This window comes from Cuculus canorus, chromosome 1 (assembly GCF_017976375.1).
Source record: "Cuculus canorus isolate bCucCan1 chromosome 1, bCucCan1.pri, whole genome shotgun sequence".
In the NCBI taxonomy this organism is placed as follows: domain Eukaryota; kingdom Metazoa; phylum Chordata; class Aves; order Cuculiformes; family Cuculidae; genus Cuculus; species Cuculus canorus.
The window spans coordinates 93,871,346-93,989,995 of NC_071401.1; the positions used below are offsets into that span (position 1 = coordinate 93,871,346).

General features: G+C 41.6%; 3 protein-coding genes and 1 long non-coding RNA gene across 14 annotated transcripts; 1 reads left to right on the forward strand and 3 right to left on the reverse strand.

Moving 5' to 3' along the window:
• Nucleotides 1–3,592: 3,592 nt before the first annotated feature.
• IGSF5 (immunoglobulin superfamily member 5) lies at nt 3,593–38,894 on the reverse strand. Of its 3 annotated transcripts, XM_054056172.1 has the most exons (9): nt 38,599–38,894; nt 35,229–35,352; nt 26,777–27,097; nt 25,441–25,749; nt 20,351–20,482; nt 19,810–19,834; nt 15,521–15,633; nt 13,533–13,609; nt 3,598–5,566 (listed from the first exon to the last, which is right to left on the reverse strand). In XM_054056172.1, exons 2-9 carry the CDS (start codon nt 35,284–35,286, stop codon nt 5,498–5,500), a joined length of 1,104 nt encoding a protein of 367 aa, XP_053912147.1. In that variant the 5' UTR covers nt 35,287–35,352; nt 38,599–38,894; the 3' UTR covers nt 3,598–5,497. The 3 variants fall into 3 exon arrangements, with proteins under 3 accessions (XP_053912148.1, XP_053912149.1, XP_053912147.1); XM_054056173.1 differs by lacking the exon at nt 13,533–13,609 and having other exon boundaries at nt 3,593–5,566; XM_054056174.1 differs by lacking the exon at nt 20,351–20,482 and having other exon boundaries at nt 3,594–5,566.
• Nucleotides 38,895–38,986: 92 nt separating this feature from the next.
• On the forward strand, nt 38,987–46,600 carry LOC128853773 (uncharacterized). Of its 2 annotated transcripts, none has more exons than XR_008452527.1 (3): nt 38,987–39,121; nt 39,894–40,068; nt 44,188–46,600. It is a non-coding gene; the product is annotated as an uncharacterized LOC128853773 (long non-coding RNA). The 2 variants fall into 2 exon arrangements; XR_008452526.1 differs by lacking the exon at nt 44,188–46,600 and adding an exon at nt 43,132–44,142.
• A 1,498-nt stretch (nt 46,601–48,098) lies between these two features.
• B3GALT5 (beta-1,3-galactosyltransferase 5) lies at nt 48,099–68,414 on the reverse strand. 6 transcript variants are annotated; one of them, XM_054086069.1, is made up of 4 exons: nt 62,225–62,426; nt 56,986–57,137; nt 53,572–53,764; nt 48,099–53,185 (listed from the first exon to the last, which is right to left on the reverse strand). In XM_054086069.1, the coding sequence occupies exons 3-4, from the start codon at nt 53,662–53,664 to the stop codon at nt 52,229–52,231; spliced, it is 1,050 nt and encodes a 349-aa protein (XP_053942044.1). In that variant the 5' UTR covers nt 53,665–53,764; nt 56,986–57,137; nt 62,225–62,426; the 3' UTR covers nt 48,099–52,228. The 6 variants fall into 6 exon arrangements, with proteins under 6 accessions (XP_053942044.1, XP_053942034.1, XP_053942012.1 ...); XM_054086059.1 differs by lacking the exon at nt 62,225–62,426 and adding an exon at nt 68,395–68,414 and having other exon boundaries at nt 48,100–53,185; nt 53,572–53,761; XM_054086037.1 differs by lacking the exon at nt 62,225–62,426 and adding an exon at nt 62,758–64,813 and having other exon boundaries at nt 48,100–53,185; nt 53,572–53,761.
• A 15,380-nt stretch (nt 68,415–83,794) lies between these two features.
• On the reverse strand, nt 83,795–114,284 carry SH3BGR (SH3 domain binding glutamate rich protein). Of its 3 annotated transcripts, XM_054086080.1 has the most exons (7): nt 114,032–114,278; nt 107,686–107,871; nt 99,533–99,613; nt 92,117–92,230; nt 87,639–87,668; nt 85,558–85,670; nt 83,795–84,300 (listed from the first exon to the last, which is right to left on the reverse strand). In XM_054086080.1, the coding sequence occupies exons 1-6, from the start codon at nt 114,074–114,076 to the stop codon at nt 85,596–85,598; spliced, it is 531 nt and encodes a 176-aa protein (XP_053942055.1). In that variant the 5' UTR covers nt 114,077–114,278; the 3' UTR covers nt 83,795–84,300; nt 85,558–85,595. The 3 variants fall into 3 exon arrangements, with proteins under 3 accessions (XP_053942055.1, XP_053942073.1, XP_053942063.1); XM_054086098.1 differs by lacking the exon at nt 99,533–99,613 and having other exon boundaries at nt 114,032–114,284; XM_054086088.1 differs by lacking the exon at nt 83,795–84,300 and having other exon boundaries at nt 85,623–85,932; nt 114,032–114,283.
• Between the last annotated feature and the right edge of the window lie 4,366 nt (nt 114,285–118,650).

Sequence of the window (118,650 nt, forward strand, 5' to 3'; positions counted from 1 at the left end):
ATTTTGGCATTCTTTCCATAAAACAAAACCAAACAGAATGTTTTGCTGGAACACGATTTTTTAAAAAAAGCACTTAGTGTAAGCCTCATTTGAGGGAGTGATCATACCACAGCAGAAAATAAACAATATAAATATTATCTGTGTGACGTTAGCTCTGCTGTGAGAGCTCGTGCCGAATGACACTGGAAGGCCCCAGACATTTAATCTCTGAGCTGAAAAGGAATAGCCTATTGCAATATTCCTCTGAGAGAGCAAATATCCATATTTATTTAAATAACTATCTGTACTAATCTTGCATAAATAAGCTGTGATTTCTAGGATAATGTAAAGGAGTTGTTATGTTACCAGCCTGCGTGTCCCAAAGAAGAGAGAGCAGGGAGGGGAATGGGTATGAGAAAAATGAATTGTCTAGGGCAGAAGGGCAGGAACTTTTTTCAGACCTACATATTGTGGCAATGAAGAGTGCTCCTATCAGATCCCATCTTCACAACAACACGGCTAACTTTCCCACTGCCTGAGGAGGTTTGGTGCAGATGCGTTAGTGTGGACCTGACTTGGCTTCTCTTTCTGTTATGGCTTTACCCCAGTCAGCAACTAAGCACCACGCTGCTGCTCGCTCACTGCCCCCTGCTCCCAGTGGTATGGAGAGGACAATCAAAAAAATGGAAAACTCCTGACTTGAGATAAAGACAGTTTAATAGGACAGCAAAGGAAGAGAATAAATAATCATAATAATCAAATGCACAAGAGTGATGCATTGTGCAATCGCTCACCACCTGCTGGCCAATGCCCAGCTTGTCACTGAGCAGTGATTGCCCCTTGATCGACTCCCCCCAGTTTATATACTGAGCATGACATCATATTGTATGGAACATCCCCTTTGGTCACTTTGGATTAGCTGCCGTGGCTATGCTCCCTCCCAGCTTTTTGTGCATCTCCATACTGGCAGAGCATGAGAAATCGAAAGTGCTTGGCTTAATATAAGCACTATTTAGCAACAACTAAAGCATAAGCGTGTAATCAGCATTATTCTCATATTAAATCCTAACACAGTACTATGCCACCTACTAGGAGGAAAATTTACATTAGCCCAGATGAAGCCAGGACACTTCCATTCTCCAGTTTCTCCCTTCATCAGTTCAGGATGGTTAGTTGAGGTTTGCATAGTGTCCTCCTGAATTTCAGTAGGTGGGATGATGGAAATACACAGCCATCAACGCGTGTGTATAGGCTGGAGAAAGTTTGCAGGTAGAGGTAGTATGTTTTATTGGATAAGCTGCTCTTGCTGGAAATATAAGACAAACTTTCAAAGTATGCAAGCCCTTATTCAGGTCTGAAATAGAAGCAGCAATTCGCAGAGCTAAATGCAAGCTGAGAACAAACGCACAGATGTTAATTAGGAATGTATCAATAAGGCCTTTGTTTAAAGAAAAGCTATTTGGTAGCTGTGGGGAAGAAAGCTGCTTGTCACCCAGGGTGAAGAAGAGACAGGTAGTTTATAGGCTGGGAAACAGGAGTGGATCGTGGTGAGTAGGAGGAGAGTGTAATCATAAAAGTCACATCTACTGAGAGCGTGCTCTTCCATATCAAGTGCCTTTATGAACTTCAGTTCTCAACTTCATCTTTAGAAGGGGTTTTTGGAGGCTGTTCTGAAAAAGAGTATTAAGATGCCAAAGGTGTTTTGGGAGAAATGCTCCCCTATTGGCCACTACAGTTTTTTATTACAGCTTGACTGTATGAGACCATTTCGGTGCACACTTATTGCTTTATTTTAATTACAGTTACCATGAGGCCACTGGAGTAATTTTATTAATCTCTGGGAATATGATATTCAGGGGAGATATTCATGATATTCAGGGAGGCAGAGTTGGGAGTGGGCCCCATTTTAGATGGGTAAGGTCTAAAAGTATTTAGGTGAAGAGGAAAAGGTAATGAGTTATCTCCAACACTTCGAGGGGACCATTCTCTGCTTTTACAGGAGCTTCTGCTGGGGAAGCTTGTAGGAAGCTGTGCCATTCCTGCCCCTTGCAGGATCCTTTTGAGGAAAGAGACAGTGAGGCCAGTAACCAAAGTGTTCCCATCTCTGTCGCTGGGAGGCCCAGATACTCGAGAATAGTATATTTTAGGTTAGCAGCACCACTTATTATATATTGTACCAAATAAATATTGAAAATGGAGATTCTATTCCATCAAATCTGTAAGAAATCAAATGTTTAGTCAATATTGTGAGTACCCTTCACTAAAAGTTCATCTGTTGATTCTGCTCAGCCCACACAAACCTGAGGTGCTCTTTCATTGTGAAAAGAAACCTCCATGTGAAACCAGTGCTATTTTTAAGTGGCTTTGTATCAAAGCCTGACTTCTTCTGTGAAATTTAAAATTGATGAGACAACTTTAGGAAACCTTACTGTAGGATGAAATACTTTTTATCTCCAATGCATTTTTTTTCTAGCATATACGTGTATGGAATTCAAATCAGAACATTTTGTAAGGCAACGTGGAAGTTTTATACTATCAAGCTGTGCACAGTCTGTGACTAGTAATAAACTAGATACTTCTAGATTACTAAAATGTCCCTCAAGTTATAATTATAAATCAATAGGCATGTGTACAAAAGATTGGTGTCTCCATAAAGCGCCTGAAATTCAATATTTTTAGTCTACCGTGTCTTCTGAAAGTGCCTGCATATTTTATAATATATTCCCTGTGTGCTAAAAATTGTCTCTGTATTTTATGTATTGTTGTTTGTGGAGCTCTATTTGCAAACATAAGTAGCAGCTAGTACTGGAGATGATATACAGGCTGTACAACACGCCTGAAGAAAACAAATCTGAAAGCATACAAAGGCCTCCAACTATAAATTTCAGGGACACTGTAAGAATTTTTAACCTCGTGCTAATTCTGTTAAAAGAGTATACCATAGCTGTGTGGGATGCATTTTTATAGCTGTCAGGAAAGAAAGTAGCTCCAGACTTTGGCTAATATGCACGTTTTCTTGGTTGTGGTACCTATTTGTGTGAAAAACCTTTGTTTGTTTGAGTCAGTGGGATGTGCAGTCAGTGGGGTGTAATTCCTATTGCTGCTGTGTGTTGTCAATGGCAATCATCTTCCAGCAAGTGGTCCCTGAGGTAGCAAATATGGCTTGCTGGAGCACTTTCCAGCTCCCAGGTAAGACGCACAGCTGGAAGGTGACCTGGCTGCAGGGCCCTGACGTTTGACTGCTACAGCTTGGAGCTATCAGCAGAAAAGAAGGCTCCCACAAGTTTCCCAGATTTGGGGTCTCACTTCAGTTTATTCATTCAACAGCAGTGTCAGGAGATGCTCTTGCCCAACCACAGCCTGAAAAACAATTTCAGAAGCACAGCTGGTGCCCTCTGAAGAGCCTCAAGAACCAGCTAGCACGGCATGTAAATCTCAATGGGGACTCCCCAGCAGGGAACGCACCCTGTGGCTGACACAGGAGTCAGTCTTTTGGCTCATGGAATGTGTTGTCTTGCCCGTGGCCTCAACACAACAACATTTTTAATTAATGTGGAAGGATATAGATTAATTGAAGAAAAGCTTTTCTTCAGTTCTAAGTTGGCTGCTTCAGTATGATACCAAATAATATTGAACCTAAACTTAAGATAAAGGGCTTTGAGATAAACCACACTATAGTTCGATTCCTTTTCAAAACACACTCTAATGAAACAACATTTCCTGCTGGGAAACTACTGCCTCCATGTAGTTTTCAGTTTTGTACTGAGGAGTTAATTTTCTGGCAACCAGAAGGCTTGATAACCATGCAAGTGTACAGAAAGCCAAAGGTCCATGATTTTTCTCCCCAAATCACAGGCCGGTGTTACACTGGGCCTATCTGTCTCGTGCAATGAATAAGTGGATATTTGTTTGTGTTTAGGTTGCATTAAGCTACAGTAGTAATTAGGAGATGCCAGCGATACCAATATTGGTATCACGATCAGGTAGAGGTTTCTCTCAATCCATGGTTATTTCAAGGAAAAAAACAGAGATTCCACAATGTAAATTGCTTATATTTTCTCTGTATAACACTGTAGCTGTTTACATACCATGCTGTTGGTACAATTGCATTCAGTAAGAATGCATTTCAAAGCTCCTCCTCAACCAAACAAGACAGAAAGCATGTAGATGGCCAGAATTCGAAACAGTTTTGTATACAATTGCACCTGGCAGACTGTGAATTGATCTCAGGATTTGTTCTGACAGACTGACTGAAAATGCAACTAGCAGTTCAAAATCTGTCACATTTAATGGGATACGAAATGCTAAACATGCAAACCAACTTCTTTTTCCTGATACCAGGTTTCAAATTTCTTACTTTTGTTGCACAGATTACCACTGAAAGTAATTCTATATAGCAGCTTCTTTCAGCACTCAAAGAGCACCTGCATTGGTTCATACAAAAGATTAACATGCAAAACACTGAATAATTCAGAATGCTTTAAGTGGATAGAAAGATGAGCACAGTGAAAATACCTTGTTTTTCTGAAGAAGTTTGCCTTTTTGCAAAAAAAAAAATGTTATAAGCCTGAACTTTTTGTTATGAAATAATACAAAATTTCAGACAAGACATTTCAGCTAGAAATCATAATTAGTAGGTGGGGAAGGCATATATGGGATCCATGTGCCAGATCCGCTCTACTGACACGTTTCCCTAGCTAAGGCGTATTTCCCATGGTTGTTATCAACCCTATGCCAACAGCCACCATTTGCTCTGACCCAAGACGTTTGGATGCCAAACTCGACAGAGTAGAACAGAGACACTAAGCACTCAAGCAACACCTCTTAGAAGTCAGGAGTCTTAAATCTGTATTTTTCAGCTTAAGATTTTTGCATTTCAAACGAAACAGGAATTTTTTGGCACATAGGTGATTGTTTTTTATTAACACTCGATTATCAGATTTAAGACAAGCACCTTTAACAAAAGAATGTATTGAAATGAAACAAATTCATTTTTGATCCAAAGATAGTTTTCTTAGCCCTCATGAAAACTTCCCTTGATTTTATTACAGAACAGAAATTGAAAAAAATATTGTTGAACTTGGCTTGAGATGATCAGATCTACATAAAGTACATAAAAAAGGCAACAGATATTGGATTAACCAGTATTATTATTAACCAATTATTCTGAGCTCTCTTGCAGTTCCAGTCCTTGATTTTGCTGTGCATAATGCAATGTTTCTGTCTGATAGGAGTTTTGCTGATTTCCTTGGGACCCACAGCATGGATTCTTTTTCTTGCGGAGTCCCATCAAATTCATTGTTGCTGAAGTTAAGGCTGTCATTTATGTCCATTATTTTGCTAAGGTATCATATGCTACATTATAAAGGTTGTGATTTTATTTCATGACATGAGGAAAAAGACGAAAAATAACTTATAGCTTAAACTGACAGAACCGGTGTTAACCTTTCTGTGTTGCAGGAAGCCATCCAAACACATAAAGCATGACTGATAGAGAAATTTCCTGGAGAAGTACATCTTAAACAAGTGTCACATTCCTAATTTTCTTTGGGTTGATTGGATAATCAGTAGGTCTTTGATGCTGCACCTATGGGAAAGTAAAAGCAGTCACAGAACTAAAAGAAACTCTAGTAAAGCAGTCCTTCAAGGGTCTTCAGGAGGTTACTGTCAAAGCCTCAACCCAAAGCATTTATCTTATACAAAAATGAAATCTATAATCGACAACCCACTGAAAATCCAAATACAAAGGAAAGGATGAACAACAGAACAAAATAAAAGTTTCACATGCAACACACTGAGGTCAGTTCTGGAAATTTGTTAATTGGTCTTATGCTACCTGAGAAATTCTTGTAGATTCTGCAGTGTTTAGTCTTAAGCAAAACATGGTGTTGGGCCTTTCTCCTCTGGTTTTCTTAAAGAAACTGCCTGTTAAACCATAAGAAAAACTTACCATTCAACATTGCTTTCCAAGTACATTAGAAATTGCAACAATAAACATGCCAGTATTTAACGTATCTGAAAGATCGCTCTCAGCCTCTCGGTGTTTATCCAAGGCAGGCTTTTTTTTAAAGTTCCTATGACTAGTGTGATTCCACTTCCATCAACAGCAGCCTGTTTTCAAACCAGCCTCAGTGGAATCAGTGCAAGGCAAATGCTCAGCAGTTTTGAATACCCTAATCTCATTTGAAATCAGTGCCATGGATTTCCAGCCCTAATTACTTATGCACTTTTACAAAATATTGTTGCAGAGGAAAAGACAAAGAAAAATTCATTCTCAAATCCATTAAAGAAACACACGCTTTGCATATTCAAATGTGATCTCGCATAGATAATTTAAGAGTAGCGCTAAGGAATGAAAACTTTTTCCCAAGTCATGTATCTCCACATAGCTTCCTAAACGAAACACTACAGCTGAATGGTTTGCTCAAGCCAGCCCCAGTGCTGGTTTTATCTTCCTCCAAGTAAATGCTGTCTGCTGGCCACTGTTCCTTGCAACTTCCCCAGCTAGTCTCAAGCCCTCAGAAATTAATGTAAATTTTGCTGTTCTTCCCAGTGGAAATTTTATCAAGTCCAAGCTGGTTCCTAACTATTGACAGTCTTCCTGTGTTTTGTTTCTGGAACATTAATCATGTACAGTCTGTATTGCCTTGGTATTCTTCCAGCATTAACCATCTTAAATAATGCTTTTGGTACATATATTATTGAATAAGCCACAGAGGAAACTGTTAGATAACAAATGTGGACAGCATGTTTCCGGTATTTAATGAGTCTCAGCACCTCAAGACAAACCATGGGATAAATATAACTACCCTAGAAACATTTCATAAGACAGCTGCCTTCTGTTTTAAACACAACTCTCCTTCTTCCCCCTCTTCACCCCGTTATGTTGCTAGAACATACTGCTGTTTTCTAAATTTACCCTTCTTTACTGTTTATTTCTGCAGAGAGGAGAGGTGCTCTGGGAAGTAACAGGATTGACTGTCACTTCCGAAGAGACCAAGATCTCCCTGCTGCACTTCATTTCTTGCAGTCCAGCAAAAAGACCTTACCGGTACTCAACAGAGATATCAGTCGTTCATTTCCAGAGCACATCAGAAGTTTCTTCTGGTCTCTGTTGCCGTGGAGATTAATACACGATGAGATTTGCTCCATTTATGGCAGAACAGTTATTTGGCATTTCCCGATTGTTCAATTACAGTTCTGTTGTGGCAGGCTTTCTCACTAGGACAAAGCTTTTCAGAAGCTCTCTGCTACTGCTCCCACCGTAAATAACAAATGTATAAGGAGAGTGAAAAAAAAAATCTGAAAAAAAAAGCTGAAAGGCAAGCGCTATATTTGTGGAAAGCACTCATTCCCAGATACTGTGGACTGTCCTTTAAGTATAAAGTATACTGAACTAGCTGGCATACTGAGTAACTAGAAAGTTTCAGAGGGTATCTAAGAGCACCTCATTGAACATTGTCTCTGAAACTTCCTGAAACAGGTCACTGTTGGAATGTCATGTTTAGCAGAATACTGGTGTGAGCGTATTTCCCAGAACTTCTTACATAAGAATGCTGTACTGCACACAGATTTACTAAGGGAAAAAAGACACGTCCTCTGCTTGGTCTGGGTTTCAAAGCTGTTTCTTCCTCAGATTAATTCAGTGTTCTACTAGTCCTGTCAGTCCTAGTCTGAGGAAAAAAAATGGTTTCATTATTCATTACATCTTACACATTGAAGGGGAAAAACGCAGCTCTAGTGGTTCACTGCACAGTCCAGCATCACTCTAGCAAGTTTCTAAGGTGGTTCACTCTATCAGTAAGGTTGCAATATTGTCCGCATTTCTTTTACATAGTTTTAAATCTCTTTGTACTGTCAGCTTGCCATCTGCTTAACCGTGTATATTTGATAGTCACATGTTTCAAAGCCTGTCTGTTGACTTATCATCTGCCCGGGATGCCTTTTTATGGGGATTACAGTAAAGGGACTGTTATACTGGGAAAAGCTTTGCATAGTTTATTGTTTTGGTTGGGAAACAGATGTCCAAATCTTTCCAGCTCTTCTGTCAGACAAAATGAGAGCTAGCAATAGATGGATGAATCAGAAGATTAAATGAGTGTGTGTATCAGTTGATTTCAGAGTTGAATCCTTCAGTGATGTTTTGGATACAGATTTTCAGTCAATGAAAGAAGGACTTCTGCTATTACAAGCATGTTATAGTTATTTCTGCAACCCATATGACATCAGTCATATGAATGATGAACACACATCTGGCATTATGAAACAGGGCTCTGATCTTTAAATGGGTTTGACAGATGGCAGCTCCTCAGACACTGACGCTGTGGAAATGTGTGATAAACTGAAGGCTTTGCCTGCTATTAGCCAGCCAAAAAAAACTAAGTCTAACTGTGTCAGGACAAGTTGCTGAAATTAATGTGGTAGGAGTCCTTCCAAATGTGTCTGCATGCATCACACATTTGGCTGCTAGAACAAAAAATCAGGGAGGCATAGCTTTCTGCTTCTGAAGGTTATTTTCCCCCCTGCCCTCAGTTTTTAATTCTCATTCCAAATTCCCTTCATTTACAGTAAAACACCCACCCAAAAGTTCTGGATATCCTCAAACTAATTTGGATACACCATCGCTTCAAATAGCAAATTGATTCTATCCTGTCAACTATTTGTACACTCAGCACATTTCCCTGTCCATCAATAGACTCACAGCCTGGAAATTTCTTCTCATTTCTTTGAGAAGTAACTTCACTCTTCCCCTTCTTCCACACATAATTCAAAAAATACTGTAAATTGCACCTGCCTTTTCTATATCTGTGTCATCAGCATTTATTGTTCTCTTAATCAAGATAGGCTGACCAATGAAAATCATAACACGACATACTCTACAGCACATTTTATCAGTAAGGGTAAAATTATTTGCTGTCATTGGTTTATATTTCTATTTTATCAGCCTTTTAATTTGATGTTGATAACTTAATTTTTCTTCTCAAATAATCATCAGCATCAGAGCAGTTATATACAGTGCAATAAATGGATCTACAATTCATCATCCATTTCCTTCCCAGTATAAAACCACAACCACAACTAAATAATATTTCCAGTTAATAGAGTGTCATTTGAAGTAGTTAGGAAGCAAAAATAGAAACTTCCCCATTAATGGATCTATGACTCACTCCGTATTGGAGAGTGTGGCTGTGGTGGCAAGGGCAAGCCTCATGTCGCAGTGCTGAAGTCAGCTGAATTACACCAGGGATTAATCTGGCCCACTATAAATGAGTGCTCACTCTCTCTTATGAAATGGTCTTCTGATTTACCATTAAGACATTTATGGCATATTAAATGGGTTCATTATGAAGCTTGTGTAGGACACTGTCCAGTCCTGCAACATGCTGAGTCCCCAGAGCTCTTATTGTACCAATGGGACTTGAAAAAATGCAGTTCCTTGGAGGTGGCAGTCAGGACCTGATAGAACTGGCTGTCTGACCCTTGTTCAGTCTGTGGACTTGTTGTCTGTGGACTGCCCCAAGATCTGCTAGTGCCAGGGTAATGGTTCATCCCCTTCAGTTTTGGAAGGAGCTCTGCACAATGGTTTAGGGAATGAGAAACGATCCCCTGGATGGGCCTTGGTCCCTAAAACCCTTTTGGCCTGCAGCTCAGCCCTGGGACTAGGAGCAAACACCATTCTCCTCCTATTGCTGACAGTTACAAAAGATGCAATTAAACAGAAACCTTTAACTACTCTCCATTTGACTTTTTCTTGGCTAATGTAATCAGAATGAAGACCTTCCAGCACCCCTGACTGATGCTTCTGTCCTCCTCTTCCAGTGGCTGGTAATTTTTTCCTCAGCTCAATAATTTTGTTCAATATTCATCATTTTTTAAGAGTCTCATACAGCATTTCCCCCCTTCTTCTTCAATGAGGTATTAGTTTTTCCTAAGACGATTTGCCAGATCTTTTCTTCATGTTGTGAATTGATTAGTGCAATTACTAGTCAACATTTATCTTCTGTGAACATTTTGCAGTAGTTTCTGATCCAACGAATTTGAATGGCAAATAGCTGATCTAAGTGATTTTCTGTTTTTACCTTTTACAATAAGCACCAGCAGGTATTTTAAACTTTGCACCTGGTTGGGTCAATGAGCAAGGATATCTGAGGAAACAGCCTTTGATAAAAAGCCTCACTTAATCTCACAAATAATTTAAAATTGTGACTTTTACATAGGGAACAGGAGGGATCAAATTTAAAGCTGATACTCTCAGAGACCCAAGGATACTTCCTAATGCCTCTGGCCTCTGTTGAAACTTTCCACCTAGTTTTCTCCTGGGAGTGGGGGGAATGGGCAATATAGCAGGTACAATCACCTCTGCCCAGGCAAAAAATTACCTACTGCTATTTCCCTGCTTTCCATCTTGTCCCACATCCACAAGCTCCTTCTAATTTTAAATCTTCCCATTCAAACTTTGCCCATTTGAAACTATTTTCTGGCCTTGTTGCTGTGGTTAATCCTGATCCCATAAAGTGCCGAGGAAGCCAAACAGAAAACTTCTCTCATCTAGCAGAGGTGGAGAGACAAAGCTTTAGGTCTCCAGTCTCTGTGATTCCATCATTATATGGGCAACTCATTCCGTCCTCACCCAGCACTTGTGGGAGAACCTGGATTCTTCAGTCCTTCTTCTTGACCTCCATAGGAGCACTGCAAGGACATTTGCTCATTTTTCCTGATTATCCAGACAGAGAGAGAGAGGCAATTTTCTGGAGTCCAGCCCTTTATGACCTCCTTCACTATGGAAAAAATTCTCTGTATAACTCCACTTACTCCTGGGGTTTCTTACCCCTATTTCTCACAAAAATGTCCAGAATAATAAAGATAAAAACCTTTGGGAATGTTTCAAGTATCCAGGCAGAGAAAGCTGAGACACACAACTTTCTGTGCTTAGTAAATGCAGTGGCAGGAAGGCAGGTGGTTTCTGAAAAAAAATCATTTGATTCAGCACTAATCAGTGAACAGTTAAATGGTTTGCCATCTGATTTACTTGATAAGAAATATGTTATGATGAAAGAGCACCACAGTGTTTATTATGCAATTCATTGTCAACAGTGGTGATTGAACTTCGTTAGAATGCATCTACACTACTCTCTGTCAGAAAACCTCTATTATGCAGTTAACAGGAAAGGTTACAAATGCAAAAGAAAGATACTTTTTGTGTCTGGGAAATGTTTTTGCTATGTTTGTATACCATCCCATAGATTTTCAGCTGCTGTGTATACAAGATAGAGGCATAACAGAACACTGTGAGGCCCTGTTCAAACTGAGAAATAGTTTCCCTTCACAAGCCAGGGACAACTGGTTTAACAGAAATTGTTCAAGTTTATGCTGTACGCCTCTGATGGGTTTTAATGTTTCCCTAGCCACTGTGTGTCAAGGGAACTCCTAGGTCATATAATCTAGCATTTGACATGGAGGGCTTACATTTGTCTTTCAGTTTGAAGTTGGAGCATGAACCCAATGCTTATGAATGCAGTCTACTCACGGTCCTCACTCACGGCAATGTTGTTCTCATTGTGGAGCTGTTTGAGAGCACCCAAAATGGATCCCTTTCTTATGACACCAAACAGCTTGATGCCCTCCCAGTGCACGACCAGTGCACATCAACCATCAAAGACCACCAACCACCGGGCAGTAGTTATGGATAACTGAAGTTATTGTCTCCACCTGAAATGTGTATAGAGTGGATATAGGGTCCTTCACACAGGCTGTTTCGCTTCTCAGAGCAGGCTTCAATGTGCCGCATGCCTTGTGGAACGTAGCCGGTGACTTATAATCCTGTTCATAAGCATATCAAGCGCTGTCTGAAACTGTTGCTCAGGGTTATAGATTCACACTGAGCCCTCAATTCTCTTGTACATGCTTTTCAGCTTTTGTTTTAGTAGTGTTTGACAAGAAATTAATGTCAAATACGATAACTACCAGACACAAATACATCAGTATTATTGCTATTTTTTACTGTTATTATTTTGATCATTGTTTTAATCATTGATTGAGTACTTCCTAAATTGCATAGCGTGCCAAAAGAACTAGACACACTCTGCTATAATTTATATGCAATGTCATCCCAAGACAGGTTTCTGTATTGTACATGTTGAAAAAGCTCTTCAAATATAAATGAGTTATCACTGTGTTGAGGAGTGAACTCAGTATCACATCACTGTCACTTTCCCAAGGGAATGTTGGCAAAAACCATCATGGAGGTGCTAACTGTATTTTACAAATATATGGCATAAATTAAGATCCACATTGCTGTTGTGCTAGCAGCTAAGAGAGCCTAGCACCACCCTTCAGAAAGGAGGTAGCTGAGAGCGGAACGAATAGAGGATAAATGCTGAGATCTGCTTCTTTACATGCTATCCATGTGGAAAGGGGAAAAGCTCTAGGGTGGATGGCATGTTTGCTCCATGCTTTCAGTTCCATCATTTGCTGCTGAGATACCAAAGGTGTTTAAGGTCAATGTAAAGTTCCTGACTGAAGCAACTTCTGCAATGCAGAAGTGTAATTGGAAAATACAATCAAGAAATGATCCAGAGAACATTTATATTTATTTACTGTATCTGTACTGGATTTTGTTTGCAAAGGAACTTCAAACCCCACCTCCTACAGTGCCTCCATCTTATATCCACATCTCCTCCAGTCTGGCAACTGGTGAGGACAAAAACATTGCAAACTACTACTTTGGCAAAGGCACTTATGTAACAGAATTACTACATGCCCAGGACAAAGCAAACCTCCACACTATAATGATTTAATGTATAATATAAGCAGAGGTGAACTCTCAAAAGCCCAGCCAGAGCTACTGGGCTGGCAAGCCTGAGAGAATTAATCAATGGTAGTAAGTGGGCTTTGGGAGAGAGAGGAGGAGACCACAGACAAGGAATCCACAGCAATGCTGAAATCCCAGGAATGCTGAAAAGACAATTGGCTTTACTTATGGGAAGTCTATCTCAGCAAGGGCTATCCACCATACTGGCCAGCAGAAAGACCTAACTGACATTTGGATAGGAAAGACATGAAAGGCAATAGAAAGAAAAGAGCTTAAGGAGCTCTTTGTCAGAGTTTAAGGAGCATTTGGAAGGTGGTCTTAGTCATATAGTTTATTTTTATGCCAACCTGCGAGAAGCAGGGAAGTGGACCTGATGGTCCTTATGGGTCCTTTACAACTTGAGATATTCTGTGATTCTTTGATTCTATGTGAGGAAGTCTGTGACCTCACAACTTTAGCCTAGGAGCTAGGGAAGAAGATCTATCAAGGTGCTGAGGGGAACAAATGTGTGACAAAAGCTTCATTAGGCATTTCTTCCAAATATGAGATGGTGGTGTTTCTCCCTCAGCTCCTAATCCCACAAAAACGCAAGACTAACACTCAGGGCACTTATCCTTATAAATCAAATGTTCAAGAATGCTGAAGGGATCATTCCAGCCACCTAATTACAGCTGTAATTGACATATAAATTTCTACCTCCACCCAAAAAAAAAAAAGTTCAAGATAACAGCATTACAATTACCTTTGGTGCAGAACTGGTATGTAAATCTGCAGCAGGGACAGTGAACTTTGAAGACATTGGGGGAAGAGAAGTAACTCCTATAACAAGAATATGCAATATTACTGTTATTTGGTGTCCATCATGGCATGAACGACAAGTCATTCAGGAATGCAGCTAAATATGATATAATTGTGAGAAGACATCAGGACCTGACCCCATGTCAGACAGAGCCAGTTCCAGTCAGCTCCAAGACGAACATGATGCTGGCCAAAGCTGAGGCCATCAGCGCTGCTGGTGGCACCTCTGTGATAATGTATTTAAGGAAGGGTAAAAAATGCTGCACAACAGGAGCTGGGGAAGACGTGTGAGAAAACATAAGCAAAACAACCCAGCATAAACTGAGGTCAATGAAGAACAGAGAGGAGGACGTGCTTCAGGTGCCAGAATGGAGATTGCCATGCAGCCTGTGAAGAAGACCATGGTGAAACAGGTTCACACCCTGCAGCCATGGAGGACCACATTTCAGTAGATACCCACACTGAAACCTGTGGAGGACACCACACCACAGCAGGTGGATGTGCCCTGAAGGAAGCTACAGCCTGTGGAGAACAGGCTTCTTGCAGAACCTGTGTTCCCATGGAGAGAAGACCATCCAGGAGCAAGTTTTCTGGCAGAAACTATGACTGCATGGGGGACTCGTGCCAGAGCACTCCATACCTGAAGGACTGTACCATGGAAAGGACCTATGCTGGAGCAGTACTTGAAGTATTGTAGCCTGCGGGAAGGACTCCCGTTGCAGAAGCTTGTGAAGAACTGTCTCCCATAGGAAGGACCCATGCTGGAGCAGGGGAAGAGTGTGAGGAAGAATGAGACACTATTCATTATAGACTAACTGCAGCCCCCATTCCCTGTTTCCTTTCAGTGCTTGTGGGGAAGAGGTAGAAGGATCAGGAGTGAAGTTGAACCTTAGAAGAAGCGGGGTGAGGCAGCTGGTTTCAGTTTGAGTTTTATTTTACAATATCCTACTGTGTTACTAATTGACAATAAATTAAGTTAATCTTCCCCAAGTGGAGTCTATTTTGCCCATGACAGTAACTGATAGGTGATCTCCCTTTCCTTATCTTTGCCCATGAGCTTTGTCATCTTTTCTCGCCTTGTTCGGTTGAGAAGGGGGAGTGATAGAGCAACTTGGTGAACACTTGTTGGCCAGTCGAGGTCAATGCAGCACACTAATGAATAGGAAAGGAGCCCATCTAAACCCAGTAGAATCAATTTGCCCAGGTTTACTTAGTTTTCCTTTTCTTTTTTATAACTATGTTTTACAACATCACATGCTCTTGAAATCTTTCCACTTATTTCTTCAAAATTTATTTGTTAGTGTGAAAAGGATGTATGCCTGGATTATAGACTGTGCACAATAATTTTATGTCATTAAGTGTTTGATCAAATACCTTCATAATAATGTGGTTTTAAGTGCAAGTGGTGGGTAACAATTTGGTGGAAATTTATATTAGTTTTTGAAGAGTCTTTGTGCTTGAGGAATAGAATTTATAATGCCTTTGTAATTTATCAATAAAAACATAGTTCATGACCTGCTTTTTATTTCTTTTCTTCCTTCTTTTTTTTTATCATTTTTTGTTGGTGGAGCTGGGGTTTTTTGTTTTTACAGATCAACTGCAAAAAATATTACTATCATATGCAAATCTGGTACTCCCACCTTTGGCCCTAGAAGGTATTTGAAAGAACAAAAGCATTTAAAAAAAAAAAAAAAAAAAACAAAAAAAAAAACAGGACTAAAATTAAATTCAATTGCAAAGAACTTTGATAGTTTCTCAATATCTTTCAAAGACCATACTCTAGAAAACTGAAAATATTCTGAAGAGGTTCAGGCCAAGCACAAGTCTTTCACAAAGTACTGTGAAATCCTTTAATTTAATTACTTGACATATTGTCTAAAATGCCTGTGTTGAGAAGCAGTTTGACAATATGATTCACCAGCTTAGACTCACTTGGGATTTGTGCAGTGTTCCAGCGTTCCTCTGGAAGGTATCCCTGGTTTTCGCTACCATGCCTTTGCCTGTTTTCCAAATCACCATCATTTTTCTTCTTAGCTGAAACTTTTCTAGAAACAAAAATGCCTGTCATTAGAACTTCATTATGATATGAGAACTCTTAGGCAGCAGACTACAGAGAAAAAAAATATATATCTTACTTCTGGGAAAAAATAGGTGAAAAATTTACCTGGGCCTTCCAAGTAATTATTTAGTGCAAATCTTGCCCCATATAACTATTACCTGTGAAATTCTGTTTAGAAAGTCTCCATCAATTGCATTATCAGAAAGCAAGAAAATCAAATAATCAGTTCTTCAAAGGGTGACGACTGTTACAGATCATAGGTTTTTAGGAAATGAATTTTCATCTCATCTTATCACAGTCCTCTCCAGAACAGTCCCAGGTCCATCCTTGCCTAGGTTTCTGGTGTGGCAAGCACAAATTAATGGCAGGACTACAACAACCCAGCGATTTGTAGGGGAAGGGGGAAATATTCTCAGTTAGCAATATTTGTGGAAACTACTGCATTTAATTTTTTTATTTTTAGCAGCAATTAGTTTGCAGGTCTACAGAACTTCAGATGAGCATTACTGATCCACACATAAATCTGACAAGCCAGCTATGACTATGTGGCTTTTTTAGAAGATAAAAATGTTAGATATCATTAAGAAACCTGTCATGTTGCTAGAAGACAAGAGCAATTCTTTAGGAATACCACCTCCACATGTTACATGATACTGTATTACCTGCTTTATCTGATCCATAGATTTCAACAAGCCAGTGCAGTAGCCAAATTGAAAGCAGCTACAAAAAAATTGTGGGAGGTACAGAAAGATAGCCAGCCAAGTTAAAAGTAAATGTGGGAAGTAAAAAAAATATATCTTCAATCTTACTACTCCTTTGCTACTACTACAAAGCAGCTTCCAAAATCTGGACAATCATCATTCTTTTTATTGCAGGTAGGTTTCTTCCAAGAAAAAAATACAAAGCATTGAATCTATAAAATCTGTAAGTGACTGTAAATATTTCCTGTGATTTCAGTGTCGTTGTTTATAGACACTAAAAACTTTGCAGAACTGTCAACACTGAGTTTTTAAGTCTGAGCTAAGCTCTAGAGCCTGGATTTATCCTAGTACTCAAGTATTTGCCTAAGCATTTGCTTAAGTTTCAGAGTGCAGGCAATGTTTATGAGATCAGCACAACAACTCATGTTTACAGCTAATGGGAAAATAGAAGCTTTACTGTACTGAGATCTAAAAATAGATGTTTTGTCATAACGATATAATTCCATTTGCATAGACCAAATTCAAAGAAATAGGGAGAAAGTAATGTTATGCCCTATTCTGGACCTGTTCACCTTATCTGAAAGAAAGCACTGTGCAAACCTTCATCAGCCAGGCAGGGTCGTGGGAAAGACAAGGATGTAGCCATACTGGTCCCCACTGCTGGGCAGATGCTTCCCTGTGTGTTCAATTGATTTTGCCTTAGGAGGGTTGAACTTTGCAGAAGGCTTTTGGCAGAATCAAGTCAGAACCCAAAAAAAAAAGGCTTTGTTGCACTACGTTCACAGCAAAACCAACATGCAGGTAGTACCTGCCAGTGGCCTCTCATTCCCTGCTGATTTAGTTCTGCTCTATTCATATAGCTGCACTTGGTGAAACGATCAATTTAGCATCACAAACTAAGAAATCTTGTGGAAGTTTATGGAAGTTTATGTAGCATCCTTTTCTCAGGAGAAAATATTTACCAAATTTTGTCATTTTGTTTCATATCAATAAAATGCTGTATAAGTGGAAATTAGTCAACAGGCCTTCAAAAAAATTCCCTACAAGAGGCCATTAATGAAGCCAGGCATTACTGAAGTGCTAGGCAAGGTGGTGGAATGTTTTGTAAATTCATTAAGAGATGGGCAGCTAAAAGCCCTCCAAGCTAGGCAGTGTATGAATTTACAGCGCTCCCTAGGACCTTAAAAAAAATAACTGCAAATAACCCCTCTGAAGTTTCTATTACAGCCACACTGGTGCCAATAAATAGGATCTTTAATGTTGATAACCATCAGATCATGATTCCTAACATTTTCCAACTCAATGCAATAATGTATCAACAGCTTTGTACTCAAGTGCATCTTTGTACTCAAGTCCAGCAGAGAAGAACCTGGGGGTATTGTTGACAACCAGCTGAATATGAGCCAGCAGTGGCCCAGGTAGCCAAGAAGGCCAATGACATCTTGGCCCATATCAGAAACAGCATGGTCAGCAAGACCAGGGAAGAGACTGCGCCCTGTACTCAGCACTGGTAAGGCTGCACCTTGAATACCATGTTCAGTTTTGGGCTCTGAAGTACAAGAACCTCATTGAGGTCCTGGAGCATGTCCAGAGAAGAGCAATGAAGCCAGTGAAGGGGCTGGAAAAGAAGTCTTATGAGGAATGGCATGGGAACTGGGGTTGTTTAGCCTGGACATAAGAAGGCTGAGGGGAGACCTTATCACTGCCTACAACTGCCTGAAAGGAGGGTATAGAGAAAACAGTGTTGGTCTCTTCTCCAAAGTGATGGGTGATAGGACGAGAGGGAACAGCCTCCATATGTGCCAGGGCAGGTTCAGAATGGACATCAGGAAAAATTTCTTCACGGAAAGGGTTTTTGGGCACTGGCAGAGGCTGCCCAGGGAGGTGGCTAGGTCTCCATCCCTGGAGGCAGTTAAAAGTCATGTAGACGAGGTGCTCGCGGACACGGTTTAGTAGCGAACAAGTATGGTTGGACTCAATGTTCTCGAAGGTTTTTTTCCAAACCGGAGATTCTACGATCATCACTTGATTAAATGTTGCCACTCATCACCCGGGCAGCTTTATTTCTGTTCTTCGTTTCGGTCAGTGTCGCGGGCCTCAGGAGAGCCGCGGACACTGTGCCCCGCCCGCCCATCGACATCCCCGCGCGCCAGGCCCGAGCGTGCCGGGCCGCTGCCCCGCCGAGCGCTGGGGGGCGGCGACCTCTAGCGGCGGCCGCGGGCAGAGCACAGCGCTGCCGGAGTGCCTCTCCCGGCTCTCAGTTCTGCATCGCGGGGTCAGCGCCTGTGGCATTTTGAGTCGTTTCACCCAGTTTATTGTGAGAATAAGAGTTCTGAACCTGCTACGAGCTGTGGCCCTCGCTTGTCACCCCAAAAGTCATAGAATCATGTCATGAAGAACTGCTAGGTTGGAAAAGACCTCTGAAATCATCGACTCCAGCCATACCTGTCCGCTACTAAATCATATCCCGAAGCACTTCATCTGCCCGCCTTTTAAACACCTCCAGGGATGGAGACTCAACCACTTCCCTGGGCAGCCTCTGACAGTGCCTGAGAATTTTTTCAGTGAAGAAATTTTTCCGAATCATAGAATCATAGAATAGTTTGGGCTGGAAGTGACCTTAGAGCCCATCCAGTTCCAACCCCCCCTGCCCCTCCCACCAGACCAGGCTGCCCAAGGCCACACCCAACCTGGCCTTGAACACCTCCAGGGATGGGGCAGCCACAGCTTCCCTGGGCAACCTGTGCCAGTGCCTCACCACTCGCATCGTGAAGAATTTCGACCTTATGTCTAGTCTAAATCTGCCCCTCTCCAGTTTATACCCATAAATGTCCAATCTGAACCTCCCCTGACACAACTCAAGGCCATTCCCTCTCATCCTATCACCTACCACTTGGGAGAAGAGACCAACATCCACTTCTGTACAACCTCCTTTCAGGCAGTTGTAGGCAGTGATAAGGTCTCCCGTCAGCCTCCTTTTCCCAAGGCTAAGCAACCCCAGTTCCCTCAGCTGCTCCTCATAAAACTTGTTCTCTAACCCCTTCACCAGCTTCGTTGCTCTTCTCTGGACACACTCCACAACCTCATTGTCTTTTTCGTAATGAGGGGCCCAAAACTGAACACAAGATTCGAAGTGCAATCTCACCAGTGCAGAGCACAGGGGGAAAATCACTCCCGGCCTTCTGCTGGCATCACTGTTTCTGATACAAGCCAAGATGCTATTGGCCGCCTTGGCCACCTGGGCACACTGCTGGCTCATATTTAGCCGCTTGTCAACAAGGTCACCCAGGTCCTTCCCCAAGAAGTCAATCTCCTTCTTCATTTATTGCCCTCCCTTCCCCTGCTGCGTATACAGACTTCCTGGGAGCAGTGGGGAACGGAAACTGGCACAGCTTGCTCTCCATCCTGTGACACCCTGAGAGAGTTCAGTTAAAAGGATTCTCCCACGTCATGAAGCTTACCTTACTTCAGTTTGATACGTAGCTCCTGGTGGAAAAAAAACAAAAGGGGGGAGGGGGGAAGAATGTGTTTAAAATGCAGGAAAATAAAATGTGACCTACTAAAGAGCTCCTCTTAGAGCATGCACTACCACAGGGGTATCTCTCCTCCCCATTTACAAAACTGTGCAACATCCCTGTAGAAAAGCTTACACAGAAATTGGAAATTAGGCACACAGCACCGAAGGTATGCTTCAACAAAGAACCTCAGCTAAAGAACTAAAGCTCATTGAAAGTTAATGTACTCCTGAAAAACACTGGCCCTTTGCGATTAATGTGAATGGTAAAACTACCGAGCTGCTGATTACTTTGGAACCAATTTAGAAGAAGAACAGCAAGGGAAAGTAAGGAGTATCTTAAGGATTTCATGGTCGAGAGCAGGATCTGTCTCCTTACACTTCTAGTTACAGGTCTTTGCACTATGCTAGAGATGACATAAGTAGTAGATTTATAACTAATTTAAGATACTTTTTAGTGTATAGACCAACTGTGAAGGTCCACTTACCTTTCTTCTTTAGGCAGCAGTAGCGTACAACAACCACAATAATAATGATCAGAAGAATAATACCAACAAGTGAAAGCACAACTGCAAGTACAATAACCCATGTGCTTCTGCTGTCTTCACTGTAATCATTTTCTGTTAATTTAAATGAAGAAATATTGTACTATCAGAGCCTCAAAAATGTCATTTTCAGAATAATTACCTTTCCTGTGAGAAGCTATTGACTGCTTGTCGATTACTTAACAAGGGGTCCATGTTTTCCAAATGAGGGACTGTATGGGTCCCTCTGTATGGGTGGTGGTCAAGAATTTAAAATGTTTCCAAATGTAAATTCTTTATTGCAATGTAAACTTTCTGACTGCTATTTCTGGTCTGAAAAACACATGATTGCAATCTTCCAACCTGAACTTTATTTTGCAGATACGCTGAGCCTCCCAGCATCCTTTGGAGACATTTGGGTTTGGAACAGGGGTTAAGATTCAATTTAGATGGCTATACTGCAGATATTAAGTGTCTTCCCTAGGTATTTGGGGTTACAATTCATTTGGCCAAATATGTATGTGTCCCTTTGGATAAGATGAACAGCTCTGAAGAAGTGTCCACTTCTCCCCAAAGATCACCGTGGTAGCCCTAGCTGACTAGTACAGTGGGAGATCTCTAGTCTGTAGATATGATTTTCTGATTAATCTCTTCTGGGGGGTTTCTCTCACTGATTACAGAAGGTGTTTGATTTTGGGACATATTTGGTAGGGCATCTGTTATCCACTTAAAGAGCAGCAGAGAGCACTGTTTGGGAGCACACAGCTACTAATCAACTTCCCTATCAGCATTCTCACACATTAAATTATTCTCTTTTCTTTGTGTAATCTACAGAGTTCATTTAGGTGATTTCAAGATCACCTCTGTCTTGCTGAAATCGGTTGTTATGGCCAAACAGTTTTCCTACAGAACTCTCACATGTACATAACTTTAAAAATATTTTGTATTTCTCACATAGGTGGATGCACAAGGAAGATGTTGGTTCTGATTTTCAGGTCATCCTTCCCTTTGATTTTGACTAAATATTTCAGAAGCGCCTCTAATTTACTACCCTTTGAAAAGCAGCCCCCAAATAATTTTGACAGTTGTTTAGAAGCAAGCTTCCAATCCAAATTACAGGTGTGCAAGACATCCAACCTTGACAAAACCAATTCTGTTGCACTAGGTTTATGATTGTCATTTCCTCATTAGAGGTCCCAATTAATGATTGCTTGGCCACTTTCAGCAGAAAACCTCTGGAAAAGGTACACAGCTGCACAGTGCCAGGACTTTTCCCATGATATGTGCACCAGAGTATCTGCTGGTGTACCTATGATGAGGGATTAAATAAATCCTTTCTATCCTCAAACTTCCTTGGGTGTATATTTGGGGTTTGGAGATTTTAGACTGCAAAGATATGAGACCAGAGCCTCCTGCAAAGCTTGAACCTCTGTTAGGAGCCTACACTTGCCAAAACTCAATTTATTATGATTAAGCAATTTGTTCCAGTCTTCTCTAATCCTGGTGCTCAATCAGCAAAATATAAATTTCTTCTATTAGAGAAAAAAACAGTCAGTAATCCGCAAACCAGTAGTTAATTCTGTAGGCTGCAGTCAGTTACAATTACAATTGCTGTTAACCTTGTTAATAATATTTTTATCTGGAGTATTGCAACAAATATCTTTATTTTATCATATTTTGTTCCACAAAGCATGCCACAGGGATTTCAAGATGCCTAAAATATGAAAGACAGCTATTTAGCTGTAGGGGGAAGCTTAATTTTAGTGTAAATGGAGTGGCTAAACACATCTGCACTGGCCTATACCTCTGGATTGGCTGCCACACCAAGGTATTTTGCTTTCTGTCCAGTTCAGATTACATGCTAAGAGATGATCTACAAAGCTGAACACAAGTCTTTCCAGCACTTCAGCATTTTCGTTTCCTCACAGTTTTGGAGGGTCCAGAAAGAAATAGAAGCTGGGGCTAGGAGGTATGAATGCAGGAGCTGCCAGCTCAACACGCAAGTAGGAGTGCGAGAGAGATGCGCTAAGGCATGAGAGCATTAATCCCTCTCTAGCCTCATACCATATAGTGCTTGACGTGGACAAAGCCACTTCTTCATTCTAGATGGCCCATCCTCTGTTGCTCTCCAGACCTCTGGCTCCTCCCAAAGCTGCCCAAAACTTTACATGGGTTAGAAAGTTGCAGAAAAGGGAATTTTCCCTGGCACATGTTGGTATCCCAGAATAAATATGGGACTAGGAAGAGCTGCATCTCACTTCTTGGACACTTTGGAGCTTTCTGGCTAATTTAAAAAGCTAAGGATGTTCAGGCTTATGATAGATTTCCTGTCTTCATCTTCCACAGGTCAAAGTCTACATGAAGTCAACACTGATACCAAGGGAGCTTAGGCCCAGCTAAAGTACTCTGCCATAGAACCCATTTCCCAACAATAACTCTGTGCATGCATCCACTGGGATAACTCCAGAGGAGTTTCCAAATCTGTGGCTCAGCCAAACACCACTGTGTGAGGTAGTTCTGGAGGAGGATTGGCTGACACAAAAATGCATCATGCTGTATGAAAAGGTCTGAGATGGAGACTGATCTAGAGGTGCAGGAAGGTAAGATATCTATTGCCAAGGAGATGGCTGGCTGAAGAAGGCTCAGATTTTTTGTTTGCAGTTGTTATGAATGTACAGGTACCAAGCTTTTAAGAGAAGGCTGAAATTGATATTGTGGTCACTTTGCGAAGGACTCCTTGAATGTCTGAAGCTAGTCATATTCTTTCCTGACAACGGCTAGCTACGGCTGAATCTGTATATGAAAAGTCAGAGAACCTCTGAGTTTTCAAGTGTAGTATATACGTAATAGATCTTCCTGTATCGTAAATGCCATGTCTTTATTTCATTCTATTAATTTAAAGACTTGATATTCTCATACCCTGCAAATTGTCAGTGTCTGCTGCTGCACAATGATTTTTCCAAAGGGAAATGAATGATGGTCCTACACAATCACTAATTGTACACCAATTGTGCTTCATGACATCTGTTTTTCTCCTTTTCTGATTTACAATGAGTAGCTATGGAAACTGAGAGTGGATCCCTCAGTACTTCGCAAATAAGTAGGCAGGGGAATTTGTTAATTTCCTCAGGATGGTTCTGTTTTGCTTAGTCAGTAATTACAAGCAATCTGACAACAAAGAGGTTGTATTAAGCATGGTGAAATGACCTTTTTCAACTGCATTGCTAAGCAAATACTTCCAGAAAAAGGCTTGCTAATAATGACTTGAGCTTAAAATGAAAGGCACAGTTACCCAACCTCCTCTGTTGTTTATAAGTTGAAACTTATGTATACTAAACACCTCATCAATACACTGTAAGAGTGTCTTTTTATGTGTCATATTCACCCATTACAGAAGAATTATTTCATTAAGAGAAGCTGTAAGCACGATTACGGAAGTTCCCAATGTTCACTACTTCATAAAAAGAGTTGTAGATTCGAGGCCCTATTCTGTATGGAAGACAGTTAAGGAGGCATAGACCCCTGCAAAAAATTCCATGTAATATGCACATTGCCCATACCACAGGATAAGATTAATAAAAGGAATGTCACTGCAGGGTGGACTATGTCAGTGTACCTACGCCTACTCCCTGCCATGCAGTTATCGCACCAAGTTTAGTTTGCCTTGAGACTCCTCTACATAGCTGCTGAGACACTTGGCTAGTTCCAGCAGAAAAATGCTCTTAAGGGCAGTACTGTCTCCCTTGGCTGCATTAAACACTGCTAACCCTCAGGAAGATAATTCCTCTTACTTGCTCGTACTGTGTTGTGATCTGGAAAGAAAAATATTTTTCATAGAATTCTGTTAGATTGTGAAACAGATCTGTAGTGATAGTTCCCCTTGCTTTGTTCCAAGCTGGCAGTGCAGATAAGATGAAATCACCCTTTTTCCTGATGAACTTCCAAGTACTGTGAATGTGTTAAATTATAGAATTTTATTTTCATAGGATGTCAGTTAGGCCAAAGATTAGCAGCATTACAAAACAAATGTTGACAACCTTAGCAAAAACACTTAGGGTTATCAAAGGTCTTGCTAATTGTTCTCAAGAGATTTGCCCAACATCCAGGCTTGTATTAAAGTGACCTTGAATTTCCTTAAATAAAAGGCAATAAAAAGCAAACAAATGCACCGTCCAAAGATTTCAACATATGTTGCTGCAGGACAATTTTTACCTTCCTCTAAGATATGAAAGAGGAATATGTTCATTCTAAGAAGAAGAACAAAGTAGACTTTGGGATAAGGCCCATGTGGCTTCTTCTTATGATTCTTGTTCTCTAATGGATGAATACACCAAGTACAAAGATTGTCTTATAGCAGATAAGTGATAGGTAAAAGTTAAAGAATTTCCTACCATAAATGTTACACTCTGCAAGTAGATGCCAGGCTCAGTGCAGCGCTGAGGATGTTAACACCATGTTACAACAGGTCCATCACTTCCAGACACTGTTCACACGGAAAACTTTCTGTTTGTGTCTGAAGTGTTAGAACAGAATGTATTCTGGGTTGTGTGCAGAAACTGGTAGTGTTATCTAAGGATTTTTTTTCCCCAGTCAGTGGTAAAACTGATATTGAATATTAAGGGGAACAATTTCACCTGAGAGTTTGGCTTCAAGTAAATGAGGTCTAACAAATAATGTTCATATGACGAGCATGGTCTAATCAAAGATACTTAAAATCTAAATTCATTGAATGTTTACTTGGTCAAAGAACAAAGGCCTGTTTTCTTAGCAGTGAATCCATAGTAGGAGTCAGTGGCAGATGTACTGCTACGTTTGCCTTGTTCAGTCCTAAGTTGGATTTTGCAGTTCACATTAGACTCATACCAGCTCTCTCTCAGATGTGAATGTAACCCTACATATTTATCAAGTTGTGACTACTGGATCTTAATTCTTTCCTAATTCTAACCTTTGCTTATCTCATAGTATTTTACATGCAAATAAAAGACTTTTCAAAATAAACAAACCAAAAAGCATTTAAAAAACAGTATTTGCAAATACAAAAAACATTCACTTACCTATTGAAGAATTGCCAAAAATAACAGTTACCGTTGCATTCTGAGGGTTAGGGAGTGCTTCTATGTCAGCTAAACAAGTCAAAACCTCAGTGTCCGTCGGAGTCAAAGTTAGGATGCTCAGGGCATTGTGGAGGCCATTAGATCCTTGACTTTGCTGGGTAACATACCTTGACTTATCAATGAAAGAGTCATTTGTCATCCAAGTAATGTCTGGAGCTGGAGCCCATCCTAAGGCTTCACAAACAATTTCAACTGTTTTGTTCTCTGTTACTGTTAGAGTGCTATTTTTGATGAATAAAGATCCATTAACTGTAGGAGGGAAAAGATGTTTTGTTCCTTCAGAATATTTGGCTGCATTGCTTTCCTGCTGAGAGTTTTAGATCTTATCTTGCTACCCAGAAATATCTATGCCTTGAGATATGAAGTAAAAAACATTCATTATTAACACAGATATACCATCTGCATGATATAAACATGCAAACATTGCAACTTCATGGGCATGTTGTCCAGTATGTTTAAAGCACAAGTCTCAGCTTTTAGTACTTTTCCAATAAAAAGCAGGAAATCACACTTTTTAGCCATCCTGACGTATCTCCAGTTGAAGGACAACATAATGAAATGAAAGTGTTTCTCTCTAAATTTTAAGTACACTCAGGCTTTATCGGGAAAATTTTACAGGTAGACAATGGGATGTTCTCACTGCATGAAGCATCTCCTTGACAAATGGATAGTGTCTGGTGATTAGATCTTGCTTTACTGGCTGAACTTTATCACTACTGATGCTTCAGGGAGGAGGAAGAAATCTCATACACGGGGGCTTGATACACAGGAACCTTTTGTTCCTTGGAAATGGTAATTTGCAGCAGCAATCATATGAAGAGCATTGCCTTGTGTCTCAAGGGCTTTAGTTCTACATGCCATTAAATCAAACTCGAACTGGATAGAGACTGATTATTGAGTCAGAAATCAGGAAGGAGATCTGCCCTAAAGATGGCAGAATGTTCATGTATAAAGATGTGCATACGGGGTAATCCATATTGTTTCTAGGCCAAAGATTGGTTTTGACTGACTACTGGTAGGCCTTTAATCCAATCCAACAAAGAATAAGAGACGCGACAGAAAAAAAACCACAAAGGAAGTTCAAACCTTTGTTAATGACACTCTGAATGTGACTCTGAAACCTGCTTTGAAAGCAAAATTAAGACAAGGAGGGCAGGAGGCAAAGTATGGTAAACGAGAACATGTACTCTTTTGCAGGGATAATTTGGGCGATCCATCAGAGAATTCCTTTAAGTGCAGTATAATAAAATAGCTTTCTATTGATGGCTATACGCACCTTGAACAGAAAGAAATGCAAAGCTGCTCTCATTAGGTTTCTGGGTGCTGCATTCAATTTTTCCAGAGTCACTCAGCTGTGTGTTGTGGATGATCAGCTCTGAGGTAAACGTATTGCTACTTGTGTAATTTTGAGAAGTGAAGCGGTCTGATGTTTCAACAGCCCCTTGAGAATTGATGACAGTGAGGACAGGATTTCCATTGGACAGCCAAATGAGAATTACCCATCCTGATGACAGAGTGCAATTAAAGCGGGCTTCTGAACCAGCAAGGACTGTTGCATTAGTAGGGCCACTTATAACAGAATAACAAAAGCCAAAGCCTGGAAGAAAGGAAAAATCACGCTCTGTAAATACATACACGACATCACCACCAAAGACCTTTGACTTAATTTTTACTGCCAGCAATTTAAGGCTAAAAAGCCAGGCACTCTGGCTCAAATAGTATTATTCATGGGGAGCACTGGGGTATTAAGCACTTAGTCATGTATCAGGAAAGGTTGTCGATTCAGCTACCCCATCTCTGACAGTCATCAGTACCTGGTACTTTCAGGAAAAAGTTACTTGTCTCATTTTCTACAATGCCTGTCAGTAAGTAGTGGAAATGTGTGTATGGTGAATTGACATTGCAACTGAATAATGTTAATCCCACAGTAGTAAACAGTGGTTAAAAATTACATTGTTGTAATGGCTCCTCAAGCCCATCATGACAAACCCAAGAAGTAGAGGTCTATATGATGTGTTATAGCTAACTTTATGTTAAAGATGTTAAAAGATCTTAACCAGGTCAGGGATGGAGATGTACAATCTAATCTTTCAGCTCCATCTTAGATTAAATGGTTTTCTTCAAAGATAAATTTGATTTTTGGCACCTCCCTCTCCCACTCCAAAACCACCTAAATGTCTCTCTTCAGTTTTATCATTTTGCTGAAAGAAAAGAGTTTGCTTTTAAATGGGAAAATACGTGAGTTTTCTAGACTTTAAATAAATAAAATTGTGTAAATGGTCCCCTTTCCATACTACAGACTGTGTTTGATTTTTTGCAGTCCCATCGTATATCCTTCCATGCTTTTTTAGCCAATTCAACTGCCTCTCCCCTTGTTTCTCATGCATGCATCACATACAACCTTCCCCAGCTTCTCAGGCTTTCTATTAGTCAGAGCTGCTGTAGTTCCTGAGTTTTTCTCCTTAAAAGGTAGTATGAATTTCAGCTACTATATTTCAGAACTGAAAATTGATTTCTAAGGAAGGCATTTTGTTTTCCTTTTCTATTGAACAGACCCAGGGCCTCCCATTGCCCACAGATGAATGAATGTGCAGCTGTTGCCCAGGCAGATGGTGGATCCTCTGTGTGTGGGAAGGCAGAAGCATTCACTTCTACCAAGCAGAAAGTGAAGAAAAGATGAAGGCAGAGACTTTTTTTCAAAGCAGCAGCTGTGACTTCAGTCCCTGAAATAGCTAGTGGAAATGGGTGCAGTTTTGAAGGTGGACAAATCTTAAAGGATTTCTCAGAGGCAGAACATCATATACTCTACTCTTCACAAGGGACAAAATTTCAAAGGGTAAAAACAACCCAGATTATTTGACATCTTAAGGAACAGGACCTGAGAGAGCAGTGTTGTGTGTAATTAGGAACTTGCTTTTTTTTTTGTCTTTGTTCTTAGTGATCCCTTTAGATTTTGGCTCAGTTCCCCAGAGCACGCTATGTCCATGCGCGGTATAGCAAAGACAGAGGTACAATTGATGCATTTCAAGGAGGAGTGGCTGACCATAGAGCAATTCAGGTTGGAAGTGACCTCTCCATTACAGCCCTCCTGATAAAGCAGGTTAAATTCTGAGATTGGACATGGTTGCTCATGGCGTTATCCAGTCAGTGACTGAAAATTTCCAAGGATGTGGACTGCACAGCTTCTCCAGGCAACCTGCTCCACTGCCTGACAGACCTCACTAGGAAAAAGCTTTTCCCTGTGCCCACTCTGATCCTCTTTTGCCTGTTGTCTCTTGTCCTCTTGCCACTCGCCACTGTGAAGAGCCTGGCTCTGTTTACCTGACAACCTTCTTGCAGGTGCTTCCAGGCTGCCATTAGAGACTTCGCTGCCACTGCTACAGGCTGAACAAGACCTGCTCCGTCAGCTGCTCCTCACAGTGCAAGTGCTCCAGCCTATTACCATCTTGATGGCCCTCTGCTGAACTCATTCTAGTTTATCAATGTCTTTCCTGTATTGGAGAGCCCTAAATGGTACGTTCCCATAAGCCAGTCACTTTGCTAAGTCACTGCCACCCACAGCCCTACTGATTGCAAGTGGAGTGGAGGTGGGGGGAAAGGACTGCCATTGCAGGTTCTGCTGTCAGCAAGGTTCACCTCAGGGTACTGCTCTGTCTCATCCCACACAAACTGCCATCATCTCTTCACCTGCCCCTAAATTTTAGAGTCTGCTCCCCTTTGGCCTGGTGCGTACCTGCACCTCACTGTGACAGAGTTGCTCTCTGATGGGGGCATTGAAAGGTTGTGGTGGGAAGGGACTTCAAGAAATCTCTAGTCCAACTATCTACTCCAAGCAGAAATAACTACACAGTTATCTCCAGGAATGGAGATTTCACAAGTTCTCTGCAGACCAAGCAGTCCTGCATGTGAGGTTACGCCACCACCGAATTTTTCATCGCTTATGGGAAACATTCATGCTGCAGAAGCACCAGGACTGCCAGTGCTACCCCTAAAAATTCAGGCTCTAGTCTGCATAATTACAGCAATTAGATACTATAGTCCATAGCAGTCTAATTAAAACTCTGTGTCTGCAAATTTGGCCTGAGCATAAGTGTTCAATTATTTTCCAGGAGAAAGAAAGTCTGAAAAAGCCATTACTTCCTTGCTAAGAGTATTCAGGACAATGAAGTGATTTTAAAAGGTTTCATTCAGTCCAGGGTTTGTATATTTTAGGTAGTTTGCTCATTAACAGATTAATTATAAATTATTGAAGAAATAATTTTTCATTTGGTCAATAGCTGACGTGAGTAGGGGAGAATACGCTGTATTGTTTCACAGAAGAAAGATGTTTGATGATTGTATAAATGGAACCAGAGCCAAATCTCCATTACAATGTTGCAACCAGAGCCTTGGTGAAGGCACCCATAGCATAAGGTCTGTAATCTCATTGCTCCAGTGTCAACATCATTTTCTGATTCCTAGCTCATATTTAACCCTAGGCAGCATATATGCAACCAGGTTTGTGCCAAGAATTGTTCTTTAATATAAATAGCTCCTAGCTCCTCTCCTTCCTCCCATCTGCTGCATGTATTTACAGACAAGAGCCTTTTCATTCTTTATTTTTCAGGATTGTACAAATCTAGCTCTACCTGGTTCTTTGTATGATTGACTCGGAGCTCTCTCATGTTTACAACCACCTTTACAAAGCTTTTCCACTTTCCCACTTTCCAGGGTTATGTTACCACCACCATGCACCTCATTCTCCAAAGTATATCTGTGTGTGAGCTATGAAACATTAAATGAAAGCAAACTTCACTTCCACTAATAGTTAATAAAGCCAGATAAGATACAATAAAGTATATCTCTGTTCAATTTGAATGGCTCATTTTTTCCAGTACACTTATTCAAAGCTCTCTTCAGATTTATAAAGGTGAATGGAAATGCTTCAAAACATGAAACATCTTGAAGACAAACTCAGCAATCAAATGATAAAATCTAGAATCATAGAAAGGTTGGGGCTGGAAGGGACCTTTAAAATTGTTCATTTCTATCCCGCTGCCATGGGCACGGACACCTTCCACTGGAGCAGGCTGCTCAAAGCCTCATTGAAACTGGCCTTGAACACCTCCAAGGATGGGGCATCCACAACTTCTCTTGGCACAACTTAATGTGTTGCTTTTTAAACAATTCATACAACAAATATGCCTTAAAGCCATTTCCCCTCTTTTCTATTTGTCACTTTAGGGATTGACCACATGTCTATGGATGGCATCTTTTGCAGAGCTATGGGTTTTCTAATGAATGCGCACTGATGAAGTGAGACCATTTGTCATGTCATATGGCCCTCTTCCTGGATATTCAACATCCGGTTGTCATGATTTCCATTCATAACTTAAATTACCAGAGTTGCAATACTGTCCTAAGCCCAAATGTGTCTTTGACTAATCTACTTTTTCTTGACTCTCATTGTAGCCAGCCTTTACAATACTACTCCCAGTACACCTTTGGTGTCTATAACATGTTCATATGCTGAGTTTTTTGTATTTTTAGGCTTTGTTTTAATTCTTCCCAAATGTCTGGAGTGGACTTAAACAGCTACCATAAGGACAGACACAGCCATGAAAAAAATTCCTTAGAGTTAACACCAAAACGCATGTAGTTGCTCATGAAACAGGAGATACAGTACTTATCCATACTACTCCCCTTAATGCAAACTGATCTCTTTGCAATTTATTTCTATGCCTGTGCAAACACGTTACTTTCTTAAGCTGCTGTGGTTCATTGTGGCTCTGAATAAATAATGCGACTTTTAGAACACTGCTAGTTGTTAATTAATCATTTACTATGAGGTCATGTCTGAGAGTTCCATTATAGTCTTGAAATCTACCCCTAAACATGAATAATGAGTGATCATCAGCTCTAAAAATATGTGGCTAGTATTACTTTTGTTTATCCGGACAGTCAAGACGGTGCAGGAGGGTAGATATAAGTTATTTCTTCATTTATCTAATACAATAATTTTTTATTAGTCCATAGGTACGGTAGGATCTACATCATCTTTCACCAACATCTGCTAGAGCAACAGATTGTGATTCATTAACATCTGTGACTAAGGAGCAAGTCCATAAGCCCTGGGGATCCTATGCGTTGCAGGAGGACTGAGGAGAGGGACATAGCTCAACTTTGCCTCCATTTAGATCTCAGTAAAGTCATGGCACAATCAAAAATGGAGCTTCATGAGTCTTTCCACCTGTTGCCACAGCATTTTTAGTGGTTTTAACTGTGCCTCTTTATCTGTATCTTTTTGTTTCTATTTCTTGCCCTGCAACAGCACGTGGAGTCCAAAACTAACAGCATGTTCCACTGTCCTACCCACATGCAAACTCTGATAAAGTAACTCCTTTAAGGTCAAAGAGGACATTCAAGACAGAAATGGGATCTAAACCCTGTTATCAGTGCTTTAAGCTGGTGCTATCAGTCCTTTTCCTTCTTGCACTAAGGAGAAAATTTTAGTGCTAGTTTCATTTACATACTGCTTGAAAAATACCTTGCAGATGGCTGCTTTTAGACAATTTAAGGCCTCAAGCTAGATTGTCATTGCACTTTACAGAAATTACATGTTCGGCTCTTAAAGCTGGTTTAACATCTGCTTCCCCACACACAACCGATAAATCCCACTCAGGAAAATATCATCTTTGCAATAGGGAAATGTTAGGCTGTCCACATCATATTGCACTACCTCTTGATTTTTGAAGAACAAGACTGAGTTAGGACATCTCTCTGAGGCACATCAATAAATGTTTATAAAGCAGTCACCAGTGATAAAAGTTTGCTGAAACTGATAAGCATTTATGGTATTTCAGTTGCTTAGTCCTTCTCAACGGCGAGCACAGTAACTACCAACTCCTTTAAAAGCTGCCACACAAATACACTGTCATATCACTGGGGGGTTTGAAAAAACAAAAATGTATCTAATTCCCTGGATGATGACTGCACCCAGGGAACCTCATTTGCCAAAGAACTGCCTTTGCCCTTCACAACCGATGTTTTTCTCTTCCCCGCTTGAACTAATGCTGTAAGATCACTTTTCACAATGAAGGTTCCAGTAACAAAGGCATTGAGACATGGTTACCTTCTTTTCCTTCTCTCCTCTTCTCTGCTGACTCTGTCTTTCCTCTTTTAAAAGTGACGTATTTGGATGTAGCACAGTGAAGGACAGGATGGACATTTTGCAATAATTACTCCTTTTTCTTCCAGCCTCATTATTGTATTTAAAAATAATCTCCCCCTCTATACCCATATCAATCTTCCACAAGCCCTGCCTTTTACCCTTCAGCCTCTGTCTTCCTCCTTTCCTCCCTTCCTTCTCTGTTGTTACTGTTGGGATTTCTATGTTTTTTTCTTCTAGTCTGTTTTAAATTACCTTTTTCTTTTCAGTGTATTTTCTTGTTCACTCCACCTTGTCTTCTGCCTTCCCTGCCTCATCGCTGGCCCACTGCTTCAGCAACTGCTTCGCAACAAATTGTGTGGGATTTGGCAAGATTTTTCTTCAGCACGTATCAAGTTTATTTCAAAAACCAACAACCCTGCAGCTGAGCTTTTTGAAAATGAAAGTAGGTTAGAGCTTGTCAAAGCCTGCAGAGAAGGACTAGCTTGTTTCCTTATGCTAACAAGACTTTTTAAATGTTTATAGGATGTTTCTGTCAAGTAATACCAGTTTACTGGTACTCAGCAACACATAGTTCCGTGCACCTCCACAGCCCCCAGGTGTGTCTTGCCATCTCTTCTCTTACTCACTGATTGATAGCTGTCCCTTGTAGCCTCTCCTGGCTCTGCTGCTGGACTGCACTGCCCCTCCTTCCTTCTCTGTCTCTTGTCTTGAGACAAGAGCGATGCTCAAACTGGCTGTGCCATGCAGCCGTCTCGGCAGCCTAGTCACACCACCCAGCCTTGCAAGTCACAGTATCCCAAGAGCAGCAATACTTCTTACAAGAGCAACATCTGGCCCTCCACAACACACTTCTGTCTGCTTTGGGGTATACTCCTGTAGCTGCGACACCGCGTGAGCAGTGCCTGTTACCCCAGTACAGCTTCCAGCTGGGGCAAGAAAACATCCATTGCAGGCATGTTTTCCTAAAAGCATTAGTGAAGGGTAATAGAAATCCTCTAAAACATGTACTGCTCTGCTCTGGATGCTTAGGAAGACAGTACAAGAAACAGAAGAATAAAAACTGAGGCTTCCTTGTTATAACTTCTCCATGTTCAAAAATAAGAGACCTAAGGGCTGACTGAGCCAAAGATTGCACCTGCATCTATGATTATGTTCCTTGATATTTGTTTGTTGCTTTTTGCAGCTTATTGATAATTTGATATCTCCCATATCCAGTGACCATGAGCTTTACTATTTAATTACATGCTGTGAGAAAAAATACATTCTCGATTTGTCTCAAACCTTCTTTCTGATAGTTCTACTGGTTGCCACTAGTTATGAGAAATTGTAATTAACCATCTCACCAACCACCTCCATATAAATAATTGTTTAAATAAATCTTTATTGTTCCTTCTTTTTTACCAGCAGAAAAATGTCCCAGGCTTATGAAGGCTCCCTCATACCTCTGATCACCTCTGTCACACTTTATACCTTTCTCAGACTTAGTGGGTCCTTTTCGAAATGGAAGAGCTAACAAAACATCCAGAATCCAAGATATAATCTTTCTGAAGATTTACAAAATGCGAGGCTTCGTGGTATTGCTCTTGCTGAAGAAACTAAGTGGTGAAATTTTCTCTTTTTCAGCAATCCACTCTTTCCAAATTATCTATTCCTTCAGTTAAGTGATGCTTTGCATTGAATGTTTTATGCTCCTTTCTTACTTGCTCACTTGGCATCGTGACATTTTCTGGCAAAACTTCCTAGTCTCTTTTTTGGATTTGGCTGCCCTAAGTAATTCTGCACCACCTGCAAAGTCTGCCACCTCACAATTCACTCCTCTTCACTTGGTTGTTTAAGAGCTTGTTGAATACCACACATCCCTGTGCAGCTCTACTGGGAACACCACTCTGCTCAGAAAACTCAACGTTTATTCCTGCATTGTGTTTCCTTTCACCAATTATTAAGCCATGACAATACTTTGCCTCTCATCCCACTGCAGCACCCTCCTTTCAGAGCCTGTTAAAACCCCAGGTAGATGATAATAATAATAAAAAAAAGCTTTGTCTCTGTTACCCAACTAGTCACTTTATATTCACATTTTCTTTAAAGCTCTGTCACCAAGATAGCTTTTATGTGAACTCACTTTGAAGCTCAAGCATTTGAAATGCAAATTGGAAGCAAATTAGCAAAATGATGATTTCCACATATTTCTGGAAGCAAAATCAGCTGCTAATATTGAGTTATCTACAGACACCCCCTTCAAAGCAGTCCCCAATGGACAGGAGGGATATGAAAGGAAGGAGAGGAAAAATAAGTGGGATATCCCTGGTCACTCACATCAGCAATGAGAGAGGGCAGTCTATCTGTCTCCTCCCCACCCCATTCACTGCTTACTGTTGTATACTGAAGCCCAGTCTGAGCCATTAGATCATTCAGACTTGAAATGCACACTTAACCATTTCAAACACTTTAAACAATCCCCCTCTGGGACTGACTGTTCAATCTGTTCTCACCGCTAACTGCCATTTACATGGTTTTAAAATTAGTTCATGCATTTTGCCCACGGTGGCTCATTTCACAGGTTATGAATGTGTCCTACCTGGTAGCAAGGCTGTTAAGATGAGAGTATGTAAAATGAATTTCTGGATCCTCTCCATTGGAGCATTCTCTCCTGGTCTCCAAGGCAGAAAGCCACCAGCGGTCACTGCATACTTGAGCCGAAGCTGAAGGACAGAACATATTGAGAAATGCAGTAATGAGCTGCTGCTTTGGGTCCTGTGATAAAATGTGACTTTAAGTGACCTGTATTACAAACAAGGGGAGAAGATTAAATGCTGGAGAGTTTGGAAGGTGAACAATAACCTTTCTCAGAACAACTGGTTCAAAAGAAGTAGAGGAGCCTTATTATTACAAGAGCAACGAAGTTGGTGAGGGGGCTGGAGAACAAGTCTTATGAGGAGCAGCTGGGAGAGCTGGGGTTGTTTAGCCAGGAGAAGAGGAGGCTGAGGGGAGACCTTATTGCTCTCTACAAGTACCTGAAAGGAGGTTGTGGAGAGGAGGGAGCTGGCCTTTTCTCCCAAGTGACAGGGGACAGGACAAGGGGGAATGGCCTCACACTCCACCAGGGGAGGTTCAGGCTTGACATCAGGAAAAAATTTTTCACAGAAAGGGTCATTGGGCACTGGAACAGGCTGCCCAGGGAGGTGGTGGAGTTACCTTCCCTGCAGGTGTGTAAGGGACGGGTGGACGAGGTTCTGAGGGGCATGGTTTAGGGAGTGTTAGGAATGGTTGGACTCGATGACCCAGTGGGTCCCTTCCAACTGAGTGATTCTATGATTCAGCAGAGAAGTCTCCTCCTACGGATCTTATATCTCATGCCTTTAGTCACTCCTGGCTATTGCAACACTGCTGCTTCGGGATTGACTGTGTCAGGGAAGCTCCATCTGCACCATTAAAGTTAATTACAAGCAACTGGAATAAGTAATACTTTAAGCTGCCTGCAAATGTGTGTGCATTGTGTGTGTGCTTTCTGTGCCACCACTGACGTCCTGGCAGTCTAATGAACCCTGTCCTCCATCACTTACTGTCATGCAGGGCAACTGTGCAAGGTGCCAGCCGCTCCCCTGGGATCAGACGGGAGCAGATCTCTGTATGGAGGAGGGGTTATTACACCCCCTTGAGAAGCTGGTGCCTCCTGCACCAGGCAGCCTTCAGGAGAAGAAGTGGGGATATGCACCGCGGCACCCAAAAAGTTTCGTTTGATGTTTTCCTGTGGGCTCTACTCCAAAACTAGGATTGTCATTCATACATTGCCAGGGAGATCCTGATATCGTCATTGCTGTGGCAGTTCCTTTAGGCCCTTACTGCACAGGGGCCACTCCAGCCAGAAGGAATGGCTCCTGCCCCTCTGGCCTCTTTGTCCCACCTGCCCTGTGGCAAGGATGAGAAACACCAAATCTCTTCCCAGTTTCCCAGACTGAGCCCTCATAAAGACTGTTAGTGCAAAGAGGGTGCCCAGAATTGTTTCTCTGATCCTCAAAGAGCCTCTTACACCCCAAAATAAAACACCACAAGCTCTCCATTCTGGTCAGAGATAAGATACAGAGCTTGGGTGGGAGCCATCACCTTACTTCTGCATTTTCTGCTTTTCCAGTATTTGTGATTCACTTGTGTGATATTATTCTCCTCCCCCTCAAAATATGTGGGAGAGAGTTTGATGGTGCTGCTTGGTTTACAAAGTTCTCAGCTGGGAAATTGAAACTTGCCTTTGTGAAAGGGATACGGACTGAAGGATGCGGTTTTGTGGCCAGCCCAAATTTCTGGACAGGAAAGTGGTTTTGATTTTAGCGTGTTCTTTGCAGCAGCTCTGTGCAATGCATACATATTAGTATCACCACGGAGAAACCCTGAGTGACTTTCCTTTAGCAAGCATACTTTTTCAACTGTCCTCTTGCTAAAACCAAAATCACACCAAGGCACAAAACACAAAAGCCCTGGCCTAGCTGCTTTGCTGCCCTTAAGCAAGCAATTTATTTGTCAGTTTGGTGCAAAGACCCTGCATTAACTCCCAGTAGGCCTTTTTTTGAAAGCAGTAGTGGTGGGATGGTGCAAGGGTGGGTGGCAGTGCCTCTCACGTGGTGCCTGTGTAGGAGGCACGACCCATGCACAGACCTGCCCTGTCCACTGCCCCACTGCAAGTAACAAAACTCAATTTTGCTGTCTTTCCAGACATGTTCCTCTGTAGCATCAAGGTATACTAGACCTCTGTTCACTCTTCAATGCTTTAAGCTGGGGATCTTGATGAGTTTAATACAGCATTTGCAAGCTGACCTGCTCAGCTGGCAAATTGCTCCGCACCTTCCCATCTTGCAAGCTTTCAGGTTACCTTGCCAACTTAAAGGACAGACCTGTTAGCTAACCAACATTTTAAGCTGAACCTGTGGGCTGATTTCCTCATCTGAGTGTTAGGATGGGAGTTAGTTTGTAGTCCGGTTTGGGTTTGCCCAGTGTATTTCGAAAAGTTTTGAACAGTCCCGAGGAGGCAGCGGGGATGGAGGGTGACCGTGCACTGCTTGGAGGGATTTCTCCTTGCTCTGTGATAATTCTCAACAGGTACACAAATCAGTCAGTAGTTTTTAAGGTTAGCATTATCTGTCGTATCAAGAAAAACAGCCCAAGTAAAGCAGCAGGAAACAAATCTAAAAGCTAGGGCCATATCCTCTTCCAGGAAGCTGTGATCCCAGGCAGGTTCTACAGGCCGGGAGAGGACCCTGCCAGGCAGGACAGTAGCTTTCATACTTCCACTTACAAATCAGTGCAAGATGAGCCAAGCAAAGTTTTGTGTAGAAGAATAAACTTTCTAGAGTCTTACACTCAAATTCAGGCCAAAATCAGTAAATAACTTGGGATGAAGCAAAGCCACAAAGAAAAGCAAGGGATCTATAACATTTTGTTTCACTTTGTTTCAAAATGGTCTTTCAAGGGCCTGGAAGTATTAACCCAATCCCCAGATGAAACAGGATATTTTTGCCGCTGATGAATTAAGTACTGGGGATTTGGCTTGAGCTGCTTTTCACCTTCTGTGCAGGTGCCTAGGCGGCTCGCATTGCCAGCGCTGCCCTGCGTGTGGGGGCACCTACTGCTTGCAAGCTTGCAGCCCCACTCTGAGCCCACTCCCTCCCACCCATGCACCGAAGAGCCGAGGATAATACCGATAATATTTCCTTAACAGAGTGGCAGCTGGATCCATCCTGGCACAGAGGAGGGCTCAGATGTTTTGGGCATGCCGCAGTGCTGGGGGCATCTGCCCTAAAAGTGAGGGTTGGGGAAATGGGGGTTGCAAAACACCCCAGTGCCACCAGCTAGGGGCTGGCTTCACCGCTGTGGCAGGAGCAAACGAGAGGGTTAAATTATCTTCCGGGTGCCAGCTCCTTCTGCTGGAAAGGGAGTAATGGTTCTGGAGGGGTTACCTGGATTGCTTCCCTGGGCGTAGAGAGGGCGTCTCCGAGACTGCTTTCCCTTTGACGACAAGCCCTGCTCACACCCTACGTACGCTCAAGGGACGCAGGAGAAGGCCAGCGGCATTCAATGGGGAGCTCTGGGCCAGCACTCGCCTCCTCACCCCAGGGAAACCTCCCTCAGGCAGACGGACAGCTTCCCAAGAAGCCGCAGGGAAGGAGCTGTGACCTCTGCCGCCTCTCAGCCGCTGAGCTGGGGACAGGCGCCTGCTCTGACATTGTCCCTGCGGTACGGTGAGGCAAGGATTGCCTCTCCCCTTCCCCCCGCCCAAACACGCCTGTCGCTGCGTTAATATTTAACTGGTCCCGCAGCAGGAAGTATGGCACAGCCGATGACACACACGGGAGCAAATTTCACTCTGCCCTGGCCCAAAAAGGCTGGGTGGACGCCATCACCCGACATTTCAGCCATGCCACTTTGCCATGACGCCATGGGAGGTGCGGGATTTGTTTTCCCCAGTGTATAACTGCGCAGGTGAGTGTGTCGGCACCCCATGCCAAGGCTGGAGCTCGTCCCGCTGTTACAGCACTGCAGGTAACATGGTAGAGAGCAGAAGAACCCACTGGCAGTTCCACACCAGCTGTGCCTTCACCAGCTGGCGATGTCACCCGGTGGCATCATCAGCCACCAGCAGTGCTCGATGGGGTGAGGGCATCAGCCAGGGTACATCCAGGGGGTCCAATCAGGAGCTAAAGGAGACATGGCCAGGTACAGAGCTGGAAACAAAGCCATGACACAGTGCCAAGGGGCCCATCCTGTGTGCAGGGCATGAAGCAGAGATGAAGCAGGCTGCAGCATCACTGGGGCAGGGGCAGGGGCTGACAACCCCAGGGAGGCTGACATGGGGCACGGGGCTGTGGGCAAGGTGCAGGAGCCCTGAGAGGCTGCCAAGGGAGGGTCAGGACTGCTGGTGCCCTCAGGACCATGTCAAAATAGGTCCTTACTGAGAGGTGCAACATCATAAGAAGTTGTTGAGTAAACTGAATTAGTTTTCCATCTTTTACTGAAAAGTACAGTCCTCAAGTTTTATGGGGTTTTGTTTTTTATTTTCATATTCTTTTCCTCCTTTCATCTTTTATTTTGGGGAATTCTTTACATTATGTCAGGAAAATGTGCACTAAAATATTTCATTTAATTCCAAATATTTTGTGGTTTGTTTGCTGAGTTAAATCACAACTTCTCCTATCACTTTGATCACCAAAGCTGAGACACTGCCTCATAAGAGATGCTCTTTCAATGGCTGCAGGCTTCATCTTCTGCTTAGAGCCAAACTGCATCCTTCACATTACACCATCACTGGTCACTGAGTTGAACTGACACGACACATCAAGAGACTTCTATGATGAGTCCATCTGCTGGGAAGCTTATGTCATAAAGAAGGAACATATGACATTCCTGAACTGTATTTACTGCTGAGCAAGGTAACAGTTAGAACAAGTAGATAATTTCTGATTCAATGATTCAAAATGAAAAATTTCTGTTCAGCAAAGGGAAAAGAAAGAGTTTGTTTGGGTAATTTTGATCAATTTCCAAAATTTGATTTAAAAACCTGTGCTTTATTAGAAAAGAATATCACCCAAACTTGCTAAAAAGAAAAGAAAAAAAAAAAAAAAAAGAAAAACTGTGAAATCTGCAGGAAGTTTTTTGCCCAGTTATAATTTATTCTTTTTACTTCCTTGCTTTCCCAAGCATCTCTTTTTTTTTTTAAGCCTAAAATCTCACACTCTTCTTCAACAAACAACCCAACTTTCACAACAGTATTCTTGAGATATCTTCTATATATTTTGATTTCCATCTAAGCAAAGCTAGAGGAAGAAAAAGGAAAACATCTAATAAGATTCCATCTCTCATTACCAGAGTAAGAAAAGAGCAGAAGGTTAAAATAGATTGACTGGATTTTCAGCCTGAATTAATGAAGATAACTCTTTGTATAAATGCTTTGGAAAGGATAATTGCTGCTTTTAAAACTCTTACAAAATTATCGTTTGGCGTTACCAAGAAGAGATTGGCTCTTTCATCTTTGTAATTACTCTTCAGGTAGATTTAAGCTGCTATTAGATCCCCCCTTAACCTCTTTTGTGCCTGACTATAGCCTTGCTCCCTCAGCATCTCCTCACCAGTGTTGTGCTCTAGACCTTTGCCTGCTTGATGTCCTACCACTGGACGCTCTCTAGCTTCTCTACATACTGCTTGAACTGAGGGGCACAAGACAGCACAGGGTTTCCAGATGTGTCTAGTAAAGGGGAATAGTAGTTTCCCTGAATTTTCTGGCAACACTTCTCTGAACATGACTTAGAACATCATTTTCCATATTTGTGTTGAGAGGGCATTGTTGGCTTGTATTTACCCTGGTGTTCATTTCACCCAGGTCTCTTCATCAAGATTTCTATCCACTGTCATTTAAGCAGCACTACTGCAGCCTGTACCTCAAGTTTGTTCCACCTGATGTGCAGAACTTTGTGCCTTTTCACTCTGTATTTATTGATGTTTCTATTGGCCCGGTCCTCAAGCTTATCGAGGTCCCTTTGGATGTCATGTTGCTGCACCTGTGCTGCAGCTGTCATTATAACATCAGCTAATCACAGGCTGATCAGCTATATCTTTACCACGCTGTGGTCTGTCATGGTCTGGAGATTAGCTGTGTCCTTAAATGTGTAAACACATAAAGATCCATTACACCACTGTGCAGGCCCTCATCACGGGCATTTCATTTCTATCCCCTCAATATAGAGAGGACTAGTTGAACCCCATAGTGGGAACTAGATGTGTTGCGGCATAGAGCACCCACCATATTTACCTCCTGCTCTGGATCTGATCGCGGTGGGAATCATCAGGAGGAAACCTGTCACCTCCACCCACACATATGCTGGCTTGGTTTTCATCAGCTGAAGTCCTCCTGGGTGAATCTGGTACACAGAGACTGGATTCAAATGTCCTTTGTTTTCCCTGGGGCTGCTTGGGCTACAAACACATGTATTTCTATTCAATCAGTTATTTCTCACTGCCCCTGTTAGTTCCTTCCAGACTTTGACTTTAGTAATGAAGTGTGATATCGTGATGAATAAAACTATTGGCACTGGTTAGGTTGTGCATGGGATAAGACATTACACAGCCCAGTAAAGTATACAGATTTCCAATCACTGAGAACATCATGCACATACAAGATTATCCATGCTGATAAGTATTTGAAAGATCACATCCTAAGTTTACCAGTCCAATGCAAATGGAAAATCATTTTGTGAATCATCAGCCTGCATACCAGGCAGATTTCTACCTCCCACTCCAGTTTCTCTAGACACTTCTTTCCGGTTCTTCCTTTTTCTTCTGCGTGTGAGTAGGAGGATTTCTGCCCATTTTTTTTTCTCCAACCCTTCCAAACTCTATTTTGCACACCATATAATTTCTTCTGTATGGCGTGTAGACTGTGTAAACTGCTGGAGCAACCCTCGATGTTTTTTGCTGTGGATTGTGTTAGTTTGAAACATATGTTTCTGCAACTTACTGTTCAAAACCATGTAAGAAGCCCCAAGCGAAATGGACTTTCCAAGAGCCACTTAGTGAAGCTTTCTGTCATCGTCATTGTAGCCATCAGTGTCTTTTTTATTTTTTTAATTTCCTCACAGGAGAATTAGACAAATTTTCATCATGGAAAATGAAGAGCATTTAGGCATCTTGATTTGTAAACTACTTCTAATGAGCAAGAGCACAGCAGGGGAAATCACCAATCCATACACTTCCATGTTGTACATCAGCTTATTTAGCTGAGTCAAAGAAAATATGATTAAAGGATGTGAGCATTAAAATAGCAGAGAAAAGGTACAAATATAAGCTGATTTGAGGTCAGTACTATAAACAGGAATAAAATTCTTCATTTCCCCATGGAAACTGGCTTGAAAAGGGTTTTAACATTACAAAGAGCTTGAGAAATGGCTCCCTATTAAAAAAATAAAAATGTTCTTTTCTCTAGTGAAGAACAGGAGAACTGAAACCTCTAGAAAAGACTAAGATAAGAGACAAGCCGGCCTAGTGACTGAATTAGCAGTGTCTATCTTGATGCCTATAGGACACTTCTCTCTAGTAGCCAATCAGGCCAAATAGATGTTAAGCCATAACTTTTCCAGATCTGCTACCTTTTTTCTCCTCTTCCTATGATCTTATGTCTTTCCTCTACTGTTTGCCAAAATACTTGGATCTCTGAAAGGCATAATTCTCATTCAAAACAGGTTTTATTACTGTTAGCTATTGAAGTCAAGTAAGATACACAGATCATTCTCTCACAAACTTTGGTTTTCAAAATCTTTTCATTGATCTGTTAATATATTGAAAATTCACATCAGTTTTAAGCTTTTATTCACTTTCTTCTTAGTCAGGACCCAAATGCACTAGAAGAAAAGCTCTAGCAATAACAGGGCTGTGCCATTTCCTCTTTCTATAACTTTTGTTATGTTGAGATGCATTTTCCCTGCTTTGTTTCCACTTTCTAGGGTCTAAGAACTCTGGAGACCCATATCTACTTTCAATATCAAGCACAGTGAAGCCTCAATGCCAGCTGGGGTCCTTGCTGCCTGCTACATACATATTTACGTGAAAAATTAGGATACCCCAAATTAGGATACCTGTGTTGCACAATCAATAGTGTAATGTTTTTCTCCATATTTTAAAAGAAGCTTCAGTTTGTAAAAAATTGTTTGCTGAGTGAACAAAAAAGAATTACTGGACATGTAGATTAATTATCTAAAAGATATAAAGTGGGGCTGTGGGGGCACATTCAGAAGAGCTGCAATCATTATGAATACCAGTCACTATCCGCAGCATGCAGAACCCCCTCATCAGCTACTGCTAGCCAGCTAAGACACTAGCATCTATCCTAAACTATTCATCAAGGATTTTTTCTGTAGTCGTTCAAATTATGAAAGCAGCATCAGATAACACTTCACCTTTCCTAGTACAAGGGTCTAAGGTAGGCAAGGTATTTTACCTTTTAGTGAAGTCTGCTTCATTATTTTGACTACAGATTAGTCTGAAAGACTGTGTTAGCTTCAATGTGCTGGTTTAGGCTGCAAAAGTTAGCTGAGAACAATCCCACCAACAAAAAAAATGTTTTATGTTGATCTGAGGTATCCTGTTCTATCTCCTTTCTAGGAAAACAGACTATCTTTGTCTTGACCTAAATATTCACTAAGTGATGCTACTGTAAATCAAGGCCTGGGAAAATCCTTAAAAAACTCATAACACCAGTATAGCTCATCTGATTTTTCCTTGTTGTTGCTGTCTTTTCATGAGCATTCTTTTGCTGGGTTTTATGTAGCCTGTGAATCCTCTGTGAAGAATTGCTGTGGATCCTTAATGAGGAGAGCTTTGGGCATAATCTTCTCCCAGACTTTCAGACACAAAAGGCCACAAGATTAAATGCTTTATTTGCATGAAGATCCTTGCAGTTTTTATTTGACATTAATAAATCTGTACAAATGGAATGTAGTTCTTCAGTACTTTCCTGACAGCACTCCTTCTGAACCACATTCCATGTTTCCCTTTCGTAGGTGCATTCTTCCTCTCCAGCACTGAAATCGATGCTGTAGCAGGTAAAACGAAAATGTCATAACTCAAGGAACATATATTAATGCATTCAACATAGAGTCTAAGTGACAATAAGTAAAAAATGAAGTGTATCACAGAATGAAAGAAGAAGCAGCTCTGGTCCTGTGAGGAGGAGTGCACATCTAAGAAGAAAATTTTTAGTGCTTTCTAAGACTTCAGTTTCCCTGGCAACATTTTCTTTAGCTTTAGAAATGTTTTGTCTCTGGTCCAAATAGTTAGCTTAATTGCTGTGGTTATCACTCAGTTTGTTCTAAGGAACCTTACAATTTATGATAGCATGCCAAGAAAATGTAAACACTATTCTGTACACTCATTATAACCACAATTACGTTTCTCATTATTGCTTAGGGTCACAATTTTAGACTCCCTCCAGAGCTTTACATGCACAGCTAAATTCTTCAAGGAGTTCAGGCAAAGTGCAAGTCTATCCAGACCTCCTTTAAAACTCCTGTGCTCAACACCTACCAACCAGTGCTCGGTAAGTCCAGCTCTGGACATGACAGAAGATCAGTGCACAATCATTGTTGGTGATATGCATACACAAGCACTATGCTCAAAACTCCAAACTCCACAGGACTTACCCAATAATGTCAGCAGAACTACCAAGGGAATATGATATTATACACCTTTTCTTTCTTTCCTGGTGATTTTGCAAGGTTACCAGTTATGAGAAACATTAATACTTACACCTCTGAAAACAGAATATTAACGAATATTCCCTAAGTGACCTGCAGGTGTGATCCAGGCTGACACTGCAATGATGAGAGAGCAGGTTACCAGCATAAAAGTAGGCTTTATCTTGGAAGAGCCGTGTCTCTTTTGCATTTTCATGAAATGCATCCTTATGACTGACATTTTACTGAATGCCCTTTGGGGATTCAGTTCAGACCACCAAGTAGAAATGGCAGTTTTTTTTTTCTTAGAAATAAATGTCTCCTGTGCACTGTATCTGTGATACTGAGTCTCTGACTGAAAGCTCCCTTTTTACAGTAAGAGAACTTAAGACCCTGGCAGAGATGGTTTCAGATATTCAATTTCTCTTTATGTGGCAGAGTAATGGAAGTGCTCATGATCACTGCAGTTTTTTGGCTTTCTCTTATAGAGGAGCAGTACATTTATTTTGATATTTAACTTTTTCCTTTTGCAACACTTGTATACAAAATCAGATTGTGTTCAAAATAAGCCTTGGGAACTGTTGAGTACTGAGATCTCAAGAACATAGTAATGACTGATATGTTTATAGAGTAGAGTTTCCAGTCCGCTCTTCTCCCCTGTCCCAAGCAGCACTTTCTTCAGAAAGTTGGAGAGGGCAGTACCACACAGTTAGAGTGGCCTCCGGCAGCAAACCCCGTGCCACCTGAATTACACTTGCAAGGCATGCAAAGTTTAGCCTCAGCATAAGGGGATGGGATCCCCAAAATGGGCTGAGGGGCCAGGTGAGCACAAAGGTGCATTGCACACCCTCGTCCACGCACCAAGCTCAACCTGTCAGCCACGAGTACAGATATTCTGCTGCCTTCTCATCCCCAGCAGGAGTAAACTGCATTGCTCACATGCACTATGGCTCACTCCCACTCTTGCCTCACGGCTCAGCTCACTTTTCTTTTTAATTCCCTCGTTGAACCTTTACTAGCAGAAGCACATGTAAAAGCTGCAGGTCCCTTTACGTATCAGAGTCAAACATTTACTTACAACTGCTGTTCCAGCAATAACAATTAAATTAAACATGAAGGGAACAGAGCTGCCTGGAAGATCTACAAGCTGGAGGTGTAAATCACACCACATAACTAATTTATGACATTCTGCGCCTACAGCTGTACGCTGACAGTTTGTAAGTGTAAGGGCGGCTGTGATTTCTAAGTGCTTTTGGTGACGAAAGAATAGGAAACTGGTTAGATGGGCCTCTCTCCCTACAACTAAAGTCATACATTAAATGAGGTCAGGTTAGGTCAGTAGCTGAACAAAAATGATGTTGCGTACATGGTTCAGCTGGAAACATTCCAAGAAGCATCTTGGATTTATTTTTTCCCCATAAAAATAATGCGGTTTTGAATTTGTGAAACATAAGGCGGCAACAAGGTTATTTCTCAACCACTGAAATTGCCCAATTACATTTTCCAGTGAAAATGTACTTGAGTGAACTTTTTAGAAGCCTTAAACCCACCATATTACTAGGCTTTGAAAATTCTCTATTTGCTCACCCAGAACATGTGCAAATTCAAGTTTGAAGTCCCTTTTTTTTCAGGCTGGATCTCCTTTGTATTTCATATATCTAAGTCCTAGGATTCAGATGCTTTCCTCTATCCAGTTTATGTTTGTAGATGCTTCTGAAAATACATTGGTGCAAGGAACATAAGTCCAGCTGCAAGCAAACAAGCAAAATACACTAGAAAGGTCAGCAAAGAAAAAAGATAAAATAAAAGAAAATGGTAGTAAAGGAGACCTTTTCTAGTTACAGTTTTCAGTTCATAACTGCTTGTGTTTGGCAAACAATCTGATGGCCTTCAGTTATTTGACATTTCCCTTTTAAGGAATTGGGGAATAGAACTGTGCATCCTGCTCCCATGGAGCATGGACGTCAGCCAGTCAGCCACAAACAGTACTGGCTATGGTGACACGGGCAAAATCATTTCAGGTTGGAGCTTAATCTTCAAAAAAGTATCAGCTGTGACTAAAATTGTCTTTTATCAATTCCCTTGCTTTTTTTTGAAACAATCTTGCACTTAACACCCTTGTTATTTGGGAAAAAACAAAAAGTTCTGAATTCAGGTCATGGCACGTTCCTAAGTTTTTGGTTTAAGGTGAGTTTGACTTTGTACCATGTGTAAACTGTGAATGGCAAAATGTGGCAGAACTGCATGCTTAATACTTGGGAACGCACTCTCATTCTTGATCACCTTCTTTTTTGGGGGAATTATGCATTTGCCTTAGGAAGAAGAACCAACCACTCATATTGGGATGTACATACTAAGGCATTTTAGAGAAGGGGAGAAAATTCAACAGATTCAGAGTCAACAATGCTAAGTGCTGGGTCCTGCACTGAGCACACAACAACCTCATGCAACACTTCAGGCTTAGAGAAACGTGGCTGAAAATCTCTCTGGTAGAAAAGGACCTGGGAGTGTTGGTCAACTGAATATGAGCCAGTGGTGTGCCCAGGTGGCCAAGAAGGCAAATAGCATCCTGACTTGTATCAGAAATGGTGTGGCCAGCAGAAGGACCAGGGAAGTGATCATCCCTTTGTACTCAGCCCTGGTGAATCTGCACCTCTGTGTCCAGTTTTGGGCCCCTCACTACAAGAAAGACATGGAGGTGCTGGAGCACATGCAAAGAAGTGCAATGAAGCTGGTGAAGGTTCTAGAGACCAAGTCTTATGAGGAGTGGCTGAGGGAACTGGATTTGTTTAGTTTGGAGAAAAGGAGCCTGAGGGAAGACCTTATTGCTCTTTATAACTACCTGAAAGGAAATTGTAGCAAGGTGCATGTTGATCCCTTTTCCCAAGTAATAGGTGATAGGATGAGAGGAAATGACCTCAAGTTGTGCCAGGGGAGGTTTAGACTGAATATTAGGAAATATTTCTTCACTGAAAGGGTTGTCAAGCCCAGGCTGCCCAGGAAAGTGGTGGAGTCACCATCCCTGGAGATGTTTAAAAGATGTGTAGCTGTAGCACTAAGGGACACAGTTTAGTGGTGTAGTGGTGAACTTGGCAGGGTTAGGTTTATGGTTGGACCTGATGATTTTCAAGGTCTTTTCCAACATAAGTGATTCTATAATTATTATTCTATTTATTTTAACTGGAAAAAGAGCAAGCCTCCTTACTTGACTACATCCCAAAATGTTAATACATTCAAAACTGAAAAGAGAAGTGAACACACAAAACTGAGATAACAAAATACTTTACTAAAATATCATACATTGAATAGTCAGCTTAACATTCTCATGTTCTATGCAAATAATGTGAACATTGTCACACATTTTATATTAACATTATATAGTAACCCGCACAAACCCAAGAAGAGCAGCATTCCTGTCAGATCCTTTACAGACAGTTAGCCCTTGTGTTCCATTCAGTTTTTATGTAAGGCAAACGTTTTATTACAAAAATCTACTTTGTATTCTCAAAAGTGACTAGAAGCCTTCTACCTCTTCAGTAATACTGAATCAGGTAAGATGTGTGGCAAACAATTTACAAACATTTTCAAAAATCCTAACCTAAATTAAGAATACATTGGTCGATGAGTTAGAGTTGTGAAAAATATATTCAGTTTTCTGTATACAAAACCTGATCCTGTGTTGGCAGAAACAGAGTATGCTGAAATGCACATCTCTAATCAGCTCTAAGACACTATGAGCTCTGTTGACTTTTTCACTCCTTCCTACTAAATGAGAAGTGATGGAGTAACTTTTCAGAGTAACTTTTCAGAGTTATTAAAAAACAAAAAATATTTAATGATCATGTGACACTGAAAGCATAAAAATGTTAGGTTAGTGCACTACTTTTACAGATAAAGTCCCCCGAAATTGCCTAAGCTATTTTATTAGCCTATACAAAACTTTATAAGTAAGTAATGTACACTGCAGTATTGTGGTTGCAGTTCTAGTTAGATTTCTGATCTTCTTTTGATGGCCTTTTATAGGAAAATGCACATAATTTGGCAAAAGGCCACTAAAACTGTTTTGATTGTTTTTAAAAATCGTGATCTGAGGCCCAAGCTGCAAAAGCTAATTTCATTTAGCTGATATGTATAAACAGACTAGGATGGTGGCTTGGTTTGAATAAATGAATTTGCCTTACCTGCAATCATCTACTTTTCTTAAATTACCTCTTGCAGCAGGATAACCTTATATTTTAAGTAATTAAATATTCATTTAGTATATTCTTATTCAAAGCAGCTTACTGAATGGACAGAATTATTAAATCAATTTCTAATTTATGGGAGCACAAAGAAAATGGTATGTTGAGGAAAATAATGTGCAACAACTGAAGGCGTTCAGTTGGGAAGGTAATTTGTGAAAAGGAGAAAAACAGGCTATCTGAATCTATAAGATTTCAACCTGTACTCATTTGCTCCTCATCAGAGATTTAGCAGTGACAAGCCAAATGCTTCAGATAGGCAGGCTGTTAGATGCTCAACAATATATATTCAGTGACGAGAAAATATTTCAAATGCAGTAACAAAAGAGAAGTATCTCGTACAGGTCACTTCAAATTACAGATAGACTCCTTGGAAACAGTATCCAGAATGGGATAGTTTCATGAAACATGCCTAAAGATCTTATTCCCAGTGGCATTGTAGCTATGAATTTAGCCCCAAAAATATAGTGGTAGCATCTGCAAATGTGATTAACAAACACAGGATAGCACAATCTTCCCAATTCTTAACTATATTCAAGTAATTAGGAACACTCCTGAACTAAAATGAAAAACACAGTCAAGAAGTCTAGCAGAAGTTGGCCCTCAAGGATAACTTTTTTGATGATGATACAAATCTGCTCAGGTAAGATATTTATTAATGCCACTCACAAGCAGTCATTGTTCAGGGAAGCAACCCAAAATACTGCCTCTAAATGGGAGACCTACAATTTGGCCACAAATTCAGCCGGTCAGAAGAACAGCAGCTGCACTATCCTAGGAGCCAGCTACCACCATAATTCTTGGAACTCATCACTTGGTGGAGGTGAACAAGTCGACATATCCGTATGTAAATGAATAGCTATTTTGCTGAGACACAGGCTCCATAGAACTGCATTGAACTGGTCCTGCCAGCTGGGATAACATCGGCACCAGGCACAGAGGTGGAAGTGAGACCCACGAGGGACTGCACGATTATTTTCTCTGAGAGCAAGAAGAGGTTAGGATGAACATTGGGCTGTATTATGCTGTCCCAGCAGACCCCACACCCACAAGAAAGGAAGCTAGGAGAGGCCAGGAAGCATTCCTTTATGCTCTACATTTTCCCCTAAATTAAAGCAATAGCCAGTTTGCACCTTGGGTGCAACAGCAATGAATACCAAAAAGACATTCCTACAGGTTACATGGAAAGAATAGTGATTAAAATGCTGTTGCTAGGCTTTATCTGTCTGACCCATCACACCTACTAAAGGCAAGAGCAAAACTAGATGTACTACAGCAAGGCTTTGAGTCCAAGGGCAGATAGACCTACAAAGTTGAGATGGGAGATGGTGATGTGCTGTTCAACCCAGAGCAGGGCTGTCCACCCCACAGAAAAGCAAACACCTCCTTGGTCATCCACCCTACCACCTGGTTAGCCATATCCCCGCAAACACCATATGCACAGCTATTTCCTGAATGGGAAACTTAAAATAAAGAAGATTATTCTTCTACCAATCAAATCAACATAATATCTTTCATCATCAGTTTTCAAAAATAAGCACATGAGCTCAAGTTACACTACATTAGAAGAAAACAAGTAATACATTATTACCACTGTTAAACAGGATAGGGTGTATTCCCTTTGAAAATAATCATCCTGCTCTTCAGACACAGGTAAAAGTAAAAAAGGTCACTTGGACAGTACTCACAAACTTCAGTAAAAAGAAAATAAACAATGAAAATTTAAAAAACCCTAAGTAATAAAGTCTCTTTCCCTGTCTTTCTTCCATGATTTTCACCATGTATACGTCCCCATCCCCAGGGCCATGTTCTGTCATCCTGGGACAGTGTCTGGACCTGGTTACCCTCACTGGGTCTGATTCTGACCCTCACTGGGTCTGATTCTGACCCTCACTTGTCATCACCAGGGCCCGTCCATTGCTGGCTTGACCTCAGACCTCATCACCTCATCACTCATACTGCCTTATGATCATGACTTTTGGTTGCACCTGACCATCATCTGCAGATTTGTCCTGCTCCCCCATGTGGGTGTGTGGGGTTGAGCCCTGCTGGGTGTTGGATCCCCTCAGGTCCCATCTCATCTTCCCCTAGGAGCAACCCCACTCTTCTCTGAAAGAAGTATTTCACATATAGTATAGGTTTTCAATACTTCTTGGCTGGTAAAACCAACCTTTTCTCTGCATGAAAGTAAATCAAATAGGAGTTTTACATAAGGCATGATTTTATGAACACATTTCTCCCTCCCCATAACTTAAATGCCTTTCTCATAGCATCTACTGTAAAAATTGAATTCCTTATCTCTGAAAACAACAAACGTCCTAGTGATTTCATGAGTCTTTTCTTGGTAATGAAATAAGAAATGAGGCTTCCAGTCTGAACGATTACTTGGGCACATTTTCCCACTTGTCTTGCTTATGCACTCAGTAAAGTCTTCCTTACACACTCAGTTCCTTGTAGGGAAAAAGCTCTAAATCAGAATTATTGTTTAGCTCACTGTAAGCGACTCTAGTTTAGCCTCAGCAAACACTTTACCATTACTGTAAAGAAACCAAAGTGAAACACAGATGTAAAAGATGTGTCTGGGGTCCATTTTAGTAGAAAGACTAGGACACTCCACTGAGAATGGATACAGCTCTATTGCATAACATTTTCAGTAGGAATCGTGTATAAGATAACAAATGCGGTAGTCTCACGCATCCACCAAGTGACCTGCAGTACCTAGGGTTATCCCAAGAGCAATGCATTGGCAAATTGTTCACTTTCTGCCAAAAATTTGTGTAGCCTGAAGGAGGGATCTGTGCTAGCATGCAGTTCTGCCCACACAGAGCTCTCTGCAAGGGCAGGGCTGCAGTTCCCTGTACTAGAAGGTGAATGTCCTGACAGCTACAAACACTTTTCCTTAAATGCCTGCACAGATGGGTGTAAATGAAGAAATCTGTCAAGAGGGACTAGGAAGACAGTGCAAATTTTCTCTGAATGAAAGTACTTTGAACTTTAGTTTGGCACTGCAAAAGTGCTCCAGTCCTGTTGCAGCAAGATTTGGAGGGCAGGTTTGCATGCCTTCATCTTCCAAAAAAAAAAAAATAATTCTGGAGCATTTCAGTTTGTTAATTCATGCAGGGAAGGTGCTAGAGCACTTCTCCATAATTATCTGTCACTAAATTGTTCCAGTAGCTCAGTTGCTGGGATGGTTCTACTTCATGGCACATCACGATTTTCTTAAAGCGAGAAACAGAGAAACTAATCTTTTCCGGAAAAAACGTCTGCTCCGAATGAAGCTCCTCCAGCTGAATTTTTAATTTGGCAAGGCACAATCCTATGAATACATCCTCCAGTTTAATGAATGAAATACTCTCTGAAACATTATAGATCTGACTAGCAACATCAGTGGATAAAACATAGCCAGTCCCAGAGCAAAACGGTGGGTAGGTCTTTCCAGGATACTCTTCTCTACTCACATACCACTTACTCTTCCTTATCCGTATAGGGTACTCATGCAGTTTTAAAAAGCCTGTGAAGAATCTAGTGGTCCTCTTTTTCCTTAGAAGAAGCTCAGTGAGGTAAAAAACATTGACAAACACATCTGTGTCAGTTTTCATCACAAAGCTGGACTGGTAACAAAATCTGTGAATCCATTCAATTCCCATCATGGTCTTCAGAGTTAAATTGTAGTATGTGTCTGTAAAATTCTTCTGAATAACGTCTTTATACTTTTGGCTTTCGGCAGCGATATCAGCCTGCTGACTGAGATTCACAGTGGTTCCCAGGAGGAAATATGTGACCAGGCGCTTGCCGGCAACTGTTCTCTCCTTCCCCCAGCTTTGCCGGATGGCCATCCTGGCATGGATGTCGTGGTACGATGATGCTACAAGCAGGACAAGGAAAGGTGGGTTCTCATGGCAGTCTATATCTGGGAGCTGTAAGAAATTTCCTTCAAATCTCCTAAAAGTCTCAGGGAGGGATATGTAATCTTGGCTGTTTTCACAGAATATACAGGATTTGGTCACATTGTTGTAAAAAACCCAGAAGCTAGCACAGCTGAGCCCTACAAGGCAAACAAACAGCCTGAATTTCCTGAAATCCACCTGAAAGAAACAAGAAGGAACAGCACATCAAGAAAAAATAATATCTCGTTCCTTTCAGTGCTGTATATCAAAATCCATTTCAGGGCACTCGTCTACAGACATTTCTCTCAATATAATTCCCACAAGATGTTCTGTTTGCAATAAAATCCACACTCGTGCTTACTGGAATATGCCCCCCAAGCCAGCATATCTCAGAAACCCATACAAGTGAGTCCACTGATATCAGGTTGCCCTGGCTGATGCTTCAGACCTTCTTCCCACTTCCAGTATTTTACAGACCATGACTTTGACCCATTGGGGCTCTCACAAGCCAGACAGTGGAGAAGCACCAGATACGTGCCCATGTCAGATGAGAGAGAATAATAGCAATAGGTTTTTGTAAATACCATGTTTCTCCATGTGTTTGAAAGGTGCCTGTGTCCCAGAGCCAGTAAGTGCTGGACAGCTGGCAGACCCTGACAGGTTCCTCCCGTCTTCATCTTCTTTGCGTCCTGTGGAGCTTTTGCATGGACCAAGAAAATGCTCCCGATCTTTTTGCTGGAGGGCCCATGAGTCACGCATTTGACGTTGGGTCAGCTGCTTGGAAAAATGACAGTGGATCAGATTATTTGGATGTTTTGACGTTTTCAGAGTTTAGGTGACTCACTGAGGAATGCTGAGGTAAGAAGGGGGTTGTCAGTACCACCTCTCTTTTCTAGGTGAAAGACATCCAAACAATAACAATGGTGGTCATTCAGTCATCCGTGTTACAAATTAATGTGCTGTGTATCTGGCTACAAATCTTGTATAAATTTTGAGAGAGAAAAATTATCAAAGCAAACCCAAAAATGTTACAGTGTCAACAAAATTACACATCTCCATAAATTAACCTCATGAGGAGAGTATAGTTAGTTACTCATTTCATTAACCCGTGGGTCCACTGACAACTATTTAGAGCACTAGGATGGGGAAATTTTTACTAGGGGGAAGGGCATTCCCATCTGCTTCCCTACTTCTTTACAAAGAATTGGATCTGTCTTCCTATCTAAAAGTACAGCAAGAAAAGTTTATGTGCTCCAGACCTGTAGATTTCATTGAAATTTGATTTCTACCTTCTGACCAGAAATGCTCTGCCTAGACTCCCCAAAACCATGTTAGTGCCCTCCTTTTTCTCCAATTCCCCTTTCCAAGCAATGAAAAGGTTTTGTGTTACAGGATTAAGTTCACTCTAAAGTCCAGCCAGGTGTTCCTGGGACAAAATTACCCATAAGAATAGTCCTATTAGCTTGAGTTGATATTCTCAAAAGCATGAAACAAGTAGAACTGGAATCCTGTTTTACTAAAATTCCTGCTACAGTGAAATGTATTTTTGAAGGATTCAATAAGGAATTTTGAAAATATTTTAAAGGTTCACATTTCTTCTGCCACTTATGCTTAAATTAGCTTTATCTTTAAATATGCTGTTCCTCAGGTGTGGGTTTTTTTCATATGCATAACTCACAGTAGTCTTGAGATTAGCTTAAAAACTGCTTTAATTAAATACGTATGTAAAGATGTGCACGAATATACATATGCATAAAGATATATATACACACAGACAAACATACACAAAAGAGTATGAAAAATCTACTCTGCATCTGTTCTCATGTTATTTAGTGGCTTGTAGGGAAGCACATGAATATCCTGAAAATAGTGTTTTCAGGAAAAGATGGAGTTCTGAGGTTGACAATATTGCTGCGGGAGAGATTCACTCCTGTTGCTGGCTCTCACAAGGCTGTTTGAGTGTCTGACATTTCTCCGTCACAGGAATTCCAGAAGATGTGCAAACAAAAGCCCTTCAAATAATGAACTAATAAAGCAATTGAGAGCAATTTTCTATGAAAATGCTTTTTCAGAGATACTCAAAAGCAAGAAGCCATACTCATTTTACCATATTTCAGGAGAATCAGACTAATGTGACTTGGCCATATTTACTTCTTACTTGTTTCTAGGTTCAGTCACAGGTAATAGATCTAAAAAAAATTAAAAGGGTCCTTATTCTGGACATCTGGGAGAGCAGGCTCCCAGTGTATGTTCTGTCATGTACTTAACATACTGCCTATCCTGATCCAGACTATTTTCCTTTTTCAGTTCATGTGTGAGGAAGCATACCTTACTCGGATATATGAATGCACACACATATTCACCCGGGCAAAATTGATGTAAACTCTAAAATAAATTTCAGAAAATGCGAAAATCACACGTACGTACATCTATTATATCACAGCAGGTGTCAGCCTACTGCCAACACATAGGTAGCAGCCTTGATAACACACACTTCCTGGAACAAAGTCTTATTTGGTTCTGTGTGAAAGTTGTAACGTACCATCTTTTTTCATCAGTTTAATCACCAAAAGTAAACCTGGGCTTATCTGGAACCAATAATATTTTTTTCTCTACTGAAATATTTGCTAACACCCACAGAGGTATTTGCAGAGTGCATTATGGAAGGCTGGCAACTACTCAGACTCCACCAGTAGCATCTTGAGTGTTCCAATTTGGAGTCTCAACTCTCTCCACGTCCCGAGCCATGTGTAGGAAGGATCCATCCAACTAACATGGTGCACCCCACTTGGTCATTTGCTCCTGCTGCAGCTCCTCACTACAGCCCCCAGCCCTGTAGACCCACACAAGTCCCCAGACCAGGCACAGCAGAGCACCAGTTCCCTAAACCCCCCTTTTCAGGTAAACTCAGTAAACACATCGGGTATTGGTGGGAATGCAACAAGTGTATCTTCTAACAGCCCTGTCTTTAATTTTTTCAAAGCTCAGAAGGGAAGAGTTGCCCCAGGTGCCCCTGAGGCCCGCAGGAGCCCATAGTGTGACGAGGGGGCTGTTGGAAAAGATGCATTTGCAGAGGCACAGCCTTGATGTCCCAAGCACCCAAGCTTGGTGATATGTTACAAGGTTGGCCTTTAATGGAAGAAGGTCAAGGGAAAACATGACAGAGAGAAGACCAGCTTCCTCTCACTGAAGCCATTTTTCCTTTTAAAAACATCACTTTCTTTCTTGTTATCAGATGAATTGGGAAAATTCTGAAAGTTAAAAAGTGCTTTATATTAACACAGATAGGTTGTTGGCTTGGACCACTTAAGTTGGGATATCTGGGAATTAAATCATCCTGATATCAGCTCCTTACCTCTGGAATGCTATGCCCCTGCCCCAAGTCTCACCCTTCCTGTGAACAATATGTTCAGCTTTCTGGGTGAAATAAATGCTCTGCCACTCCCACTGCCTGATAGAATGGTTATATATGAAGGACAGCTGGAAAAGAACAGCTTCTGTCATGTTACTGTCAAAAAACAGTCACCATCCAACCTAAAGCACCTTGCTCTACAGCAGAGATATGAGCATCAGTTAGGTGTGACAAGGCTTATGGTTTCTAAATCATCTGTCACTGTATCTTTTCTCCTTTGCCTGCATCTGAGAAACAAGTAGTCTGTGATTCAAGATTTCCAGCCTGTGTGCATGTATCTTCATGGGAAAGCCCTGGAGATGCTAATATGAAGTGAAAAATAATTCTACAGGAGGTGGTCCAGAAAGCAATGGAGAGTTACTAGCAACCAACCTCATTTCTAAAGGTGATTTTGAACAGAAGCTCCTATTGTTGCATCAGAACAAATACTTTAGGTTTTATAGAATATCCTTTCACAGGAAGTTATACTTCAGTTTTCCCTCTGATCTGAGACAGAAACTCCAGTTTGTTACTATCTCAAAGCTTTTTCCATCTCCTATAGTTCCAACTGCAAAATAATTTATATAGGGAACTGTCAAAAGATTACCTGCTTCTTGTCCTAGGCAGCGTTTTTTTTAAAAGAGGCTGGTGTGGTGTTTCACGGCTTTGCGCAGATCCAAACAAGGTTTGCATGAAAGCCTGAGATCCAAGCGATGTGGATTACAGGAGCCCGCAGCCCAGTGTTCTTGTCACACACGCCTGAAATAAACACAGGAAGAAAAGAAGAAGGTAGTTAAAGTCTGTAATTCAAAACAAACAAACTGCAGTCCTCAACTTTGCAAGTATCTATTTCCTCCAATGGCATGAACTTCCTCTTGTGTTCTGCCATGGTAACAAGACTGGCAATAGATCCCTCTGTTCACACCACTGATCCTGTGTAACTCCTTCAGGTTGCACAGTGACAGGGCCAAGGTAGCTCCTGTGACAAAGTCTAATTATTCCATAAAAATTAACCTGACACCTCCTCCGTTAGGTGTGTTAATGAGTATAATTATCTAAATGGCACCAAGAGATCAAGGCTATATGCCACATAGATCAGGAAAAGCAATCTGGCCCGAGGAAAAGAGAGGTAAGTAGGTCTACAGTACTCCTGAGAAAAAGATTCAAAATATCAGTTTAAAAAGAAATAAAGTTGTCTTCATTTTTCTGGGGCAAAGCTACAGTCATGTCGCTGATGGGTGGGTGTTAGTTTTACTAAGTTCACACACATCAGCCAGGGAACAAGCCAAACCACAAGTGACTGAAATGCTTTTGACCATCTGCAAGAGTTGTCTGTAGAGACACAGGAAGCTGCAACAAGGAAGACCCAAAAGCGGAGGCACTATTAAAATGTGCAATGAGGACTTAGGGCCTCAAATACTGCCCAGTTCAAATCAGCAGTCATATTGCCATTTTTCCTTTCCTGGTAATCAAAATTAACATGTGCCCTAGTATAAGTACTAGTAACACCTGCTAACTTCTGACTTTCTTAAAAATAAAGCCTCTAAATTGGTTTCTCAGAAGCTCAGCAGGACATGAAGAGGGATTAAACATGCATAGATAATAAGAAAATGTCAAGTACAGCAGGAAGCATTTATTTTTACCTAAATGCAAGCATTTCAGAGGAGAAGGGACCAGCTTGGATCTTTCAAAGACATCGTCTCTGGGGAGGCTGTGGGTTTGGCAGAGACCAGACCACCATGTTTACAGAGACTAAGTTGTTCATCCAGTGGGTGGCTGCGTTTCTCCCTTAGCTCAAGCCCAGAAGTCAGGAAAGGAATAACCAGATGCCCCTGGCCCAGTAGCTTTCAGCCATCCCCTTGCTCCTGAAGCAGGATGCTGCCCGGTGCCTACCAGACGTTGTCAGATACAACAGTGCCCGCTCAGGTCCCACACACGACTACCAAACATAGTAGTGATGAACCCCTGCTTGTCATAAAGGGTAATGAAGTGAAACACTACCCTGATTCATCCCTTGGGAGCACTGACTGGCTTCTTCTGCACTACGTGCTCTTGTGGCATTGTCCTGTGGAGCCTCTCAAGCCAGTGGTGTCATTTCCAACTGAAGGAATTGCATGCAAACAGCCACTAAGGTGATGAGGTTAAACATCCCCTATCTGGCACTTTAAAATGTCACTTTTCAGAGAGAGGTTTTATGGTAATGTGTATTAACCATGTCCTCACCCAGACCATACATCAGACAAGAAGGATGGAAGACCAGAAAGGGTAAAGGACAACAGAAATACAACTTCTGCTGCCCTTACTGACAGACCATGGAAAACTTTTTTCCTTCTGCTACCTCTCACTGGCCTCTGCTATCAGAATTGTCTCTCCTTGTTAATGTGTTAAAGCAAGACGTTGTTCCTCTTCTTCGTACATGCCAGTTCCTGTTATTGAAGCACTGAGTTGCTAGGCATTTTGTTTACAGACAAATCCTTTCCCTTCTTTTTTTTAAAAAAATCTTTTTTTGTCATTTTTGACACTTTTTAAAAAAAAATTATTTTATCTTTTCTTATTACAACACTGTTGAGGGGATTAACTTCCTCAGCTCCTCCAAGGGTACCTCTGCACTATGCCTGGCCTGCCAGGATGGGGTGTGCACGGGGAGAGGTTCTCTGATGGAGGGTGATTTTGATGATGAAAATAAGCCTTGTGCTCTACAGAAAGGCCACAATGTTTTATGGCTGCACACTTGACTCTGCAGAGTGGGTAAACCACCTGTCCATGGCCACACACCCAGGCAGGAGTTCCCATCTCTAGACCCTACACTGTAAGGAATCCATTAGACAACAGATAGAAAAGGAGCACTACTGTTATTTATTTGCAAATCCTACTATGTTGTCTGGTTTATGCTTTGTTGTTGTGCTACTAACACCCATTTAGCCGATGGACCCCTGCAACTTTAACAGCAGATTGAATCTTCTTTGTAGAACGTTGTGCTGGTTTTATTTATTAATTTGGATTTTAGTAAGGAAAAAAAAATAGAAGAGCAGAAATAAGTTTGGAACTAAATAGTACTAGGGAAACATATATTACCATATATGTTAAATTCTAGACTAATATTAACCCCAAGGAATTCACGTGCATATATACGTAATACAGACGCATACAGATATATGCATACAGATATATGCATACAACTGTATTTTTTAAGCAGCATGACCAACACAGCTTAAACTCTGGGATAGCCATAACAAGCAAAGAAACTTCCCAGCAATCAAAGAAAAACCATGATCAAAAAAAAAAAGAGACTCTAATTCCTTAACCTTATCTCTTCAAAGAAAAATTTCCACCGTTTCTACCTCCATATCATGCTTTCTGTACTGCAAAGAGTAATGTACGGGTGGTTAACTACAGTATCGACATTTGCATATAAACTAAACCTTAACATGGTAGTGCTCTCAGAAGGAACACACAGACATAGTAGAAGTTTGATGTGCAACATTCACCAGTTTAAAAGGTGCGTCTTTATTATTACAAGGAAAGAATAAATATTTGAGAGTCTTGTGCACTCAAAAACACAGTCTTTCCAGTTCATATATTGAACTGGAGATATCAGATATTGTATGTGGAGATTTCCATGACTAAAATAGTTGCAAAGGCCCAGAACAGAGGTTCAGAAGGCCTCTGGCTTCCGCCTCCAAGAGTGCCCAAGTGGCAGATGACAAAAGGAGGATAAAGATCATGGTAAGGGTGTTCTCATAGAGGGAAGGTGTTTGTGGCATGCAGATCTTCTGAATCAAAGGCTGCATCTTCCTTTTTGTTGAAGAAATCATCAAGAGCCATTAGCTCTTGGTGCACCTTGATCTCAACCACCCAACTGTGAACACTGGCTCATGACATTCATTTAGGAAAGCCAAAGAGTGTTCTCAGACCAAAATGCAGTTTTTCTCTCAAAACCACCAAAAGTTTGGCAGGAGATGTATCTGCTCCCATAATGTCACAGGAAAGAAGTGCTGCATCTGAAGAGCAGAAAAGAAATATATTTCCAGGGACTTCAGCCAAGTCAGGAAAGCTTACTTCTATTTTAAAATATCATTTTGCATTTTCAAGCTGCCTGCAAAATTCTCTTCAGGAATCCTGGCCCTAAAAAGCCTACCAAAATGTCAGCCTGACTAAAGTAAGGCCAGATCTCTTTTCCAGAGAAAAGAGAAAGATGTCGCAGTGGCAGTTACGATATGGACTGGTGCACATATCAGACAATCGGCACAGGAAAACCATACAAGACAGGCATTACGGTCCAGCTCCAAGTGCTGCTCCTCTTTGCCCATTTTAGGAACATATTTGGACAGTTTTGTCTTAATCCACTTCCACAGGAGATCCAAACACAGCTGGCAGGCAACCAGCAAAGAGACATACACTTTGACAAGCAGAGAAAATGGCAGTGCCTCGACAGCGCTCCCTCCTTGTTCTTCTAGAAGGATCTTTTCTCATATTCGTAGTTATTTTTTCCAAATATTCAGCCTAAAAATCATCTTTCCATCTCTGTTTTCCCTTCAGTCCCTATGTACCAAACATCCCTTTTCTGGTGTCTCTTCAATGTTAATAGACTTGTTTCTTCGAATGCTCACTCTCTTCCTAAAATACCTCCATCTTTCAGATGTCACTGATGCTAATAAGCATATTTATCTTCTAAGAATCGCCTCATGAATCTAGATGTTCTACTACAATTACTGTTTTACTTGCTATATTCTGAACTCCAGATCTCATCAAAGACAAGAAATTGTCCACAATAGGATTAATTGGAGCAGTCTTAACCAGTATAAACCCATGAGGTTCACTGTGCTGTGCAGGAACAAAGTCCAACTCACAGCCACCCTCTTATCTTCATAAATAAATAAAACAATGAGAAAAATTCTTCTTTAAGCTGTTGCTGTCAATGCTACAACTCCAAAAGCGTGGTTCTCTGAGACATAGAAACATTGTCCTTCAGAAATTGTACATATGTGTCTCTGTCTTCCCAAAACAAATTATTTATTGCACCCTGACTTACAAGCAGTGCTACATGTTGGAATCATCTTAATGAAAAAGAAAAATAAACCTGAAAATGACAACCTCAAGACATATGAAATAAGAAGTAAAGGAGCACTGCAGAAAAGAAATAGCTATGCAGATTGTACAAAAAATGTTCAAAACAGGAAAAAATCTACATAAAAACATTCCAGTGTCACTCTTAAATATCTCATAAACAGAGTGCTGTTCAGCCCTACCAACATCACTATAGGGTGAGGACTTGCCAGGATGCTACCTTTTAGATGGGATTTTCCCCGTTTTAAGCTAGGGCAGTACTTGCACAGGATAAGTCAGTCAGAGCCCCTTCACTTCATGCTGCCTCTTGGCACAGACACTTTTTAGTATTTGAAGCTTTATCTGTAGTTCCCTTCCAAGTGATATTTCTGTCCTATCCTATCCTATCCTATCCTATCCTATCCTATCCTTCCCCAGCGATATGACAGTTGAACTAAGTCTTTGCATTTACACCTCTGTTAAAGAAGCAATCTGGTACTTTTGGAGAACAATGTTCCTGGGCATCGTACAGTTTCCACCACGACAGAAACAGCCCAGGGACACCCACTCATGCTCTCCTCACCACTTCAGCCCTGTGCTAAGTGCTAACCAGGAGGGAGAGTATCCAGCTCCATTTTTTATTAGCAGGGCTAAGGCAGAAATCACAGGAACAGAAACCCCACCACGGGGCCCTTATTCTGGCAAATCCTTTGTAAATAACTACTTGGCTTTAAAAGTGCTGGTTATGCACATTAATGTGTGCAGTATCAGGTTCAATAGTTGATTTTTTAATTACTTACCTATATTTTATGGATCTTCTTTTTAAGCGTTTTATCCAGAGCCTCAGCAAACGCACAGGAAAGCAGGGAAAACGTTGCCCTATGTTTGTCCAAGCTGATCCTAGTCTTTATCTGGAGACAGGCTCCCAGACTGCCAGAATGTTTCCCCGCGTTAAAACAAGCACTAAATCCTTTGGCAAATTAGATTACTTATTAACTACCTTCTTACCATCAAACGAGTCCACTACTCACGCATTGGAACTCATCGCCCGTTTTGTCCAAGGATGGAACCCCCGCTGAACCCCAGGTCACTGCATGGCCATATGCCACTCAGCTCGAGTGAGTGACTTTCCAAGACAGGAAGGTCTGTGCTTTGATCTCAGTCTTTGAAGCAGGATCACAACTGCAGCTCCCTCTTCACTTACTCTCCCAACCCAGCGAGTTTCGGAAAGTCAGTGGCGCGAGTCCAAGGGCACGTCCATAGGCAAACAAACTCCCCTGCCCACAGTCATACCTGCAGCTGGGGTTACGGAGAGAAAGGGGTGCATCCTCACCTCAGATGGCTGCAGAGCATCCTCCGGCAGCTCTGGCCGTGTTGCTCGGGAGCTGCAGCGGGCAGGCTGCCCTTCCTAGCGGCAGGCACAGGATGCAGTTTGGAAAGTCGCCCCCAATCCCCCTGCAGCCCAGCCATCCTGGGCAAGGCGGTGCATGATCGTCGATCTCTCCGGAGCAAGAAGCGAGGGAAGGCAGTGATGCGGCAGCGGTAATCTAAGCTCCCTGCCTGCCTCTTCCCTCTGTCTCTCCTCCCTCCCTCTCTCCGTCTCCCTGCTTCTCTCCCGTAAGTAACAGACTGACAGTATTGCTGTGGCTCCACCAGCAAGGAAATGAAAGTTAGGAACTGTCTGCAAACGTTTTTATTTTTAATATTTTTACTGGGAGGAGGAGGTAATGGGCTCCCAGGTGCAGCAATGGGGCTCATGGAGATGGAATAGTGTCAGAGCAGAGACAGCGTTTTCCATCACTGGGAAAGTTCAGCTCTGCAATCCCAATTATGAGCGATACTGCCTTCATTTGCCCAGTGGGAGAGAAATCTCCCTCTGCTGAAAAGGCTGCATTGAGGCACCCTCCAAGCCACAGGGCTTTCCCTGATGAGGAATGACAATCTGGTTAGAAGGGCAGAGGGGAGCAAATATCACCCTGCATGCACCTCCAGGCAGCAGCATAGGCAGGGTGGCAGCACCCATCTCTTAGTCCACAGTCTCCACTCTCTGCCTGGTCACTTCATTGCCTCTCTCCTCTGATTGCTGTGTTTTCTTGGTCCTTGACACTTTGCTGTTCAGGACAGCTCTTGACCCCAGGCATAGTCAAGCCTTTGCTTTAGGGCTGGTCCAAGTCCGGGTGAGAGGCCCGGTCTCTTTCCAGAGCCACTTGATACTTCTTGGTACAAATGGAGAAGCACAGCATTTTTACCTTTGCATATACGCAAGCTATTCCCTGGTGACAGTAATCAGTGAAAGAAAATTTCACGTTACAACAATTATTGAAGCAAATGGCTTTGTGGAAATACATTTCTCTCCTAAGGGCTGAAAGCTCAAGCAGAAAAAAATACTTCCAAATAAATGTTTTGGTTAAAGCAACATATTTAATAGCGGTGTACTCACTGACAAATCAGGGAGTTTGTATTTCTAGCAAGAAATATTTGTTTTGATTTGTCATTGCCATTTTTGAAACAGGTTGTTCTAGTGCAGCATAAAAAATAAGAGAGGTATCAATCACTATGGGCTGCTGGCAGCTCCCTTTCTCCTCCTTCTCTGCTCCAAGGCTAAAGACGGATAGATGTAGTGAAGGAGACATAGAAAGAACTGTTTGCTTGTACTACTTTGTGAGAGAAACACAGGTAAGAGGAGAAGTTCGTGTGTACTTCCAGATTTGCTACAGAGAGGACTGCTCCAAAAAGGATCCATGAGGATTTGTCATTTTTCTTCCTCAGGTAGCTTTAGTTTCCTCTAAAATGGAAGCATTAGCTATGGCACCTAGAATGTACCTCCTTCTGCACATATGACTATCTCTTTTGTGCTCTGAGTTCCTAAAAAATCCTTTCCTCTAGTTCTGGGAAATGGCTAACCCTTTCTTTGTCACAGTCAGACCCACAAATTCAAAGAGATACTGGACACATGAAAGGTTCTGCTGGCTAATTTCCTGCCCTTCACCCCAACACAGGATATTTTCCCATGGAAAGTGAGAAACCAAGAGAGGGCTCACACCTCTGCTCACACAGCTGCTGTACATCACGTTGCTCACCAACTGCCCTCAGGGTAGTCGTAGCCAAGGAGCATACTGAAATGGGAATGTGTTACCATTCATATAAACCCTCCTCCCACTCCCTTAAGCCATGCCAGTGAAAAGTTACTGCTCCCAGCTTGCTATCTGAGTTTTAGCAGTTTGTTTCTCTGCAGGTCTCAGCCTGCACTGAAGCTAGGGACACTTGAGGGAGTTTGGTCTCCGCACACTGAAAAGCACACATTGCACTCAGAGATTACACCAGCTAATGTAGGGGTGGGAGACAGGGGGAGGACGAAGAAACAAATGAATTCCGAAATATCTAGCCTTTGTGCTGGAAAAAAAAAAAACAATTAGCAAAATCTGCTTCTCTGTAATTCTGATTCAGGTTTGCAGTTTGTGTGTAAGTCCACCCCTACTCCAGCAAAGCATTTAAGCAGATTAATGTAAACATGTTCCTGTATTTCATTAGCAGTAAATTGAAGTCAACATATGTCTATATGAAGTCAGGCCTCAAAGAGTGAGTCAGGGTATAAATCTGCATTGTAATTGAACTGAAATAACCTAAACCTCCTCTAAATGCATGTAGCTTTAACCTGTCACATCAAATGAAAATTATATACTTAAACTATAATCTTCCTGTTCGCTTAGTCATCAAAAGAGGCCAGATCAAATTAAAAAAAGAGAGTGCGGATGTTGCTTAGCTGGCTCAAGAGGAGGTGGGTCTCGCAGAGCAGGATATTTGGCTTGAACCAAGGTTTATTTCTGACTTCCAAACTGCAGTCACCCCCACACTCAGCTCCCCCAGCACCCCCATCCATGTTGTTCCTTTTTTCTTTAAGCAGGAAACTGGCAGCTTGAAACACCAGTTGCGTTGGTGATTCTATATTGTCATCTCCCCTGCCAAGTAACATTGCTTGGATGTGGCCTTGCTAAGTGACAGTTCGTATTTCCACATACGAGCTTGTTCAAACATAAGGCAGGCAGAGGTAAGGTCAGACTGCAAATGCTCATCAAAAGATGCTATTGTTTGGTTTGGGTCTAGGTTTGCTGTTTTTTGTTTTGTAGCACTATGGAAATCTTGAATAGGAGCTCTGTCCTTGGGATTTTCTGAATGCATGTGTTGATAAGACAGCTGTGGGGGACGGCAGAGAAGCACTCGTAGCTGAAGAGGGTGACTGATTTACAGGCTGCATGCTTGGTGCAGGGATGGTTTAATGGCTTTATTACCTAGCTGCACTGGAAGTTTCAAGACTATTCACTGTGATGCAAAATTAAATCCAATCTTCATGTAGAAGTTTTCAAGATTTTTCTACAGTGAATCTAAACAGATTTATTTCAGTCAGGAGAACTTTCATTGAAACAACAGCATCGTTGCTTCAATGGGCACAGTTTATGCTCTAAAGGCAGTGCAGATTAATGTGAGAAAAAATCATTACCAATAAAACCTATTTGTAGAGTAGCAAAATGCTTTCTACCCCCAGATTTACAGTATTATAATTTACTGATGCAAAAACTATCATTGACAGATGGTGCGAAGTCTGTTGGTAAACTAGGTACATCAGATACCTCACTATGCACAAAGCTTTATCTATATCACAGCACTCTTGTGAGGGAGAAGATGGGAATAGTGCTTACTTAATTATATCTGAATATATAAAGTTCTACAATAACTTGTACAAACAAGCTTTAAATACATTTCAGCATCAGCAGCTAACAAAATAACTGGGGAGCCAGTATTGTGTACTATTCCCCACAGCTGATTCCTGCACTGGTCAATGCTCCTGGATCTGTGTTTCACCCTGCTTTAATCCCTCTGAGCACAGAAGGGTTTCTCCTGCTGACCTGCACCTACCCTGTGTTCTCTGTTTCTTGCTTACCTTACCTTACCGTACCTTACCCTACCCACTTCTCTGTTGTACTCAAATGAATCAGCAGGTGGGGTTTTAAGCCACGTGTAGGTAAAGTGACTAATATTTTTTAAATCTAGATATGCTGGTCTAACCACTGCCTAAAAAGCAAAGGAAACTGAATTCTCCTGTCTTCACATCCCATTTGCTCTGACTTCTGCAGTGCACTGATGGGTACAGCTGTTTCGAGGTGCAGTTGTGTTTGGTGGCGTGTGCAGATGGTTGGGACAGAAACAGAGATGGAGTCTGAGAGAAAGAAGGCTGTTTTCCCCTTTGGCAGGGTTGGTTCAGTGCTACAGCAGCGATGGCACTACCAGTCTACTGCACACCACTGAAAATAAGAAGGATTAAGTGCATCTTAAAAGAAGTTTATGGAAAGCAATGCTCCCTTTAAAAAAAAAAGCATGCAGAGTGTTAATATGACTCTAATTCACTCTTTAAGTTGTTTCACATTCTCTGCATCTGGCTGGGGAACCTCAGTTGTAGCACACTGCAAGAAGCCATTGGTGAATATGCTGGAGACCAAATAGCCATGCAAAAAACTCTTTGACAAACAGTTTTCCATAATAATTTCATGTGGCAGGAAAAATCTTAAACTGCCCACAGTCATTGACATCCTAATTTTGTGTACATAAATAAAGCTAATCAGTTAAAGGGCATTAAAAACTCATTTAATGGAATTGCTTAAATACATCAATCAGTCTTTAAAAGCTTCTTGAATTGATCTTCACAAAGGATACAGTGTTCCTAATATTTTTTTCTTTATGCACACCTAATACCAGCTTCTACTCTTTGTTAGTAAGAAAGAATGCTACTAATATGTGAATAAAATTTTATTCAGAGGTAAGAAGTGTTCTGATTTTCTTTAATATACATCACTAAGAATTTTTTGTTAGCTAAGCCAAATTCTTACAGGTTAATTATTTCTATATGGGACTACGAATGGGCCTTGCAAACTGCAACAAAGAACTTCAGTGAGTCCAGGAGTGTCTTCATCTCCTGCTGAAGCTGTGAATCTATTCTTTATCTATTTACAGTAGCACTAACTCAGTGCAAGAGCTGAGATGTATGGACAGCAGCTTTTCATTTCGTCCTGTATAAAACCTCCAATCTATCCTCAGCCTTTTGTCATTCCGGTCATTATTTTTTCCAGTGCCTTTTGTCATTCCGGTCATTATTTTTTCCAGTGCTAATTACTAGTGGAGCCTGGAGCTATCCATCTCCTAAGAAAAGCCAAAACAGCACATTACAGCACAGTCTTACAGGGTGGGAGCAGCAGCGTGCTTACAGCAACAGGCTCCAGCTTGTTTCTTCCTTAGATAGTTGACACTGTGGGCTGGGTGGTTGCTGGCTGTCACTCAGTGGAGGGCAGAGCCGGTATGAATCCAACGGCCCCAGTCGTGCCTGGTACCTCTGGGAAACCACATAGCCAGGCTTGGGTTAGGGGCCAGCACCAGCAGTCATCCAACTCCTTGCTGTCATGTGCCAGTGGCCACCACCCCACAGATCTCACCGGCACTCGGTGAGGTTGGACTGAACAACAGACTGCCTTTCGGAAAGGAAGCCCAGCTTGACTTAGGACCTGTGAGCAATTCAAAAAACCTTTACTTCTACCGATAAGCTGCCTGAATAGTTAACCATCCAAACTGTAGAGGTGTGTTGCCTTGTTTCTTGCTATGCTTTCGTTGGCTGAGGTTTGCATCCTGCCTAGGGGAGTTGCCTTGACCCTGTCAGTACACACAGACTGCCATTGTTCTGCCTTTTGAGTTTCTTCTGAATAAGCTGCTCAAAAATTTGTCCACATTCATCTTGATGGTGAGCAAGTCAGGACAAGGACCTCATATCTTCTGCGTCAGTGCATCACATGAGGGTGCCTGATGCTGATCGCAGTGCAGGAGCTTTGGGCCCTGGGGTTTTCCTTGCCACTGCTGTGAGGACATGTTAGCCCTAACCTCCATTAATACAGTTATGCATTTCTCTCCCAAGCGCCTTCCTACTCACCAAAGTTGCTTTATGAAGACACTGAAGCCATCTCACTGCTGCAAGCATGATGTGAACCCTGGCTTTGTGCAGCTCTCAACCCTCCCTGTCCTCCAAGAATGGACCCAGTGCTGCTGGTCACTGCGCAGTGGGTTTCAGCAACCAGTCATCCGCCTCCCCGCTGGCCTTACAGCTGGCTGAGGTTCAAAGGTTTGGCCTACAAAGGTGACCTACATAAAGCAGCCAGCTAGCTCCTGTTCCTTGGTTCCCCCTTTGCTAGGCTCAGCGTTCTGAGCTGATTACAACTCTGTTTGCCAGACTGTTTTCCAGGGTCTGGGTCCTGTTAACTCTTCCCACCACTTCCACATCCCTCCTTGAGCATGAGACCAACATTCTACAGAGTACTCTGGACAAAAGCCAAGCACTTTGGACAAAAGCAAACTCTGGACTGGTGGTCTCAAGTGCCACAGGACTTTTCCACATTCCTACTGGTACAGCATTTGGAGGTTGGGCTTCAAGCCATTTAGACTTTAACTAAGATGCACGTCTTGTTTAAAAAAATAGGGCAAGTTATGAAGTGCTGGGGTCATCAGAAAGTTACAGCCTAGCCTCCCGCTCACTACCTGCAGTGTTTCGGGTCTCTCCTGGAAAGAGCACATCTCCATGAGAAGAAGTATGGAGGGGCAGGAGCTGGACACAGTCAGGGCTCACCATGTCTGCCCTGGGAATGAGTGGCCTCCTGAGCCCCCCAGAAATGTCTTTTCTTGCAGCAAGAGCTGCGCACTGCCTTGTCACAATGACAATAATCAAATCACATGCTCCAGGGCTTCAGCCTGCAGGAATAAGGAAAGCAAGTTTTTGGCCTCTGCCCATTGCACAATTAACTGGAAGCATGTGGAGGCGTTTCACTTGCTTATGTCTCTTTTCCTTGTCCCCCATTTTGAAGAAAAAAAAAGAAAAGAAGAAAAAAAAAAAGAAAAAAGAAAAACTCTCACAACTCTGTGCAGGATCCTGGGTCACAACAGCTGCAAAGCCACAAATGTGTGCCCTGCTAGTATGCTCTCATCTCCCTTCAGGAAGGGGTTTCTGCCCCCCAGCCCAAGTGCCCGATCTAGGGGCAGGGCATGGACGGGGCAGACGCAAAGGGTTTGCCTTTGTCCTGCAACCAGAGTTATGGCTCAGGCACCTAACCTGCATGCCCACCACCTGCCTTCTGGCCCCATCCTCAGTGGTCCCACTCTGAACAGTTCATTATTCCCTCTCTTGCAGGAAAAACTGAATGACAGCTTGTGGGCAACACCCACTCCACAGGAAAACACTAAGCCTCATGATACCTACCTGTCAATAGTGAGGCAATCAAGAAAAGCCCAGGAGATGGACAGAAGCCACCATGGAGCTGTGCGGGGCTGGGCAATGAAGCCCAGCTGTCAGGATGCTGGTTGTAGGCTCAGTGCAGGGCAGACAGTGCCTGGGACCCCTCATGGATGGAGAGCATCTGCAGCCTCCCTACGGGGATGCGCTACAGATCAGGCAAGCTGTTACAGCTCGTGCTTCCTGAAGGAAAGGCACCATCCAGGCAAGGATTCTATCCCCAGGAAATAAAGATTGAAAATCAGGTTTAATGCAACTCCCACTCCTTCTCTTCCAGCCTTATATGCCTGCAAATATTTTCTCAGCACTATTTGAGCTGAGCGCTGTTATCTGGTACATAGCTTGAGATGAAGGTTTTGATGGAGCTTGGTTGCAGTGCCAGAAAACTGTTCATTCAGTTATGGCTCTGACAAATGCATCCTTCTGTGCTGCCAAGTTTAATGTGGCTCTATCTATCTATCTATCTATCTATCTATCTATCTATTATCAGCATATTCCTGTTCTGGGCTAGTGAGAGAGCAAAAGCCAAAGAGAAGGCATCCAAACAGAACATTTTTTATCTGGCTCAAAAAAAGGGCTGTTGAGTGGAAAGTTTCCGGTCATGTATGTTAAAACCAAGTGCACCAAATCTTCCAAATTTGAAAAACAATGTATTATGTTCTCACTTTTTGTCTATTCTCTGTATTTTAAAGAAACACCATTATTTCTCAGAGGGAAAATAGTTCCCAAGACACTTCCAGCATGTCTCTGGAAAGCTTACAGGATGCAAACATCAACAAAGGAGAGATATGGAGCCGCCAGCCTGAATTTGCAGCAAGTACTTTGCCCAAGCGCCACATCTGCATGGCCAGTGAGGATCCAGGCACAGATGGGACCATGTCAGCCTGCATGACAACACGTGCCTTTAGCAGGGCTGTACTCCACCTCAACAGGACCCAGGTTGCCAAACACACCATTGGGAAAAATGGGAGACTCAGCTTGCACACACAGCCCTCTGCAACAGCCTAGGAGGTGAGATGAGTTTATCTCATAGGCAATTGCCCACTCTGCTCTGCATGTGTCCTGCTGAGTTCTCTGTAGAGCCAGCAAAGGTGTATAATGTTGTTAGACAAGTTTAAAGTTAAGTGATATATTAGGCACTTTGTTAAACGCTCATCCTGACAGGTAAAGCACCTTAAGACATGGCTTTGACACAAGCCTGGTATTGCTCATTGCCATTACGATGGACAGCCTAAGTTCAACAGCTCCCATGGGACCACACCTGCCCACAGACCTGCACCAATGAAACAGAAATGAAAACCAATTACAGCTGAAGTCTTCAGACTTTTCAGCTGGCCTTGAAGACAACAGAGCTGAATCATCCCAGGAGCATCGTGGCTGATACAGGCTATGGCACTAGCTTGTACCCATGATTTTAAAAGAAGCATTTGGGATTCTATGACACAGCAGGAATGGCTCTTATACCACTTTTTCCTGGAGCAGAAGGCTCTGAATCCAGCTGAACACAACAAACTAATCTGCTGTCAGGCATGGCACTGGTACAAAATGGGCCGCAAGGGAAATCTGATGCAATATTACCTTCAAAGAGATTGAAAATTCAAAAAACCTCAACAAAAATGAATTAATTTTTTATATCATTCCTCTTTGAAATGTTTCCTCTTGGTTTTAAGATGAATTCCAAGAAATGAAACACGTTTTCAACAAAGAAGAAAGGCCATTCAGTGAACACTTATTTCTTTGAAATCTATAATGCATTGCCATGTTAGCATCTGCAATAAAATCCTAACTACTTTACCCTTTTTTTTCAGGAAAACCTTGTTTATCAGTACAGTCATCCAACCATCTGCCTGTAACCCTGCTCTACTACAGTACTTTCTGTTACCTAAGAGTATTATTATTCGCAGCAATTTAGTAAATTGAACAAAGCCATTGACTCCACAAATATTTGTCAATGTCTTTTAAATATTTACACTTTAGGAAATGTACAGGGGCTTTTTTTGCATTGGGTCTTTGGGTGAATTTTTTTCACGTGAATCACAGTAGACATTGGTAGCCAGATGTCCATCTTCCCCACGATTCCCCAGGTGAATTAGATGAATTACACTTAGTGTATGCCGTATGGACAGCTTCCAACACTCCTTTGTTGCTTGAGGGTTTGTCCAGCATATAAGGAGGGGAATTTGAGAATGCAGCCTGGAGAGCAAGGGGCACAACTCCCTGCTCCTGGCCAGTGGGAGGCAGCTCCTCCAGGACCACTGGGAGCTGCAGCACTGAAGCTCTCCGAGCCAACTCTTGCCTTTGGTCTGTCCTTCACCTGCTGTTAAGCCACTCCTTTCTTTGAAGGCGTGTCTGGAAGGAGTGGGAATCTCCCTTTCTTTTCTTTGCTACTCTGGCATCCATGGCACTCACAGCACTCACCTTTGATAAGGCAAACCCTGAGTGTATTCAAGAGACACTAAATAAACTAAGTAATCGGTGGCACAGGGAGCACAACCTGCACAAACACCAAGCCCCAAAGCCCCTCTCCTCATCTCTCTCCCCCTTAGCAGCCGTGGCTTGGCTCTGTCTGATGGCAGCCCCAGAGCTCAGGTCTCTCCACAGCCAGGATTGTCGTGACTTGCACGTTTAGATTTAGCTCTCTGCCACTCTCTCCCATGAAAGACAAGCTTGAAGACACAGATAGCATGAGATTGTACAGTCGATTATTTATTTATTTGTCATTGCTTGCCAGGTGACTTTTTATGAATGGCATTTTTGAATCATGAAAAGGATGTGTTGGTTTTGGGTTTTTTTTTTTTTAAAAAAAGTGGATATTTTCAATTTGTTCTGCTTATAATCATTTTCTGTTATCTCTAGTGTATATTCAGCCTCTCAACACCCCTTTTTCCAAGAGAATGGAACCATGTGGTTTGTGCACCCAGATTCGGGATATTGGCATCTCCACAAGCTCCTGTTTTGCATAGGAGAAACCAGGAAAACTGGCTGCCTGCAAGTCCAAAGCTTTTAAATCTATAATACAGTACAGCAAAACATAGATGAGCGATAAGCTTACCTGTCCTTATTTCCTCTCGCCCATTAAATCAACTTCCTGCTTTTTGCCATTCAGGAAATGCAACTGTAATTAAGAAAAAAAAAATAATCTTTCTATCTGTAAGCAGTCCTCAAGCTAACAACAGCAAAACATATCCCACAGCATTTTACTGAGCAAATTAATGTTGTCCACTTGATTCAGCTCACAGTTCCACAAAGTACAGCTCTGTCCATGGAGGACATTTACCTGTACACAGCCACTAAGGACACAGACTCCTTCTGCCAATATTATTTAAAAGTCTCAGCATGATTAAGTATGCTAAACTCATGTTTTCCCAATCTGGTTTCTGGGCTTAAAAATGTGCCAACACTGGGAATACCACCAGTCTCCTTTCCAGCACCCACTCAAGCACAGAAAAGCTGGGGTCAGGCAGATGAACCCACACATCTGCCATGGGGTACCCACAGTGTGCCCCAAGGTCTATACAGTCATCACAGGGAAATTAAAAACTAATAAAATGCAACAAAAACATATGGTGGACCAGCAGTCTGTGATGAATGCCTGATAGAATGTGTACGTGTGAATCATCAGTACTGGGTTTCAAATATTAAACCATCAAATCTCTAAGCAATCAGACACTGCAGTATCTCCAGCTCAGTTTGTGTCGAACTAGAATGCCCAAGTTGGGTGCCATCCTCCCCAAACTTTTAAGTACATAGAGTTGCAATTTTGCTCCTGAAGGTAACCATGAAGCTGTGCTACACATTAATGCAGCAAAAGACACCAGGGAAAGAAAAGAAAAGAAAAGAAAAGAAAAGAAAAGAAAAGAAAAGAAAAGAAAAGAAAAGAAAAGAAAAGAAAAGAAAAGAAAAGAAAAGAAAAGAAAAGAAAAGAAAAGAAAAGAAAAGAAAAGAAAAGAAAAGAAAAGAAAAGAAAAGAAAAGAAAAGAAAAGAAAAGAAAAGAGAAAGAAGAAAAAAGAAAAAGGAAAAAAGAAAGCTGATGCACTGTTGTAGATTTCTAAGATTTTTAATGACTGAACATTTCAAAACTAGGTAGGTAGGCAGCTTTAAACAGGTACATACTGCACTTTTTTGATGTATTTTGAATGTTAACCCAAACCCGCTGCAATGTACTTAGTACACAGCACATTAATATGAAGTGACATTTTAAGACCATGTATCACCTTCCACATCACTCTGCGAGTCAGCTGTTTCACCATGCCTACCCTATAAAAATCAACAACCATCCTTCCACTTTCCCATTGTCTTTGGCCCTCCCAAAATTTCACACATTAGGCAGAAAGCTTCCATAGCTTTATGGTCAGCAACAAACTCAAGACAGACACAACAAGAGCTTAGGGCAGTCCCGGCAAGTTAAGGGAACAAGTTACTGCAACAGGCACCAGGCCAACAGCTTCAGAGATAATTTTCCTTTAAATAATGGTACAATTACAAATACAGATCAGTAATGCTATTATCCAGAGTGAAATGACAGCAAACCCAGTAATTCACAAATTCTGAGCTAAATTTTGCAGCCAAGAGCACAAAGACTCACATGAGGGTGGTGGGCAGGCAGCGAGGCAGGGAAGAGCAGGGTAGCTCCTGTAGATGAGTGGCTCAGAGCAGCCGATAAACTCAGGGAATATGGAATTCCCCATTGGATGGTGCTTCCACTGCTGAGCCACAGAAGTGCCATGGGGCGGAGTTTGGCAGCTGTTACATCCCAGCTCTGCTCCCCTCACTGTCCTGGCTGCAAAGGGGGCCCAAAATACCGATAAGGCAAAACACACCCTTCACCCTTTTTGAGGTTAGAAGTTGCCTTTTAGGCAGTTGTCAAAGAAGATGTCTCTGGCCTTTGTGCACAAAAGAAAGAGATTAAACCGTTTCTTTTAACAAAATTTCAGGCTAAACTTGAGGAGGTAATTGAGCTTTGGTTTTGAGGAATGCTTTTTTTTGATTTAACTTCTTTAGAGGAGATGACAAAAAAAAAATCATTCAACTCATGGAAAAAAATGATGGTGTCATTATTTTTGCCCCAAAAGCATTTGAGGGTTGGGTTTTTTTTAATGCAAACTGACTATATCACCAAGAGATAGAAACCTCTCCCTATCCCCTCGGGTACACTATTTGCAGGTAATTTCTTCTGCCAGCTTCCCTGTTATCTTTGGTCACAACCTAATGGGCATGCCAATGGGGTCACGTTTTTTAATATGTCAACAAGTATGGCATCTTTCTGGACTTTCGTCTCTACTGGTCTTGCTGAGGTTAGGGAAAGTTTACCAGTTGACACACGGTTAATGTGTGATATTCCATTAGCCCAATATGAGATATTATCAACTGACTATACCTCAGTGGTAGCATCTAATGAGGGCTTGGTTAGTATAAACCTCACCTGTCAACTTTGAAGTCAGACAAGTCATGCAAAAGCAAGAAATCATGAGCCCCTGGCTGCATCCTGCAAAAGCTATTTGCTTGGCAAAGGCTTATCTAAATATAAGGGACAAGTCTCTTTCCAACAGTAAAGGCAACTGTCTGATAAGCCATGTCTCAATGTCACTTTGCCATAATATTTCCAAGGCACACATCTGCAACAGTGCCCAATTTCAACAGGTGATGAACAAGTCAGCTTCCTTCCTATTACACCCCTGACCTCTCAAAGGGAGAAACATAGAAAGACAAGCATGAAACCTTGGTTTATTGCAGGTACCATTGGCTTCTTGCTAGTGAGCAGAAGATGGCTTTACACCTACAGATGTACTCACTATTTTGGCGCAGGAGGTTGAGAAAGGGAGATGGCAGCTACCAGAGAATCTACTGCCCCTAGAGATGCTTCTCCACATTCTGGAGCAGGACCTGCTGCCCAAGTGCCACCCCATTGGCTGATGCCACCAGGCAAGGATGAAGCACTTGCTGAGTTTCTGCTGTTGGCTTCCCATCTAAATTGGAAATCAAATATATAGCCTGACAGGCCACCCTTTAAAAGTCTCTGACCTTTATCTGTGGTATGTCAATAAGCCCTGCTGCCAGCTTTTAGGACTCGGATGCACCCCATGGGCAACCACCGCGTGGGCCTGTCTGTAACCTAAAGAGACTCCATTACCTCCCAAGGGATTATCTCAGCACAGATTTCTAAGTCCTGCCTGCTGACGCAAACAGGGATCAAGTGTCTGCCAGGCTCTCGTGAGGTTTGAATAGTAGCAGACAAGACTTCAACATGCACCCTTAAGACATCGTGCACCAGAATACCAGTGTTTTTAACATGAGTGACTTAAGAGAAGGTGCTAACGCTGACATCAGGAAAAGTAACAGGCAGGCAAAGGTCACTACAGGTTAAAAATGTACTGTTAAGAAAAGGAATGCGGAATACTCTGCTAAGGATATGTAGCACCGATTGAATGTACTGTCTTCAGCCATCTCTAACCTGATACTAGGTAGATCTCCACCAGTCAAACCCTGGTTGATAACAGCAGCCAGTTTCTCAAGGGAAGTTCCCAGCTTCGTTGCAAAGACCTGCAAATTCTGGGCTGTCACCACCAGGAAAAGCCTCACATGTCATTCCTTGCCTCGATGGTTGCTTGCCCTCTGCAGGTGAGAGGCATTTCCAGATCTTGCTGCAATCCTGTTTCTCTGTATGCCAGGCAGTCTGTCCTGTACAGTCAGTACATACTGTTGTATGATCAGCCATACTTTCTCCTTGCTTTATTTGCATGTAGTTCCTTATGACAAGTAATGTGCAATGTGCAAAGTCCGTCTGCTGAAGAGACACTTCCCACTCCTCTGGAATAAGTTCCTTCTCGAGCTTTATGTTTCCTCTATTCCCAAGCACAAGACAACTGTCAATATCCACCATTTCTGCAATTCCAAATTTGGAAATCTAGAAATTTTGCTGGACTACGACAACCAAGGTCCCATCTCCTTTTCTCTTAAATTAGGCAGTGCAGGCTCCTAATATCTGGAACAGTTTTTCCACAATTTCTCAGTATGAATTCATCCTTTTTGACCAGGGGTTCAAACATTACACAGTACATGCCCCAGAGGAGGTACAGCTGCAATGCTTCACAACATTACTTGGTATTCCCTTCGTTTCTGAAAATAGCTCCTTAGGGCATCTACTCATCACATTACTCTTTGCCACCACTGCATCACATTACAGCTCCCCATGGCTTGGAGATAAACCTGTACACACAAGCCTTTCTCCTCCTATGCAAGTCATAGGAGGACAGGCTCACAGCTTGTAGCAGAAATTCTTATTTGTCCCAAAGCACATGATGTCAGCACTCCACACCGCCAAATTCTATTTTACCTCTGTATTTTGAGGTCTTTTGTTTCTTTCTGGGCCACCATCCTGTTCTCCTCTGTGCTGGCAATGCTCCCCAACTCCTCCTAAGTGCCAAACTTCAGCAGCATATGCATCCTCTGCTGGGGCCCCTGATTAAATGTGATTCCCAAGACCCATCCTTGGAGGTCTTCACTATCTTGGGCACATCCCTGCCTGCATCTGCCCTGCCCCTCCTTACCCACCACCTTCTCCTCTCCCAGTGCTGGGCACCATGTGGAGGCATCCTCACCACCTCCAGCAACAGACCAGAGATACATCACGTGCCACGGTTTGCACAGTTGGGTGACTGCCCATCCAAATTTCAGCCTGCTGGTCCCCCAAGATCCTGCCAGAGCTGCTTCTTCCAGCTACTGCATTTGTCCGTGATGGGCCACACCAGCAGCTGCCCCAAAACCAGCTCGAGGATGGCCAGAAGCGGAACATGACTTCCTTTTACTGCCTCCAGCTTCCATCAGAATCTAATTAGGAGCACATGGCAGCCAGTCCCAGACCATTTTAAGTTGTCTGTAGCCGATATTAATGCAGCACACCACATCATTAAAATCCAGCAATTCTATCATCCTTATGGAAAAGTACTTGAACACATAGGAAGCCAAAACTCCTCTAACACACCATGCTCTTCTGTTAACTGCTGGGAACTGCCCATGTGCGAAAACCAAAAGACAATACCTCACCAAAATGTGATTTTTGCTCTCATTTTCTTTCTCACTTTTCTTGGTTTTCCTTGCCTCCACCCCAGACTGGGTAAGAAACATCAGTGAGTTAGTGGCAAGCTTTCACACCTGAGATGCTACTGCTAAGTTAGCTGGAACAGCACCCCTTTCTTGGGAGCCCAGGAGGAACACCCACAAGCAGCCTGGCCCTTTCCAGCTGCCACCCCACAGCCCCATGCACAGCCCTGCTACCTGCTATTTGCTGTGCCCAGCACATCAGCCAGGGCTGCTGCTATGGGAGTTATTGACTACTCAGCCAGACGGAGGCATGAAGAGATGCATCTGTTTTATTTATTTATTTGTAGCTTATTGTGGAGGCAATTCTTTTTTTTGTTAAAATAAAATATTTCTTTTAGAAAAAAAAAGGACAAAACAAAAAATCCCCATGGTGTGTGGAAGAGAAATAAAAGCTAGGCAGCAAAAAAAAAGGCAGCTTGTGTGCATTGTGCTGCCCAGCAAGCCCTGGGACTGCTAACATTATCAGGGTAATGTGATTTTGAAGGTTAGGGCCAGCAATAGCAGGCTTCACCATTGCTCAGCATGCTGCCCTGGCTCTGCACTCATCTGCAGCCTCTGCTCTGCCCTGCCAGGAGCTGGGGGTGCCGGGGGGTGGATTTTTTTCAAAGACTCACAAACAATTCTCCAGTACGGTAAGCCACTGATAGGAAGAACTATATAAACTTTTTCTGGCCTTACTGCTCAAATATTGTAAACTTTGAAGGTCAAAAAAAACAAAAACAATTTTCCTCAGAAAGCTGGGAATTGAAACTGACAGAAAAATGGCATCCATCCACGATCCTGTCCTTAAAGCCGGTGGAGCAGAAACCACTGTGCTTTGCTACCAGCTCTACAGCCATCGTTCCACGTGGGCAGTCAGCTGGGAGTCAGGTGCTCTGGCTTTGACAGCTACATTCACCCCTACCTTTGTGCACTCCCAGCTCCGCTATGTCCCAGTATCTATCTTAAAGGCATCTCCTGTGTTCACCAGGACTCCCCCCTCCAAGGCTGCTTTTGCAATATAGGGCACACATGATTGCAGCAGGAGAGATGATGTCCTCCTACCCAGAGAGGAGAATGGGCCTCAAGCGCCCAGGTATGGCCACCATCAAGTCGGCTTAAGCTACCAGGCATTGCTGCCCAGAGCAGTTTGCTGCAGGGGCAGGATAATTTTTATTCTAACTCTGAAAGCAAAGTCCTTACCAGCTACCAGGGCGCAGTGTTCGTGAAGGCAGGAAGGTTGCCTTGGGTTCCCCTCCAGCAGTGGTAATGTCCCAGCCATCTGGCGGAACCAAGGGGGTTGACCCTCTTCGGGGATTCCCTTCAGCTGCACCAAGGTGGGGACAGCAGAACTGGGGGATGTGGGGTCTTGTTCCATCTCGTCGGCTGGGTGCTGATCTAATAACTTAGGAGAGAGGAAAACACTCATGGCAGCATGCAGCTATGGTGCTTCTGCACACAGTCTACATCAATGTGATGTGGGTCAACAGCAGGCCTACCCTCCCACACAAAGTTTCTCTTTGGTCTTTGATCTGCCAAGCCCTACTGAAACGCTAAGCAGTTAAGAATAAAAAGTAAAAAAGTTTTTCTAGGTTCTTGCTTTGTTTTCTGCCCCTAGGATTCTTTTTCTGGGGTTACATTCCCCTGAAGGTTTACACTGATGAGAAAGCAGAGATGTTAAAGTCTTTTCCCCACACCTTTCAGTAAAATCACAGCTAGCTAACGGAGGACACTTGGTGTGACATCCTTTTCTACTTAGATAAAGAAGTAGCTTCTGCAATTTCAGAAATACAGTTCAGATTTATTCAATGAAGTAGGAAGCCCAGATAAGTTCTCTTCTGCTTCAAAATATATTGCTTAGTAAATGTGTAAGCCACATGAATCTAATTTTGATCAAAAGGCTATAAACATATACATATTTTGAAAGCCAGCTTGTGAGAGAGGTGTGTGTAGATACAAGTTTGTTACACTCTGGGAGTATGGAGACACTGACATAGATGATATTTTTAAGAAGAATCCCCAAAGACCTTTTTTGAAAGTGCAATTCTGATCTAGGCCAGTCAGTAATGAAGAGGGAAAGCTGATAATCTCTTCAGCCATTTCTTCTGTAGTCTGCTTAACAGTAGAGTGATGATGATGAAATCTTTTGGAAACAGTGAAGATATAATGTAAAGGAGAAGATGGAATGAACAACTCAGAAGCAAATATCAAAGAAAGAAGATGTGGTTATATGTTCATCTTTCGATCAGTGCTTCTGTTCCCCATAGATTTTCTACAAATATTTTCTCACTTTCATAGGGAAAGTGAGGTGCAAGGAAGTTAACTGAATAGTCTGTAGTCAAAAATGGTTTTGGACAAGCTGGTATCAAAACTCAGCTTCTCTTAAACCTAATGACAATTTTATCCCTTATAAATCAAATATCCTGAAACAGTAAAGCACAGATCAATTTCTTTCTACAAAGAAATCATAGTCACTGCAAAAAGTAGTTCCAGGAGTTCTCGGGGGTTCATTCTTCATCCCTCTGAGACAAGGACTCCTTCCTACTTTTTTCCCTGGAGGTATTTAAAAGGCATATAGATGTGGCACTTAGGTATATGGTTTAGTGGTGGAGTTGGCAGTGTTAGGTTTATAGTTGGACTTGATGACGTTAAAGGTCTTTTCTAACCTAAATAACTCAAAATATTTGGTGAGAAAGTCATCATGACATGCAAAACCATGTCTGTTATGTTCTGAAGCAGGGGAATGCACAGCAGATAGTCCACATCTACTTAATACTCTAACACCCTTGATTTGTGGTATTAAGCATGTTGTCCCAGCTCTGCACCTCACTTCCCTATGAGCAAAATGGAGACAGTAACTCATTGAGAGTCTCAGCTGAGAATTGTTTCCTCTGCTGTATGCGTGGTGATGACTTTGCAACTGGAGGAACAGCAAGAATTCTTCAAGGTATTTGACATCAAAACAGAAACATCCAATCTGCCTTCTAAAGAAACTCCTGTCTTGAATATTCAGCTTCCCACACTGTTAATCATATTTTCAGCTTTCTGAACTTCTTAAAGGATACAGATAACTAGTACTATCTCCTTCAACACTGATGTTTTTAGAGTACACAGATGACTACTAGAAAATTTTGTCATTTGGAAGGCAGGTGAACAGATGAGGCATCTGGAAAGTGACCAGAAACACTGACTGGGGGCGGCTGCTGTACTGGCAAAATTACTGAACAGTTTAATGCCTCTTCGTTTAATTTTCCTTAGAGTTTAGTTAGAAGAAAATCTCTTACGTAGTTTGTTGGCTCAGAAGTGCTGTCATGCAAGACACAGCATGACCCAAGTTGCCTTCTGGATCTGTTATTCAAAACTCCGTGCTATTAGCAAAAGGATGAAGCTCCTAACATTTATTTTCCTAGAAAACAAGCCATTAACTAGCACTATCTACTTAGTTGCTTTGTAATGATACTCGCAGTCACTTCTTTTACACTTCAGCAGTCTGTTAAACTTGACAATCAAACATTTTGATGAGCAAACAACCACCATCCTATAACATATATGGATCTGTAGGAAACATAGTTTGAAGCTTTTCTAATTTTAGCTTGTTTCAGTGTATTATAATATGTTTCTAGCAGCAAACATCCAAGGAAAATGCTTTGCATACCAAAGTGTCACAAAAAGCAGAGTGCCATTTTGTGTTTAACCGTGGTATACCAGAATGATTCTGCAGTCTTAGTTTCCTGAAGCACATGAAATGCCATGTACTGGGTGTACCCCGCTAACTGACTGTGGTTGCTTTCTCCCAGTAAAATACAAATAACATAAAAATGCAGACAGTATATTTTCAAATGTGTTTAAGTCAGTAGCTCACATGTTTGTGCTACTGATTTTCATTCAGCTGTAGTTAGAAAAGACTTAATTCTTTGCCTAGTCACACTAAATTACTGCAGAAAGTATTAAGCTTATGTAAGCAGAATTAGCATTATGGCTAAAATCATCAAGCAGCCATCAGCTTTCAGTTTATCCTTTACATACTCACAACCTCCTTTTCGTCTGGCAGAACAGATGATCAGCACATGCTAAAGAGCATTATCCCAAGGAACACACCAAAGAGCTGTGTTGTGAGTACAACCATCCTCTATCTCATTTGCTTTTACATTACACACACTGAGCACAACCTCAGCTACCAGATGAAGGCCAGGGAGCACGTCAGCCCTGTATGGGAGGTTTAACATTCCTCACATTCCCTGACAGCCTTTTCAGATTATACCCTCTCAAGAAGATGGTCCCCATATTTCTGCCTTAAAAAGCAATACCTAAATATGCAAGGTGTAGTGCTTTTGTTTCAAAACCAAAGCCTGTGGCCCTGCCTGACATACCTAGTACATTCAGGCTCTTTGTTCTGTCCATCAGCAGGAGAAAAAGTCAACCATTAGAAGCTCAGGAAGCCCTGGGATACATCAAGCCTACCATGAACACACTGGCTGTTGCACAACATGCACTCACCATGTTGCATCTACCTAATTTCTAGAGTGACAAACAGTTCTGTTCTCATTTTGTCTACCGTACTTCCAAAAGTCCAGCCTTTAGCTCGAAACTACCACAGTGGTGACTAGCACCCCAATTTGGCTCCTGGCAAGATGGGGAAACATTTTTCCCAGTAAGAGTAATCACCTGCAGGAACATAAGAAATGGTCAGATCAGTGGCTCACCCAATCTGGTACTCAGGCATTGAAAGTGGCAATGGGCAATGCTATTTAGGGACAGCAAGTCCACTGTATTTGATTTCTTTTGCCTCCAGCCCCAAGCATCCATGATTCATTGGATTAGGTATATTGGTGGACACATTGCAGGATGTAGTATCCCTTTACAAGTCTTCTGTTCTTGACATTACCTGAGACCTTCTTGGGCCTGTTGACATTGTCAGTCTCCATAACACCCTGTGACAACAAATTCCAGAAGTTCCCAACTCACCGTAAAAAAAATATACTCTCTTTTATCTCCTTTAAGCTGATCTACTAATTTCATTGTGTGTACTAATTTTCATTATAGTATTGCAGGGTTTTTTTGACCAGCAGTTCTGCCTTCATTCACTGCCTTCAGGATTTTTGTAAATGCCTTGGCTTCCTCTCCAAATAGAAGAGTCTTTTCAGTCTCCTCACAGAGCAGCTGTTTCATCTTCTCTAATTGTTGTTTTCTCTGTACCTCTTTTTACATCACTATATCTTTGCTGAGATGCAGAGATCAGACAGCACAAAGTGGTCAAGATATCTACTCAGTAATGCTTAAATTGGCAACAAAGTCATGCTGTCCCCCTGACCGTCCCCAGCATTTTCCTGGGTCTTGGCTGCTGTTGTATGTTGAGCTAATGGCTTTGGTGAGCAGCAAGTAAGGACTCAACAATCCTTCCCTAAGCCGGACCTGCCAGCTCTGAGCTCAGCATCACCTAAGAGCGTATAGATCTCAGCTTGAAAAGCCAGCCTCTTCTTGGTCAGAACTAAATGTAAACTTCTGGATCCTTTGGAGATTGTTTGTTCTACGAAGCCGTGGGTTGCACTGAAAATAAGCATTTCTTATCCTCTCCCTTCCTTTATAAGCAGTTTTTATAAATCTCATAAAAAGTAATTGGACAAAGGACTAAAGTCCAAGCTCCATCCGCCTCAGTGAACTTCTAACCAACAGTTACAGCCAGAAGGTGGACTAATTTTCTCCATCTTCCTGACCCAGTAGATAGAAATGTATCCATGAAGACTGACAAGACTTCAGAAGAAGGGACCAGGGTGTGCCTTTCCTTCGATGCAGATTGCATATCCTCGTGGTTGGGGTCTTAAACATGACACCAGAAACACCAGCAGGAATGTAAGATAAGGTGAAGGACTTTGTATACCCTACAGCTGTAACAATGAAGAAAACTTAACTTTACAGACTTTAGCAGAGCTTGCTAGGGTTAAATTAATGTTTTTGCAGACAAAGAACAGATATGACAGAAAAAGCATTTATTTAAACTGCGGTACAATGGAAATCTCAATCATTTTCAAAAGCCAGTTGAGGGAGAAGTGACTCACACAGCTTGTATACAGGAAGTATCTTCGAAGTTCTCAGAGCTGAATTTCATTTTCTCTGAAAATGTAGCTTTTGTGAGTGTATTTGTCTGCTGAGTGGAAGCAATGTGTTTGGCAGTATATAAACATGGAGAAAGACATGGTTCCTGCCCTGAGGAGCTTACAATCTAAAATGTGACATTGACAATACTATCCAACGTATAACAATCAACCAAAATATCATCAGTTATATATAGGAAGACCCATTTTAACAAGCAATTGGAATACCAAATATATATATAAAGGCCACAGGTAGGACAGAGTGGTGTCTTTGTTCTGCTATGTATTTATATGTTCATAGGTCTACAGAGATGAAAGGTAGTGATGGTTTGCTTGAGAGAGTGATTTTATTTTCTTGGGCAGGGCTGCTCCATCTTGCGCTTCCTGAACAAAAATAAGGAAAATTAGACTAGAACTTAGCACTCCTTCTGTGATTTTATATGTCTGAACACCGGACAACATTGGGATTAATTAACTCCCATGCAAGAGAGAAATCCAAATTTGGGAGAAGTAGTGTGAAAGAAGTGACAGATTTTCTATCCCGTTGAGGCACTGAAGTTTCCACATCAGCATATGGTTGGTCAAAACTATGGCAACTACCTCAGAGGCAGAGTTAGCTGGGAATCCCGCTAGTTCTAGAAAGAGCATATCACACACTACGTTTCCAATTGGGAGGGAGTTCCACCCCAACATCTGATGGAAAATCTGCTGGAAATTTCAGCTTTCTCATAGGTTAACAGTTTTTCTCAAGTAAATGGTTGTCTGATCTTTATTTCTGTGCAGAGAAGAGATAGCAGGATGAAGAAGAAACCTAGAAATTAAATTTGGAACCACATGCTGACAGAACTTAGCAATGCTGGATGCTCATACTTCTACACAGGCACAAATTCTGCCTCTCAGATGCTTCCTGTTTTGAGGTTTTGAAGTTACATTTGTCCTAATTTCTAAGGCAATTAGAGTAATTTTATATTGTGTCATATAGGTATATAAAGGTCAGTAATTTTTTTTTAACATTTCAACTAAATTTCATTTAAGACATAAAGCTCTTAAACGTTTCAGTGAAAAAGAGTAAAGAGTAGCCGAGTAAGAGAAGAGAGGGACAGATTCTTATCCCTGAGAAAAGAGAAGCTGCAACAAATCTAACAGCTAAGTGCAATTTTGGCCCATCAGTTGGGCACTGCGTACATACATATGCACTATTCAAGCAGTATACACTGAACATGCTGCAAACTTTTCATTGTTCCTACTTAGGGCTCACAATAGAGATCTGGGAGGTGTCATAGGAAGACACTAAGGAATATGCCCAAAGCAGATATCAGAAGCCTGGTGGGTAGCTAAAGGTTGTAAGAGCGACGGGGAAGGGACCAAAGAAGCTACGCTATTTGGTGATTATTAGGGATCACAGAGGAAGCTGTGTAGGAAAAGCAGATTCAATGGTGCCACAGAAATGGATAAGAGGAAAAAACTTATTAAGGGCACTAGTTCTGACTAAACATGATGTGTCTAATGCTTAATACCTTTTTTGTTTTGGCACATTTTTTCCATTTTTGTCATTGCATATAACAATGGTATGTACAAAATTTTCAAGTTTATGTTACTTTAAAAACATTTAGACACTGTGCTGGATATCTTAATAGTTACCTGAAAACCTGTTCAAGAAAGAATGTGTCAGCAGTGTACTAAGACTCTTCTTGCTCCTCCACCTCTTCCTTTTCTTCTCCTTCTTCCTGTTTTTCTTTTTCTTCTTCTTCTTCCTTTTTTATAGAAAAAGTTGTAGTTATCATGTAGAAATTGAAGGAAAAATAAACAGTCTTGAAATATAGAGCCCTGCTTTTGCAACTGTTCTGTTTCTGGTTAATTCAACATTTTCAAGCTTAAACAGTAGAAGAGAGCAGTAACGTATAGAGCTTTCAATCTTAACAGGCCAGGGCTCTCCCTTTGTGGACTTCATAGGCAAAAGTGCTGGAATATAACTACCCTCTTCTTAGGGAGGCTGGAACACAGTACATGGATAAGCTGTAAATAGATGTTCAAGATCAAAATAAAAATGTGAGGTATATGTAAATAGATCTTCTAAGCATATGCTTTTTTGTACCAGCAAACTGGTCCAGATTCATGTCACAGGAACTAGACTCCCGAATAATCTAAAAATCATTTACAGTCATATAATACAGACTTGTTTCTGTTTCAAAATTCTTATTTCTCTCCTTTAGGCAGGAGAAATGGAACAATTTAAAGGAAACAACTCTTTGCTTCAGTCAACCACATGAACAGTCTCTGAAAGCTGGTATTTGTGTAACACAGACAACAATCTGTACTTATTGCTAGTACATGAAGCTTTTAAGTGTAGTCCTACTCTGAAAAACAGCTGAAAATTGCATTGCAGGCTTCTCTGCTCCTTGTCTTCCAGCAAACACTTGTTCAAAGGCACTCCTTCTGTATCTATAAAAAGCTTTATCTCAAAACTTCATACCTTTACATACTACCTAGACTACAAATATTATGGGAATCTCTTCCTGGTGTAATTAACCAATCAAAGAATACATAATTATTTTCCAGTTAGGACTGCAGGAAATACATGAGCAGCACAGATCTTAGGTTTTCCCCTGAGACACATACTGTCTGTACAGGAGTCACATTGGAGTTGCTGAAGTAAAATCCTGGGTAAACATGTGCTTGGGAACAGACATCTTGTGACCAGATTCCTGGTCTGAATCATTGTTTTGCAGGGAAAACTATTGCACTAAGGGATCATCCCTGCAAATCCAGAAATGCAATATGAATATCCGCACAGGTCAGCTGGATTGGAAGTTCTCACACCAAAGGAATATTGCCTCTTTCAGCATCTTCCCCCAAGAAAGGTACCTTTCATGAGCATTCTTTGAAACAGGGCCAGACAAGTCCACAGATAAAGTAAACTCTTTCAGATACTAACAGCTTCAGTTCAAAATTCAAGTCAGTTGCCTTTTACAGGAAAAAATGGGTATTTTTCTTGCTTCTTGCTTGAAGCATTAGTTAGCAGGGCCAGAGTGCACCGAGCAACCTTAATGACCCTTGCCAGCCTCACCAGGAGCCCCCATGCTTTGTCCGTGGGCCTGGGAGCTCCATCTCGGCTGCCAGGTCCACAATCATAACTCTGACAGTGGTCTTGTGCATAGCTACATGTGTATATATGCATGTACTGCAGTCTGGAAGTGGGAAGATGTGAATGTGTCCTCTTATTATTTACAGAATTGTAGTGGAAAACAGCACTGAAGAAATATTCAAGGCATAAACTTGCAATGATGGGCAAAGCAGAAAAGCACATAAGGATCTGAACCTGGGCCTTATCAATTCGGCAAGGAAAATATTTCCTCTATAGGCAGAACTGCTTAAATTGTCAGAATAACTCTTTCACATTCACAACACTGAAAATGGAATCAACATGGTGTCAGTTAGCAGCTGTCAAAGTTATATTTGTCTTGGGAGCCCTTGGCAAATTTTATGTAAAAATCTGTGAAAGAAAATGTCTCTTGTCTTTATGGTTTTTAATAACGAATAACCTATTTTTTCCCCAAACAACAAGACTATGATATGACCAATAATTATCTCTAGCAGAATATAATACTAGTATGCTTAGTTTCATTAATAATTTACTAACTTTTGAGTAAAGTGATAAGACTGAAAAAGAATTAAATGCACACAAACAAAAGATCAAAGCAAAGTGTCTAGAGATACTATACCCCTGTTGCTTCATGTTCTTCCTTGCTTTCCTGCATAAGAGATACAAAAGAAAACGTTAAAAAGAAAGATTACCAGATGTCACATGGGCAAAACACAGCAGAAATTAAACGCTGTATGTAGGAAAATTAAGTGGAATTCAGTGGATTTATTTTGAGATAATGTCCTCCAGATTAACTCACAAAGCACATTTAAACTAAGCTTTTACTTTGAAAAAGGGTTATAAAAGTATTAAATACAGCTCCATTTTTTCTCAGTTACTTGCAATCAAAACTGCTTCATTGACAAGCAAAGCATTAAAGCTTGGAGTTTGCTTGCTTTTTCAGATAGGGTTTGGGTTTTTTAGTAATTAGCTGACCTGTAAAATGCAAGTTAAATCAAAATTGTACAGAGCCTTATCTATTTCATATATCATCACTCAGGATCTGGCTTGCAATTCTGTTAACTGTTGTAGGCTGGAACAGGTAACTTGGCTAAACAGCACTAGGGAATAAGAAATAATGCAAGCTGGTTTTAGAGAATAGATTGAGCAAAAGCGATGAAGAAAAGAGAGATAAATAAAGAAAAGAAAAGTAAATGTACAGTGAACAGAATACCAAGCAGGTTATTGGGGAGAAGAGCTAATCTTACACAAAATCTAAAGACAAAGGGCAAATGGAACAGTACCATGTAGAAGGTGTGAGTGATTGATATGTGTTTGCATAGAGTGAGTTGAGATAAGAAAGTGAGCTGCAGTGCCAGGGTTTATATATCGTCTGGGGAATTGCTGAGACAGGATACAGACTTGCATTATAATATGATTTTTGAACATGTTACTAAAATAATTCTGCCCTGAAGTGAGCCTAATCTGTACTGCAAACTGATTTAACTGGGATACAACTTAAAAAATATTCTAACCCTCGAGCTAGAATCTACAGTTAAATTCAGGCAGTAAAATTAAAGAAAAATTATTACCATCACATCTATTCTATGATTCTATGGTCTGGTGGCCAGCAGAGCCCTTGCTGTGTCACGTGCATAGGAGGTCACAGTCTTTTCCTCAAAAATCTCAAAAATAAAGGTACAGACAAAGCAAGAAAAAAGGGGCACTCTATCCAGACAAAATGGTTCCCCAGCCTTCTCCATCAGAGGATGGGGATCAGTAATGAAGCAAAAATTAGGAAGAAATTAAGGATAAGCTTGATGAAGTGATTAGAGAAGGAAAGTATGCAACAGGTTTAAGGTTAAAAAAAAAAATCCATAATCTAAAATCCTAGTGCAGCTGTCCCTTGGTGACCCGGGCTGAAAGCTGCTCCTGTTGCTTATTACTGGATCTGTGTAAGGGACTCTCTATTTCAACATCTGCTCTGGGCTTTCCTGGGTATTTGTGTGAATGAGGGGCTGGAGCTGCTGTAGCCTAGGCAGTCTAACGTGAGGTGTATGAAGAACAACTTGTCACGGTGTGTGCTTATCCCTGCTGCTTTCTGGAGACAGTTGCTAACTTAAGAGATTTGTTTTTCAGAGGGTTGGGGTATCTCACTGGCTTCCTCGGGGTCATATCAGCCTGAGAAAAAAAGCTGGAGCTTCTGGACTCCTCCATCTCCTAGCAAGAGCAGCACAAGCACTATGCAAGGGCTGCAGCCTCCATATCTACGCACATTGACCGTGTACTGCCATTCCTGCTGCTGAGGCATTGGAGGAATTTCCAGAAATCTGGGACACTCTACGCAGCTCCACAGCTGAGACAGTCTATTTTGTTATCTGTCTTTTGCTTATTGGTGAAGATTGAGATATCTTTACCTCGCCAAGACTCTTCTAGAATTTGTTCATAGCACTGGCACTGCTCCTGCAAAGTCACTGGAGAAAAGTTGGCAGAGTTACACCATACATCAGAGCATCATTTTTAAGCTGGTTTGAAACTGAGTCCTAAATAAGGCCAAAATAGCAGTACTTCCCACCAGTATATTAATTCAGAAGGAGAACATAAAACTGCAATGCTTAAATTATGGCATTTTAATTTGGAGGCTTGTCAAAAGAGTAAGTTGACACTCCAAAAGTGACCTGACCACTGTTCAAAAGATCCAACTGTTTGGTCACAAAACGCAGTGGGCTGCTTATAAAAAGTTCACCCTTTCAGAACTCAGTATACAGAGCTCTGAATAAGTTAGAAGGAAAAAAAAGGACATGGATGGTGAAAGCATGCAGAAAATATCTATTCAGTGTGGTAGAATGAGAGGAACAGAGGGAAATACTGAAAATACTGTGTTGATGTTACATGTAACTTTTAGGACCTAACATCCAGTGGAGATACTTCAACAGTAATCTGACAGTCTTTAAATGTATTTAGATTCATAAAACCCTCACCAGGTAAGGAAATATTATTCTAGCTTTCTTTTATAAGGGCAAAATGAGATACAGAGACAAAAGGCAGAATTCATCTCACCGTAGTTGCCTTAAAGCTATTATTCTGCTCTAAACACATTCTCTGTGTGCTATCTGTAGTGAATGAGAACATCAGAATTTCTACAGAATGGTTCATGCCATCCCAAAAGAAGTAATAATTGGGATAAACTGTGGCAAGTCAGACAGATACCACGTCACTGAAATGTCCTAGGTGACATGGGAAGTGGGTGGTGGAACAGGGTGAAAAATGTTTTTTCGTATTCCCAGCACAAGTCACTGGTACCATGCTGCCTGCTGCCTTTACATTCTCAAAAAATGTGTAAGACAGGAACAGAAATAGGGTTTTTTTCCTTTCCCTCAGAGCTAATATACACCTGCTGTGATGAAAGTGGGTATCTGAGTTGGAAAATTTCAGGAAAATTTTTCCTCCACCTTACATAAGACTATGTCAAAACATTTAACACTGCCAAGACTGTGCAGGTGAAAGGAAAGCACTAACCGTGTTTTATGACCTTATAACCCCTCCCTGTAAAACTAAAGGAGAATATATTTTCTGCTTATAGCTCCAAATCATTCTGTGAGAAATGGAGCAAGGTGCTTGTTGTATAGGAGTAGTATTGCATTATGTCATTACAAAACCTCTCATACACAGCTGTTTGACGCATTTACAGAGATGTTCCAGCATTCTGTTCTCATTTGAAAGACATTAGAGTAGACTGCCAGCCAGAATGGCAAGTGACACGATCCAGCTAGGGGATGCACTGCAGTTTTACGCCAGGCTTCTCTCAAGAGCTGAGGAAAAAGGTATTTGATGGCACTCACATAATGGCTGAAATTCATAGAGACACGTTTGTATATAATTCAAGGAGAATTTTCAGTTTCCACTGAGGAGTGTCTCCCCTCATCGCCATTTTGAAGTTTTAAATGGGACTTGCCAGTGCCAGAGACTTGCATGTGGCTGTGTAGAAAGGTGCTTTTTCAACCTAACAATCATTGGTTCAGTCATTGTTAAAAACAAGAGTGGGGAAAGGCTTATAGAGAGCTGCTTCCTCTAGAAAAACATTGCAGCTAGATGGAAAAGAACCAAAACACATTTGGTTTGGTCTTTAGTAGAAGAGATGATGCATTTGTGAACAGATATTCCACTGGGACCATCTGATCTCCAAACCACAAAAAAATCCAACAAGTGGAAGTGCTTGACTCAGCAGTAAGCCATCCTCTTTGGGAAGAGAGTCACCTGATACTGCAACATCAAAACAAACACATCCTTAAATGCCAAACTGTCAGAGCAACAGGAAAAAAAAAGGAGCTGGATCCTTATTTCCAAACACAGGATCCATTTCTGCATAGTTGCTACTGGGTCTAGAACATGGCCAGTAACGTAAACAACCCACTAAGTAAGACACTGGCACACAACAGAATGGTTGTGGGATTCATCTACCTTTCAAGCATGAGTATTTTACTGATGTTAGCTAACTGCAGGATGTTATGCTAGGAAATTGAAGGAACTCAGATGGCTTCTTCCAATACCCTTTAGCACTGCAGTTTGAGATCTGCTCATATCAGACCATGGTGCAGACAGAAAGAATAACAGCAGTCACCATTGCTACACAACCCAGGGGCTTCTGCATATCCTGGAGAAGACGCTGCCATACCTAGCTTGCTGCCACTGTAGTCAATGCTGGTACGCAACAACAAACATTAACTAAATTTACGAGCACTGCAGATGCTGGCCAGTGACAGCAGCAATTTTTTCCACGCAGACAGGATTCAGATGTCTAGTCCTAAATTATTCTCCATAAGTAGAGTCTGGCTCCAAACGAGCATTTAAAAAAAAAACAACAACCTTATGGTAACAAGTGGCAAAAGGAAACTGTTAAATAAAGACAACTGCTGTTATTCAAGATTCAAAGCAAAGTTCTCTGGAGTTTTATCTAGGTTTCATTTCACCATGATGTCAAAGAAAATGCATTTAAGAGACAAGCAAGACCACTCTACAGTAAGTCTTCCCACCCTGAGAAACAATAAAAGCACCTATGTGTTTTGTTTCATGTGCTTAGCACAAGTAAAACCCTCACATCACAAAGGGAAAAATCACCTGTTGACTTTCTGATGGTGACTGAGTAGACTGAACCTCTTCATGAGCACCTTCATCTGTCTTGTCTTCTGATTTTGCCTCAGTTTCTTCTGTGGCATCAGACTTCTCAGTCTCCTGGCAGCAAAGGAGAAGGCACTATTAGTCTCAGGGCACGTAACCAACAATTCATTTCTATAAAACTCTTGACTTTACAGTTTTGGGAGGTGTTTTTCTAATTGTGCTTCAACACTCAAATGAAAATGTACCCTTTTGGATATTTTCTTGTGAAAGGAACACTTGTTGGCATGTTGATCTGTTGGTAAAGGCATGGGGTTTATGTAGGGAAAATGTGAATTCAGGCACTTCTTTCTCTTCAGAGCACAGTAGATCCTCCAGTTTTTCTGCGGGAAGTTGCATAGGAATCGACGCCGATCTTGATGGCACATTCTAGGTTCATGAAGTGACAGGACCTGATTGACAGTTCTAAAACAACGTAGGTGACCCATGGATGGTTCATATTGCTATGTGTACTGTTCAATCTGTAACTTCTCACATTGCTATTATGAGCAGAATTGGACTGTCCAACCTTAATTGTAGCTTCTCTAGCATATAGAGAACAGGACCACCAACACCCTGGCTGACCAATCAGCATGAGCATGAGCACTGTATGAAAAGAGAACGACGCAAGAATGCTGCATCTCAACAGCCCCCTTTAGTTTAAAGATAAGCGATATCCAGCTGCTTCTTTATCTCCTCTCTTGGGGCTCTGGCCGAGCAGGAGCTGGGGGGGGGGACGGGGGACTGAGGGGAGGAATGAGCAACTGGGGCCAGAAACTCCTCCTTTTTAGAATGATGTAAGTTGTTTATTTAACAATATAAAAGCTGGGTCTTTGCAGTGATCCTTAGAAAGACCAACTACTAGTAGCTATGAAAGGTCACACTGGATCACACACTGTGTCAGATAAAAGGAGACCTGTAAGGCCACAAGTGGAAAAACAGAAAAAGGATGAAATAAAATAGCACAAAGTGCAAAGTCACATTATATTTGGGACAGGTAGTTCTGGAACAGAGACTAGAAACAGACGTTTCTACTGCACGTTGGGTGCTTGTTAGTTGATAATCATCAAAGAAGAAAATGGATGTATTTAAATAATCACAGAGTAACTGAGCCACGAAAGTGATGCGACAGTGAAAGAGATAATAAAAGTGAGGTATAGCTGGTAGAGCTGAAAGAGAATATTAATGTCATCATATAAGGCCAAGGAGAAACCTCCTCTGGATCACTCTGTACTGTTCCAGTCACTCAGGCTCAAGAAAGAGAAATTCATACAGGAACAGGTGCAGAGGAGGGTTACAGGAATATCTGAGGGAGTGGAAAGTCTGTCTTATGAAAGGGTGACAAAAAAACCTTCATTACTTTAATCTATTAAATGTAACGCTGTGAGGGGATACGATAGCTCTCTAAAAATAGATCAGAGTAAACATCAGAGAAGAATAGGATAAGAAAGATTGAAGTAGATACAAAATAAGTACAAACTGGCTGTAAATAAAAATTATCACTATGAAATTTTGGAAGAGCTTCTTAGTAGAGAATTGGAGATAAAGGACTAAATTCATTAAAAGATGATCACTAAAAATTTGGTCACTTCTGAGAGGTATTATCTGGTGTGGTTGCCTCCAGCAACAGAGAACTTGGCTCAAGAGTGGTCCTGTTTTGTCCTACATGGTGTGGCAGAGCAGCATGTCCGTGATCAGAAGACAAGCTCCTTTGTCATCTCTGTGACCAAGCCCACACAACTCATCCATCTGGTTGGTTTGGGGTTTTCTGCTTTTCCATAATTTCATTTGTCTAGACAAAAGCCTCCAGTCATAATCTCCTATCCTTGTAAATTTAGAGGTCCTCCTCTGGTGCCCTAAACATATGATTGGTTTCAGCCTGTGTACTTAGCCTGCAGAAGCATGGCACTAGAATAGCTATCTGGCTTTTAGTCCCAGAGAGGGCCTGGGTGAGTGCTGACTTAGGGAACTCTGTCACATGATGTGGTGTGCAATATAAGGTGTCCTCCTGCTAGATGGGGACAAAAATGATAGGAAGGCGGTCAGGAATGTTTGGCAGCAGATATCGTGACAGAGTGAAGATGGACAAAATACTTCTGTAGCTTTACCTTTTTCCTGAAACTTCATTGTCTGTAAGATTTGGTGCCTTTTTGGCAATTTTCTCCTGAATCGTGGAAAATATGTTTTACATACAAGGAGCTTGCAATGAAAAGAAAGTAGTTGCATATACTCATTAGTTCCCTTTCTTCTCCACAGAGAAAAAACAACAGCAAGCGTGGTCCTCCCAGGAGTCCCTCCCAGCACTGCCTGGCCTTCTGGCAGCAAAAGCCTTTCCATGAACTGGAGCAGAAGGCTGATCAAGATTAAAGATTTTGAAAGAAAAACACCTCTACCACACACAATGTGCTCACTCCATTACACAGCTGCACGAATGTTTTTGCCAGCACATGGAGGGTGCTTGGGGAGAGGAATGAGCAGCTGGGAGTAAGCAGAAGGAGGCAGAGGAAGGAGAAAAGACTGCTTCTTTTTCTGGCAATATTGTCTCATTCAAGTACACATAAAACTGTGAGCACACTGCACTCTGAAGCTGGCAGCATTGCTATTGAAAACAGGTCTACAGAGACATTTGTCTTTTACTTTTCCCCCACAAGCTCATAAAATACTTGAAGATTAAAATATGTAGTGGCACAGGCATATACTGCAATTCTCTTGTGCATCATTGTGTTAATACATTGTTTTGTTAAGGAAACGGTAACATCCTTACAGGTACTTTCTTTGTAGGAGTTCCTAAAATGAAAAGGATAGCGTTAACAAAAACTAAATCAGATAGATATTTATTTTCAGCATGTATATTAACATTTCATTTTAAAAATCTATGTATTTAATATTTTTGGCAGGTATATAAAATACATAAAGACTGAAGGTGGCATTCTAATTAAAATGAACCTATTGTGTAAAACTATCTCAGATGGATCATATACTTAGTCAGAGCATAAGGTAAAAAAAAAGTTGTAGCTAAAAGAACTAAACGTTAGAAGCAGCCAGAACACAGGTGTATGCGCACACACACACATAAAGAGTTTTTGGTTATTATATGGAGAGCTGTAATGTTTGGAATGTCAGCATTATACTAGCTTTCCATAGAAATACCGAATTTAATTTTTAACTAATTTAAAATGAAGTACCATTTATAAACATTGGCTGACGGGTCATTTTCTCTTTAAACAAGATGCACATACTGTAATTTTGTAATCCAAACCAGTCTTAGTAGAAGTCTTTTTCAATTGTAACACCAAAGCTCAAGTATCTTCGGATTTTAAGATATCAAGACTATGGATATTGAGACCAAAAATATAAAGATTAAGGACTTAAGTATATACAAGATTTGAAAACAGATCCTCAGCTCAAGTAAATCAGCTTCACTGAGTTCACAGAGAAACTGGAAACCTAAATTTTCTTTCTACAAGCTACTGGCTCTCTGGACTTCTCGGAAACAGAGGCAGTATTCCACTGTGGTTAATAAAGTTGCCTGAAAATCTGTTTGGGCCTGAAAATAAAATGCAGTTATCACCTGCATTCAAACCTTGCTGAGACACTCAGGAAGTGTAATGATACAATATACTGTTTTAAGTAACAGACATCTCATCGGTAGAACAATTCACCTCTGCCATTATAGAAAACAAATGGCACAGCCACACCTATTAATGGGGTCTTTACGTCACCAATATTTCAGAAAAGATAAAATAATACTGAGAACAGTTTCAGACTAAGCATAGTATTTGTGCGGGCTTTAAAAGGAAATGTACCCAACTTAGGGGGCAGCTGACACTGACACACCTGACCCTAGACATACAAACTGCCTTAATTATAGCTCAAAAATTGTTGGACTCAATGATCCAAGAGGTCTTTTCCAACCTGGTGATTCTATGATTCTATGATTCTAAATGTACACATGTAGTCTCTTGGCACATGACTGTCAATGCCACTAATCCAAGATTAAATGGGATCATTCAAAAATCTGTCACTGACTTGGGTGATCTTTGGGTCAGGCACAGGGCATAGCTGTATTTTAAATCCCAGCTTGCTATGGAACATGTTTAGAAGTTAGGCGAAAAGTATTTATGACCAGGTATTCCTTCAACTGAGAAGGTATTTCATGTTAATAGACTGAAGAACTTACTAACACAATGACTGCTCCTTCTCTTAGGCATAGAAAACTGTTTAACTCATCCTTCTTAAAAGATGCTTTAGAAAACATAATAATCAGTACAATGGGGAAGTAACAGGAGAGAAAGGATGATGTGAGCTAATTGATCCTTTCCGAAGTGCCAAAAATAAGTATTGATTTTCTGTAGTGCCACTTTTATGGCCACATAGCACCCTTTAATGATAAAAATGTATCTGGTACATAGGAAAAAAAGTGTGAAGATCTTCGCCTGACTTCCACAGTGACCTAGGCAAATAGTTAGCATTTAGAACTCTGGCCTTTCCACCGGGATCTGCAGAGTTTTCCATATGCCATATGGAATGGATATTATGGGAACACGGTGATGGGCACAGCAATTGGCCATCAGTACAGTGGTACCAGAACCCTCAGCAGAGGTCCAAAAACAGCTGGCTGCCGGGAGAAGCAAATGCTTACTTAGGGAGCTGCCCCCCAGCCTGTTTTCCAGCCAGTCTGGTTAACTTTGATGTCAATTTGCTATTTTCAACTGAAAAAATCGCGGGTTTTTTTTTAAGTAAGAGGATACTTAAATAAGTGCATAAAGACTTCTTTACATGTGTGCTGCAGATCTGAGGATCTCCTTTACACCTGTGTATATTCAGAGCTTCTTTACATGTGTCTTACAATCGGTCTGCAACTTGATGTGTCCTAGATGTATCAGACTCACCATGTATGTGTAGATCAGCTTGCACATTAGGCTCTGACACCATCAGAGCTCTAACACCTAGACCTAATATTTCAAAGTAAAGATCGGTCAACCAGGTTTGGTGACAAGTTGTAGCCACCTAACCCAGAAAGAAATCAGGGCTAAATAATGCAAATTTGCAAATTGGAGACATGTATTTTGCACTCATCAGGCTGACATGGCAATGAATTTTAATATACCTATTTGGTCGGGAAGTTATAATTTGCTGGGAGGAGTAGCAAAAAGTTCCTTTGCTTGCTCTGGAAAATAGGTCTACAACAGACCTGGGTCAGGATTCTTGACAGCTGTGCTGTCAAACAGCATCATGGTCGCTAAAGAGCTTCTCTTGTGCAATATGAGACAAAAGATGGATGGAAGAGGAAAGAGAATCATCTAAGGCAAGAGTATAAAACATGTATCAACTTCATATTAATCTTTATAATGCCTCAGTGAGCTAAAAACACCTAGAAAGCAAATGCTTACTGGCCGGTGGTGTTTCCAGGCTTTATAGTTTGCTTTTTTATAAATTACCATCTTATTCCAGAAAAAAAAAATACAATTATTTAAGAAGATGTTAGCAGGAAACCCTGTCATATGTGTCATCATTACCATCTCTTCCACATTTGAATTATTATTCCAGATTCACGCTGGTGGAAATCAATGTCACAAGCTATCCGTTGTACTTCATGCTAAGGTTGAATTGACAGCCTAATGAAAGAAGAAGTAGTGCAGCAAGCTTATGTGTATGACAAAGCACAGCCAGCCCATCATGCAGGAAAGATGCTTAGAAGCACCTCTGCAATAAATGCTAAACCACTTGTATGTGTCTCCATCAAATCCATGAACATATTCTAAAAAGGAGATGATGTAAATATACTTCCATTCTTTACATGTATTTTTTAAAAACATCCTCACTTATTTCCACTTACTGGACTGAAACAACCACTACCAGTGCAGCAGTTAATCAGCAAAAAACATACCTATTTGCTACCAATAACACTAGCAGTAATTTGCCCAGCAAAATGTACCAAAAACATTCTTTTCAACATTTACGAAGTTGTCACTAAACAGAAATTCTAATAGCCTCTGCTGATAGCTGGGAATTAATGAATTCAAAAAATTGCTACTTTGCTTTTCAGACATGCTATCTAACAGAACCTTGCATGATGGAGCAGATAATATAGGAAGTGGGAAGATGGAAAAAAAATGCAATTTTCTTTATCTTATTGACTCTCCACGTATCTTTTATAATTATTATAATATGTAATACCTGCAGTCCTTTTAAGCTTTTCAGGCTTTGTGGACATTAATTAAATGAATTCTCACAAGGCCCTTGTGAGGTAGGCAAGTAGTTTTATTTCCCTTGATGGGAGATGGCACAGCTAAAGCAGAAAGTTTAAATCACTTGTTCCTTATCACACAGGGACTCAGTGTCAAAGACATTTATAGCAACTGTGACTGTCCCCTGGGTATCTCTTCATCTGTAGCTCTCAAAGCACTTAGGAAAGACTCTTTTTTCTCTCTACTTTGGCAGAAGAGAAAAAGCAGAGACATTTACAACAGTGTTTCACTCAAAGTCGCTACAGAAATGGCAGCAGAGTTGGAACAGAAAGATCTCATGCTCCAGGGCAGCTCTTCAGCCAGGTTAGCATGATGCAGCAGAGTTCTCTGCTATCGCTCTGGCTCATGGCGCTCCGGATTCATTTATTTTGTTGAATCACCCACATTAAATACAGCAATATTTGTTTATCATCTAACATGATCTTAGGACAAGAGAGCTGTAATGCTCTGAGTTATAAATCTTCTAATTAAAAGAAGTTAAAGATGAAACACATTGCTCTCTGTAAAGGAAACAAACAAATAAATCAAAAAAATCAAAGAAACACCTTATTCTTTTGTCAGAAAAATATTAGAACATTGTCAAAATACAGTGGATGGAGAACAAAGGGTTGATTTGCCAAAGGGACTTCATGGTGTCAAGAGTAAGATTTTATCTCCCCAAGGCAGGGGAGCAAACCCATAGTGCCAGCCTGTACACACACACACAGAATGGAATGGGTCCAGCTCCTCTACTCGTGGCCAGTACAAAGCCTGCTTACTCAAGGTTTGATGCAGTCAGGGGGAAGTGAAGGTTTCTTGTAATTAGCACAACCTACAAATTGCATTAGGAAATTCTGCATCATTTAAAATCTGAACATGATAAAATACTGGTTTGTGTCAACAATAACAACAACAAAACCCATCATCTGGAGGAATGGTAACAAGTTTGCAGTGAAAGAAGGGAAGAGAGAAGTATTTTCTATTATATACTGAACCAGCCACTTTTTTTTAACCCTTGTGAGCGCTTTGCTACAGCAGCATCTAACGTAGTGCTTTTCACTGCCCTTATTTGACATGCTGAGTCATTGCCTATCTTCAACTTTTATTAAAATCAAATAAATACCCCCCATGGAAAGACAGCAGTGCATACCTTTGTGCCTGGAGGAGGAGCAAGACCCAGGAATGAATAAATAATATTTTCTTCCTTAGCAGAGAAAAAGGATTCAAAATCCTAAAAAAAAAAAAAAAAGGAAGAAACAAACAACAGAGAACTGGTTACAAAAATAACAAAAGCCTGGGAGAAACAGAATAGCCCAGGCAAATCTTTCTTATATTGATGAGAGTGACTATGCATTTGTACAACCACCTGCATTATCTAAGCCCCAGGAAGAAAATTTAGTTAAAGGGAGTTTCACACTGGCTGGTAAAATGAACAAATGGGCAAAACTCTCCAAAGACTTACACTTTAATTCTATCAAATCTATGTCAGAATCAAATAAAATGAAATATCTCATTTGAATGTGCCTTAGCTGTACACACCAAAGCCAATCTATTCCCATTTAAATGTTAAAATAAAGCTTGCTGTGAGTAAGAACACAAAATTGGCCCTCAAAACCCTGGACAGCTTTATGGCAAATAGAAGATTGATGCAGTCAGGGGAAGTGAACGGCAAATAGAGGACAACATAATAGCACAAGTGAAATGATAATGAGGAAACTTTATTTTAAAGAAAGGTGTTCTGGTTAGAACATGTCGTTGCTCTTCAAACAAACTTAGCAAAGAACTGTGTTGTTCTCTCTGACATAGATATACCAGCCAAAATGTCTTACTCACATGTAAACTGAAGTTATAAATCATTATGTTGAATGTTCATTTTCTCTTCAGTGCTAATATAATTGAAAAGATGTGATGTATGGATCCTATCCTATCACCCATAACTTGCATGGTCTTTACTGTATTCACCCAAACAACCTTCCTGTTAATTAAGGAAGCTCTGCTATCACTAGTTTGCTACTGGGAAGTTCATGACTTGTATCTTACACTGGTAAAAAACAACTTCTATTTAAATCTCAGCAGGAACTGTGCTCACAAGTGACTGTCCCACAATCCCACAGCAGCTCTGCGTAGGACAGGAGACATGAAAGCATATCTGCTGAGTTCTAGACTTCTGCCTCAACCACACTATCATCCTCCCTCTCATCCCAAGTAATTCCAAAAATAGAAGCCTATAAATACTAAGGTGCTGACTCATCCTTGACACTTGTTTGTAAAGCTGGGTTAGGACCTGTGTTGTTCTATTGAGTTGTTGCAGTGTTTACAAAGAATAAATTATTGGCTGAAGGAAAAGCTGGAGAGGATGGTTTACAAGTCACCTTAATGTCAATAAGACTGGAATTAATGACATTTCAGTTCAGTTTGGAAGAGGCAACTCAGCTTAACCGACGAGATAAATGACAGTCCATTTCACTGATTTATCTAAGAGACAGACAAGCTTTCACACAGACCTAGCAACAAGCAGTGGGAACTGCCCAGTCTGGAAGAAGCCCAGAACAAATTTTACCCTGACCAGGCAGAATATCTGCTGCTGCTCCAGACCACTCATTTCTCAAACCATCTCTCTGCTGTTTTCACATTGTTGTGGGTTTTTCCTTCTTATCTAACCCAGGTCTGCCCTAAGTGTTTAAGAAAGCCAGTGTCTGAAGTCTTACCCATAAACTTAGGAGAAATACAGCAAACAAGAACACAAGGATTTTCTGCAATTCAAAGGGCTGGAATTAGACATGGGCCATAAAAACACAGGAAATTTTTGTCCTCCTGGATACCACGAACTCATAAAAAAGCCTAGGCAAACTATGGCATGACATGTCAATAGCTGGGAAACAAACAGAAGACTACAACAAAGGAGGACTTGATATTTTGTCTTGTTAGTTTCTCCTCAGAGGAAAAGCAGCAGACAGCAAGCGTACTAAAAATCTCAAGAGACAAATGTTCTTGTAGATAACCAGACCTGAAGGCACAAGCAAGACCTATTAATGACCAGATCAACTTCTTATCAGAAGAGATAACAACCTTCTTCCACATCACGTACTTCTTGGCAGCTGCTAGTGTACAATGACATCCTAAATTAAAAGTGGTACCTCGCAATAAATGGAAGATCACTTACCTTGTTTACACTGAGGAGTAAGCTATAATATATATAGCATGGTGTAAAAGCATGACTACAATGATGATGTAAAATTTTTTTGTATTGTATATTTACACTCATTTCCCTAATGATGACTTGTTCACCTCTCCATTCACTGAATGGTCAAAGATAGCTGTTCCAAAGGCAGGCAGTAAGAAATATAAGCAGTAATGATTTATTTCAAGTAAGCAATAATATTGTATCTGTATGAGAAGATATAAATGGTCTAGGTGAAGGTTAGTGGTGTCATCTATCATTGGAACTAGTCTTTGAAAAATACAGCAAAACATATCTAAAAAACTACACACACAACATCACCATGAGTTTTTCTTTACAAGTGCATATGCACATATACACTCCACATTATCATCCTTTGTATGACCACAATGGAAATGCTAGACAGCAAATAGCAAACTCCAGTTGGAGAACAGCAGAAAGTTCTTCCCCACATGACTGGTATGGCACCAGACCAGAGCACACAGAGAAGCATGGAAATGCCATCCTTGCACACTTTTGAAAATTAGATGGCAAAAGACTTAAAAAACATAAACTAACTTTAAAACTATCTGTGCTTTAAGCAGCAGGCTGGACTACAGACCTCCAGAGGTCCCTATGATTTCTATATATTTGACTTCAGCAGTTACATGAAGCATCAAATAAAAGTTTTACCTAATAATTCAGATTCTTTTAAAAAAAAAAAGTACACAGGTATTTTGTTCTACGGATTTCATTTTACAGAGAAAAGCATAGATTTCAGCTTACAAAAAAACCCTGAAGTTTACATTCCATTTCTTTTTTAGTTTTCTAGGAGGTTTTTTTTAAGCAAAAGCAAAGAAAAGAACAACAGCCTGCTCAATATATTTAGAAAGTGACACAGATGCAGACAACTGTCTAGACATGAGCAAAGAAGCAGCTTCAGAAAAAGATCAAACACGAGCATAATTGCCAATGCTGATGGATTAGAATGGATACTTGAAACTGGTGCTATAGCCAGACATACAAAATGAATCTATTTCTAATCTGTTTCTTCAAGCAAGAATACCAAAGATCTGAAAGAAAAATAAGATTCAAGCATTTTGTAAGACAGCCTTAAGCGTCTCTGACCTTGCAGAAAAGCTGCTCACACTGTATTTTCGTAAATGCATCTCTAAGAAACCTATATTTTACAGCAAGTTAGGAGATGAAGCAGTTCTTCAGGGTCAGCCAGGAGATGAAGATACTGAAGATAACAGCAGACATGGACATTAGCAGCAGGACTGCATTTACTCGCTCACTATTTCGGGCTTTTCCAGCATGAAAAGGAAGCCTCCTCAGCTGTCCCCAGTATCCCATCTTTCCCAAGCCCCATCCCCAAAAAATCACTGAACTGTGGAAGAGAGGACTGGGGAAGATCTCAAAGGCAGTAACCACTACTGTGTTCCTGATAGGTGTTTCTCCAGTCCATTAGTAAGGACCTCTAAAAAGAAAATGAAACAAACTCCTGAACTCCACATATTTTTTTTGTGATGTCTGATTTAATCTTCTACTGCTGCATTTTTGCTCATTACATCTTGTCCCACTTGCAGTGTGCATGGAGCTGGACACATTTTACAAAATGCTGGAATCAGAGAATAATTCAGGTGGGAAGAAACCTCAGGAAACCATATTTCAACCTCCAGCTCAAAGCAGGGTCAATATTTAATTCAGACCAATACCAAATCCCTCTTTGCTGCAGCTTTTAAAATATTTGAAGATTGTCACATCTCTCTCCAAATTCCTCTTTCTCAGAGTGAGGAAGGAAATCTTTTCCCTTGGATTCTCATTCCTCAAGGCCAGCATGTTGTTAACATCTATATATATGCACATGTGCAAATGAGAACCAAACATACAAGACAATCAATAGGAAAGGAAGAGAGGGAAAAGACTGATCTCAGAAAGCAGAACTAGCAGAAATTAAATAGAATAAGTTTGATCTAAAAAAAAAATACTACCCGGGAATCAGGAGGGAAAAAACTTAGTAGGAAGGAGAAAGAATCGTAGAATCATAGAATAGTTTGGGTTGGAAGGGACGTTAAATATCATTGAGTTCTAACCCCCCTGCCATGGGCAGGGACACCTCCCACTAGCTCAGGCTGCCCAAGGCCCCATCCAGGCCTTGAAGACCTCCAGGGATGGGGCATCCACAGCTTCCCTGGGCAACCTGTGCCAGTGCCTCACCACTCTCACAGTGAAGAAGTTCTTCCTTATGTCAAGTGCAAACCTGACTCTCTCCAGTTCATACCTGTTCCTTCTGGTCCTGTCCCCACAAGCCTTTATGAATAGCCCCTCTCCAGCTTTCCTGTAGGCCCCCTTCAGGTACTGGAATGTCGTTATAACATCTCCTCTGAGCCTTCTCTTCTCCAGGCTGAACAAGCCCAACTCTCTCAGCCTATCCTAGTAGGGAAGGTGCTCCAGCCCTCCGATCATCTTTGTAGACCTCCTCTGGACCCATTCCAACACTTCCATATCCTTCTTAAGTTGAGGATTCCAGAACTGGACACAGTATTCCAGATGAGGTCTCACAAGAGAGGAATAGAGGCGCAGAATCACCTCCCTCGACCTGCTGGCCACATTTCTTTTGATGCAGGCCAGAATACGGTTGGCCTTCTTGGCTGCAAGAGCACATTGCCGGCTCATGTCAAGCTTCTCATCCACCAGCACCCTCAAGTCCTTCTCTGCAGGGCTGCTCTCAAGCACGTCATCCCCCATCATGTACTGAAATCGGGGATTGCTGCGACCCATGTGTAGGACCTTGCACTTGGCCTCGCTGAACCTCATGAGGTTCTCACAGGCCCACTTCTTCAGCCTGTCCAGGTCCCTCTGGATGACATCCCGTCTTTCCTGTGCAGCAACTGTACCACTCAGCTTGTTGTCATCTGCAGACTTGCTGAGGGTGCACTCAATCTCGTTGTCAATATCATTGATAAAGATATTAAACAGCCCCGGTTCCAGTACAGTCCCCTGAGGGACACCACTTGCCACAGATCTCCATCTGGACTTTGAGCCATTGACCACTACTCTTTCAATACGACCATCCAACCAGTTTCTCATCCACCCTAACATCCACCCATCAAATCCATATCTCTCCAATTTAGAGAGAAGGATGTTGTGGGGGACTGTGTCAAAGGCTTTACGGAAGTCTAGATAGATCACATCTGTCAGTTTACCCGTGTCCACTGCTGCCGTTACCCCAGAGAAAATGTCTTACAACAAAAGAAGTGTAAAAAGCTTGACTTGTTTAGTACAGTAAAATGAAGATTAAAAAATGATATTATTCCCATTTATAAACACATGAGACTAGAGCTGTTTAAGTTAGAAGTTGGTTTTGGCATACCAGGAAATGAATATAAACTGAGTGCGTATACTCAGGCTACAGATTTGAAAGCTTCTAGGTGCCATAAGACTGAGGCCCTTGAAGACAGAATCATAGAATTATTTAGGTAGGAAAAGACCTTTAAGATGAAGCCCAATCATAAACCTAAGCTTGCCACTTTTACCACTAAAACATGTCCCTAAGTGCCACATCTACCCATCTTTTAAATGCCTCTGGGAATGGTGACTCAACCACTTTCCTGGGCAGCCTCTGCCAGTGCCCAATAACCCTTTCAGTGAAGTAACATTTCCTAATATCTAGCTTAAACTTCTCCCTGTGCAACTTTAGACCATTCCTTCTCATCCTATCACTTGTCACTTGGGAGAAGAGACCAACACTCACCTCGCTACAACCTTCTTTCAGGTAGTTGTAAAGAGCGAAAAAGAATCTCCCCTCAGCTTCCTTTTCCCTGGTCTAAACAACCCCTATTCTCTCAGCTGTTCCGCATAAGAATTGTGCTCCAGACCCTTCACCATCTTCGTGGCTCTTCTTTGCATGCACTCCAGCAGCTCGATGACTTTCTTTAGACTGTACTAACAAGACTGTACTAAAGACTGTACTAACAAGAGCAACATATTTTAAAGGGACTTTCATGAATTCAAGATATTGGTCTGGAGTCCATGAGTCACACAGAATTTTAAAATTCTTGGCTCTATTTTTCGCACGGTGGTTGAGGTCAAAGGATGTGAGAAGAGTTAAGATACACCATGTAAACCTTGAACAGTGTAAACCAGTTCTAAATTTCAGAATTATGGGTCTGTAGGACCTGCATAGGTTATGCACGGAAGAAGAGTGCAAGCACCCAGGTTTATGTTGTAGACATGTTGCAGAAGACAATGTCCCTTGGAGGAATTTTGACCCAGTCTGTCAGTCCCCAGTCATGTTCTCAGCCAGCTCATGTAACTCCCCTTCATAGTCACTGTGCAGCTCCCTTAAGGTACCTTCCCTTGAGGAGAATGGTGAGGCTTATATATTGATACAGATCTCCTTACCTCATTTATTTGGAGATAATGATGCTATAAATCAGTCTGTGTTACACATCCACTGGGATCATTAGCGATGAGCTTAGAGAGATAGGTGCATTAGAATTCTGAAGACTTTTAGACTAGTGGTAAATTTTATTTAGTTTTTAAACCAGTAGATACAACTTCTTTCTCGGCCCCTTTCCACGCAGAGGTGTGTTTGCAAAGGACTCAACCTAAATTTATTTCCAGCTGTAGATTGTATGGCTTCCTGAAAGAGCTTCTGACACGGAGTGAAAACCATATATTTATAATATACTGGCAAGACTGGCTGGCTGGAATGCTTTGTAAGGCAATTATTCTTTAATTCACTACATAACCTCCCCAGGGACTCTCAGAACATTTATTGGAACATAGTGTGCCACAAAACACACAACCAAATATATCAAATGATACTTTTTATTGGTGCAGGTTGGATGATTAAACAAACATGAACTCTAACCTATCAAGTTCTCTTTTAAGATTCCTAAAAGGAAATGAGGAAACAATAGCACTGTTAATCATTCTAGCAACGTCTGCTCTGAGAGCTCTAAAGTTAACTGTAAAAACAGTGGCATGTGAATCCCTTCTCTCACAAAACAACCTTAGCAGTAGTTCATGCTGGATTTGTGAAGTAACTTAAAACTAGGCTCACTATGTAATCTGCATTTCAGAGTACTTTGCAAGTTCATTTCAGAGATCATATCAGAGTAGTTTCCAGTTTGTATTTCCATCCAGACAATGAGACTATCTTTTGATTCACGATCCTAATATTTATGTTGGTACATGATTTGAACACTCTTCCAAGAGAAATAACCTGTTAACCTGCATATGTGAAGATACAACTCCTTTTATGAAGAGCTGGTTATTTATTGAATAAGTAATATAATTTCAATAATTCGAACCACACACTAGAAGTATTCCAGTCAACTATAATTCCTATTTACTTATTTTTATAATGTAATGGAAAAGAAACATTCCTGTTCATGGGCTGTGGTTCCTCAGATTGACTTCCTAGCAGCCCAGATAAATTTGTGTCAAACAACCAAAATACCATAACTCACCATGCAACATTAACTGAAAGTTTGAGAAATGAAGTACACTAGAGCTAGAGAAAGCAGATCAGCCTTGCTATGAACCTCCCTAGTCTTGAGTAGGTTAATGTGAAAACACGTAATTAAGCACTTACTACACCAAGTGCAGCTGAGCTGTCTTCATAGTCTACATTTGGTTATCATGAGATAGTGTGTGAAAAAGCCATAGTATCACATACACAGTACCGCTTTCGGTCTACAGGACCTGAAGTGAGAGTGCAGGCAGAGAGCCAACAGCAGGACAACTTGTGAGTGAGCTACACAGCAGGAGGTGGAAAGTGTAAGAGGAAAACACAGCTCGTCACAGGCAGCAAACTCCAGGCTTTGCAGTCTGCTCTGGGTCCTGTAAAGGCTCTGGGTATGCAGGGGATAATCCATACAGCCTGTTAATCAGAATTTCTCTAAGCAGTTTTCCCTCTGTGTATATTTTTCTTTTTAAAATGAATAACATTTCATTTCATTGCACTTCTGTGCCTAAAAAATGCTTCATAAGAACGGTTCTTTCAAGGTCCTTCAAGGTGAATCTCACATTGTCTTAAGGAGTTTGTTTTATGCTTCCTACTAATGGAAAAGGGTAACTTTCTGTGAAAGAAGACTTTCAGAAGGTATTTAAATTTCCAAACAGCTTCTTACCCCACAGTACCGTTCCTCATTGAAGATCTGTGGAGGGAGAGGAATTCCATTTTGAGGCTTTTTTTCACCTGGGACATTCTCTCTCATCCATTTCCTGTTGTCTTCATCTCCTGCTATGTCCATTTGCTGAAAGTCGATCTTGTTGGCCTCCAAAAATCCCACTACTTCTTGCTGTTTCTTTTTGATCTGATGAGGAAAGAAGAAAAACAAAATTCCCTCTTTAAAATTATTTTTTTTTCCTAAAAGCAATTGCACTTACAAGCAGAGCTAATGCAAGATTCAATACTCCAGTGACCCCCAAAATTTTGAAGCTTGGATTCAACACTGCTTCTCAGCAGCCAGATCACTGCCGTTCCATCACAGCCACCCCTGCCCCCCAGCTACTCTCTTTCCTCCCCTAAGAAATGATGCTCAGTAGGAAGCCTCCTACTCCATTCCCAGATGTATGAGCGTGGTGTACAAATACCTAAACTAATCCTGCCTAAAGTCAGTGCAAGTTTGAGAATGTACATATTCTCCCCAACATCTAATAGTCTCCTTTTTCCTGATCATCACATATGACATTCAGCTTTCCATGAGCCATTTGTTTCACTCTGTTCCTGTTCTTTAATGCTAGGCTCAGTTAAAAATAGGTGAAAGCTCAATAAAAATCCAGTATAGCTTAACTCCTGTGCTTGAATATTTCCCACATTGCAGAATGGTGTTCCAGCTGGGCCATGAAGAACACATTACATAAAAACAAAGCAAGTCATATACAGCTAAAATTCACATGGCCCTTATTCCCTTTGATGCTATTGATGTATACACCTAGGATGCAGGCATCAAGCTTATAGCCTATCCCTTGATTTTGGAGATGTAATACTCACTATACTTCTCTACTAAAGAAATGCTACTCCTAAGCAACATTTAAAGAACTTCCCCATTTTGTATTTGTCTAACTTGTCTAAGAGCTGCAACGCCAAACTTTAGTCCTACAAGCCCTGCAGCATTTGAAGCAAGCACTGTTTGTACCGGTCTGTATTCTTTCAAGCTGCTCTTTGGTCACAGACAACTAAATTACTATCATCTAGCACAATCACATTCCAGACACGACTCTCTTCTCCTCCCACTCACACTACTCCATGCAGCAAGTTAGTGTCCTATATAGGTAGTAGCTAGAATGGTGCATCAAGATAATTTTTACATCCAAGCCATCATTTGATTTGAAAACATCTTCCATGAATCAAATGTCTCTACAACTGAATTTAAAGTGATGCTAAGCCAGTGTAAATCAGTCTGAGACAAGCAATGAGATGAGAAATAATTTGTGGACTATGTATTTCTATAATCTAATAAACCTGCAAGGCTGAAATAGAATGATAGCCTATTATATTGGAAGAATGAATTTTCATGATTAAGGATAAAATTTCTTTTTCTTGTTTAAACAAGGAGGTAACTATCTAGACAGCTATACTTGCTTAAAAAAAATGATAAATGCTGTACATTTTTATGACAACTACAGAGGTTTATGGTGAGCTAAAAAATGCACATCACTTTAAATGGAAACTTTAATCAAAACTGTTCAAAACTCTTGCAGCTGACAGATCTCAAAGATGCTTCTTTATATTCTTATGTTCACTGTTTAAACAGAAGTCATTCTCTTAATGGCTATTTAGCTGTCCAGTTATTTCCAGAACACATGCACATGGCAGAAAGGATTGCTTGAGGGGCACTTCATTGGAAGAAGCATCAGGATAATGTTCACATAAATGGTTAATAAAATCTGCATGAGCCATTACTAAGAGTTTCACCACATGCTCTGAAAGCCAGTATATTCAAGTGCTGTCAGCTGCAATTTCAGGGTCAGCTTGTCTCTTTGGACACAGGCAATGGAGTAGATACGGCTCCTGGAATAGCTAGTACCCCAGAGAGATAGTGCCTCTTAGGAGATAATGGAAACTGAGCTACAAATTCTGTGCTCCCTTGCTTATGGCTGTAGCTATAACTTTTAGAATTAAACCTGCATAAAATATTTTTCATCAGTTTGAGGTTCATAATGCACAGGAGGTTCAGGCAGCACCAATACTGAAAGCAAAAATTAGGGGAGAGTTATGTGAAAAATGAATAAAATGAATGAAACTAAAGTTACACGCAATTATGCCTGCACAAGGAAAAGGTGAGATGTTTCTCATGATGATAACAACGATAAACTACGTAGAAGATGTACAGTGTTGTAAGGCTTAGAATTATTAGGGTTTGAGGCAGACCAAAAGGCTTGGGACACTCACTAGGTATGAAACCGTAAAGCAAGTCTTTGCTGTGGCTGGCACTAAGTAGCTGGGCAACCAGGAGAATCTCTCCAGTAAACAGCACTCACAGAGGGAAATCTTGCAGGATATAACAATACAGAGGACATGAAAAAGTGTTTCCCAGGACGGCTGCAATTGCAGGAGCCTGTTTGTGCCCTCACTTCTGTCTAATGGCACGGGAAGAGTTCAGATTGCTTGGGCATATTCCCTGGAATGTGGTGGTGAACAGGATATTATTTCATCTACGCCATTTTCCCTTTAAACAAAGCTTGAGTTCCACCATCCCTAGTTTCTTGTTCCTTAAAATAAAATAAAAAAAAAAAGTTTTAAGTAAATATTAACTAGTTAAAGCATGAGATATAGAGATAACAGTAGTTTCACCTGATGCATAATTAAATATTATCATCTGTATCCTCACAATCCAGCGCACTCCCATTGACCAGCTGCTTATGGCAGAAGCGATGATACCCGGTCAACAACTTACTGCAGCAGCAATATTAGTGTTGGCAGGCAGAATTTCTGCAGATTTTGGTTCTACCACTGCATGGACAACCTATTCCTTGTCATTATTCTTATTTATCACACGCTAACTTCTAATTTGATTTGAAATGTATTTGAAATTTCAGCTCAGACTTGCATATGGCCAGATTTAATAGTGATGGATGACAAACCTCTACCCTGTAATTTAGAGGACATAATATAAATAGTCTACATTTTGCTCAGTCTTTCTGAGACCTACAGATTTGAAGGTGGGCGAGTTCACAAAATATCATCAAAAATGCTGGGAATAAAAGAATTTTAAATGTGCCCTAACCATGAGGAGCCATAAGCAAGTCTTTGGAAGGCTTTCTCTGTGTAAGACACAAATCCCCTTTCTCCCATGGTTAATGGTACTTTCGAGCCTTGCAGGATATTACCCATTAGTTCTAAATATCCCTGTGGCTAGTGACAGAATTATTTTATTTTTTACTGCTTGCTTCAAGCCAAGCATTTAGTACGTTTTAGTGCTATAAAGTCGCCACTTCTGCTTGCCTTAATGAGTAGTTCAATAACAGCTATGTTTGAAGCAGAAAGACAATAAAGCTAAAGTGATTTAAAAAAAAAATCTGAATCATTGAGGGGAAAATACAGACTGCAGATTTGCTCTAAAGCCACAGTGAATTATATCATTCAAGCATCTGATCCAGATTTTTCCTGGGTTCACTGCAGTCACTTTTTAAAAGTATTTATTAACATGATAGCCACTTGCAATTAATAGTTTGACTGTGCAGTACCTAGAATAGAAATGGTTTTTTTCATTCTTTACCAGTGATGCTCTGCTGATTTACACCAGATGAGGCAGGGCCCAACGTATTTTGAAATTCAAAATGAATGACATGCATTTGGTGGAGATCAGACCCATTGAAGAGAGCACCAGTGCTACTAGGAAAATTTAGATTTCCAATTTAAGCTCTTTAGGGATTAAATTCATTCTTCTCAGAAAAAGCTGTACAAGGCTGTTACAAAATTTGGTTCTAATAGGATTTTAGTGATATATTGAGGTCTGCACTGGTTCCTTGCACGGGTGAGTTCTATTTTATATATATGTAAACTCATTAAAGGTTCATTGAAATCCATTTAATCAGTAAACCTGGAAAACTACTGCAGCTGAACCTTGTGTTTACTTGGCATTGCAATTATGTATCACTAATCTGAACACAGGCTGCCTTCTGAGATTGCTACAGCTCTAGATATATCCAACACACCAGGCAGGAGGAAATACAGAGGTGTTGCCCTGTAAGGATGCCATATCCTTCCTTTCAGTACACGTCTGGGATCTCACTAACTGCTTTTGTGGGTTGCTAATGTACCAGAGAGAGTGGCATTAATAAGCTTAAAACCTACACAGCACACTGGCATTAGCCATCTTTCTTAGCAGTAATAAACCACAGCAGCAATGATTAACAGCTAAAAATGGCTTCACAAAGCTTGTGCATTGCGCAGTGCTCAATGTAGCATACACATCCCTTCACTGTAGCCCAAAAGGAAAGGAGTTAGTTATTGCTGCTAACTGGGAGCCAAAAGAAGTACAGCAGAGGAAAGATCCTGCACCTCGAATCCTGTGTTCAGTTCTGGGCCCCTCACTCCAAGAAGGATGTTGAGGCTCTGGAGCATGTCCAGAGAAGAGCAATGAAGCTGGTGAAGGGGTTGAAGAACAAGTCTTACGAGGAGCGGCTGAGGGAACTGGCGTTGTTTAGCCTTGAGAAGAAGAGGCTGAGGGGAGACCTCATTGCTCTCTACAGCTATCTGAAAGGACGGTGTAGAGAGGAGGGTGTTGGTCTCTTCTCCCAAGTGACAGGGGACAGGACAAGGGGGAATGGCCTCAAGCTGCACCAGGGGAGGTTCAGGCTGGACATCAGAAAAAAATTTTCACAGCAAGGGTCATTGGGCACTGGCAGAGGCTGCGCAGGGAGGTGGTGGAGTCACCATCCCTGGAGGTATCAAAAAGATGGGCAGATGAGGTGCTCAGGGACATGGTTTAGTGGCAGATAGGAATGGTTGGACTCAATGATCCAACAGGTCTTTCCCAACCTGGTGATTCTATGATTCTATGATTCTGTGATCTCGGTTTAGCTTCTGCTAAATATATGATACACTTAGTTTTAACAGCATAAGTGATCTCTGAATGTCAGTGTTTAATCAAACCACTCACACAACTGCCTTGCTGCACTACAGCCCCAATCCTATAGCTGGACTGGCAACAGTTCGCACCTGAGGCACGTGAGGTGATGATGGCTCCGGCACACATACTGAATGCCTGCACTGGGATTTTAGTCACAGCCACAACTTTTCTCAGGAAACAGATGGGCGCCAAAGGAGGTAGAGACAATTTCTATTTGGTCAACAAAAGGAGACCAAAACGGGAGCGAAAAGACTGCTGATGCACAGCGCATGGCAATTTATAAAGCTACTTGATCCGTAATTGCTAGATTACAAATTACTAAAAGCGCAGTTTCCAACCCCTTCCTCTCTTTGCTCTCCCTTGCATCTGAGGAATGCTAAAATGTCAGTAGTAAGTTTAGACTGTTGGCTTAACAATAGGCAAGACAACCTGATAAGAAAATTGCAAAATTCCTCAGCCCTGTGAATTTCAGGCAACATCCCTCAGTTCATTTTCTAGAGATGCTCCTTTGAAAAGGGGGTGGATTTTTTGGAGCTTTTCAATCTGGAAGCTTCTTAATGACACAGAGCTGGAGTCAGAGAGACAGAGATGTAGTTACAGCTATGTGCAAGCACCAGACAGTTTGTTTAGCCATGTCACTGGGAGTGAGCGACTGCCAAAGGAAAGCTGCAATCCGAGCTCATCTGGGAACTGGATATAAAAGGAAACAGTCCTTTCCCAGTTCCCACCTCCCACGGACTTCCAGCCTCCCTACTACTCACATGCCCTTCTCTTCAGCTGATACTCTGTGCTGACAGCTACAGCAGTAGATCTCAATACTAAAAATCATCAGTATAGTATTTCAAGAGAGACAGAGACAGACACAAAAAAATAAAACCAAGAAAAACAACAAAAAAAAATCAACCCAAAGACCTAGGAAAAGGCAGGGGAGTAGGGAAGGGTTTTTTCCCTGCATAACTTCATTCAGCTTACTTTGGCTCCAGGCTCTTTCTTAGACAGTCTCCCTTTGGCAAGAACAGTACCCTGAATTCTCTTTTAAAAACAAATACATTAATTTCTACTGTAAACAAACTACCTTAGCTTTTGTGCAAATACAATATCCACTTTTTTCTTCTTCAGTGAATATATTGCATATTCTTTTTCAAACAGAAATAAATCTATAAAATGACAGATAAGTTATAGGTAAATATTATGAGTGTAGTAAAACCTCACAAGTCTGCATTAACAGGAACTCTCTACATCTTGATTGGTTTTCAAGAATAACATAGTCAATGCAGACTAGAAGAAATCCAGTGTTTTTTTCACACATGCAAGCTCAGGCAGTCCTGGGATCTTCCAGGCTAATTTACTAACCTGATCGCAGCAGAAAGAGGAGTATGTTAAATGTGACACCTACCGCTGTAGACCCCGAAGATGTGGCTACGAAGACCTTGATCACCATGTTGACAGAGATGAGAATGAATCAGCAGAGCAAGCCTGCTGTCCACAAGTCACCACAGTCTCAAGAGGAATCCAAGTGTTTGGCAGCTCCTGGGCTAACCTAGGTCCTAAATGGATGCCCCCCCACACCCAGCAGTCCAGCAGCTTCAGCCTCTCCCTGATGTCTCGGATTTTCCCACTCCATTGGCTCTTAGGTATTTTGGGATAAGGGACAGTAGAGGATTGGTTAGTAAGAGGAGCCATAGTAAGGGTTTTGCACCTGCCCCTAGCCTTATTGCATTAGATTGACAGGGTGGCAGTCCAAAAAAGGCAAAGGAGAGTAGTGCACCAATGAGACAAGGCTAGAGAAATATTTGTGAGAGGGGGGGAAGGGACAAGTGAGAAGGGATAAGAGACAGGGAGCCCGTAACTCTGTGCTGGGGGTGAACACAAAGCTGCCGGGTAATGTTTAATGTTGCATGGGCACTGTCACAATGTCACTCCTGCTCCTCACGTCCTCTCCCCGGCCACAGCTAGGACACTTTAGATTTATAGCTGCAAATTATGAAAGCAGAAGGAAGAAGGAGAGGGCAAAGGGGAACACAAATGCAGAAGTAATTATAGCTGAGATCATGCTGAAACAAGCCTTGGTTATAAACGCTGTCAGGTTTAAAGAATTTAGATCATCATCCACACTGCAGGGCTCAGGGACTTCTCTGAAATAAATATGTGCCAGTACATTTCCTAGTACTGAGGAGGGTGATTTGGCTGGTTCTATGCCTCCAGAATGTATTGTTGGGGGTTTTACCTTCTTTTTGCATCACCAGTGAAAATGGCTAGGGGACAATGTGCAAGAGGAGGTCTAGAACACTTGGTAAAATATATCCCACTCTACTGTGTCACCCAGGATGCTATTTTCCCATGTGGTTCTTGCCTTCTGCTGCAGAGATTGTAACAATTCAGCAGCTGCCTGGATGTATTTGCCTAAGGAGGTCTCTGAGCATGAGAGGTATTTTAAGAATATTATATGGTAACAGATTGCTTTCAAATTTTCAGGGCCAAGTTTGTTTCTGCTGTAAGTAAGAAACGTACCACTGAATCAGTAAAGCTGACCCTATGTCAGAGGTGAAACTGGCCTAGGTTTTAGGAATTGTTTACACACACTTCCAACGTTAATATTTAATATAGCAGTGTCCAATCCTGTAAATACTTAAAATGGCATATAATATTTTTTTCCAGGACTGATTAGGTATGACCAAATGCAAAATAGTAAAGATGGTCTTGAAAGTAATTTTTTTGAAAGTGTAAACCATTACATGAAGATGGAAATGCAGCATTCCATGTACAGAATATGGATCCTGAAAAAAATCTCACTGAAAACTAAGAATAACAGTATGGATAGTTTGCACTGTTTACTGTGGCTCACCATCTGTCATTTCTTTCTTTGGAGAGGCAGAGGAGGTCCATCAAAAAGAAAAAAACTGTTGGAATTGTGTATTTTCAGAGTATTTTCTTGTAAAACAAAACAAAGAAACACCTTAGTGCGAAAACATAATTATTGTCAGAGTTATTACACATCTTGTTTCCCTGGAGATTTTGTATGTAAGTAAATTCAACGGAAAACAGTGGCCATTTGGAACATAACCATTTCCAAGTTAATTTATTTGGTTACTAGTGTTCTGCAGAAGTACAAACAAAGGACACAGTGGTCATTGGCTTCAAAGCATACCGGTGAGTCTTGGAAGGATAGAGATACTAATAATTAATACTCAAAGCGCCAATCAACAAACTGCCAATCAACACTATCTCCTATTCAACTTTCCACTTGAAATGCCCACTGAACTACACAGGGAAAACCCAGGATGCAGCCCAACACCTCTGCCCACCCAGGGCCAAGAAGCTCTTCAGGGACTTCAGGGTACAATTCCCAACCTTGAAGAGAAACAGTGCTCCAGCTGCTTGCATCCCTATGATATTTTTCGCCTGTTTCAGCACAAAAAAATCACAAAATCATAGAAGCATTTGGTTGGAAAAGACCTTTGAGATCATTGAGTCCAACTGTACCTGTCCACTACTAAACCATATCCCTGAGTACCTTGTCTACCCAATTTTTAAACACTTCCTGGGATGGTCACTCAACCATCTACTTAGGCAGTCTCTGACAGTGCCCGATATCTCTTTCAGTGAAAAAATGTTTCCTAATATCTAAAGTGAACATCCCCTGGCACAACTTGAGGCCATTCCCTTTTGTCCTATCACACTAGTAATCCACCGAGTGAAGTGGTAGATTCCTCTACGCTAGGCACTTTTAAGGCTCAGCTCAACAGGGTGCTGGGCAATCTCATTTAAACTACGTATCAACTAAAACGGTTGGACCAGATGAACCTTGAGCCAGGTCCCTTTCAACCTGGAATTTTATCAATCTATGACTGCTACTTGAGAAGAGACCAATACCAGTCTAGTTACAACCCCCTTTCAGATAACCATAGACAGTGACAAGGTCTCCCCTCAGCCTTATTTTCTCCAGGGAAAAACACTTCAGTTTCCTCAGCTGCTCCTCACAAGACTTGTGCTCCAGGCCCTTCACCACCTTCATTACCCTTCTCTGTATGTGCTCCAGCACCTCAATGCCCTTCTTGTGGGGAAGGGCCCAAAACTGAACACAGTATTTGAGATACAGTCTCACCTTGAGATGCTGAGTACAGTGGAATGATGAGTTCCCTGGTCGTGCTGGCTACACCATTTCTGATACAAGCTAGGATGTTGCTGGCTTTTTTGGCCACCTGGGCACACTGTTGGCTCGCATTCAGCCAGCTGTCAACCAGCAGCCCTAGGTCCTTTAAATATTTGTTGTTTGCTTTTTTTTCAATGTTTAATATGCTTCGTGTAGACCTAAACCATGAGCTGGGAGCCTGTTTCCCTTGGCTGCTGCCCTCTCCAGGTGTGTACCACATCATGGCATGACATGACATGAGGTGCCTCCACGGCCACTATAGCTCATGGCCCCGAGGGAGCCACTGCATGTGATACCCAAAATGCTGCAAATAAACTCTCTAAGACTTGTTTTGGAGTTCGAGACAGCAGCGTCCTTTATCGTGGCTGGGCAACGTGAGGGAGCGATCTCCATCCACAGTGTGCAGTGAGGCAAGAGCTGGGACAGGACGGATTGCCCACTTGAATGCATATGGATAAACTTCCCCAGAAACCTTATGCCTATTCTATTACTTTCCAAGGGCAGATTTTAACTTTATTATGAACTCCACAGCAGTCAAGTCCGTTGCTGATTTGGAGCTGGCTCCAGCTCTGCCTGACCCCGCACTGGAGATGGGAAAGGCTGCAAACAGAGGGGATTGCAGCAGACACAGCTGCTCAGCACAGATCACACTGAGCACAAGGCGTGAGCGTCTCCAAAGAATGAACAGGGTCTGGAAACCCACGGAAAGAAAGAAAACACGCTGTCAAAGGGATGTTCTATCTCATTTTCAAAAAACCACAATTGCTTAGATGAAACTAAACTCTGCTTCAGCTTAAATCATAACTATTCCGCTTTTTGTAATAGCAACTACTTCTTGTATTGCCTGCGCCCCACGTTGTCAAACTCCCCGCCACACCTCAAAGGAACGCGAGGGAGGAAACTCGCCCCCTGCAGGGCCCGGGCTGGGGCGGGGGGCTGGGACTACAACTCCCAGAGTGCCCCGCTAGCGCCGCTGGTCCCCATGGCAACGGTGACGCGGGTGCCGGCCGGAGCGGCGGGTAATGGCGGCGGGAGGCGCTGAGGAAGGGGGTGGGTGGGCGTAGGTGGGGAGGGATGGAGGATGTGCTCACTTCTGGAGTTCCCAACAGAAAAAGGATATGGAACTGTTGGAACGGGTCCAGAGGGGGCTACAAATATGATCATAGAATAGTTTGGGTTGGAAGGGACCTTAAAGCCCATCCAGTTCCAACCCCTGCCATGGGCAGGGACACCTCCCACCAGATCAGGCTGCTCAAAGCCCCATCCAACCTGGCCTTGAACACCTCCAGGGATGGAGCATCCACGGCTTCCCTGGGCAACCTGTGCCAGTGCCTCACCACTCTCATAGTTAAGAAATTCTTCCTTATGTCTAGTCTATGATCAGAGGGCTGGAGCACCTCTGATATGAGGACAGGCTGAGAGAAGAGAAGAGAATGTTCAGCCTGGAGAAGAGAAGGTTCCAGGGAGAGCTTTTAGCAGTCTTCCAGTACCTGAACGAGCTACCAGAAAACTGGGCAGGGACTTTTTACAAAGGCTTGTAGTGGTAGGACTAGGGGCAATGGCCTTAAATTGGAATGGGGAAGATTTAGATTAGATATCACGAAGAAATCATGATGAGAGTGGTGAGGCACTGGCACAGGTTACCTAGGGAAGCTGTGGCTGCCCCATTCCTGGAGGTGTTCAAGGCCAGGCAGGATGGGGCCTTGGGCAGCCTGATCTAGTGGGAAGTGTCCCTGCCCGTGGCAGGGGAGTTGGGACTGGATGAGCTTTAAGGTCCTTTCCAACCCAAACCATTCTATGATTCTATTATTTCATGAAAGGGCAGAGGGGAAGGTGTGATGCCCCGCCCGGTGTGCCCTGCA

Excerpts from the sequence above, each read along its gene's own strand:
- IGSF5 (XM_054056172.1), bottom strand. The coding sequence starts at position 35,286 with ATGGAGAGGATCCAGAAATTCATTTTACATACTCTCATCTTAACAGCC. Across the intron at positions 20,483-25,440 it reads TTTTGGCAATTCTTCAATAG|AAAATGATTACAGTGAAGAC; the intron begins GTAAGTGAATGT and ends TTAAATTAACAG. Across the intron at positions 19,835-20,350 it reads CTGCTGCCTAAAGAAGAAAG|GAGCTACGTATCAAACTGAA; the intron begins GTAAGTGGACCT and ends TTTTTCCACCAG.
- B3GALT5 (XM_054086069.1), bottom strand. The coding sequence starts at position 53,664 with ATGAAGACGGGAGGAACCTGTCAGGGTCTGCCAGCTGTCCAGCACTTA. Across the intron at positions 53,186-53,571 it reads CAAACACATGGAGAAACATG|GTGGATTTCAGGAAATTCAG; the intron begins GTATTTACAAAA and ends TGTTTCTTTCAG.
- SH3BGR (XM_054086080.1), bottom strand. The coding sequence starts at position 114,076 with ATGGTGATCAAGGTCTTCGTAGCCACATCTTCGGGGTCTACAGCG. Across the intron at positions 107,872-114,031 it reads CATCTTCGGGGTCTACAGCG|ATCAAAAAGAAACAGCAAGA; the intron begins GTAGGTGTCACA and ends TTTCCTCATCAG. Across the intron at positions 87,669-92,116 it reads CACCATCAGAAAGTCAACAG|GAAAGCAAGGAAGAACATGA; the intron begins GTGATTTTTCCC and ends TCTCTTATGCAG.